This window comes from Astatotilapia calliptera, chromosome 10 (genome assembly GCF_964374335.1).
Source record: "Astatotilapia calliptera chromosome 10, fAstCal68.1, whole genome shotgun sequence".
NCBI lineage: Eukaryota > Metazoa > Chordata > Actinopteri > Cichliformes > Cichlidae > Astatotilapia > Astatotilapia calliptera.
The window spans coordinates 8,081,031-8,225,209 of NC_137431.1; the positions used below are offsets into that span (position 1 = coordinate 8,081,031).

A 144,179-nucleotide genomic window follows, 5' to 3' on the forward strand; every position below is an offset into this window, starting at 1 on the left:
AGAGAAGTAAAGCAAGTGTGTAAGTCCATCTCTGAATGTTTGTAAAGCATTCCTGCGTTAAGCTTAACGAGCGACTGCCTCTTGCTCTCCGGCTGCTACTTCAATCATGAAACTGCTTAAATGATCAGCTGATCGGCTTTTCTGTCGCGAGTCCGTCTTTGTTTTTGGCCCACTTTGCACCAGAAAGAGGAAACCAGCGGCTGAACAACAGCAGCACGTTTAAGCTTGATCAGCTGTTGTTAGAATTTATTTAATATTACTTTCTACACCAGGATCTTTTTCTACGTAGCTGACGCTGGTAACTGTGCAGGGGCGGATCTAGCAAAGTTTAGCCAGGGGGGCCGATAGGGCATTAACTGGGAAAAGGGGGCACAAAGACATACTTTTCTTTCTTATTCTCATTTAAAATGTCTAGCTTTTAATAAATAATTATCTGACACACAAAGTTTTAATTTGATGTAAAATGAATAGAAGTCAATTACTGTATATAGTGACTATTAAGTCTAATATATATACCCTAGTAAGCTATAGTACTTTTTCCTTTGGGAAGGTACCATCTGTGCAGTCTGCAATTTTGTTGAAGAAAGATGTTGAATCTATTTAATATTTCTTGAAAAATAATTGATTTCTGTGCATTTTTTTTCACACTGCATCAAATTAAGGTTGATTACGTCGATTAAGCATCATGAGGTGGCGCGTGAGGGGTGGTTCCCTATTTTTTATTTATTTATTTTTGTTGTTGCTGGGAGTTGGAACCCTATTAGTTAGGTTGCTTAATATTTCTGCTAAGTACTCTTTAAAATACCAGAATAGGGAGGATGGTGTAGGTCTAAGTTTATTAGATTGATCAGTATTGCTGAACTATGAAATATTTTTTTTGTATACAGGTATAACAGAATAGCTTTAGTGTAGTTGTTGTTTTAAACTTGAGTATGAACTTGCAGACTTGCAAAATGCAGCAAGATATTTAAAAAAACAGTTTTGTTGATTAAAAAACACTATATCGGATTCATATCGGTATCGGCAGATATCCAAATTTATGATATCGGTATCGGTATCGGACATAAAAAAGTGGTATCGTGCCATCTCTATTTCTGATCGTACGTATCATAAGTTTACCAGTCTCACAAATTGTCGTCATAAATACACATTCCTTAACCGTTTATTAATAGGACCTTTGAGCTCAATGGTAATTAATTAGTAGTGGAAATAATTTCTGGTAGCATCACAGAAATGTAGCAGTGACAATAATACTGTATGCTGTAATCGTACTGGGCAATTAGTGATACAAAAAACCTGTTTTATCCTGTGAATAAAAGTATATGTTTTTGTCAATGTACCATAATAACAGAAGCGAAACACAATATTGTGTCAGGACAATTCACTATTTATGCACAATAAATAAAGGAGCATAGCGGACAATTTCTGTTCAGCACCAGACTTGCTTGTAACCTATATCACCAATTATGTTAAGAAAAATGACGTATTAACTACTAAAAAACACTGACCTTCGTGTAAATGCTTGGAGCAGACTAACCTGTGAGCTGGAGTGTTCTGGGACGTTATATTTGGTCTTTGAATGGCTGCAATCCAGGCCATCCGTCGCGTCTTTGTTACTTCGGAAACATGGCTTGAACAATTTCTCTTCAACGACGTAATCCGATAACAACCGATCTCTTTACCCGTCGGCTTCCCGTGGCTGTCATGCGACCGGCTATTGCAGTTAATAATACAACAGCTTCTTGACATTTTTGTGTTTCTTTTTATCGCTGTATAACTGATTTTAATTGAAAGCCTGCGTGCGCTAGTACCGCTTGCCACGAGTTCCCAGAATCCTTTGCGGTTCTACCCGTGAATGACGTCACATTTTCAATCTCTATATAATATGCATGTTAAATTTTATATTTGGGGTAAAATATCAAGTCTTTTCAAGTAAACCGGTTCAAGTCCAATTCAAGTCCCAGGTCATTGGTGTAAAAGTCCAAGTCAAGTCACAAGTCTTAGAACATTTTTTCAAGTCAAGTCTAAAGTCATAAAATTAATGACTCGAGTCTGACTCGAGTCCAAGTCATGTGACTCGAGTCCACACCTCTGGTGCCCAGAAGCGGAGAGTTGGCGAGGCCGGCTCTCACGGCCGCCGGCAGCTGTCGGAAGGAAGATGTGGGCGAAGAGGAATCCCCCGTCGTCCGGTCCGAGAAAGGATAGCATGTGCTCCATCAGTTCGAGAGCCGTACCGCCACCCAGGCCTGAGAGGGAGAGGAGCTTCTCGGCTCGCTCTGCGTCGGAGAGGGCATAGCGCCGAAGAAGCAGCTCCTTAAGGGCAGCGTACTTCCCTCGGGTGGGTGGGTCCCGGAGGAGAGTTAACACACGACGGGTGGCTAGCGGGTCGAGAGAAGCCACCACATGGTGATATTTCGTGTCGTCAGCCGAGATGCCATGAAGGGCGAACTGAGACTCCATGTGCACGACGGGGGATCGTGAAGCCAAAAGTCCGGCAGCTCGAGCGCCACAGCAAACGTAGCTGGTGGCTGCTGATGCATCCAGAGCGGAGTCGGTGCCACCATCGGACTGCAGCATGTTCGAGTCAGGGGTCACCAATGTGGAGGTAAACACAGACGACACGAGAGCTCTCGATAAACACTGCTCGTTTATTACTCATCACCACAGAACTGAACACTTTCCCTCCAAAACACAGCAACAACACTTCCTGAGAACTGGGTGTGAGTGGAGCCCTCCAGTGGTCGACCACACAATAACAATTGAAAATGTATATTTTATATTTTGTTGATTTAAAGTCTCACACACAACCCATTTTTAAAGTTTAAAAAAAAGAGAAAAGAAGAGGAGGAGTGTAGCGACTTCCACAGTCGCTAGAGGCCGGGGACTGAGCCTGCCTATTTGCCTGACGCGCTGTCAACCTTACGCAATAATGTGAGAGGTGGAATTGCTTGCTTGTTTATTAAAGTGCTTGAAAAGTTTACAGAGCAATGTGATCGGCTCGCGATTCAAACTTATAAAACATCACAGGCTCTAATGCAACAAGGGGAAACTCCTTGTGGTCAACAAAACCTACGGCTACCCAGCCCTCCTCTCTGTCAAAATCAAACCAATGAATGACAGACTGACAGTGCCCTCTTAATGTCACCGCTACCACCCACGTGACTCCTGTTACACATCACCATAGCAACCAAACAAATGAAAACCCAGTGATCATTAAAATTCAATACATTTAATTATGGCTCCTACAAGGAGAAACGAGCAAAAGACACAGGTAAGCAGATGTGTCATTGGATAATGGCAGGTCATGTATCCTAAAACATTAAGAATCAGAATACTTTCTTAATCCCTAAGGAAATTATGTGGGTTATAGTTCCTCCAAGAAGAAATGGTAAAAATAGTAACAGTAACAGACTAAACTCCAAACAATATATACAATAATATAATATTGATTAGTCAGTGTTAATTGTTGATTTGTCCTGTTCTCATTGTATGACGAATTATGATGTCTGCTTAGTAGCAGTTTGCATACAATGCATACTCTCTCTCTTCATGTGTGTGTGTGTGGAGGGGGGGGCGCCAGAGGGGGTGTTCGCCCAGGGCGCCAAACAGGCTAAGACCGCCACTGAACATGGGCATAGGCTTCAGGTGAGTACAGGAGAAACAGGGCTGATACGATACAAGCATGCAGACAGCATGTCCAGAAATCTGGTAATACTGTACAAATCACAACTAAGAGATATGTTTGGAATTATCATCACCTTAGAGGTAAAAGATAATTTAATGAGTTGCAGTAGCTTATAGTTGGATGGCAGCAGTAGATATGTTTTCTCTGTCTGTGTATCAGTTTCTGCCTCTTCCCAACAGTCTGCCACACGTGATCAGACAGAGATCCCTCTGATGTTTTGAAAGAGGGAGCAGCTCAAGGACACCCTGATAACGCATGCTGAGGCTCTCTCTTTCTGTCTGTCTCTGTATCGTTCATCTTCAAACCATTAGAAATCCTGTCAGCTGCTGAGCTTGCAATAGTGATGATTTAAAATAAATAAATAGTGTAGCTCTCTGCTGATACAAACGCCAAACAGTGGAAAGTGTCTGATGGATTTCGGTAACATGACATTGTAAAGGTATGTACATACCTCTGAGGATTTACAATATCAGTACCTTTGCCAAATAATGAAACTCCAGGAAGCATTTTATCAAGGTCCAGCAGATCATTTTAAACAGTGCATTCCTGGTGATTATATTATGCTGACACTGGTTTGGTTGCAAAGGTGGGAGGATAATAATAATCACAGGAATCACAGGCTATTTTCAGGCATTTTTGTTTCTTTCTCTTTTCTTTTCAGACAATATTTCATGGCATGTAAAAGTGTAATCAAACTTATTCTAATGGTCTATGAACTGTTTTTACATAATATTACTTGTTTCTCTCTAAAAAGTAGTAGTGAAACTGTGTAATTAGATAAAATGTTAATCTCAGCTGTTACTAAATAACGATACGTTATCTGCACCTTCTCCTTTGATTTCCACCCACCCACTCTCTTCCTGTCCATAACTGCAGCAGAGCTATCCAGTGCTGCTATTCCACACCTGTCCACTAGTCATTCCGCTTAGTTCTCGGTGTGGCAGTGGTACAGTTAATTGAGTGTAGAGCTTTTCAGTCTGTCCTTCCCTTCATGTGAGCCTGTCACGTCTCAGCGAGCTTGGCTTCGAACTTTGATTTAGTGAGATTTATTTTTAGCCCAGCCTGCTGTGACTTCTGTCTGCCTTCCTTTTCCTCTTTCCTGTTTGCCAGCAATCTAAAACAGTGACACAAGAGAAGGTTTGTCAGTATGTTTACACACGTATTCACACACTACCGATGCGTCTCCTTCATTAAAAGTCTCGCTGGCATTTGCTCGATACCTAGTTGCTGAGTCTGAAGCAGCTAAATAAATATTAATAAAAAATTCTGTTTAAACCTGTCCTGCATCTGAAAATTACTTTTGTCGATAGCATTTTGTTAGATGGATGAAGACACTCTGGTTGTATAAAATCACAGGACATAGTTACACTGATTATAATTGTGTTTTGCTCTTGATGTTAGTAAATCACAGAGTCATAGATGCTTTGCAATGGGAAGATAACTAAAATAATGACTCCCATTTATAATAATAATAATAATAATAATACCAATAATAATAATAATAATTAAAGCTGCAAGCAGCGTTATGAGGGCCCTCGCACCCCCCGCGCATCGAGCCACGCCCAACACCTACAACCAGCACGTCCGACCTGATGTCACATTGATGGAATTTATGCATTTAACCACCAGCTAACAATTCATCTCATTCAATCATGATTATAGTCGTCCCACTAGGTGGCGCTCTAACCATTAATGACAAATGGCATAACAAACATTTCCGAGCTCGAGTCTCATCACGCCTGCGACCTTTGGGAGAGATTGAACATTGTGTTTTTGAGTGACAGCAGATTACTGCTTTTTGGCGAGTGATTGAAACCATGTGCCGCCATTACCACCCCGTTTCCCTGAATGCAAAAAGCTTCGCAATTTAACATCACAAAGGTCGTTAGATTCCACACACTGGAGATCGCATCAATCTGATGAAATCCCTTGGAGGAGTTCGTAAAAGTATGAGGCCTGAAAGGAGGGGAAAATGTCGCCAAAATTACACATTAATTTTAAAATGGCTGACTTCCTGTTGGATTTGGGATATTGCTCCAGGAGACTTTTTTGTACATCTTGACATCTTCCATGAGCTTACCAGGTTTCAGACTCATAGATAAAACACAGAGCAAGGGCTGATGTTTTGAAATTTTGTAGGGGGCGCTGTGGAGCCATTTCGCCCTATTCAAGGAAAATGATATCATAACAACAAAGCCGTCTTCACATTGGAGGTGTGTGCCAAACTTCAAGACTTTTGAAACTTTCCAAGCCCCTCAAAAGCCACTTCATTTGTCATGGTGAACAGCGTTGCCACTGGGGTGCGCCATTTAGTTTAAAGTCACAATTTTCTCACTGAAACATCATGAGGGACTGACAGTGATATTCACCGCTTTTGAGGTGTCCACGATGAACATGTGAAAATCAGTACAACAAAGTGTAAGTCAAGGCTCTTTATTCAAGGTTCAAGGTTCTTTATTTGTCACATGCATAGTTATACAAGTATAACACACAGTGAAATGTAGCCTGACACGCTCCTCGACATGTGCAAAAAAATTGGGTATCTATATATATATATATATATATATATATATATATATAGATATCTATATCTATATCTATATAGATATCTATATCTATATCTATCTATCTATATCTATATATCTATCTATATCTATATATATATGTATATATATATCCAGTGTTGGGAAGGTTACTTTTAAAATGTATTCCGTTACAGAATACAGAATACATGCCCCAAAATGTATTCTGTAACGTATTCCGTTACGTTACTCAATGAGAGTAACGTATTCTGAATACTCTGGATTACTTAATATATTATCGTGCTTTTTACAACAACGTGAATGTACTATTGCTGTGTGATTTATTACTATTACTGAAGGTCCGCGACTCCGAACTGTAGTAAAGGGACCTCTGACTAATACGGCGGGGTCCCTGTCGGCTCATAGCCGAAAAATAGCTTTACTTTGTTGTGTGGGTCAATTTTTCTTGCGAGAGACAGAGAGAGGCGTTGAAAGGCTGCTCCAACGGAACTTATTGTTTTCGGAGGAAAACACGAACACGGTGTACAGTCGAGTCTTAATAGCTTACTTACAACTGGGCTCGTCAGGCACTCTTCTTGGCTGCAGTGGTTATTATTATATTTACATGCTTCCAGCTCCCGTTTTTCCTCGATGACTGCTCGTACCTTTCCACTCGCCTTTTTCTCCCTCCTCGCGCTCACAGACACATAACGTGTATGGCAGTCCATTCTCCCTGCAGCACGGACTACACTGCCCATGATGCTACATTCTTTAGAGCTATGCTTGTAGCATTCTGCCTGTTAGCTTAGCACAACAACAACAACGAAAAGGCGCTCTCTCACCCAGGAAACACACAGTCGCAGAAAGAGAGAGAGAGCGTCGCCCTGTAACCATGGCAACCGTAACGCTGCCGCCTGGAACAACAGAACGTAGCTGTCAAACAAAACCCAAACAGTCCTGACCCGCGACAAAATGAAACAGGAAAGTACCGCAGTGTAATCCATTTATTTCAACAAAGTAACTGTATTCTGAATACCACCTTTTTAAACGGTAACTGTAACGGAATACAGTTACTCATATTTTGTATTCTAAATACGTAACGGCGGTACATGTATTCCGTTACTCCCCAACACTGTATATATCTCTCTATCTATCTATCTATCTATCTATCTATCTATCTATCTATCTACCTATCTATCTATCTATCTATCTATCTATCTATCTATCTATCTATCTATATATATATATATATATATATATATATATATATATATAGTATAGTATAAGTCATGACATTTCCTGTTGCCACTAGGTGGCGCTCTGCATATTCCTGTCAATGGGCACATCAATCTGTTCAGGGCGGGTCTGACATCATGCCTGTAAAGTCTGGTACTGATCAGATTGGATTTCATTGAGTTATACTAATTTGTTTCTTCATGGCGAAACATCAATATTCGCCATGCTGCTGGGGTCACACCCTTTCGCGAAAACTCACAGTTTTCACTGTAACCCAAGACCAACTCCTTAAGGCTTTTCTGGAGAAATTTGAGGCTGCAGATGTCCCCCATCACAATACTGTACCTCAAAGTGTAAAACATGACATTTCCTGTTCCCACTAGGTGGCGCTGTCCTTGATGTCAAATATGGCAGTTGAAATATGTTCAGGGCTGGAGCCTTATCATATGTGTGCTCTTTGGTCCAGATCGGACAATGTATGACAGAATGAGAGGCAATAAGATTTTCATGGCGAGTCATCGAAATTCGCCGTGGCGTCACCGCCTCACCGTATCGCAAAAATTCAAAAGCTCCGCAATTTAACATGGCCCAAGTGTGTAGTTGACACTGGCCAAAGATGAAGCTTATACGACCAAATCCCAAGGAGGAGTTCGAAAAAGTGCGAGGCATGGAAATGGCAAAATTAAAGCCAAAATGTCACCTTCACGTCCAAATGGCGGACTTCCTGTTGGGTTTGCGTCAATGGGCCCACTGACTTTTTTGTTCGTCTTGGCATGGTACACATGTGTGCCAAATTTCATACATATAGCTCAAACGATGTGGTCGTAGGGCTGCATTTAACAAGGCATAGGTGGCGCTCTAGAGCCATTTCCCAGTGCTCATATGTAAAACCATTAAAATACAAAATTTTTCACCAGACCTGGCATGTATGCAAAATTTCACGAGTTTTTGACCATGTTTAGGCCCTCAAAAAGGCCCTTGTTTTGCCTGAATAATAATAATAATAATAATAATAATAATAATAATAATAATAATAATAATAATAATAATAATAATAATAAGAAGAAGAAGAAGAAGAAGAAGAAGAAGAAGAAGAAACGGAGCCGATACAATAGGGCCTTCGCACTTTTAGTGCTCGGGCCCTAATAATAATAAACGGAGCAGATACAATAGGGCCTTCGCACTATCGGTGCTCGGGCCCTAATAATAGTTATTATTATAGTTATAAAAAAATAATAGTTAAGATAATAAACCTTGATTAAAAATACATAGAAAATTGGCGGATTTACATCACACTAGCACTGTGTAACCACTAGTGGTCCTTCATCTCCCACAAGTTGAGAGGATGGTATGTTGCCTTCAATATCAGTAGGTAATACTCCATATTTTGGAGGAGGGGGAATAAAAACAAACACTTCAAATGAGCCCATGAACTACTCAAATCTTTACATAAAATACAGAAATATAAGAAACTGAAGCCATATAAAAACAACTGAAATCTATCCAACCTTGAAAAATTACCAATCTCATATGTCATGAAGCGTTGCCATGGTGAGAAAGGACGTGAAGTACGTGAAAGCAGCATTGCTCCTGGCCGGGCCAGCAGGATGACGCTGGACAGAGGCTGAGTGTCACACTGGTGTCTGTCACATAAACAAACCCCTTCTTGCATGGCTCTGTGGACCTTTAACAACTAAACGTAGGCGGTATTAGTGTTATTACACAGCTAATTTGAATGCTGACAGAAATACTTTAGTCAAAAGAAGATGTCCCCATTGATGAAAAGTTCATTATAGTAGTTGAGTCTGCTGAGAGGTGAGTTTGAGACAAGTTATGGCTAAAAAACAAACAAACCTTAAGCTAACACAGGCTAACAGGACGTAGTAGCCAGAAGTGTTTTTTTCTTTTTTTTCCTTTTGTCTTGTTTTGTTTTTTCCGACTCCAGGATGCTAGAGAGTGTTATTCACATTACAGAATAGCGTAATAGAGTTTAGCGTCACCTATTTGAGGGCATGACAGTAACATGCTAAACCAAGATTAAGCTAGTTAATTAGCTCGAATTAGCAGAGTCCCCATCCTCCGTGTAATACTAACCGTACTCTCGCGTCCATATGGGAACCGCTAAGTTGAGCTAGTGATGGGCAAAACGGTTTTCAGTAACGGCAGCTAAGACAGATCTTTTTTTGCATCATATCACTTATTGCATCCTAATGTTTGACTGCTGTTACATACACTCCATTGTTCGTGCCTTGTTCTGTGTTTGTTAAGATGTTTGAGTTCATCCAGGCAACGTTAGATAAAAACTAATTATTGAGTGCCATATTTATTCTAGGTAAATTTGAAATCTCTGTCCGAACATAAAGCAGTCAGCTACCATCACAATGTCCTTTCCTGGTTGCACAAAGATGTTCAGTCTTTCTTTCTCCCTTCATAACAAAACCCTCCCTAAGAAACGATCAATTTCTTAATCATCTAAAAACACTACATTTTATATTTCATATATTACCTTCATCCTTAACCTTCATCTGTCTTTTTTTTTTCGATTTCTCCCCCCCCCCCCAGTGACCTTACGTTATTTGCATGCTGAATTTCTAACCCACCAAACCCATCATTCACCTGCATGGCCACTCAGTTCTGATACTTAGCCAATTCTTTAGAAGTGAGAACTGTCTACCCTTCCATGCATGTTGTGCTGTGAATAAGGCATCATGACTGAAGACAGGGATAACTCTGTGGTACTGTCATCTATGAAACCATGCCAGGACCTGTCGGGCTGTGGACAAGACCTAGAGAGCCTGCGTGCTGACTGGGAAGTGGCAAAATCGAGAACACGACAGGCTCATGAAGCGCTCACTGCGAAGATTAGATGGCTACGAGAAGAAGCAGAGAGAGAGCAGCAAAGAGCTGTGAGGGAGCTGACAGCCAGGCGAGGAGACCAAAAGGACAGAAACTATAACAGACACAGGTATTTTCTGGCTAAAAAGGTGGACACTGAAAGCAGTAAATGGCACGGTAGCGTTGACTCCACACGGAAAAAGGCTTTTTGTTTTTGCAGCAGACAGACGTATACAAAGCTGGAGCACTTACTGCTAACTCTGTATATGAAGATAAATGGTGAGCAGGCAGCTTATAAATTGCATCACAGGCAGAAATTTGAGCTAGAAAAGGCCATCTTCCTTTGCCACCTGCTAGAAGCTCATGGAAGACTGTTGCAGGGGGCACAGAAAGCGGCACCCCTCAGGCATGTTTTCAAAAGCCTGTCAAGGAAGCCATCTCAGGAAGACAGCAGTAAATACTGTCAGACGACCCCCCTCCTAACCCCCCAGAGGAGCTTGCTACAGAGACCCCATAGTACCTCCCACTCACCAAAAAGCAAAATCAAACTAGATCAGTGGAAGCAGCCTTCAGAGAGGAACTTATGTGCAGCTGACCCCTGTGCCACTCCTACAGTCTTGGACACCTGTCAGAACAGATCTCCAAATATTTGCCACTCTCTCAACACTCCCCATGCAGGCTGGGACGACCAGCCGTTGTCCTGCACTGAGTCTTCTAGATCTGAGGAGTCCTCGCCGTCCAAATGTATGAAAAGAAACATGGAGGTGAGCAACTTCATATTTCCAGGTTAACCTATCCATGTTTGTTTTGTGTTTTTTTAATCATCTTGTTATTATGCAACATTCTTCTAGTTCCTGGCAGTTATGACTTTTTTATGGTTGGCATTCAGTATGTTAGTAGAAACTTTTCTATATGAAAATATATTCTGTCCTTGGTGTCCTCAGTCCATGCTTATGTGGTGGTCCTGACTGTCTTTACTTGGACAGTGCTGCATATCTTTGCCTGATCCTGCTCCTGTTGGATCTCATGAGTCAAAAGCTGCACACATGCCTTCCATAAGCATCATGATGCTTTAGAATCATGTGACCACACATGGAAAAACAATTCAATAGTACTTAAATCTGTAACCTGGCTAAGCAACATGAATCTAGTATGGATGGCTTTGTCATTTCCAAGTCAACTTTGTTGTCATATACTGACATGTAAACAGCATATATGCTGATCTCACAGTCATTGTACAAAATATTTTACATACAGTACATACAACACTGTGACTTGAAGTGCGGAATGGTCTCAAGTACAGTTTTGGCAAGTGTTTTCACGTTAATGTTGTGCGCATGCTAGCTGTTTGCAAACATGATCATCAGATCAGTTTACTTAACAGCCACAGGTGTTAATTATAACAAAGTTTCTCTGACTTTATGCCGTGCTCATTTAACTATTATCTGTAATAATTAAATAAAAAATATATTAAAGGAGAAATATGCTAATTTTTAAGCTCCATATATTATCCTTATTTATCTTATATGTAGGGGTTAAAGCCTCTTCATCTCCCCCTTATTCTGATGATTGGGATTTGTGTGGCCTAGTGATCCTATGAGCTACATTATTGTGAGTATTCTGCTAGTGTCTCCCTAAGCCAGGGGTGGGGGAACTCCAGGCCTCATGGGCCGGTGTCGTGCAGGTTTTAGATGTGTCATTGATCCAACACAGCTGATTAAATGGCTAAATGACCTCAACATGTCTTCAAGTCCTCCAGAGGCCTGGTAATGAATTAATCATTTGATTCAGGTGTGTTGACCCAGGGTAATATCTAAAACCTGCAGGACACCAGCCCTTGATACCTGGAGTTCCCCACCACTGCCCTAAGCAAACCGTTTTTTGCTGAAACGCCAGACTTGCGAGAACACGCCACGCCTCATGTGGACCCAATACCTGGTGCAATATAGATCAGTGGCAGTCGAGGGTGGGGACCTTATCGGTCTGATCTGCTGCAACCGGCTTTGCTTACATGGAGCATCACTGCTCTGGTGGAGAAGGAGCCTGAACCGGTGCTTGACGCCGAGAGATACCAGCTTGATATAGTTGGGCTCACCATGATGCACAGCTTGGGGTCTGTAATCAGTTTCCTGGAGAGCGGTTGGATTGTTCCATTCTGGAGTTGCTCTTGGTGATAGATGGTGAGGAGGGATGGTGTCCGGTGTTTATTATGTCTTACTCCATTTTACATATCAATGTTTTTTTTTCTCCATGTCTCTGAGAAGTATATAAAAAAAGGAAAGCTGTGCCTTTAGGTTGCAGACACATTTTTTGATGGGCTATGCAGAAATTGTTTGTGTGTTTCTGTCATGATATTTTGAGCTGCTTGACAAGTTGCATTTGAAATTACCTGAAAATACCTTTAAATTTCCTTAAAATAAACTTTACTCCATTTATGTTCACATTTCTTCTCTAGCTAGATGCTGAACTACTGCAATCAACTTTGTTTACATCTCCATCAAAATGCATCAGAGGGATGAGAAAAAAAAGATTAATTTATATTTATATAGCACCAAATCACAACAGCAGTCGCCTCAAGGCGCTTTATATTGTAAGGAAGCTGTCCAACACTATTTTCATGGACCGACCTTTAAGATAAATACAACAAAATAAAACCAGTACCAGAAAAAAGAACATTTATTAATAACACACAGGAAAAGACCCAGGGAAACAGAGTTAATGTTAAAAACGATAAAAAATAACGATAAAAACCCCAAAAACCATAAATGTCACACCTGTGTCTCAACTCTCGTGGCCCGGTCCCAAACGACTCACAGTACCGGTCCGTGGCCCAGGGGTTGGGGACCGCTGTTGTAAGGTAAAGACCCTACGGTCCCTATTAAGACCCTACGGTCTTAATAGTATTGTGGGTGGAAACTGGATGTTATTATTGTGTTATTACTGAATAATTTTGAAAAATGACCTCTTTCAAGAGTAATATACATTAACCTACCTATCATGTGAAGGTGCTCGAACATCATTCTGGATTTTTTCGGCCTATTTTAACCTCCATTTATACATATGCCTTGTTGCAGCCAATTATTTTAGCTTCTTGCTTTAGCTCCATTTCTCTTTCTTTTGAGCCAGCTTTCTTCTGATTGGCTGTTACTTGCAAAGTCAAGTCATAGTCAAAGAACAGATGGATGAATGAAATCTAAAAGATTAAGCTATCAGGAACTGTATTTTGTATATCAGTTGTGCACCGAAACAGTCAAGTAAAACGAAAGGAAAGAAGCAAATATCAGCAAATGTTGCAGCTTTTTAAAATGTCAAAATGATGCAAGATGTGTTAAATAGTTTAAAGTCCGAAACAGCCATTTTGGCCGATATGACAGCTTAGAAACTTAATTTTCACACTTTCTTAAGATTGAACCGTCTATTGGAGGTGAATATTGCATGATATGTGCAGAGAGGAGGGTGGAGGGTGTGTGTGTTTATGTGTCTCTTGTAGGACTGGCAGAATTGGGTCACTGTGCTTCCATGTCTTAAATTTTGGATAAAGTTTTCATAGGCATGGATTTGAATAATTAATCAAAGCTTGAACTGTATCTAAAAAGTGGGCAATTGCTCATCTCTCTATATTTTTCTTTAATATTTCTTACACGTTGCTGCTAAGGTATTGGACCCAAATACTAATACTCTTAACAAGAATGCACTGACTCATCCCTCTTTCTTTTCGTCATGTCTGATCTGCTGATAATATTTTTCAGCATGTGTGGAAAGGCATATTCATTGTTTTTTCTTTTGGGCTTTTTAATCAGTCTATATCTTGTCTGTAATAATGTTTAAATTTCAATGTGAAGTGTGTGAGTGTAACATAATATTTATTTTCTTGTGAGATGCTCTTCCGATTGTGCCAAAATGAGCATAAAAGGATGTCTCTGCCATTGATCTATGATGCGCCTGGCTGAAGCTCCTTTCTTTGCAGGGGCATATGTGGTTTGAGATTTATTATTTTATGCTCAGTAAGATTTTTCATAGTTACTGTATCTTCTTGTAAGCAGGGCTGTAGGGCTGTTCGATATAACGATATATATCGGATCACGATATAAAAACATCTATCGTTTCATTTTACGCTATCGTTTGTTTCGTTGTGTCGCAAAATAAACTGCGGCAATATTTTTTCATCGTTTTGATGGTTACTGTAGTGGCTATATTAATTTTCTTAAAGTTCTCCCTTTCTCTTATATTTAATATAACCACACTATGAACAGACAAGCGCCTGTTTTTATGCGTTGTCGTTAGCAACAACGACGGTAAAACCACTGCATGTCCGCTTGTTTATTTTCCACATAAACCTTTCACAATAAAGCTCAAGATCCTGTTGAGACTTTTCTAAATAAACTGAATCACGTGAAAGAGTATGCAAAGTAGTTATGGATGAGAAGCAAAACAGAGTCATCAGGTGCTTAAAAATAAACCTTAGACTCAAACGTTAGAACAGGCTTTTCCCCGCAGCACGCTGCGTAATAAATACTCACAAAGAAAACGGCGGCCGTTACAACTTATGTCTAAAAATGTATAGTTTCATACATCGGTTAAAACATTCGACTCCAGGTACATGACGCCCAGCTGGAAACACTTCACGCAAGTCGAGCTGCCCGAGATTCACAGAATTTACAGAAAATGTTACATTTTTGTGATTTATATCGTTATCGGCACAATAGATGTCTTATATCGGGATATGAGATTTTGATCATATCACACAGCCCTAAGCAGTGGTCATGTGTACTGCAGCTCTCTCACATATTATTTAGTTGTTTTGCTGTCAAGAACACTGCTACTAACAAAGGAGCAAATTTAAAATTTCAAAGGAGTTGAAGCAGAATATAGATGGTGTTCAGAGGCACTCATGTGTTGGTTGGTTTGTCTTTAGGCTACTTAAGATTTAAGATCTTGTGAGCAAACTAAGTAATAATGGAATAGGTTGAAGCTGGGGAAACCGATGTTAGGACAAAAAAAGGAACCTTGTGTGTGTGAGCCAAAAGTCTGTGGCTCTCAATTTTTAACCATTTAATGTATCAAAATCTGCACGGTAAAGGAAATGTGAACTTTAATTTTCAGGGTGAACTGTATGTGATTTTACTTTTGATTGCACTGGCAACACACCATCAAAATACCAGGTAGAAAATTTTTTTAAAAAGCCAAAATTTCCAGTTAGTCTTTGTTGCTCCTAACTATAGCCTCTCTAATGTTTGAAGTAATGCTTTATACGAAAGTTGCATTTTCACAACTAGAAAAAAAATGCTTATTTTAAAAATATCACTCACCAAAATGCAAATTCCTTTGGTGGTTTCTTACACAGTAAGATAGATTATTTGTTAGATAAACTATCAAAATGCAGCAAAAAGGCATCCACAGCACAGCTGGGATTTCCAGTAAATTTATTCCAGTTTACAGAGGTGAGGCTTGTCAGACACTGATTGGCTACAACTTCCTGTGTCGGGAAAGTAAAAATTATTCATAGAGGCCTATTTTAATACTGCATAATTTCCTTAATTATGGGATTAATAAAGTATTCTGATTCTGATTTCTTTACAGTTTCACATAAAGAAACTTTACTCTTAAGATGAACTTTTCGCCCTCACTGTCTAAAACATACTTTTTTTTCTCATATCCAGTCAAGTAAATGACTATACGATGTATTTCACATATCCATCTACCGTACTCTAATTGCGTCCATTTCCCTAGTGCACAACTACAGTAAAACATTACAGTCAGTTTCTGCTGGTCATAGCTGTCTGTCTGCCTGCCTCCTGCAGCCTCCCTCTGTTGCACTGTCTACTGCCCCTTGAGCAATCAATAGGCAGCCAACATCATTCCAGCGTCATCTCCATGGAAACGAGCTCTAGTCCCTGTAATGATTGGGTCCCTTCTCAAAACCTGCCTTTTTGTGATAGGACGATGGATGCAGTCCTCCCAGCCCCCTCCTTTCATAGACACTCGACATCTCACACACACACACACACACACATTTTTCTCTTCGTCCTCCTGCTTCACCTTTATAGCGCAGCAACCAAGAAGGGATTAAGCACCCTGTTGAGTCTTATTGCTTCTGGATGAAATGCTTCTTGACAAGGCAGCATGAATACGGAGAGACTCACAGCTGAGGAGTAAGCATGCCACCCACATCTCAACCTTGCTGAGAGAATGAGGGCTGAAGCGAAGACCTGTTAGTCTGTTCTTTTTTTCGCTATCACACGTCTCTTGTCGTGTTCTACTTGATTTGGGACTGCACGGGCTATTTCAACATTACGTAGGGTATGAGTGAACTAGCGTGTCTTTCCTTTTCTATTTATGACAACCCTCCCCCTCGTGCAGACGAGCAGCGAGGCAAGAAGAAATGGGTTATTTCAATGTTGTGAGCTGGACTCTGAATCTGAATGCTACACTGTGATAAATATAACAGTATGCTCAAGAATGCTGCTGTGCTGTGACATTCATTGATTGGTTTTCACAAGCGAAGACCAAAAATATATAATATCCCTTTGGAGCTGATTGTCCTCATTTTGGAAAACGTCACTGCGTAAAGAGAGGAGGTACTTTAGAGATGAACCAGGAGTTATAACTGCTTTTAATCAACCCTCAACATCCAGCACGAGAGCTGTTTTTGTCAGTACCATTTAGATTTACAAAATTAAGAGCTTGATACCATGGCAGTAAGAGTCATTTGCTTGTTTTCAGACACTTCACCTTAGCCTTGAATAAGAGCCCAGTCCTGCTCGTGAACTGGTGGAAGTCAACCTGCGGTCCATGTAATTCTCCTTCAGCAAATGAAACACAAGCAATGGCTTGGTCTTGGCCGAGCACCTCTTGTGGTCATATTGATCTCCTCCGCTCTGTTTAACTTTGACAGAGAGTGATGTACGACTTGTGCACTCGGCCTGAGCAGCCTGAGCCCGCGCCGGCAAACAGAGAAATGGAGAGCCGCGAAGAGGCGAAAGCTTTTGAGGCACAACAGCCGGAGTTGAGGGGGTCGGTGGAGCAACATGATAAGCAACAAGGCAGCCTCTCAGACAAGGCAACCCCAACGACAGCTAATGTCACTACAACATCACTGTTAGGAAAGAGGCACCACTCGCTTTACGCAAACCTCAGTGGCTTAGAAATGGAAGTGATACATAAAGTAAGTGCAGAACACCAATGTGTCTTTCTGATGGTTAATGGCTTGGAAATGTTTGGGCCTGGATAGGTGTCAACCTACTATTAGAGAGAAGCTAATGTATGTAGAGTATTACAGGATCATTTTGACAGGAGATTTCAACTCAATACTCAAGGTAATGTTCAGGTTGTGTTGCAAACCATAATATGGGCTAGTTCTGCATATCCTCTGTAACTGAAAGTCACAGAGCCGTTATTTAAGTACAAATCATTTGTATGGGATTACACTGGTGTTGCACTGCTTATTTTCATTAAAGCTTCTTTATTAAGTTGCTGTATTAGAAATAGATTGTTAAACAGGAATCTTTCTTTATATGGTGACTTTTTTAACCTCTATATGTCCTCTAAATATTCAAAGTCAGCACTGAAGCCACAAGATTGTAGTATGGCTAGTAGATACTAATTCAAGTAGCTTCTCTAAGGAGTTGTAGTATACGAAGCTATTACCACAGCCAAAACATCCTTAGATAATACCACTTTGGAATAAAATACCAACAAATGAAACAAAGCGTATCAAAAATATTTGGAATAACTGAACACGAGTGGTTTAAACTGCTCTAAAAAGTTGGTCAGTTCTGTTTAAAGTTGCAGGCAGTCCCTCGGAGCTGCAGGAAAAAGACATGTCAAAACAGCATCTCCATTAAAGTATGCATAGACAGCTGAATGAGTCTGGGCCCCGTTGACAGTTCACAGAGAAATTTCCACTTTTTTGACAGCATTTTTTCTCCCCAAAACATTGGCCCTTCCTTGTTTATCTGAGGCTCTGAATGTTTCTGTAGTTATGACACAATTTCATCATTTAAGCAAAGTAGTAATCTGTGTGCAATATTACCCACTCTCTTCCCCACCCCCACAACTTTATTACCCACAATCACCATTTAGCAAAAGCTAAACACACATCCTGGCAGAAAATCTGTGGCCACACACCCTGAGAGGGAGCATAAAGTGATGCCTAAGAAATGATTATTTGGTCTTTTTATAGTAGCGATCGGCAGCTGTGTTTTCCACCAGGAATCTGCCAGTCTTACATTACTGTATAACTACACTGTTATTTGCTGTGCAGGTACCACAGTTGGCCTTTTGCTTTGTTTCCCTAGTCCCGCCCATAATTGATGACTGTCTGCGGTATGTTGTTGTATGCTAGGATGCTTTTATATAACAATGTACCAAATTGTATTACCCCCCCCCCCCCCCCCCCCAAAAAAAAAAGAGTAAAATATTGATGTAAGAAACAGAGTATGTTTTGCACAGCAGGTGTTAGAAACAGTGGCTGGAACTGCCCTGTGGAGAAAATTGGTTGGTTTTAATGTTTTGGTGTAATTTATCAGATTTTAATTATACAGAGTGGCTTGGCTTAAGAATCAGAAAGTATTTTATTCATTCATTAATTCACAGAAGTGGTTAGAGCTCATATTACATACATTTTTTAAGAAGTTGCTGCTGTAAACATTTCCTGTCCATGCACAAAAGAGGCATGGTTTTACTGAAGTCTAAGCATTGTTGACTTTCTGTGCTCTGTGATCTGCACTTTTTAACACCTGCTTTGATTCCATATTTCTGATTGCTAAGTTCCATATGGAGCTACATACAAAATCCATTTATCCGATCACTCTACTGACGCGTGTATCTTTAAAATTGACCCTGCATTCAGATTACATTAAAGGTCAACAAACTGTGGTTTCTGTTCAGTTTTACATCGTCTAATTCCAGCTGCTGAAAACAATGATTATGTATATTTTTCTTGGCCTGAGAGAAGTGCAGAGGTATGCAGTTGTGTTTCTGCTCTGAGAATCTGCTCAAGCCTACTCTATCACCTCAGTCACTCTTGAGGGGACATTAACCACTTTGTAAAATATCCAAATCATAAGAATATGTGTCACTCGGGTGTTTTGTCAGATGTAGTTTGAAAGCCAGTAAATATAGTTTTTGTTACCTTGTCAGTGTGTCAGTTTTCCGGCTATGGATGAAGTGGCATAACTGCTACTCAGCGAAAATCTGGTAAGCTGTTTCTTCCTACTCGATTAGCTTAGTGACACATGCATGCAGGTTTGTCAGGTTAAGAGGGAGATTTAAAGGCCACGTTTTCAGATTTTTGGTCATAGTCATTGTTCACCTCAACAATCCAAATGAGTCAATTGAGGTTTTAAGTAGTTTATATTTTTTTTGTATTTTGTTCAGATGAATGAAATATGGGTGTTGAGTTGCAGTTACCATGTTTGCCCCTGGTTTGTGTAGGTTTTCTTTCACAAACTAAAGACTGTTTGCAGCAATTAAAAACACCATGCAGAGGACAGATGGACAGTTGTATCCAAGTTATTAGTAATGGTTAGAATCGAAGCAATTAAGTAGTTATGTGAAAAATACAATTTAAATATCAGACATCAGACTAATGTATCTTATTTTCTGGGCAATACAAATACACTTTATTATTTTTATTAATTCAGTTTAATTCAATTTTATTTATATTGCGCCAAATCACAACAACAGTCGCCTCAAGGCGCTTTATATTGTACAGTAGATCGTACAATAATAGATACAGAGAAAAACTCAACAATCATATCACCCCCTATGAGCAAGCAATTTGGCGACAGTGGGAAGGAAAAACTCCCTTTTAACGGGAAGAAACCTCTGCCAGAACCAGGCTCAGGGAGGGGCGGCCATCTGCTGCGACCGGTTGGGGTGACAGAAGGAAAACAGGATATGACATGCTGCGGAAGAGAGACAGAGATTGATAACAGGTATGATTCAATGCAGAGAGGTCTATTAACACATAGTGAGTGAGAATGGTGACTGGAAAGGAAAAACTCAATGCATCATGGAAATCCCCCGGCAGCCTATGTCTATTGCAGCACAACTAAGGGAGGATTCAGGGTCACCTGAAAACTGAAGGCTCTCCCTCCCATTCTACTTTTAAATACTCTAGGAACAACAAGTAGGCCTGCAGTGTGAGAGCGAAGTGCTCTAATAGGGTGATATGGTGCTACAAGGTCATTAAGATAAGATGGGGCCTGATTATTTAAGATGTTGTATGTGAGGAGCAGGATTTTGAATTCAATTCTGGATTTAACAGGAAGGCAATGAAGGGAAGCCAATACAGGAGAAATATGCTCTCTCTTTCTAGTTCCTGTCAGTACTCTTGCTACAGCATTTTGGATTAACTGAAGGCTTTTCAGGGAGGTTTTAGGACATCATGATAATAATGATTTAAAGTAGTCCAGCCTGGAAGTAATAAATGCATAAACTAGTTTTTCAGCGTCACTCTGAGACAGGATATTTCTAATTTAGAGATGTTGCGCAAATCGGAGAAAGCAGTCTTACATATTTGTTTAATATGTGCATTTAAGGAAATGTCTTGGTCAAAAATGACTCCAAGGTTCCTCACAGTGTTACTGGAGGCCAAGGTAATGCCATCCAGAGTAAGAATCTGGTTAGATACCATATTTCTAAGATTTTCAGGGCCGAGTACAATAACCTCAGTTTTATCTGAATTAAGAAGCAGAAAGTTAGCGGCCATCCAGGACTTTATGTCTTTAAGACATTCCTGCAGTTTAACTAATTGGTGTGTGTTATCTGGCTTCATGGACAGATAGAGTTGGGTGTCATCTGCATAGCAGCGAAAATGTATACTATGTCTTCTAATGATACTGCTTAGGGGAAGCATGTATAATGTAAACAGAATTGGTCCTAGCACTGAACCCTATAGAACACCATAATTAACCTTAGTGTGGGAAGAGGACTCTCCATTTACATGCACAAATTGGAGTCTATTAAATAGATATGATTCAAACCACTGCACTGTAATACCTACAGCAGGGGTCGACAACCTTTTTGATGATGAGTGCCGTCTAAAATTTCCTCAGAAGTCAATGTGCCATATGATTGCATTAGCAATAAATTTAATAACGCTCTATATGAACAGCTACACACTATATAGAACAACTTTACAGAATTATATTTCTTCGCAGATGTTGGCAGCTATCAGTGAATAGTTATTAGCTATTTTGAAACAAAAAAAGACACTTTTTATCCATAACAGCAAATGAACTGTACAACAGAAAATGCAAATGCTATGTATGGTCTCCTCACAACCCTGAAAACAAAAATGCTGTTGTGACAGTGATGTACAGTCTCGTTGGTATATCTATGATTTCTATACATTTTACATCAGACAAAAACTTTGGTTGTAAGATTCAGATAATTATTTATTAAAAGCTAGACATTTTAAATGAGAATAAGAAAGAAAAGTATTTCTTTGCTGGTTTATATCTGACCCAGATAGACTGCAGGTCATAACTTCTTACCTGAAGTTCAGTTCACCTGACACTCGGACTGGCGGCCGCCTCGGGTCTCTCCTGCCTCCTCCCCTTTCCCTCAACCACCTGCTGGCCTCCGTGGAAGCTCCGCCATAGCCACCACCAAACAACAGAGTTATTTTTACATTTTACACATCGGCCAGCATTTGGCCAATTCACCACCTTTCATTGTTTACACCGTTACAAAAAAAGAACAAAAAACCATCAGCCCATAAAAACGAAAAATCACATCGGCCCACCGGGCAAATGCCCGGTATACCCGGTGGCCGGTCCAGCTATGGTCGTGCCATCAGTTAACCCTTTGCGTGCCACCCGGGGTTGCCAGCCCCTGACCTACAGCGTGCTCTAATAGAATATTATGGTCATCAGTATCAAACGCTGCACTAAGGTCTAGCAGGACAAGCACAGAGATGAGTCCACTGTCAGAGGCCATAAGAAGATCATTTGTAACCTTCACTAAAGCTGTTTCTGTGCTGTGATGAGCTCTGAAACCTGATCTGTTAGCTGTTTGACAACTACTCTTTCAGGGATTTTTGATATGGTTGGAGATTGGCCTATAATTAGCTAAGACTGCTGTGTCTAGGGATGGCTTTTTAGGTTTAACTACTGCCAGCTTGAAGGCCTGTGGTACATAGCCAATTATTAGAGATAGGTTGATCATATTTAAGATTGAAGCATTAATTAATTAATGGCAGGAAAAGACACGTTGATGGTTTGGAGGAAGTAATTATTGAAGTTAACTCAGAAAGATCAATTGGAGAAAAAGAGTCTAAATGAATATCAATGGTACTGAAAGTAGCTGTAGATAATATTACATCTCTGGGATGATTATTGGTAATTTTTTCTCTAATGATTAAAATTTTATTTGTGAAGAAGTTCATGAAGTAATTAGTAGTTAACGTTAAAGGGATAGTTGGCTCAAAAGTACTCTGACTTTTTGTCAGCCTGGCTACAGTGCTGAAGAGAAACCTTTTAAATGAATTAAAAGTCTGTATTGGTCTTTTGTTGATTAATAGGCTGGTGTGAAAAATTGCTGCACAGGCCGACTGTGCTTCGAAATTTCTGGTAGTTAGAATGACTCGGGAGTGTTGATTCATTGATTCATTTAAACCAACATCATCCTGCTGCAACCAGGTTTCTGTAAGGCAAAGTAAATCAGTTTGTTGATCAATTATTAAGTCATGTTCTAACAGAGACTAGGAGGAGAGAGACCTAATGTTTAATAATCCACATTTCATTGTTTTACTCTTTGGTTCAGATGTGGATACTGTCTTGTTCTTTCTTTGTGATTTTTTTATGTTTAAATTGTTTATTGCTGGCTTTTAGTTTGTTTTTTGTCTGTTTGGGAGCTGACACAGTCTCTATGGAGATGGGTTTTTGGGGGGGTAGCAGGAGGAGAGAAGCTGCAGAGAGGCGTGTAAGACTGCAACTCTGCTTCCTGATCCCAACTCTGGATAGTCATATTTTGGGGGGTTTAATAAATTTGTCCATATTTCTAGAAATGAGAGCTGCTCCCTCCAAAGTGGGATGGATGCCATCTCTCCTGACAAGACCAGGTTTCCTCCAGAAGGTTTACCAATTATCTATGAAGCCCACATTGTTTTTTGGACACCAGTCAGACAGCCAGCAATTTAAGGAGAACATGTGGCTAAACATGTCACTCCTGGTCTGATTGGGGAGGGGACCAGAGAAAAATACAGAGTCCGATATCGTTTTGGCAAAGTTGCACACCGATTCAATATTGATTTTAGTGACCTCCGATTGGCGTAACCGGGTGTCATTACTGCCGATGTGAATTATTTACTGGATTTATGTTTACCCTTAGCCAGCAGTTTTAAATTTCCCTCAATGTCGCCTGCTCTGGCCCCTGGAAGACAATTGACTATGGTTGCCGGTGTCTCTAGCTTCACATGTCTGAGAACAGAATCACCAATTACCAGAGTTTGACCCCCGGTGGGTGTGTCGCCGAGTGGGGGAAAACGGTTAGACACATGAACAGGTTGGTGGTGTACCTGGGGCTTCTGTTTAAATCTCTGTTTATGCTCCCTCCTCACTGTCACCCAGCTGCCCTCTTTCCCCAGCTGCTTGGGGTTTGCCGGGGAGCAGCTAGCGGGTCCTATGTTATCTTCGGCTGCACCAGCTACAGGGGCCTGGCTAGCTACGGGTGAATCAAGGGTGCGAAGCCGAGTCTCCAATTCAGTATTACTATTATCTATTATGAGGTATTCTTGGGTCACATTTATTTGTGTGCTACACCAATCAGAGGTCTAGACGCCCACCTTGCAGGTCAACTGCAACGCTGTTTGGTCCAACTGGGCTTAAAAGCGAATTGGTTTGCCCAAAAGATCTGATTTTATGCTAAATTTGACTGTAACTTCCTTAATTCAGTCTTAAAGAGGATGTTTTCACTCCATCTGACTAGAGTCTATGAATTGTAATAATATACATGATTAATATACACTAAGGGAAAAAATTATTTAAAACCCTGCCGATTTTGTAAGTTTGCCTACCAACAAAGAAATGATTAGTCTGTAATTTCAATAGTAGGAAAAAAGCATTTAAAAAAGTTATAAATTAATTTGCATTTTCATGAATGAAATAAGTATTTGATCCCTTTGCAAAATATGCTTTAGTGCTTGGTGGCAAAACCTGGCAAGCACAAAGATCAGATGTGTTTTGTAGTTGGCCACAAGTTTTGCACATATCTCAGGGGGGATTTTGTCCCACTCCTCTTTGCAGATCCTCTCCAAGTCTTTAATGTTTCGTGACTGATGTTTGGCAACTCGAACCTTCAGCTCCCTCCACAGATTTTGTATAGGATTATGGTCTGGAGACTGACTTCGCCTATCCAACGCCTTGATATGATTCTTCTTGAGCCAATCCTTTGTTGCCTTGGCCATGTGTTTTGGATCATTGGCATGCTGGAATACCCACCCACGACCCATTTTCAATGGCCTGGCTGAGGGAAGGAGGTTCTCACCCAAGATTTGATGGTACATGGTCCAATCCATCCTCTCTTTGATGCGGTGCAGTTGTCCTGTCCCCTTGGCAGAAAAACACCCCCAAAGTATATAGTTTCCACCTCCATGTTTGATGGTGGGTCAGTGGTCTTGGAGTCATAGGCAACATTTCTCCTCCTTCAAACATGGCGAGTTGAGTTGATGCCAAATGGCTCGATTTTGTTCTCATCTGACCACAACACTTTCACCCAGTCCTCCTCTGAATTATTGAGATGTTCAGTGGCAAACTTCAAAACGGGCCTGTGCTGTACTGCTTTCTTGAGCAGGGGGATCTTGCTGGCACTGCAGGATTTTAGTGGTACCAAGGGTTTTCTTGGTGACTTGGTGTCCCATTGACAAATTCCTCCAGAGTAGTTTTGGGTTGGTTCACACCTTTCTCATTATCATTGAAACTCTACGAAGTGAGATCTTGCGTGGAGCTCCAGAAATTGGCAGTTATTTTATGGTTCTTCCATTTATGAATAATCACACCAGCTGTTGTCACCTTCTCACTCAGCTGCTTGGCGATGGTCTTGTCACCCTTTCCAGCCTTGTGTAGGTCCACAATCTTGTTCTGACATCCTTGGAAATCTCTTTGGTCTTGGCCATGGTGCAGAGTTTGGAATCTGGAAAGATTGATTGCTTCCATGAACAGCTGTCTTTTATACTTGTGTGAAATACACCTGGGAGTTGGAAATCTTCCTGATTGATAGTGTTGCAGCCGGTCTAGGGGACCCGACCGCAACAAGAGGAATGATCCACCCCCAGTTCGATCCCAAGCAGCACATCACACATAAGTTAAAATAAGAAATGGTTTATTTACAGGAACGAAACAAAAACGGGTTTCACAGGAGTCACTCAGACTTCGGGGTGGACCTACGCCGAAATAACAAACAAAAGGAAAACAGCTGAGAGGAGCGACTGCTTGCCTATCCCTAAAGAAACATAACCAAATGACAATCACTTACCTCCCTGCCTAACAAAACATGAGAAAACTGCCCAACTGAAAAGGCGATCCACCCCAATTCCTCCTGGATTCACAAAACGCCGGAGGACACTGATTCAGAGAGTCAGCTGCAGCGACCTGCAGCAAAAGCCTGCACGCATTCATTGGTCAGCATATTTATGTCTAACTGCCTGATCATTTTTTCATAAGCACTTACTTTTTAAGTATGTTTTTTTTTATCACCCATGAACCCATGAAGGGCATGTCGCAGCCCCAGCTGGTTGGGGTAAGACCTAAGATGGATGGATTGCCGTCCTCAACCCTGACGTTTTATACTCCGCCTCCAGATCATCATCCAATCTGGGCACGCCATCTTCGGGATCCACCACTCCTGGAGGCGCACCTGCACACTCACATTTACATGTCAGAACCCCAGCCCACGACGGCAGCCATAACAATAGGGTGTCAAATACTTATTTCCTTCATGAAAATGTTAATTAATTTATAACTTTTTTGAAATGCATTTTCTGGATTCTTTTGTTATTGTTCTGTCTCTCACTGTTCAAATAAATCATTGAAATTATAGACTGGCCATTTCATTTTTAGTGGGCAAACTTACAAAATCAGCTGGGGTTCAAATATTTTTTTCCCTGACTGTAATTAATTTAATACTTAAAAAAACTCACAAGATAATGAGCCTAGCGTTCAAAGTTTAACACTAAGCAAAAAGGTGATTAAAATAATTCACTAATTAACCCTGTGATTGTGATTGCCCTGTTTGGGGCGATCGTGGCTCAAGAGTTGGGAGTTCGCCTTGTAATCGGAAGGTTGCCGGTTCGAGCCCCGGCTTGGACAGTCTCGGTCGTTGTGTCCTTGGGCAAGACACTTCACCCGTTGCCTACTGGTGGTGGTCAGAGGGCCCGGTGCCGCCAGTGTCCGGCAGCCTCGCCTCTGTCAGTGCGCCCTAGGGTGGCTGTGGCTACAATGTAGCTTGCCATCACCAGTGTGTGAATGGGTGGATGACTGGATATGTAAAGTGCTTTGGGGTCCTTAGGGACTAGTAAAGCGCTATATATATACAGGCCATTTACCATTTACCATAATCGTACATCAGAGAAACACCAGTCATAGAACTGGTCATTTTCTTTGTTGCAAAACAATTAATGGATTTGCAGAATGACTGCTTATTGGTCTGGCAAAACCCCATCACCACCTCCTCACGGTGCCAGCTGGGAACAATGACCCATTGGGAAGTTGGCCAGCGGTGAGGGTCATTGATGTCAGGGGGAGCGATGCGCCAGTCAGCGTATTCTTCGGTCACACCGAATGCAATGCCAACTCAAAATTTGAAAACGAATACTAGGGCAACGCGCGTCGTCCTCGCCCAAACAACGTGAGAAGAGGACGAGTGCTACCTGCCAGTGGATGGGTCAGGCCAAAGGAGCTAGCCCAATTACTATGCCTCCGTGCCCTGAACGTTGGTACATTAACCGGAGGAAGCTGCGAACTAGCCGACACTCTCAATAACCGCCGCATCGACATTGCGTGCATTCAAGAAACGGAATGGAAAGGGGCGTATGAAAGATTCAGTATCTTCAGTCTTCAGTGGACACGCCATTTCTGGCACAAAACACCTGTAAAAGATGGTCGATTTAGGAGGTGACCCCGACAACTTCAGCCTGTCAAACATATTAATGGAGCAGTATGTTTAAAAAAAAAAAATCTAATTAAGCATGCACTCAGTACCCTAAGAATTATTATGGTAGTTAAACACAGTGATAGTTGTATATCATATTATATCACTTCAAACAGAGGTGACCCAGTAATGCTAAAATACAAAGGTTTGGACACCGTTTTGCATGTTTCCCTACTGTAGGGGTCTCTGCAAGCATACAGAGGGGGTACTCTGAGAGGGTACAAGATGACAACTTTGGAATTCTACTAGAAACAGTCGATCATATTTGTTTGTCAAAGCTGAATTCAGGGCGAACTACGCTAAATTAGCGTTTTTAGCTAGCAGCTACAATAAGCATAAAAGTTACCTTACGGCTATCATTTGTTAACATGACGCTTGTTCTTATACATGTAATACATTTATTACCAACCTGAGAGTTTATCCGCTATTCGACATGACGAATGACGAATGACTTCTGAAGTCTTAATTCAGCTCAAGATGCTGTAGATTCCCGTCAGTAACACTTTCGGTCCGCTAGTAAAACGTAGTTCTATTAATCTGCGCTTGAACCGGAACCGGATGTAAGTTCCAAAAAACGGAATTTTGGGACTTGAAATTGAATTGTAGAACTGAAACTGAATGGTGAGAAGGGAATCTGAAATTATTCGAGAGCTGAATTTTGAGCTGAGGTTGAACACCAAGAAGACTGAGTACTTAGAAGCCGGCCCCCAAACCGACTGCACCATCAGCATCAATGGAGAATACCTGGCGAAGGTATCTATCTCACTTCAAGCACCTCAGATCAATGATCAACAATGACGACGACATCCTGCCAGACGTACGACCCAATGCGCCCTGGATGAAGTTGCGCCAAGTCACTGGTGTCCTGTGCGACCGATGAATGCCTGACATCCTTAAGTCGAAGATCTAAAAGAGCGTAGTGCGCCCTGTGGCCCTTTACGGATCAGAGTGTTGGCTGGCCACCTCAAAGCACGAACAGGACCTTCACACAGTGGAAATGCGGATGCTGCGATGGTGCCTGGGCCTGACACGATGGGACCACGTCATGAACATCAACATCCAAAAGCGGCTGGGCATTGCGCCGATCACGGAGAAGATGCAACGAGCGCGACTGCGATGGTATGGGCACGTGGTCAGAAGTGACGAAAACTCAGTGGCAAGAATGCACTGCGACTCAGCCCCCAAGACCAGCGACCAAGGGGCAGACCAAAAAGGCGATGGATGGACCGAATCAAAGACGACGTGAAGAAGATCGGCCGAATGGAGGCGGCTTTGCAGAAAAGCAGACCCCGCAGTGTGGGAATAACGCTAGGAGGAGGAAGAAGAAGCAGAAGGACTGCTGATTGATTTTCTTTCAGTCAGCAAATTGATTATGGAATAATCATGGAGTTTCACGGTCACAGCAGTTGATTTTCCGACAATTGTATCAAGCAATCCAGAAAAATGTAACACGAATTTAAGATTTATTTCCTCCATGTGTGGAAATGTGTGTGTTTTATATTGGCCAGCCATGTTATTTCTTGCGAATAATTTATAGGGGGGTAATCCCTAGAGTCCATATACCAGCCTGCACATGAATGCCCCCCTCTCTGCTGTCTGGCTGAAACTGAGATCAAACGTTGCGCTGCTTTTACTAACATTGTGGACCCAGTAGACTGGGTATCTGTTCAACACTATATATGTAGGGTAGGGTTGTGTCCTCACACGTTTTCTCAGGTTTACTCAGTTGCTCTGGCAAAGCCTGAAATATATAAAGAAAGCTTCTAAAAACTGAAAACACCATAATTTATGCAGTGCTGGAAATTCTCTGCAGCACTGCAGCCAGTCTTTAGTGTACATCCTCCATTAGCTAAGAACATCATTTACATATCTCACACTTGACAGGAGCATTAAAGTTTATATTCATTTTTCTTTCTTTGCTCAACCCATTTGCTCCCTGACCTTTTTTTTCATGCCCTCATTCCCCCCCCCCCCCCCCCCCTGCAGATAAGATTGAATCATTAGCTCATTTATAGAGAGTTCTTCACTGGTTGCCTCTTTAAGTCTTTAGCTTATATCACACATAGGGCATCTCGTCATCCCTCCTCCTACATCTGCCAGCCTCTATTCACACTCTTGTGTATTTGGCATTTTTCAAGCATTCTTTGCTGCCTGTGACATTTCTACATCATTGGGTCGTGCTAGCAAGATTAAACCCATGATTACCTATTTTCTACTTCACAATGGGAAATGCTTTTAGCCTGCAGGATGAAAGGGAGTCTCATTTTGTTGATCCTGTGGTCATCAGAAAAAGGTCACCTCAGCCTTTCATTACAGGAAAATCTACCAGATGGGCATTTTTTGTACGAGGACTTGTTAATGTTTGTTGTGGAGCACTAAAGTGGTGTTTGGACATTGCGACATGGTCCCCAGCCTGTCTGACTTGACCTTTCCTTGTCTGTTCCTAGCCAGTCTACATTATATGAAAAATTCTGTCATCACGAAACTTGCCTCCGCCTCTAGTTTGCCCTGTACTCTAAAACTGTTCAGTATGGCCTGCAAATGGTAAATGGCCTGCATTTGTATAGCGCTTTTCTAGTCCCTAAGGACCCCAAAGCGCTTCACACTACATTCAGTCATTCACCCATTCACACACTGGCGATGGCAAGCTATATTGTAGCCACAGCTGCCTTGGGGCGCACTGACAGAGGCGAGGCTGCCGGACACTGGCGCCACCGGGCCCTCTGACCACCACCAGTAGGCAAACATGGGGTTAGTATCTTGCCCAAGGATATTTGGCATGCAGCCAGGAGGCAGCTTGGGATCGAACCACTGACCTTCTGATTAGTGGCTGACCTGCTCTGCCACCTGAGTTACAGCCACCCCAGTTTATCTGCTTCCTGGCTTCTAAATTGTGTTGCCATCTTTCTTTTTTAATGGTTGCTTTTAAAGCTGATCTTGCCTGATCTAATGTACTGCAGAGCAATGTTGTGTTAACACTTGAGGTCAAGGACAGTCCAATCATTCTTTAACGTGACCGAGAGAGTGAGAAAGCAAATATTCAACAACAGCTAACTATGCTTTACTGTGTTTGTACCTGACCTGTCTCTGTCTCTGGGAATCCTGGGGAATTTTTCACTCATTCATCAGTGGGCTCCAAGTCATGAGATGCTGCCTGGGGGAAACTGCTGTGACAATGACAGAGTAGGAGGGTTGATTTTTGGCAACTCCAAGAGTAGCGACAGGGTCCTTGTGGGCCTGGTTGGAAGAATTTTTCAATTAATTTTAAACACTTCCATTTCTGGCTGAATGCACTGCAGCTTGTTGAGGTCAGGACAATCTGTAGAATGAAAGTGGCTGAATGGTGTGCCCATAGTTGTCATTTGCTCACTTTGGTTGCAGATAGATAGGCAGTTTAACCGCAGTTGCGTATGCATTTTGGAAGAATACACATGTGGCCATTGTGTTGTCTCTTTGATATTGATTTTCTAAACTCAATACCATGATGTCCAACACAAACCACAGAGTTTGTGTTTTGGAAGCAATACAGTATGGACATAATTTTAATGTACAGTATAAGCAGAGCTGTGGATATGAATATATGAGCATGATCTCTAGTCACTTTAATCTATCTCCATTACACTTCATAAATCCACATAATGACGTATCTATGAGGTTTTAAATATAAATTCCGTAAAAAACTCTCTTCAAATTTCCTCAAATTAAGTTGCTTGCTGGTGGGCCATAGCAGGGGGTTAAGGGGCTTGTATGCATATGCAGTTTTCTCCAACAAGATGAAGGATTCTTTTGACGCCCTTGGCATTGATCCCGTGGAGGGGTGGGAGGAGACACAAATCATCTCAACTACATACTGTCTCCCATCAGTCCATTTTCTCCTGACATTGTACTAAATGAAATAATTTAGTGACCCCTCCTTCTTTTCATGTTTGCCTTTTTAAAAGGCCAGATGATGTTCTCTGCATGTCTGACACCTTATTAAGCCTCTGGGGGACGAGGGGGTTGTGGCATTTTTATTTGGGGATTTTGAGATGAATGGAAAGCTGTGCTTGTATGCAATCTAATTACTGTGGTCATCTGTGGTCGTCATCTGCCAAATGGTTAAACACAGTCATCATGGCCTCTATATTTATGTCTATACTTGGATCAAACATGGAATCGCTACTGATTCCAGAAGTAAATTAACATGAATGAATACATCATAATATGTGCTTGCATCAGGATTTCTAGTCTGATCGCCAGATGTAAGCTAGAATGTTCAGATCATGTGAAGGACATTAAGGACATGTATTCTTCTTTTTATCCTCCATATATGGTAAATGAAAAGGGACTAACAGCTATCTCCAGACAATGGATTTTGTTTTTGCACAACCTCACCCAGTGGACGTTTGTATGAGCTAGAGGTAGATTGCCGGACGCCTTGTGGGGGGGAGTAATGGGGTGCCCTGTGTTGGCTCTTTGTTCTTGCTGTATGAGAGAGGACCCCCTAATCTGTCACCGTCAGGTACCCTGGGGGAGGTGAGTCGTGATGAATACAGGAAGGGATTTGAGAGGACACTAAAGAGGGTTTCTTCATGACTTATATATGAGTGTAGAGCAAGAGCTGCTGTTTATAAAACACCCCAGGCCACAAACAGCTTTGTTGCTCTTCTCATATTTTTTTTTTAAAGAGAAAAGCCTCAGCTTTGCTGAACAGCCTTTCCTAAGTTTTGCAGTACTACAGGCTGCAAGTATGCTTACGCAGTTGCTGTTGCTGTTTTTTTTGTCCTGTAAGTGAGTTAGATATTGGTGACTCTTAAAACACAAGCTTTGAAATGATCTTTCCAATGATATAAAAATTATGTGCAGATAAAAGTGTATAATTTTTGTGCATTAGCAGGTTTATCTGCAGATAATCAGGACCATGTTAAATAATAATACTGTTAAAATTGAAGGAATAAGGGATTCAGATTCATGTCTTTTGAGGGTATTTGACAACTTAGCAGTTTACACAACCTCATTAGCAAACCACTCGTGTTACTGCAGGCCAAGATAAGGAGCATCACTAATTTGACTTTAAATTGTACCACTTCACTGATACCATAAAGTCCATTAGTATCTGCATCAGGAGAAGGGCTGCCATTCCCAAGCCATCATTACCGTTTTTCTTTTTCTCGCCTGCGCTGGTAATTAAAGCTGTGTTTATGAGTTGTCTGTGCAACCGCTCAGTGATTGAGGGTTGGGTCTGTGGGCGGAGGCTTTTCCCTCTTCCAGTATTGCTAGAAGCACATGAGGCTTCTATTAATTAAGGCACATTTCCAGATTCAGCAGGCTGCCTTCTTCATGCCAATGAATGAAAGTCAGCAGCATGTACATGGAGGTTGTAGAGTGAGTGTTTATAAAAATGAATCTACATTTTGCTAGGGAGGCAGCTATTTTTAAGTATATCAGTTTTTGTGTTGTGGTAGCTGTGAAGCACATTGAATAAAAAAAACATCACCGTTAACCTGAATTGACATAACATATGCAGCTCATTATTATTATTATACACATTATTATTATTATTATCTTTTTTTGTTTATTTCCCTTTATTTATTACTTAGTCAGCACTAAGACAGCAAGCATGATCTAAGCCCAGCAAAGAGTTAAGAAAGGCAAAGCATTGCCCGTCTGTGTCTTTGTCTTGTAGTCTCCTCAGAGGCTTATAGCAGGAGATTTTTAGCTCAGCTAAAAATGCTGATGTTGGTGTTTCTGGTACAAAAGCTCCCCATGGATACAAGACAAAAGAACAATCTGGCTGTTGCAACCTTATGAATATGTAAGAATAAATCTCTGAACATTTAATGATCTGTTCTATCTTCTAAAGTCCTCTTTTGTCTCAAAAATCTAATAAAATGTATCATCTACTACACATGCTCTTCTGCTGTCCTTGTACTTTTTTATATTAGTTTACCATTCCCAGAATTTGTATGTCTGCACTGATATTTGCCTAATATTGTAGTTTTTAATATGTTCAGCAAACATCGCAGCAGAAAAACTGTGAAATGAAATATTAAAGAGGGCTGAGTGAGAAATGAAATGAAATATGGGGTTAAAGGGGGTTAAAAGGGAGAAGGTGAAAATTGGTGCCATGTAAACGGCATATTTATCTTTTAGTAGTGCTAATAAAACAAGTTCATTAAATCCAAGAATAAATAAAAAATGTTTATTCTCATATACATGACCTGTTTTTAATACTTCCCTATTTGACTCACCTCACATATTTATATTTTTTTACAAGAGTGCTAAATAAAACCTGTCACACGCTCAGAATAGTTATTTCAGTACAAAGATTATTTATCATAAATTAGTCTCTCTATGCATTTTTTGTGTTGCTTCCCTAGGTAAGAGTTTCCAGTAAAACCCCCACGAGAGGCAGGCCAGAAAGTCCCTAACCCATTTTCATGTCGAACCTTAGAGGCATATAAAACACCAACTGACCCAGATAATCAGAAGGCAATTTAGCTTGTTCTCTTTAAAAAGCTCAACCTTGTCAGTTTTGGCTTGCTCTCACTAATAAAAGCAATTCAAGGGGATCATTTATAAGATCCTGCTGGATTTCTCTTGTAAACTTCATTTTTATTGTTACTTTAGGGTTGTTTGACACGAGAAGCAGACTGGGGCACTAATCACAGGGTTGGGGGTTTGACCAAGACCTCCAACCATGACTCAATAAACTGAACCGTATACTGTCTTGCATTTTAGTCTGATTAGGTTGTGTATATGGATTAATGAAAAAAATTGAAAAACGTATTCTTTGTCCCTTTTGTCTTCTGTTTACAAGGTCAGTAATGCTAATATCTGCTGGGATGCAAAACTGTAACAGTCATGTGATTGGCAGAGTTTGCCCTTCCTTTGGCGTACTTACAGTCACTTTCACTGCACAGGAAAGTATGGCAGTGTTTGTGTGAAACTATTTTCTGTGAGTGAGTAGTCATTTTAAAGACCTAAAAGTCTATATTTTTTGTAATAGAAAAAAAACCCCAGTTCATCTTAAGCTTCGTGATCGTGTGCTATATCAGTTGAAAGATGGAAAACTTGAATGAATAGTGGTGTTATTGGTGGATGTTAGTCCAGACTGTTGCACAGTGAGAGAGCTTCAAAACCCAAATGCATGTAGCACAAAATGTTTGGGATTTTATCAGAGAAGATGGTCTCATTGAGTTGTTTGTATGATGTATCATCTGACTGTTATGATCGACCAAGGTGGACATAGCTTGGAAACAAGAAGCAGTGGGATAAAAAGTCATGGTGCACAATGAGGGTTGCTGAAATTACCCAATGTGGGTGGTACATTTAGTTAGAGAAGGCACAAGAGAAATTGCCTGAAGCCAAAACAGATTCTACAGTGGGGCAAAAAAGTATTTAGTCAGCCACCGATTGTGCAAGTTCCCCCACTTAAAATAATGACAGAGGTCAGTAATTTGCACCAGAGGTACACTTCAACTGTGAGAGACAGAATGTGAAAAAAAAATCCATGAATCCACATGGTAGGATTTGTAAAGAATTTATTCGTAAATCAGGGTGGAAAATAAGTATTTGGTCACCTCAAACAAGGAAAATCTCTGGCTCTCACAGACCTGTAACGTCTTCTGTAAGAAGCTTTTCTGTCCCCCACTCGTTACCTGTATGAATGGCACCTGTTTGAACTCATCATCTGTATAAAAGACACCTGTCCACAGCCTCAAACAGTCAGACTCCAAACTCCGCCATGGCCAAGACCAAAGAGCTTTCGAAGGACACCAGGAAAAGTATTGTAGACCTGCACCAGACTGGGAAGAGTGAATCTACAATAGGCAAGCAGCTTGGTGTGAAAAAAATCAACTGTGGGAGCAATCATCAGAAAATGGAAGACATACAAGACCACTGATAATCTCCCTCGATCTTGGGCTCCACGCAAGATCTCATCCCGTGGGGTCAAAATGATCATGAGAACGGTGAGCAAAGATCCCAGAACCACACGGGGGGACCTGGTGAATGACCTGCAGAGAGCTGGGACCAAAGTAACAAAGGTCACCATCAGTAACACACTACAACGGCAGGGAATCAAATCCCGCAGTGCCAGACGTGTTCCGCTGCTGAAGCCAGTGCATGTCCAGGCCCATCTGAAGTTTGCCAGAGAGCACATGGATGATACAGCAGAGGATTGGGAGAATGTCATGTGGTCAGATGAAACCAAAGTAGAACTTTTTGGTATAAACTCAACTCGTCGTGTTTGGAGGAAGAAGAATACTGAGTTGCATCCCAAGAACACCATACCTACTGTGAAGCATGGGGGTGGAAACATCATGCTATGGGGCTGTTTTTCTGCCAAGGGGACAGGACGACTGATCCGTGTTAAGGACAGAATGAATGGGGCCATGTATTGTGAGATTTTGAGCCAAAACCTCCTTCCATCAATGAGAACTTTGAAGATGAAACGAGGCTGGGTCTTCCAACATGACAATGATCCAAAACACACCGCCCGGGCAACAAAGGAGTGGCTCCGTAAGAAGCATTTGAAAGTCCTGGAGTGGCCTAGCCAGTCTCCAGACCTCAACCCCATAGAAAATCTGTGGCGGGAGTTGAAAGTCCATGTTGCTCGGCGACAGCCCCAAAACATCACTGCTCTTGAGAAGATCTGCATGGAGGAATGGGCCAAAATACCAGCTACTGTGTGTGCAAACCTGGTAAAGACCTATAGTAAACGTTTGACCTCTGTTATTGCCAACAAAGGTTATGTTACAAAGTATTGAGTTGTATTTTTGTTATTGACCAAATACTTATTTTCCACCCTGATTTACGGATAAATTCTTTACAAATCCTACCATGTGAATTCATGGATTTTTCTTTTTCACATTCTGTCTCTCACAGTTGAAGTGTACCTCTGGTGCAAATTACTGACCTCTGTCATCATTTTAAGTGGGGGAACTTGCACAATCGGTGGCTGACTAAATACTTTTTTGCCCCACTGTATATTATTATTTTTATCATTATTGTTATTATTATTATTATTATTATTATTATTACTTTTTTACAGCATAAAGTGTTGTCACAGAGCTGCAGTCAATAAAAGTGCTATATAAGCTTTCAGTTTAATGCAATTTAATAAGAATGGACTTGTTGAATGAGTCTCATAAAGCCTTCCTTAATATTGAATTAAATTACAGATAAAATATTTTTTGCTGTAGTTGAACATTTAAATTTTTTTTTTTTACTGAAAGATATTACGTTCTGAAAACACTACTAATAAATACAACTGAGGGGGAAAAAAAGTTAATGCTTTTTGTGACTTTACAGGCTGTAGACTGTAACAGTATGCTTTTTTATTACTGGGAACCCCTAAGATATATGTGTGCAGTAATAAATATATTCAAAAAGATTCAAACAGAGCACAAGGAGACCGCTCCGTCTGTCCTGCCCGGGGCTCAATATCTGCTGACAGACATTGGTGTAGAGATCCATGCCCTCTTGTGACCGAGTTACATCTGCCTTGCTTTCCTGAGCCAGGCCTATGTGGAAACGACACTGCTGCCTGAATGTTAATACAGTACGTATCCTAGGTCTGGGTAAACCTCGCCACCTGCAGTCCTTTTCTGTGGCACTGAGAAAAGCAGGAGTTTGATTGGTTGTAGTTTGCAAACATCATGCCCACAGAAAGCTTCCGGTGCATTTCTGAGCATGATTCCCAATGAACCATTACGTGACATGGACAGACTCCAAGATCGTTAGAATCAGAATGGAGCCAACTGGAGGCTGAGTTCACGCTGGCTGGCTTCCTCTTAGGTGATTGATTAGACTCTAGCATGGCTGTCCTTAGAGGAAGATTGGGACGCTGGGACTGGTCGACTTCTCTAAGTGATGGAAAAGTAACTCTCAAGGACACAAAAATGTATCTGTGAACTGAGGCTAACACTCTTTGTGCCTTCTTATCATACAAAGAATGTTTGATAGCCTGCCAGTCTAAGGGCCACAAACAGATATTTGTTACACTTTTTACAATGTAAACTCATCAACTGGAATCTGAGAAAGTGATGTGGGATACAATAGCTTCTTTTAGAGATCATTTTAGAGCTTCAGCATTATAAAATTAGCTGCTTTTATTCCCCAATGGACGAATGGACGAACTATATCATTACTGGACTTGAGAACAAAAATCCAGAAGCTACCTTTATTTTGCTGGGAGACTTCAACAGAGCCAACATGAAGAAGGTTCTCCCCAAATACTATCAGCACATCTCCTTCCCCACAAGAGGTGATCAAACACTGGACCATTGTTACACTCCATTCAAAGAGTGCTACAAACCCCTCCCCCGCCCAGCTTTTGGTAAGGCAGAACCATTGTTCCATTCTGCTGCTAGGTCATCTACAAATGGGACAGTGAGGCTGAGGAGGTCCTACAGGACTGCTTTGACACAACTGACTGGCAGATATTTGTGGATGCAGCTGATGGCAACATCAATGAACTCACAGACTCTGTCATTGGATATATTGGAAAGTGCATGGATGATACCATCACAAAAACCACTGTCCGCATATATCCAAATCAGAAACCCTGGGTAAATAAAGATGTTCGTGCCAAGCTAAAAGTGCGGACCTCTGCCTTTAACTCCAGGGATCCTGATGCATATAAAGCAGCCAGGTATGACCTCCGAAAGTCTATAAAAAAGGCCAGAAAGGAATACGGGGACAAAATGGAGTCCAGCTACCACAGCTTTGACACCAGGCGACTGTGGAATGGAATGCGCTGCATTAATGACTACAAGAAGGACAACACAGTCATTGTTCAGCCCACTGCATCTCTCGCAGACGAGCTCAACAACTTCTATGCTCGTTTTGATGCAGACAACAGAGAGCAGATCCTCTACCCTCAGGAGGACAGTGAGGCTGTAACTTTAACTCTGAAAACAGAAGCTGTGAGATGGACTTTTAAAAAGGTCAATCTTCACATAGCTCCAGGACCGGACGGCATCCCGGGCCGGCTTCTCAGAGTGTGTGCCGACCAGCTGGCAGACGTGTTCACCAACATCTTCAGCCTCTCCCTGAGGCAGTCAGTGGTCCCCACGTCCCTCAAAGCATCCACCATCATTCCTGTTCCCAAAAAATCAGTGGTCTCCTGTCTGAATGATACCGTCCTGTTGCACTGACATCCGTCATCATGAAGTGCCTGGAGCGGCTGGTCAAAGGTCACATCTGCTCCTCCCTCCCTGACACACTGGACCCTCTTCAGTTTGCCTATCGGACAAACAGAGCCATGGAGGATGCCATCGCTCTGGCAATGCACACCACCCTCACTCACCTGGAAAAAGGGAATACATATGCAAGGATGCTCTTCATCGACTACAGCTCGGCATTTAACACCATCATCCCCTCAAAACTTGCCACGAAGCTCGTCGACCTTGGGCTGGAAACACCAATCTGCAGATGGATTCTAAACTTCCTCACAAACAGGCCCCAGGTGGTGAGAGTTGGTAAGCACACCTCCTCACCACTCATCCTAAACACAGGTACGCCACAGGGTTGTGTGCTTAGCCCCCTCCTATATTCCCTGTTCACACACGACTGTGTTGCTAAACACAAGTCCAACATCATCATCAAGTTTGCGGATGACACAACCATCATAGGCCTCATCACAGACAACGATGAGACGGCCTATAGCAGGGGTGCCCAATCCCGGTCCTCGAGAGCTACCGTCCTGCAGCTTTTAGATGCATCCTTGTTCCCACACACCCGAATCAAATGAATGGCTTGTTATCAGGCCTTTGCCAAACACGATGGCATGCTGAAGAGGTAATCAAACCATTTGATTCAGCTGTGTTGGAGTAGGGATGTATCTAAAAGCTGCAGGATAGTAGCTCTCGAGGACTGGGATTGGGCAGCCCTGGCCTATAGAGAGGAGGTGATGGCACTGTACGAGTGGTGTCTGGAAAATAACCTGACTCTCAACATCAGCAAAACTAGAGAAATGATAGTGGACTACCGGAAACGACCAGTCAGGGAACACCAGCCCATCCACATCAACGGTGTCAAGGTCGAAAAGGTCAGCAGCTTCAAATTCCTTGGAGTCAACATCACCGAGGACTTCTCCTGGACCCTTCACACAGACATTGCAATCAGGAAAGCTTGCCAGCAGCTTTACTTCCTGAGGAGGCGGAGGAAGTTTGGCATGAACGCGAATATCACCTCAAATTTCTACAGGTGTGCGATCGAGAGCTTGCTGACGAGCTGCATTACAGTTTGGTATGGAAGCTGCTCTCCCAGCAGCCGTATATCACTACAGAGGGTAGTGAAGGCAGCAGAGCACATCACTGGCCATTCAGGACATTTATCTTCAGCGATGCCTCCGTAAAGCACACAGCATCATCAAGGACCACAGCCACCCAGCACATCAGCTGTTCTCCTTGTTACCATCTGGCAGACGTTACAGGAGTCTGTCTGCTCGGACTACAAGACTTAACCATCAAGCCATACGACACCTCAACCACAACACTTAAACACACACAACACAGTCCACAGGACGCACTCAGAAGCTACCCTGCAGTTTCACAAGTACTCTGTTTAATCTGCACTGGTCACTCCACTTTACTGATATTTATATTGATATTTATATTTTAAAAAAAGTGCAATACTGTAATAAGTACCACTAAAAAACTTTTGTACTGTTCAGTACTGCTGCTCATTCCTGTGCAATATCCCATCTGCTCCCCCCCCCCATCACATTCCTATTCAAGATTTTCTTTATTTAATCACTAGTATGTACATATATTTATATATACATATATATTTAGTCACTTAACTGAAAAATCTCTTTTCTCTTTACTGCGTCTCATTAATATTTTACTCTTTACTATTTTTCTATTTATTTTTCTTCTACTGTACCATTCTGCTGAGTGACTTTTGCTCGTCAAATACATTTCATTGCAATGTTGACCCTGTGCTAACTTGCATATGACAAATAAAAACTGAACAATGTCATCATAGGCAAGAATGAGCAGCTTTTATTTTTATAAAGCAGATTGTACAGATATATTTATTATTTTACAGGCAAAGAAAAGGCATTTTAATGCCTCAATTTTTATCATGTGCACATAGATTTTCATAGGACTGTGCAATGCTGTGGAAAACTAAGTACACTTGAAGCAGTAAGTACACTTCTTTAGCGTACTTTTAATCAAATACACACATTAATTATCAGTGTGACCAAAGCGGAGATGCACAACAATAGGAGCCCAAACCAACTGTCAAACACAGTGAAATGCTCTAGTGAAACCTTAAATGAGTTGCCCCCAAGCCTCAATAAACTGAAACAATGCTGTAAAAAGAAGAGTGGTTAAAATTTTCTCCACAACAATGTGTAAGACTGATCAAGTCAAACTGAAAATCAATACTTTGATTTACTGCTGTGTAAGTTGGTTCTATAAGCTACTGGATCGTGGGGTGTGCTTAATCTCTTTTTCACATGACTGTAGTAGTTTACTACTTCCTGCATAACCAAGGAGTTACTGTAGTTTGTAGATTGGACCTTCATTCCTATTTTTCACTTTTCCCAAAGCTATATTAACCTCACTCCTTTCTAGACTACCAGAGCTCTAATAAAGATGTGTTCCATCGTTTTATGTTAGTGCAATGCTGAAGTATTATCAAATTTTGCTAAATATCATAGGTTTTTTTCATATGTAAGTTTATACCTTGAAAATAATTAATATATTTTGGATTCTAAGACAGATTTGACGATGGATTGATGGATTTTTTTTTCCATAAGAGTACTTTTTTATGTCTAACTGTATGGCTCAATAGATAAGTCAGCCTGAGACAGTTATATAATAATAGGCATTGTCCGTGTGTCCCTGAAAAATTCATGTGTCATCAGCAAGCACAGAGTCTGAGAATGAAGTGTTGCTCACAATTTTTTTTTTATCTGTTCTTTAAACTTTGGTTAGCTATTGTGCTACCTTTACTAAAGAGTATTATAGGGTTATAGCATATTTTCCTCTGGGTGGAAACACTCTGATGAAGGATTGCAGGGATTTTCTGCATTTATTTATGAACTGTGAACTTGATCTGAAAGAAAGAAACATGTGGGAAAACATGAATGACTATACTGCAAGAGTTTTTTTGTTTTATATGTAAAAGCAGCAGATGTCAGAAGGAGAGAGTCACTAAATTTAACTACCCTGAATGGTTATTGCAGAAAAATGCATTGTTTTCTCAAAACCACAGTTTGCTTTGGAAAATCTTGATGTTATCCTCTTAAATGTGAAGTTTTGAAACAGCTTAAGCAGTTCACGTCTCAAATATTTAAGTCAGACTTGTGAATAATAAAATTCATTTTGTCTTGGATCATGCCAGCTTAGTTCAAAGAGGACATTCAGGTTTAAGGGGAATGTACTTGCTGACTCTATGCCTGTATTGATTATAAGAACCGTCCGTGATGCATCTTTTTTCCCCTGCACTGATCAGATCGTGCTTTGACTGCAAGCTTTTCACAACTAATTTAGAAGCACATTTGTATTTATAGCTAAATCATGCCTTATCTAGTAACCCAATGCCACACATTCCTTTTTGGTTTTGTGGGGGTTTTTTTCAACCAGATTCTGAAAATAAATAGTAGTTAGTAACCCGCTAACCAGGTAGACAGCATCTCCATTGTTTTATGAGCACAGGAGCCTCAGCTGCTGTCTTAGTAAACAGCTGGCCATTAGTGTTGACTTCAGTAATAGGTACAGTAGCATTAAAATCCCACCAGGGAGCCATTTGATCACCTGTCTGCTGCAGTTACCAAGACAACATAAATGAGATGATGGCTGCATGATTGTTTAGTGTTTGTTTCACTTTTTTAATCTGAACTGTGTCATGAGGATGTTTTCCTATTGTCTGTGGTGATACAAAAGAGGGTGGTTTTAGGTTAATAATAAGGAGTTTTACGTAGACATATTGGTAAGCAGGTGTTCCACACATGGAGACTTCTGCATGCTTCTTACAGTACCTGAAATATGTCACAGTCTTTTTTTGCTGCTGTCATTGGGTAACCGTGGGCAGACTATTTCATACTAGTTTAGCATATGCTTGGGATCTTCCATGGCTAATATCTGTCTCAGTTATAACTGCTTTTTCCTTATATGTGAGCAGCCAAACTCAGATTATGTAAATGTGCTGCATTACAGTAAGGATGGAGCTTTTGTTGGGTTTATAGCTATCTGTTCATCTGCTCTAGATGCAATCATTGCATTTGTGGGCAGCAGCTCTAATCTCAACCTTTACGTCTGAGCCTCAGGGCTCATTTAGAGCATCTCTGGCACAGAGGCAGGGTGGTATCACTTCCATTTAGATGAACAACCAATCTGAGGTTTTCCTCTCTTCCAGGCTTCAACCATGTGGCTGCTAAACACCCATGACAGACTTGATCACCACATTGACTTTCTGCCACATTGACTGCTGATTTGTTCAGCTGCCCCTCACAAGCTCACAGCAATATTACTGCAGCACCTAATTACACTTTATAAACCTCATGGTAACTTAAAATATAACACCTGAATACAACAATTAAATATACATTAGGACTGGGACATGCCATCCTGATTTCAGAAAATTGAGACACTGTGAAATAAAAACAAAACTGAACCCCATTTACTTGGTTTATTTATTGTTAAAGTAATTTTGAAACCAACATCTTCTATAGAAAGAAAGAAAAAATGGGGGAAAACACTATGGAAATAGACAGATTGTAGAATACAATTTCTCAGCATAAATTGTGTTAAAATATAACCAAATAAATAAAAAGTTGTGGCAGAATTAGTACCGTATTTCCTGGACTACAAAGCGCACCTGAATATTAGCCGCACAAGCTAAAATCAGGGGAAACTCCTGTTTTGTACATACATTAGCCGCACCTGACTAAAAGCCGCAGGTGTTTTAATGTTTACTTACCATATGTAAGAGAATATGCACAAAGGGAATTGTCAGGAAAGAGATGGCTGTTTGGGACCACATCCCTTGTATTAATATTTTGAAAAACAAGTTACCGGTACATATTTGCATAACTTTTTACGTATATGCACAAGTAACGGTAATTACAAGTATGAAACATGTACTGGGCTTTATAAACGAGGAACAAATGTAGTGTATAACAATAACCTACAGCACACCAGAAAAAGAGATTTGGCCTACCTTTTAGGCTCAGGTGCAGTAACACGGCTTTAACAAGAAGAAAAGTCAGTCATTCACCACCATCTTTCTCTTCTTCCTGCGCACTAAAATCCATAAAGTCCTCTTCTCCAGTGTCGGAAACGAACAGGCTCAGGATGGCTTCATCATCCACTCTCCGCTTCTCTCCTTCGTTGTCACTTTCAAAACCAAAGAAATCCTCGTTGTCAGTGTCAGAGTCGAACACCCTCTGAAGGGCCGTGGCAGTGTCCTCCTCCCCATCACGCAGCAGTCCAGCCCTTCGAAATCCTTTGGTGATCGTGGATGTTTTCACACTTCTCCATAGCACTCTTGCAGCCATTCCTTCATTACGCTTTCCACCATCCACCCATTCTTGTTGACCTTAACAGAGATGCCGCTTGGGATCTCTTCTCTTGGCATAGTCATCCGCTTAAAGATCACCATTGGCAGAAGTTTAAACCCTGATGCTGTGCAGCCCAGCACACAAGTGAAATTCATTCTCTCATGGCCAGTGGTTCTCACCGTGATGGTTGATTCGCCTTGCTTGTTAACAGTCCTAGTGAGGGGCAGGTCAAATGTCAACGGCACTACCTCTGAAATTTTCTATCTTCGACTGTTGGCGACTGTTTTGGCTTTTAGTTGGATCTGCACTGTTGAAACACCTCGCCCGTTTGCTCTCTGTGTGTTCACCCAGTCTTCAATACAGTCTTCAAGTTTGGGCCATCTGCTCTTATTTCCTGTGAAAGCTTTTTTCGTCTTTTTGCACAGAGCCAGTTCATCACGCTGGCGTCTCCAACGTCTCACCATTGATTCGTTTATACCAAGGGTACGTGCAGCAGCTCTATTTCCCTTGCTGAGTGCCAAATCGACTGCCTTTAATTTGAAAGCTGCATCATATGCATTTCTTTTGTTTGCCATACTGAGGGTTTGTGAATGAAAGCTTCCTTTGCTCCTGTAATACCCCTCTTGCTCTTGCTAATCAAGTTTATCTTTCGCGCTACGGACGGACATGTGACCAGCATACCACTCTTGTACTCTTGTGTGTCTGATCACATGCCCTTCCGCCAGGCAACGTAGTGCCGTACAACAGCGGAACAACCAAAACAAATCCTCTTACGATATCACAAAAATCATGGACGATCCATAGAAAAGACGCACCTGACTAAAAGCCGCAGGGTTCAAAGCTTGTGCAAAAAGTAGCGGCTTATAGCCCAAAACATAAAAATTCAGAGTTAGCAAAAATCTCTGTAACAAAGATGAGCTTAGCACTAAAGTGGCTTTGGGTCATTAGGAGGGACAGCTAAAATCAAAAATTGCTTAAGAGAGTTAAAGTATCAGTTAATTTGTGTATTTGTTTTTTTTAATGGGCATTTCAAGGAAGAAGCTAAGTTGTTATATGAGAATGTGACGGGTGGAAAAGGTTGTAGGCTATCTCAAGATTTTTGTCTTCTTCTTCATGATGCAGTGTTGCAGAATAGGAGACAGCACTTCTTCTGCTGAGTTGGTCTATTATAATAGGTGATCAGTGCCTGTTCTGGACTGAATGAGTTGGTCTAATGAAAAGCCTTTTCAGTGAGATGTCATCTGTCAGTCACCATTAGACAGTGCTGTGTAAACAGTGGCTGACAGCAGAGGAGGTTTTCTGCATGTTAGATATAAAACATGGATTAAGCCAGAATGAAAACCAATCCCTTATTTTCACATTTTAACTGAAGGAGACAAAACAAACAGCTGTGCAGTAGATGGTAAACTCTGCATCTGTTTTTGGTGTCATTTTGTTTTTTCCAGAATGGTACTGACTATGGGTTCCTGGTGCGTCAGAATTCTGAACTTCTGCGAGCCCTGGATGAGCTGGAGAAGACTTGTGCCACACTAAGGGAGGAGAATGGTCTGCTGGTAAGACTAAAAATATAACAGAGGGCGTGTAGACTTGAGTGAAGGTTTTGTAAGAAAGTAGGCCAGGTGCACAGACGGTGAACAAAAAGATCTAACTCCCTTTGCTTCTTTTCTTCAGTCATTTTATGCAGGTGTTTGAGTTCCAACTTGCAGATTTGAATCATTATTAAGCCTTTCTGAATAACTGCGTGATTTATTTTTTTGCCGCTGCTGTGTTAGCATTTGCTGCATCCCTTTTTTGTTTAGCGGAAGAGCAGTGCCCCAGAGACTGAGGAGAAGGTCAGGCGGCTGAGGAGAAAGAACACAGAGCTGGCTGTTCTTGCAAAGAGGTTGGAAGAGAGGGCTCGGAAACTGCAGGAGGCCAACCTCAAAGTGGTATGCAGCACATATAAAATAGCTCAAACATTCCCACAGCGAACTGAGTCGCCCAACAGTGTGGCTGCAGTGACTCTGAACCAATGGTACATGTACACGGTTTTTATATAGTGCATTTCTACTCTACCTGAGAACACATACGACATGCCTCATTCACCAATTCATACAAGCACTTTTTCTTAAGTGCTTAAGTGTTTTCTATCTAACATTCACACACTCACACGAGTAAATTGAGATTTAGTATTTTGCCCAAGGCATGCAGATTGGAGCAGCCAGAGATCAAACCACCATACTTCTGATTAGTAGACCTGCTGTACCTGCTGTACTACCACACACATGCAGCAAGTGACTCCTTATCAGTCCAAATCACATTGTCATAATGCCTGATAACAAGATAGAAACAGAGTCACAGAGCATGTGAATAAAAGGGTACAAAAAAAAAATTCTCAACACAAGAAAACATGACAAAATGAATTAACACCTCACACACTATTTATTAAATATGTAAAAATTTGAGTTGTGCAGTGTGTGATCTTCTTTTCTTACATGAATAAAAGCAGCCTTGTACACCAAATATTGTAATGCATAGAAATGAGATACAAAAGAAAACGTTTTCAAACAAAGAAGTTCCATAAGATGTAATATACACTTTTATTAAAGAGATCTAGCAAAAGACTGCAGAAACTAAACACAGTTGTCAAATACTAAATCCTTCTGGCCATGCATTGTTATTGCTAATGAGACAGCTCATGAATACTGTAAATCTGAGAACTGCACTGTCCAATGGACTTCCTCTTTTTCTTCACGATGCAGTGTTTGCAGGATAAGAGACAGCACTTCTTCTGCTAAGTAATCCTATTATATTATATTATATTCCTATTGTAATAGGTGATCAGTGCCTGTTGTGGACTGTATGAGTTGGTCTAATGAAAAGCCTTTTTAGTGAGCTGTCATCAGATAGTAGCTGCACTGTCAGATGGACAAGTACTGGTTGTTAGTTAGATATCATCTATACCAGTGGTCCCCAACCTTTTTTGCACCATGGACTGGTTTATGTCCGACAATATTTTCATGGACCGGCCTTTAAGATAAGATAAGATAAGATAAGATAAGAAAAGAAAACCTTTAATAGTCCCACAGGTAGGAAATAGGGGAAATATACAGCATCAGAAAAATGTATATCTGTATGCCCTTTGCTTCCTTATGATATACAGCAGTAGCTTTAGATGCCTGTTCTCTGTTTAGTGATTTTTTAACATAACAGACATTAGACACTGAAACCATCTTATACATAGTCATCATTGGCACCTACACTGTTTATTCAGTACTGTTTTATAGTTAGAAAATTTCACTTATGATTAAAAAGCACTATGTTTGATAAGCAACATATGGATAATCCATAAAACTGGTTACAGAGATTATACAAATCCACTATTTTTACAATTAAAAATACTAAAATTCACAGATCTGGTTCATTTTCTCACTGCGCAAATTATATATAACGCTATAAACAACCTACTTCCTGACAATATTCTAAAATTGTTTTCTAAAAGGGAACGGGGGATACAATTTGAGGGGGGGAATTAAATTTAAAACATCCCTGCATCCGTACAACACTAGCAAGTTTTTGCATCTCTGTGTGTGGAGTGAAGCTGTGGAATAGACTAAGTAAAGAACTGAAGCAAAGTCCCAGCATGACTCAGTTTAAAAAACGGTTCAAAAATATGGTTTTTGCAAAGTACAGGGAGGAGGTCGGGCTTTGATTGGGTGCTCTCACCCACTACTTTCACAATAGGGATGTATATATAAGTGTGTGTGTGGGTGCACAAGTATGTTTATTTAAGTATATATATCTGTAAATTTGTATATCTTTGATGTGTTACTGGGATTATTAAAAAAATCTTTTTTAACATGTTCAAACTAAAGATACAATACAATACAATCAAGGATCTTGGTATGAATTACAGATTATCAGTGAAGCTGCCATTCTAGTTGATGAATCTATTAAATTACATACCACACCATTATCCAGAGTTAGAGTTAGAATAGTCAGACAGCCCATGACATCAACGCCAGACATAATCATGATAGATCAGCTCATCTCAGTGCCAGTTCAAATCACTGGATAAGTCAGCTGATACTCTCTTATGCATCCACATGGCAGATCACATATAGGACATGCTCCCTGACTTTCTATGTGTGTGCATCAAAGGGTGGGAGAGTTCCAGAGCAGAGCCATGCCGAAAGATATAAATCAGTTGTGGTAAAACTACACCAACAAAGACTGCACTGGAACTGATTGGCTTGGTGCTGTCCTTTGCTGGTCTTTGCCTATTGATTAATCAGTGAGCTACCAGTGCCAGTACTAATATTCCACAAGAGCATTCCTGCAGACCAGAATGAGACTTGGAAAGTTTAAAAGTATTCTGCTGAATTCAGTTCTTTTTACAACTGTTGATCCCCTTAGTTTCCACTCATATCTCATGTGTCTTCAGGACTGTATTCCAATGTTTCTGCTGATGAATATGTATTTTCTTTGCAGGTCAATTCCCCATCTTTGATGAGACCTGGGTCAGTTGAACAGTACAAGAGGGCATTTGCCCGTCAGCGAGCTCGGGACCTGGCCCAGCATGCCGATGTACTGCTCTCTAAAGACAAGGAAATTGCTGCCCTGCAGCAGGAATGCAGAGAGCTGGAGGCTCGGCTGGGTATCACTAAGGTATTTATAACTCATCTCCTGCTGAGTAAATTCATCCAGCCTAGATTGAAATGTGGGCACTAATTTGGCCTCAATTTCTCAGCTGAAAGCTAATTTAAAGTTTTAAGCAGTATTCCATCTACCAACCTCATTGTCACCACTGCCACAAGCCTGCTCTCTGCTGGACAGCATGGGTACTGCTCATCCTAACCTCCTCTTAAGCCCCTGTTGCAAAGGCTGCGTCACTGCTGATGTCTAGATAGATGACATTGCAGGAATAGGCTGTTCTTAATTACCAGTGACTTAAAAGCTTATTCTCTTGAGTGTGAACATCTGTTGGGTTTCATAATACTGGATGTTGCAGGGTTAGCTGTACATTGACATAATAAAAATGTGCTGACTCTTGTGTTTATCGGAAACTGTAGTGGAACATCCATATTCTTTTATTCTTTAATTTAATATTTAGTACCTGCAGGATGCAGTTTGAAAACAACACAAACAATAATGTGCTAAACTGAAACTGTTGTCTTGTGGCTGTGTTTAATGGATGTACACACACACACACATATATATATATATATATATATATATATATATATATATATATATATATATATATATATATATATATATATATATATATATATATACATATACATATACATATATATATATATATATATATATATATATATATATATATGTATATGTGTGTGTGTGTGTGTATATATATATATATATGTGTGTGTGTGTGTGTGTGTGTGTGTATGCAGGGCTCCCCTATTCCATCTGGTAGAGGGGAATTTGAGAAGCTTTTTAGGGAGTCTCAGAAGGAGGTGCTGCGGCTGCAAAGGCAAGTGTCGGTCACATCATCCAGAAAGCAGCATGACCATATTCCTGACCACGATGCTGCAGAGAAGAGTGGGGAAAATGTGAAGGAGGAAGGGCGAAAGAAGGTAAAGTCATTTTCATCACACCAGAAACCATTCAGACTCTGCACTGACCCCTGTTGGTCTTAATCAGCTTTAAAAAGGCAAGTGAACTCTGTTTATGCACATTAAAAGTGAGATAAAATTAGCTATTACAAACAGGCCCCATCATGTAGTTAAATCTAGAAACATTTATGGTCTCAGAGTGTAGTTGGAATTATAGGAATGTAAAACATAACGCTGTGAGTCCCGAAACTCAGGGTTTGTTTATGTTGTCATGGATGTTTTCCAGTGTTATATAATGGCTTGTTGTTGGACTCTATACTAATCTGTCACAGGCCATAATGAGATGATTCCCTCTCTTGAACTTGGGCCTGATCAAAGACACAAAAGTCCTACACTCTGATCTTCTGTGCATTTAATGCTGTTTTCAGTTCTTAGAAACAGCTCTACTCCAGAGGAGGGATGCTCTGGATATTAGTCACTGGCTGGAAAGTATAAAAATACACATATCACCTAAATATAGGAAAAGGTTTCTTAATGCAGCATGTGGATTATTGTAATGGTAAAATTCATTCTTTATCGCTTAACATCTGTAACAGAGAAAAATGTCATTGCTCTGGTCAATTTTAGAGGTACAGTTGCATCCTATCCATGTCATTTAAATGCATACATCTAATAATGTTTCTTTATTTTTTGTAAAATTTTTCACTGCCTGTGGAGTGAAGTAAATTCTCTGCCTGTGGAGCTCAAATGAGAATGCCGATTGTGGTAATCTCTCATTTGTGGGACGCAAACACGCACTGCCAGTGGCACACGCACACCCAGAAAGGGGCCATGTTGTGTGAACTCTAATCCCCTCTAACAACAGAATGGTACAGTCCAGTAATCCGCTCGCTGTTGCTGTGGCAGCGGTGAGAGGGTTTTGGGTGGTAGGTAAGACTCCAGCCGCAGTAAAGACTTTTCTATCTCGCCCTGCTCTGGATAACTAGCAGGCCAAAGGAACCCTTGACGTTGCCACAGATCACACGAAAGGGGTAGGTCATCTTGTGAGTTTTGCTGTCTCTGGGACTTAGTAAGGTCTGTCTCTTGTAGTGCTTCTGGGCTAACTTCATATGTATGTGTGTGTGCTTGAAGCCGTGCAGGACTCAAAGTTGAGACTTGACACTGAAAATGAGTCAGTGTCATGACATATTGGGAGGGTGAGAGAACTGGCTCGAGGCAGCTGGTGTTTCATTTGCGTTAGATATTAAAATCAGCTGCTTATGCTGTTACATGCCCCATCTTACTATTCCGACTTGAGTTGTATCTAAAGGGATTTGTCTTTAAGGACTTATAGCTTTTATTTTTTGCTTTTTTTTTTTAAATATTAATTTCAGTAAATCCTGTCCTAAATCCCACCCTTGTCTATGATGGACTGCCACTTTCTTACAGTGCAGAAAGACGGAGCAAGCGTGAGGCCTAGTCAAGGGCAGCCTGTCAACCCAGTTTTGTAACAGTCATATTCACAGCTTCCAGATGTAGAATTTAGACAGACAGACTTAGTGACATGGTGCTGCAGCGTTTGATTGGTGGACATCGATATGTTCCGTATTAAAAAAGAAAATCAACGGCCAGGCCAATCCATTAAGGTGCTTTTAAAAGAAGTGATCCAGTTACCCGTTTCAGTAGTCGGCAGGGATTACACCAATGTGCTTATGGCATTCAGGGCCTGCTGAATGTGATCTGACCCTGCTTTAGTACGCATGGCCCCAGGGTGTACTTTAATATACATGGACCACATCAGTGTGAAGTGTCCATACCTCATCATGTGAGGCAGGGTGTGAGGAGAGGTGGGCTGTCTGAGCTAGGGCCTGGTCTGATACAAACACAAGAGGCAAACATGCTGTAGTCTCAGCATAAAACAGACGCTAGGTGCGCCTGCTTCCTTCATCAGGTCATTTATTGGTAAATGACTTACATGACTGTGTTTACACATCCTGTAGGATTTGAGTATTTACTTAACTAATTTAATTTTCGTTCTTGACTTTATTTAGGGACTCTTTTTTTATTTAAACAGTCATTACTTGATTCACCTCAGTTTGAATGTGCAGTTGGATAAGACAGTGTTTCTGATTTCTGCAGGGTCAGACAAACACTACCACTTGACAAGCGCTTGATCAGTTATACATCTATGTTGCATGTAAGCTTGGCCTTGAATGTATTAAAAATGGTAGATGGAATTCAAAATCTTTTTTTGACATTACTGATGAAAAGAGAAAGGATAAGGTTGCATTGTGCTTGATTAATGATACATTCAACCTCTCAGGCTCACTGCATAGCTATTTCCATGTGTTATCCAGAAGGATTCAACTTAAAAGTTTCTAAATAACTAAATTATCAAGCATCCAGTTGAAATCTGTAGATGACAGAGGTTGGAGTATTAGTCTAACTGATGTTCACAGCCTGTGGCTGTTAAAGAGAAGTAATTTAACCACTGTCTTGAAGTAACAAAAAACTCCTGACTTGGATCTGGATATTTTCTAATATCTTCTTTCTACAAATATGGAAGCTCCTTATTCTAAACTGAAGTTCAGTCCGCTTGGATTATTGATCTCATATTTAATTAGACTTTTCACAGAGAGTCGGACCCCTGAAATTGTAGACATTATCAAAGGATGATTTTACTAGAGCATATGACCATTTATGATCTGCTAGTCTGTGTTATATTGAGTTTGTTTTCCCAACTGGCTCAGATAAAAACAGAGAATGTGTAACATCAGCGTTTTATTGCGGATAGCTGATATGACTACTTGCAGCAGAGATAATGTGTGCTCACTAAATGTGGGACATAACTACCCAAAGTTTTTACTTTTCAAATTTAAATTGGGCAGATGCAAACCACTGCATCTTAAAATTGGACTAGTTTGTCACCCAGAAACTCCAAGCCATGTATTTGATATAATTTCTTGCAGATGTGTTAAAAAACCCTCTAGAGAGAAATTTCCTCACTCACATCATGCTCTGATTTGATTTACTCTGTCTCTCAACGAAATATCCAGCCATAAATTTAAATAAATAAAAGTGGCTTAAGATAAGTAGCATTTCTTCGCTTAGGTGGTTGGATTGAAAAAACTGACGATTCTTTCCTTCACTTGTTTAAGTAAATACGATGCTCAGAGGGGTTTTTTATTTTTGTTTTTTGTTGCAGGATTTACTTTTGATATTTTTTCAAACTAAATTCAGTGTTTCTCAGTTAAACAAGTGAGAATTCTCATGTATTTAATTGGAATAAAGGGCTAGAACACCTGTTATGTAATACTTACCAGGTATAATTAATACTGTTGCGTGGGTACCGCCTGCCTCTGACAAAGCATTTCATAATCATCATCATCATATGGGAAAAACCCCACAATAACACAGTAAAGAGAGCATTAATGTCTAGGGTTTGTCTCTAATTAAGTTATAGTTTTGCTGCTGTATATAGGCCAAGATGCAAAGACTCCCTGGGCTGAGTTGACCTATCCTCTTAATTGTCTGTATAATAGAGACCGAAACTCAACACCATATCTAAGCAAAATCTCTAAAACAAGAACAGCCTGTTAGGTCATAGTAAGTTTTGTTAGGTTAGTGTGTTGGCATATAAACCTTTGAAATGATTCATAATAGCCTAAGCTGTGCTCTAATGCTCTCTGTCAGTCTGACAGCCGCTTTATTCCCCACAACAGTGCATAAATGTGGCATTATGTAATATTCGCCTCTCTGTGCTCATTCGCCAAAACCATGTCAGAATTATATCACACATCGCATGAACTCTTATTATATTTGCTTTGAACCATCATCTCTTTAGATAAAGGCTTGCTCTTTTAGGGAGCTTGACCTGTATTTTAAAAATAATGTAAACCTCCTGATTTATCACTGTAAACAACATTTTTTTCATGAAAACACCGCAAACACAGTCACTACTTTTGATAAAGTGTGTTGTTTAATAATGAAAGAGTAGAGTTCAGGTATGTAGCATGCAAGCACAAGTGGACTATTATGTTAAAAAAAAGTTGATAGAAGAGTTAGAGTGTACCTCACCCACCATGCTGTATGGCTGCCAGGTTGTAGCAGAAACTCCACACACTTATTAAGCCAACCCACTGAATGGGCGTGTACTCCTGCAAGCTAATTACAAATGACAAGAAGACTGACTAGTTTAATTATGTCAGACCAGTTACAAAGATGGGAATTTTGCCAGGATGATGGGATCATCTAGCCTGTCCTCACTTGAGAGGGTCATGATGGGATGTTAAATGACCACCAAAAGGAACAAGGCGAACAAAAAACAGCAGCGAGCCTATTTAAAGCCCTCTTTCCTGGGCACTTTTTTTGACCGGGGGCCAATGGATTTAGTGCCTCCTGCTGGCCTTTCGTCACCACTACTAACACCATCTGGCCTTGTATCCAACAGATAAACCAGGGGTGGCTTTGCTTAACTTCACAGGCATGCCACTGATTAGATTCTGTCACAATGACTTTTGAACCCCATAGTCTGTATCCACCGTGCAGCCTGAACGGCTTCTTTAAAAAAAAATAAAAGGTGGGGGAAACTAATAGTGTGGTGTCAGAATGCTATTTTCATGCTGCAGATGATGGTGTTGATGCTATGAAATGAGTATCTTGATGTCTAGTATCCAGTAGAGAGAATCAGCTGCTTTATACAAAAAAGAGCTGTCTCCAGTTTAGAAGACTTATTCCGTTACTGGCATGTTGTTTTTAGTGACAGCTTGTGTTTTCTAAAAATAATGTTGACTGCATACAGCTGCCAGAAGACAATACTTCTAGTCATTCAAGGCGAAGGTCCTATCATAATCTTGTCATAGTTCTTAGTGAAACTACAACAGGAACGCTTCTGTTCATGATGGACGAGTCTGGAGATCATTTGGTTTCAGTTTTAGCTCACTTTCTTTGTTATCGTATGCAGCGGTTGTGGGTAAGTCACCCTTATCTCATTTGAATAGTTTCTTAACATAATAAGGTCCAAGAGCATCTTCATCTTGTGAATATACTACCACATCATTCTTCTCTAGAGACAGCTGATGCAAACTTTGCACAAATCAAAAGCAAAAACACTTTTTTTCAAACAGAATCTTACACACACACACACACACACACACACACACACATATATATATATATATATATATAAGAGAGAGAGAGAGATATATGGTATAGATCTTACTGTTTTTTGTGGCTGTAAATGTTTTTCATACAGCATATGAATTCCTGAAGTAGTCTGCTGATCCCCAGGTGAATCCTATCTTAAACTGGTACGTCTAATGTCTATAGTAATAGTCTTCCAGTGTAAAAGCAAAGAGATTGTAAAGGAGAGATCCCTTTTGCTGCACGTGGCAGAGCGCCTTTGATCCTGTTATTGGGTCCTGGCCTTGGCTACACTAGCACAGTTCTCTAGGCATAAGTAGGTTTGCTCTAAAATTAGATACTGATTCCCAACTCTTAACCTTTAACCAGTGTTAGCCTGTCCCCCCCACCTGGATATTCATTAGAAGGATCATACAGTGTATGAGGATAAATATGTGACTGTTTCAGAAGTGTAACCTGCTGTGAAACAGTCCAGTCATTGCACGCAGCCTAATTAGATAGGACAGCCTTCCCGCTAGTCTTGTTGGAAGCCAGAGGGAATCCCCCTGGATTACTCATTGATTGTAGATGGAACACTGGGAAGGAGGCTTGTTAATAATCCCTGTTTCACAGTGGGGGATGCGAGTGTAAAGGTTACTTAACAGTTGACAGTTATACATTTGCTCCCCATTCTGTAGCTGTGTCAGAACTGTATTTTTTCTTCTTCTTTTTCTATTTTTTTACTTTTACATGTAAAGTGAATGATTCCTCCTGTCTCTCAGGTTGTAGGAGAGACCCCGTGTGTGGTATTAGATGAAGCTCCATCCAGGTCTGAGAGAGCTCCCGGAGAAGAGGAGTCGGGGCTGCGAGTGACGCCCATACTGGGCCTTAGCCCGCCCCCCTCCCATAAGGAGGAAAACACAGAGAAGCAGCATCTACAGTTTCTGGTAAGTGAAGAGGACTGTAGTTTTCATTTCCCTTTTCTCAGACCAATCATTACACTGTAAATTAAGGGACACTTTACTCCACCAGCAAGCCTTTTCTGTTGCAAATGTCAGTTTACTGTCTTAATGAAGATGGGAAATCTTAACAAAGCAGTTTGTATTTAATAACCTGCTAAATATTCATCATGTTCAAATGCTATGTGCATAATAGAGCTGCTTGCTGATATTTAAGAGTTAGTAATACAGACTGTTATTAGATGTCACCTGAATGGCTTTCAAGTCATTCCCTGTCTCCAAAGTCATTCTTACACACCTCCCTTTGGCTAAATCTACATATTGAGTGTAATTATAGGGAGGGTTCTATGTTTGTATTTTTATTTGAAACTGAAGCAAGGATATCAGTGCTGTGACTGAGCTGACTTCCACTGAAGGAAAATTTACAGTCAGATTTGTTATGTAATGCTGGGATTATTTTGATCTTGTCCTTTGGAAAAGTAGCACATCACCCTTTCTGATGCTTCAAGTAGGATACAAAGCATAAATAGACCTTATTTCCTTCAGCTCTGCATTTTTTCTCAGAATAAAAAATGCAATATATTGGACAAAAAACATCAGATAAGTTACATGTGATATATCAGGAACAGCTGAAGGCAATTTCATTACCTTTGACACAAACATTTACTTTAATTCAACAATAAACTGATTATATTCTGTTGGTCAGTGGTCAAGATTTGCCTCACAAAACAAATCACATTTGGATGGAAACTGAATTGATGACACAAATCTTTTTTGTCCATTGATTAAATTCTTTTAAATTCATATATGTAAGTAAAGTGCAACTTGGCTGAGTTGAGTTCAGTTCACTCGTTTTCTCCACAGTGTTTTGTTTGACAAATAGCTGGTGAAGCCTTACCCCATACATAACTAGTTTCTTCATAAAGTGACTATTAGTCCAAGGAGGAAGTGGTATCTTGGCAGTGGAATATATCATAACAGCAGAGTAAACACTGAGATTGATCAGAAGGTGATCACCATGCAGGTAATATTTTTAGCTTTACTAGTGACAACAGTCAGATCACTGCTTTAGTCCAGACTGAAATATCTCGACAGATATGGAAAGGAGTGCTTTGGAATTTTCCATTGATATTGATCTTGTCCAGAGAATGAATTCCTTAGTTTGTTTTCATCTAGCTTCATCATTAAGTCATAATCTTAATTTGCTTAATGCTTTGATTTGTCACCAAATATCGCCAAAACAGATGGCAGTACTCTCAGGCTGAGCTGTTCTTTGTGTTTAGTGCAAATGTTAGCATGCTAGCACTAGCACTGTCATTGAGTGCATGTTGGCATGCTAATGTAGCACTGTCATAAGTGCACTACTGTGCATTAAGAAGAACACACAGGCCTGCTTGGATGGTAGCAGATTTTGTTTTAAAGAGAATTTAATCTTTAGCCTGCAGGCCTGTAGATCCTGTTTGACTATGAAGTATTTGCATACAATTAATAACACATTGGCCGTAGGTCCTCCTTAAATGCTGAATTTCCTTCATTATCATCATCATCATCTTCTGTGTCAATTACTGGTGCAGATATCTTTATTTGTTTAGAAGGTAAATACCTGGGCTGTAAGCTCTTTTACTCTCTGGTTTATGTTGTTTTTTTATGATTGGTTTTATTGTACTGACTTTGGTGGTGATGTATTGTATTGCTATTCAAGTGTGTGTGTGTGTGTGTGTGTGTGTGTGTGTGTGTGTGTGTGTGTCCGTGTGTGTGTGTGTGTGTGTGTGTGTTATATTTGTGGGGACGAACAGCCCTTATGGAGACCAAAATTCCAGTCCCCTCAAGTCTGAAGGCATTTTTGAGACTCAAAATGTGGTTTTAGTGACAGGGTTACAAGTGGGTTATGGTTATGGTAAGGGTAAGTGGCTAGGGAAAGCATTATGTCAATTAGATGTCCCCACAAGATATGATTACATGACATGTGTGATTGTTTGTTTTGTTTGTGGAGGTCACTTGTGCATGTGTCACGTGTTCACACAAGTGACAAACTTTACTTCACTTTACCTTTTAATATGTCAGTATACCAACATTCCTTAAGTGCTGCATGGATTGTTCTGCCATTCATCAGAGAACATTTTTAAACCTGCTATCTGCTACCTTTTTGAAAATATGTCATTGATAAGCTATTGGTTTAAAGTTGGGTAACATTCCTGTCCCTGTGATGGTTTTCACTCTTTTCTTCTTTGGGAAGCCTCGTGTGATTATCAGCCTGGACTATTCCTCCTCAGCCAGAAGACTGAGGATGACAAAGAGTCATCTTTGTCAGCCAACATTTGGCTATAATGTTTACATTCAGCTCAACTGTTATTGCACACTCATCTCAGAGTGTTAATGGCAGGACTGTGCATTCACTGTGTTTGTCCTGACTCGAACAATTTCATCTTAGTCTCAGCTGAACCAAGGAGGTGCTTCCAGGTTTCACCGGACTTCTTTTCGTGTTGTTTAGCAAAGTTTAAACATTGCAGTTGTGTGCCATAGAGCAAACAAGCCTTTCTTTTCTTGGAGACTGTCTTAGGAGGCTGATGTGACAGAAACTCAGATTTCATTGATAATTCCTCTTCCAAACTGTTCTGTGCCATTCAAGAAGACAAGGCCTTTGAAGATATTTTTTGTTTTTGAAGCCATTCAGACTTAGATGCCATCTGATGGTTGCAGGGCTGCAGTCGGCACCAGTAACAGCCTTAATTTGGGTCGAGGATTGTCCAGTGTCTTGACAGACAGGCAATTGGATCCTCTTGCTCAGTGCTGTTGAAATTTTTTGGGGTCTTCCACTTTACTTTTTTGTTCCATAACCCTCAGGATCATTTAAGAAATTCCAAATGACTGTCTTACTGCATCTCACCTCAGCAGCAATGGCGCGCTGCAAGAGACCCTACTTATACAGTTCAACAACCTGACCACGTTCAAAAAGGGAAAGGCTTTTTGAACGTGTGACTACCTGACGTGACTACCTGACAGAAAATGACAATGAATCCACATTTTTGCACAGATTAGGCATGTGGTCCTAACCCATATGGAAAAGAAATAGTAAAAACTTATATGATTTACTCATGAAAGTGGCCACTTTCTCATCACTTTCATATATTGTTTTAGTAAGTATCCAAAACATACAAGTTTCATTTATATAATTTTTCAAGGGATCTTGTGATGGACCGAGTTGAAAAACAGGAGTCCCAGGAATTATTAGAAAAATATAGTTTCCATTTATTTAACCCCCAAAAATTATATTCACAAGAGTAATAAATGTTGAGCTCATAAAAGAGGTCAAAGAAACAAAACTGAACTCCAGCAACAACTGCAAACTTAACAGACCAAATGACTGCTCAAACATACATAATTGACCTAAACATGAAATGACATACAAGGGTATATATAATGGCTGATCAGACCATTGTGACACATGAGGGGGTAACAAACAAACACAATCATAAATCACAAACAATGCAGTACAATCTAGTTTGTTAATAAACTAAACACTAAAGAAGAAAATCAAAAAACCTCATTAAACCCTAAATATTTAATTAAATACAAATACTTTGTTTTTAAAGTAAAGAAAACACACATTCCCCCCTTCAGCAGGAAGTGGTGGTGTAGTCCAATTATCTTCCTTCATATTTAATGGTTTCAAACCCTGGCTACCATCTTTTGTCCAGCAACTCCCAGGGATGATGGCAGGTAAGAAATAAAAAGACAAAGGTTAGTCAGAAAGCAAAGAAATGAAGTAGTATGAATACATAAGTAAACTAAATGTGCGTGCTTACAAATAGAACCAATGTATCCAAACCAATCAATAAAGTTATTGGCAACTAAAATATATTACTATGTTCAAATGAAGAATGAAAATACAAAAGTTACCGACTTTAGAGTGTGGCCACGGGTTTGGCCATCACAGATCTTTATCTGTTTTCACTCTTGTATGCTTTTCATACAAGTTTCACACAAGACAGATACAAACTTTATAAGATTTATATATATCTTTTCCATATGGGAAACTTTTGATCAGCTGTAAAACAGCCAGTTTCATTCAATAAATTGCATGCTCAAAAAATGTTTTCTCTCACTCCCATTTCTTCTTGTTGCATGTTGAAGCCCTACTTTGAACATTGTTAAGATGCAACCATGCAAAATATGATTTTATTTTGCCATTTTTCAACTGGTCTTAAACTTTTGATTGGGACTGTACAAAAAAAGCAATAAGTATCATATTATGTTATGAGTTGTGTTATCCTAATAAGATAATTAACAGTGAAATAAGATAGATGTTGGGTCCATGTTTTACAAAACTTTATTTTCTTCCCCCTTATTGTCAAATTGATCCTTGAACTTTAGATGAAGTGACCTCTGCACAGGAAAGAATTTTTGTGATCTTTCTAGTTTAACAGAGTGACACAGGCAACTTAATCTGTTTTGATCAGGTAACATTCTCTGAAAGGATGATCTTGCTAATATCATTATTTTTAGAGTGAAAAAGGACCCCGTGCTGAAGAATAAATTCCCCTCCTTGTCACATTGTTGCATCTGTTTTTCAAAATAAAAGTCTTGTTTTCTTCATATTTATAATGTGTGGCATAGCTGTTTTAAATATTCTAATGGAAGTTACAAAGGAACAAAAGTGTGAATCAAAGGATACCTGCGGTAGTCTTCACCATGGAGACAAGACATTTAGTGTGACAATGAAGCTCAGTGAGAAATGTTTTTGTAATGTGACCATGTTGTATTTGAATTCCACACAGTACAATCAGATGTGGTAGTTTAGCTTCCCAGCTGTAATGTGACTGTTAATCAGGCCTTCAAAAGAACGCAACTCAAACACAATCAAGAAAATCAGAGCACAGGTTGTAGTTTAATTATCTTTATTGTCTTGCTGTGTCATCCCTGGTGAGAGTACAGTGTCTCTTCCAGTCAGCTGCTGGTGGTCTGCAATTAGCCTCTGTCCTGTAGCTCCCACATCACAAACACAGGGGTAATGCTTGATTGAGGTCCTGGAGCCACAGTGAAATAAGCTGATTTCTCCTATGCTGCTCCTGCATGTAAGCTGCATTTAGAATAATTAAAGGATGCTAAGCTTTGTAATGCCTCATTGCTGTCCTGTCAGAGGTCACTATGGAAACTGCAAGGATTGTATCCCATTTTGCAAAATGTACATGATGCAAATGATTCCTATTTATTGTTATGTTTTTGTATGATATATTATGTGCATTTTGAGAGTTTTAGTTTAAAGCCTGACCTGAGTTTCCAAATTAAAGATTAAGTGTAACTATCCTTGTTTTTTCTCTTGTTTCAGGAAAGTGAACTGAGCAAGAAAAGAAAAGAATGTGAAAATCTTGAGCATGAAGTAAAGAAGCGACAGAAGAGATGTCTGGATTTGGTAAGTGAACCTTGTGCTCCATTGTTTCCTTCTGTCATACTCTCTTTAAAGCACAGCTGCGATGGACATAATGACAGCAGAGGGGTAGACGTGGATTTCCGCATGTTTGTATGAGTGTGGTTTTGTGTTTTTCTGGAACAGGAGAGCCAGCTTGAGGATGAGCGAGGCAAAAATGAGCAACTAAAGGAGGAGGCAGATCTCCTCAGGAGGAAGGCACAGCTGCTCGACCAGGTCGGTGACGCTGCTCGAGATATATAGGTTTTATTTTGTGTATAAAAATCATGTTTTTGGTCATCATCACTGACAGTTGTGATAACCAATCTTAATGCTATGATGGGATAACCTGCTGCTATTTCCCAGACTCGGGCTGAGAATGAGGAGCTGAGGGAAGATCTCTCTGAAGTGACCGCTCAACGCAATTCAGTTCTCGAGGAGAACCAGAGACTCCGTGCCAAACTGGAGAACCTAGAGCAGGTCCTAAAGGTACTATCTGAGTCAGATGCTTGGTGCGCTATTGTCAGTTTTGCTCCTTAGTGTCCCTGCTGATAAACTCTTTTCCTTCTGAACAGCATATGCGAGAGGTCGCCGAGCGAAGGCAGCAGCTGGAATTGGAACATGAGCAAGCACTGGCTATCCTTAAGTTCAAACAGGATGAAATCAAAAGGTTACAGCGGGTAAGAAATACAGCCTTGAGTTTTGGGGGGTTTTTTTGGTTTCGATCTTGCTAAAGTCATGCTCTCATAGCCTGTGGGTTACTTTCAGTGTAGTTAAGAAAAATGGGGCACTTTGTCCAGCAGGGGGCAACCTTTGGGCACCAATAAAGAATTTTATCAGTGCTGCTTGCTATGCTGTGAAAGTGAATTTTATGATGAAAGTTTACCGTGAATTGAATGTTTTTTTTAATCATCAGGCTCAGTTATTCGCCAAGAGGGAGCATGAAGGAGTGGTTCAGATGCTGGAGGTGAGTGTATGTGACACTATTATGTCTGCACGGGGAAGCACAAAAGCAAGTAAAACAACTCTGTGCCAGACCACGCTTTTGTACTGCCAGACTGCATAGCCCTGAGGTGCTTTCAAGCATTTAGGAGGACTTAGGATCAAATCCAAAGCTGGCAGTGTCCCACAAAAGAGTGAAGCATTAAAGAGTAACAAGAAAAAATGTCTCTATGTGACATACACTAATGTATTCCTTTCAGCTTAAATTCACTGAATAAAGTGTTTCTGTCTTTTAAAACAGAGCAAAATTCTCACCAGGTTTTTAGTAGGTTTAAAGACATTTCATTCTTTTTTTAGTAGGTCAAAAGACGATTCATTCTTCTAAAGAAGCCTGGAATTATAATTTACTGGGATCTTTATTCTTATCTAAACACCTGGCTGAGAAGCTGTGGCAGAAAGTACTTATATTTTTGTAGCTCTAGTAGGCCTGAAAACCGTTTGAACAGATGGCTCTTCTGCTGCTTTGTGACGTTTGTGCTTGCTCTCTGTGTCAGCGTAAGAATTCAAAATGAATCCAGATAGCAGATGACAGTTGAAATCCCCCTGCCTCTGATTGGCTGCTGATGCTGAACATTAAAAAAAAAGAAACTAAAAAAGGAGGGAAAAAATCAAAAATGTCATCATCCACAGTTGATGACTTTACATTCCTGTTGTCTGTGTTCCTTATTTCTCACGGTTCATTTTGCTGCGAGAGTTTGTTACTTAAAGCAGTGTGTATTTTATTTTAGGAGTTGACTCAGCTCGTGTTGCGGAGAGAGCTGGTAGAGTATAGTTGCTCTGTTTTCAAAATGCCTAGTTTCCTTCCTCTTGGCTGTGTTTCTCTCACTTTCTGTCTGTATTTAAACCAAAGCATCACAGGAGAAAGTCTCTTTCCCTCCCAAGAGCCCATGTTTTACTTGCCAACAAAACACCCAGCCTTACTCACTCTGTTAAAAAACAGTTTTTGCTAGATTATGAGAGGGGTGTGTGTGTGTGTGTGTGTGTGTGTGTGTGTGTGTGTGTGTGTGTGTGTGTGTGTGTGTGTGTGTGGGCTGCTATGGGCTGCTATGGGCTGAGAGACATTCTAGTGATTCTGGCTTGTGAGCGGATTTCCTTGCTGACCTGGACTCTGACTGCTGTGTTTCTACTCTATTAATATTTAATTTAGTCTTTTCCAGTTTCAGTGCTTCACACACATGCATTTGCATCTTTTCTTTGTGCTTTGTGCCTTTTTTGCTAAGCAGAGTACACTGGACTGCATGCAGGTATTTCTTGAACCTCGTGTTCAAGAGCTTTTTATCTTCTCCTCAACAGGACCTCCACCCAGCCCTGGTCCTTAGAACCACCAAAACCCCAGTTGCTTTTATTTAGTTCCTTGAAATTGATGGAACTCTATTCAACATTAATTAGTGTAAAACAGCCCCTCAGAAATGCTTCACTTGTGAACAGTTGCTCATCTGAGGCTGTTGCGTTTCTCTTTTATTTATTTATTTTTTTTATGGTTACCGATTTGCATTTAAATCAGGTCATTCATATGGGGTGTAGGGTTAGGGGTTAGTGTATGTGTATAACACATTTATCACTCCCAGCTGCACTGACAGCACTTACTACAATTATCGGGTTGTTTAATCTTATTCCATGTACGCAAATAGTCTCATTGCCATTTAGATTAGATTAGATAAAACTTTATTAATCCCTCGGGTGGGTTCCTCCGGGAAATTTGGTAAATTTCTGATAGTATTCATCTGAGGTTTTACAAATGATTTGCGTCAGTGTTTTAATACTCATTACCCCCCAGCTCAGTGCAGCTAGATAAGAATCGACTACAGGCTTTGCGTAGGTGAGCACTAACAGGAAATGTTGTTCAGACACTTTCGTGTGAAGGCTTTTGTCAGATCAGCCTGCCAGGAAACTCCCACCGCAACCGGAAGTGAAATCAGCTACATTTAGAAACCCAGTAAGACAGAAGCAAGTAGTGTTCTGCCAAATTACCCCGCTGTCATAAAAGTGATTGCAAGCCGAGTGTTAAATGGAAGCAACATGTAACACCTCATAAATACTTTACTCCAGTTTCCCCTCCCCCTTTGCCTGCCTCCCTTTTTCCTTTCCATTTACCCAGCCAGTCTTTGTCATTTGTCTTTGCAGATTCTAACAAATGATGTAGGGACTTGTAACATTGTCTGTCTTGCAGAAACCCATATTTGCGTTGTGGATTACGTTATTTCATGCATTCATTTGTGTTTGCCACATTTTGTTGTCCTATTTGTCCATCTTTCAAAACAGTCATAAACATAAGAAATCAGATGTATCAAAAGTAAATGGCCTGCATTTGTATAGCGCTTTAATTAGTCCCTAAGGACCCCAAAGCGCTTCACACTACATTCAGTCATTCACCCATTCACACACACATTCACACACTGGTGGCCCTAATCATAAAAAGCTTTTCCATAGTTTCTAAGGAAATTGATTTAATTGCATTGAAGGTTTCTGCAGGACACTGACGGTGATAGATTGCTGATTAAAAGGAAAAATCCACCTTACCGCTCACATCCCAACATTCACACACTGTACTGCTAACTTAGGCAAAGCTCATTCGCTTGTAGACATCAGGTTAAAGTGTGTCCAGAAGAAACCTAAAGTATGGTAACACATCACACAGTTCCACCTGAAATGACCTGGTTAACAATTTGAGGACATCACATCTAATAGTGTTGAAAGGTGGATTTTCTCTCACACAAGTCACACTGGCACTGTTTGTGTGCATTATATTGGTTCTGCCTTCTGTGTAGTCGAAGGTACGAGAGCTGGAGGAGAAATGTCGAAGCCAGAGCGAACAGTTTGGCCTGCTGTCCCAAGAGTTGGAGAAGTTTCGAATGCAGGCCTCAAAGGTGGACCTGGCCAGCTCTAGCCTCCTCAACAACCCCACCCTGTCGGTTCTGACCAACGGGGTGGGCCTGACTACAGAGCGAGGTAAGTGGTTGCTTCACTTCACTTGCTTAATGACCAACAGGAAAATCAAACAATCTGACTTACTATGTCTTGTTTCAAGATAATTTGCCAAATCATTGTTTAACAATAATTTTGCTTTCATGTTATAGAATCGTAGTTGGTGTAGTGGACACAGATGATGGCTTGGTAAAGAGCACTGAGCCACTTATAGAAAAGAGTTCTTTAAAATTATCCATATATATAATGATCAGGAATGCATCTCTCCAGATTTTAATTTCGAGATATTTTATCATTGACTTCTGAACAATAAGGACACAATACACAATACCCAGTCCTTCTTCTTAATGTGACATTCTCTCTTTTTCCACCTTTGTGTGTTATAATGTAACCTCAATCCCAGCAGCAACAAATACATAGTGCAAATCTAGACCAACTCTTTCCTACTGTGTATATCCAACCCTTTTCTCTTACAATGTTCATGTGTTTTAGACTGCACTGGTGGCTCATGGGATATGGTGACTCTAGGTGAAATAGCCTTTTGGAGTCTCGAGGGAGGTGACACTGTCTCCTGCCCCGAGGGCAATGACCCACTTGGTATGCCCGCCGTCTCTGTTACTCATAATATGTGTTGGACAGTGTTACAAAAGCACCGCATGCGTTGACCTGTCATCTTACCTGCACGGTCACCGTTAACAGTCCAGCACCGTAACAGAGCTGATCTGTTACTCTCACCATAGCATGAGACAGTCAGTGTGTGGAGCATGGAGCACGTTAAGTCTCTTAACAGTCCTCGTGTGAAACATGTTGTCTTTATAGTGTGACCACTGACAGATGGAGATAGGACTTTTTTTCCTTCCTCTTTTTAATCAGCCATGTTCAGGCCTTGAGCCCCCTGCATGTCAACCAGTGACTTCACATGCCTAGCTGCTCGTGGATTCAACCAGGTTATGCAGTAAGAGGGCTGATGTATGTTCACTAGATGGTGGATTATCCTCTGCCTCTCTCTCTCTTGCTAGATGTGGCCACTGCACTACGCATGGGGGCTACCCCTCATGCTGCAGGGCTATCCAGGGTGGAGCGATCGCCTGTCACCAAGCATCGAGAGCTGCCCACCATCAGCGTCAGCAAGTCAGGCTCTTCCTCTAGCAAGTCAGAGACCACGCACCTCACGCCCAAGTCTGACACCCATCTCAGTCCGCACAAATCAAGCCCAACTCACGAGGTACCAGCAGTGAAGACGATGTGTAGTACATCACTTTTTTCTCAAATCAGAAAAAATGCTTTCATGCATTTTGTGTTTTTTTGTTTATTTTATACATGGTTCATATATTAATGGTAATATGATATAAATATGTGAAATTTCAACACAGTCTTACATGAAATATAATTTATAGTTATACAGTAAAGTTGTTTTAAAGCTGACACCATTAGCTAATGTGGCTGCTACATTTGAAAACCACCATCTGTATCTAGTAAGTTAGCCTAACGGTTGATAGGTTAGTTTGAAGTAGAGCTACCACAAACGATTATTTTGATAGTCGACTAGTCACCGATTATTTTTGCGATTAGTCGACTAATCAGATCATCATCCATTGGACGTAAAACGTACAGCTTATTGCACCAGCAGCATCTGCTCTTATATAACTATCATTAGCTTACAGCTTTAAGTGTTTAAGGTATGTGCTAACTAAAAATAAAGACAAGATGATAGTTTATAAAATTTGAATGAAATTTGCAGATTGTTTCGGTGAAGTTTAATAAACTCCTTGCTATCTAAAATATAACAGGACACCGGAGTAAATTCTCGAGCATCTCACACTTCTGATAATCAGCTGTCTGCTTGACGTTTATTCAGCTGTGTAAAAACTTTAATCTCAGCCAAACCGATTTACTCAGGAACAAATAAAATACTAAAAAAAGCCAAACAATAACATGTTTAAGTTATCTAAGTGACTCATATATATTTAACCTAAGTAGCGAAAGACGGCGGTGGGTTTGAAAACGATTTGCCGGGAGTCCGGTGTTCTCAAGGCTCTAGTTAGCCTAGCCCCCGGCTAACTATCGAGCTAGTGGGTAACAGACGTCTCCGAAAACGTCGGCGCGCTTTTGAAAATATGTGGTGTCTTGATAAACTGAGCAGATATTTGAGGTTTACACAGCTACATTCTCGCCTGAAAATATGTTAAATGTTTATTTTGTGACCCAGAAAGAATAATAAGAGTAACATTAAAACTAACTAGCTGCCGCCATTGTTGGAAACTGCGCTGGGCCGCGCTATGAATTCTGGGAAACTGCTTCTTCTTCTTCGGGGTTTAACGGCAGCTGGCATCCTTGTACATGCTGTGCTGCCATCTTCTGTTCCAGTCCGTTATTACACTCTTAAATCCTGCCACTTATTCCTGCGTCTTTTGTAATCTTACAAAGCTTCAAACGACGCGTCGACTATTAAATCAGTCGTCGACGATTTTGATAGTCGACGTAATCGTGACTAGTCGACTAATCGTGGCAGCCCTAGTTTGAAGCACTTCATCTCTTCATCCTGATATTCTCCTTCTTTGTTTCGGCACACATGAAAGCAGATCGAGATTACTACACTGTTTGCATGGATTTAATGGATTAAAAAGCTCTCCTTAAACTTGTTGTCATCTCACGTTAGTGCACACTGTAACAGAAGAGTCCAGTGGAGTATTTTGGTTTTGCTCCAAAATATTTAGCATGTTTGTCCTGCCGTTGTGTGGTCCTGCATGCTATGCAGCCTGGTGGTCTTTTTATCCAGTCACTCGACTGCATACAATCAATAGAGCTCATATTTAGTGAGATAATCCACTCAGCTCTGTGGATTATAAAGGGTATACAGTAGTTGTTTGTGATTATCCTTAAAAAGTGCTGTTATTTCTTGCAGGTAGCCATTTATACCAGGTATTAACTAGCTCTGTAGTAGTTCTGTTCCTGTTTGTATTCAATAAAAAGGGCAAAAAGTCACTCGCAAACAAAGTGATTTTCTTTGCAGTCATTTCCAAACAGGCATGGCTTTATCTTGTGGCCTTTTAAGATAATATGTGTAAAGCATATCATACTCGTGAAATGTGCTCTCCTTTTGGCAAGAAAATCAAGGACATCTTGATACAGAAGAAAGAGTTCATGCTGGCTAAAATAGGTTAAGAATTTCCACTAAAGAAATTCACTTGTTTAGGTCAGCCGCAACAATAAATGGAGTAAATTAAGCAGTAGAAACAGCTTCTAAAACACCTCTCTGTAATAAACTTTGAAAGATATCTGACCTATAGGGAAAGACTTGTTCCAGGACCATTGTGTTAGCTTGCAGAAGATTTTGATTTGTGTACGTAGCAAATTGTGGCACTTACAGCACAGTGCTTGGTCATCCTAGTTACCTCACTTTTATTGCAACTGCAGTCCTATAGATTTACTTTATTACTAAAGACTAAAAACCATTTAACTTTGCTCTTACTTTACTTTTAGCCTGTTCTTTTTAGATATGTCAGGTGACTGTCTCTCTGTTCATGCTGTTCTCAGGTGGACACAGCCAGTGAAGTAGAGGAGTTGGACATTGACATAGCCCCAGCACCTTGCCCAGCCAGCAGAGGAGCAGCAAAGCTTCAGGTGTTTATTGCAAGATACAGGTAAGTAATTAACTAACACAGGGGTTGTTCTGGTGAACATGAAAGTATGTGATGGAAACGATTTCATGGAAAATTTTTATCTCCCCCAGCTATAATCCTTATGATGGTCCCAATGACAATCCTGAGGTGGAGCTACCACTCACTGCTGGAGAATACATCTATGTATATGGAGACATGGATGATGATGGCTTCTATGAAGGTATGGGATCTTGTCATTTTTTTGTAAATCTACAAATCTTTACTTTCCGGTCTGTAGGACAGTGTTTTATGGTGGCTCCTTTCAGGCGAACTGATGGACGGACGGAGAGGGCTGGTCCCCTCTAACTTTGTGGAACGTGTTTCAGACGACGATGTCATGAGCACTCATCACCCAGAGATGGTGGACATGTCCCATAACTCGCTGATAGACAGCAGCCTGCACAGTGCCATCCACCAGCATCGTCTCCACGTGGGTGTCAGCACCTCAGAGAGGACAGAGGCCTCTGCTGCCTCTGGCCCTGCCTCAGCCCCCTCAGATTCAGCATCAGCCTTGGCTGTCCCAGCCCCCCTCACCAACGGCCTAGACTTGGACTTGGAAGAGGTGGGAGTGGACATTGTGCCTTACCCACGTAAGCTCACCCTCATCAAGCAGCTTGCCAAGAGTATCATCATCAGCTGGGACCCTCCGTTGGTGCCGGCTGGGTGGGGCAATGTGTGGAGCTATAATGTGTATGTGGACCAGGAGCTGCGGCTCAATGTGCCCTTCGGTGCCCAGACCAAAGCAGTGCTGGAGCGGCTAGACATAAACCTCAAGGCCTATCGTGTGTCGGTCCAAAGCCTGACAGAGAAGGGTCTCTCGGACCAGCTCCGCTGCAGCATGCTGGTCGGTCGGGACGTTTCCGTGGCGCCCACGCAACTGCGCGTGGAGAGGATCACTGCTACCAATGCCAACCTGACCTGGCTGCCCAGCAACAGTAACTATGTGCACATTGTGTCCTTGAATGACGAGGAGTGTGAGCTGGTGAAGGCTGGCTGCTACTCGCTGTGCCTCAATAACCTATTGCCCAGCCTGCAGTACACGGTCAAAGTGGAGGCACGGCCACACCGCACGCCATGGGAGTTACCCGTGGAGCGACGTGAACACAGAAGTGCAACGATCACCTTCACCACACTGATGGCAGGTCAGGACTTACTCTTTTATCTTTCTGACGGCTTGTCACGATTTCCGGTATCACACGTGGTAAAAGCATTTAAGATGGACGTGTGTAAATGGAACACATGTAAGGTTCGTTCAGACTCAAAGATGGGGGTTTTTGCAGATTAATTCTATACCTCTATAAACTCAGACAAATCATCGCATATATCCAGTAAGATGATTATTTAATCTGAACTTGTATAATGAACTCAAGACCTTTCAAATCATTTTATTTGTCTGTGTTTTCCTGAATCTTTGCAACATCTTACCAGAGCTTTGGCTAGATAATTTATCAAGCCAGCTTCCTTAAGACTTTTAAGTCTAATCATATGTACATGTCACTTTGCTCTTGGCAACGTGTCCCCATCAAATTGGTGAGAGAGTTACATCATTAATGATTGTAGGGAACACCTCCCATGACTGTACTGCTGGTACAGGCAACCCAAATGAAGATGAAAATCAAGACTGTAAGCAAAATAAAGACAGTGTGAAAATGCAGCGTGAAGCAATGCATCATTTTTATATCAGTATTTCTACTGATTTCTACATTATGTTAACAGTGAAGGGAAGAGAGGTTTCAAAGATCCTGTGGATTTATTTACTCTTGTAAATAAGTAAGCTTACAATAGTATGTTAGTATAGTCACTGTTCATGCTTTGTGTTTTTAATTATGGACTCATATGAAGTTGGTACCGTTTTGCCAGGCAATAGTATTTAAGATTTCAGAAATGAACTACGCTATATAATGTATAATCATCAGTGTGATATATATTTGAGTTGCATCTCTCCAAATGATCCTTCAAATTTGCTTAAGTTCCATGCCCTCAGTCTGGGATTTCAGGTATATGGTTTTCTAGTGGCCATTAGAGTAATAGATGGCAACTTTCTTGGTAGAAACATGTCCCCATAGTAAACATTATTCCTCCTCCAAAGCTTTGTATTTTCAGTATGAGTCATTTACTCAGTCCTATGTTCAGTTTTTGACATGCTTCTCTTTATTTTGCTGTGATGTTTTAAATCTCTGCAGGCCCCCCCGATGCTCCTCTGGATGTTCAGCTGGAGCATGGTCCATCTCCTGGAATTGCTCTCATCAGCTGGCTACCAGTCACTATAGATGCTGCAGGGACCTCCAACGGAGTCCGTGTAACTGGATACACTATATATGCTGACGCAAAGAAGGCAAGAACTTCATGTCTGTTTTAAACTTAAAATTGTAATCTTGATTTTAAGACAGTATTCAGATATTTAACCAAAGTCTGATTATCGTTCTTCTATCCAAGGTGCTTGAGGTGTCTTCCCCAACAGCTGGTAGTGCCCTCCTGGGTCCCTCTCAGATCCACTCCCTGCTGGCAGCTCAGGAGCTCACTGTCCGCACCACATCCGCCCATGGGGAGTCCTGTGACTCTCTGCCGGTTAATGTGCCCTCAAAGCTGGCTGCCATCATGGCAGGCCCGGCTGTCACTGCCCCACTTCTGCCACCTCTGCCCTGTACTCCAGTAGGTCCCAGTAACCTGCCCCCTTCACCATCCTATGGAAACTCTGCTGCCAAAGTGTCCACGCTGCACAGCTCTTTGCCATCAGAGATACATATCACTGGCCTCACAGTGGAGGCTGCTGCCAACTCACCTTCTGCCCTCCGTTCAGAAGAACTCTCGTCTTCCTCATACGTGAAGGCCTGGGCCAACCCTTCATCTGCTGCTGCCTTGGCTGTTGGCGAGGTCACATTATCTGTAGCCTCCACCATTACCCCAGTGGTGAGCCATACTCTTCCATCCTCCTATATATGAGAGCCCCTTGAAGGTGATAGTAATAGATACGCAGTTTTTCAATTTCCTGTAAACAGTCTGTCATTGTTGTTTTAACCTCCTAAGACCCAAACTCTTTCATGGCATGCATTTTTAATTTCTCTTTGCTATTTGGCCTGATTGGGACCTGGTGAATGTAAAAACAAAGAATTACGTGAATTTTTTTAAATCAGATTTTTGTTTCTGAGAAAAATGAGATCCACATATGAGGACATTTGCTTTAATTTTCGATAGAACAGTGGCAGTATAATGTCCTCGTTAGTGGATATCAGGCCCTCATAGAGCAAAATTTAGTATTTTGGTCTAGACAACCCAAAATGTGATGTCCACATGGACAGGTCCTAGGAGATAAAGCAGATTTTTCACAGCACTTTTTGTATATCTTTTTAAAAAATTATCCTACTTAGCTGTGCATTTCTTTGAATCTGAGTATGCTATTTTTAACTATACTATATATAACTGTACAGTATTCTTTTTTTCTTATCTTCCAAATTTGGCCTTCACACTGCACATTTCTTGTTTTTTATTTTAACTTTTGTGTGAATCCTCATGCTCCATCTGCCTCTGGACTGTGCTGCTGGAACACATGAATTTCCCCACTTTTATATGGAGCCAAAAAAAAAGACTAAAAATGAATTACATGCATCATTAATTCAACTGAAGCCATGTGTAATATGAGCATCAATCATTGCAGCAGTGTTTATATCATACAAAATAAGGAAAAGCACAATAGGTGCCTGAAGGGAACTGTAGCACTTTACCTTCACTACATGAGTTCACAATTTGTTTGTAACCACTAATAGATATCTCTGGCTCTTGACAAAGGCGGTCGCACTTTCTCCCTCTCCCTTCCCTTATCTTTCCTGCTTGGCTTTCTCATGTCTCTGTCTAGTCTTGTCTGCTTCTCTCCCTCTACCCTGGAAGAGTCTCAGAGTCTGTTTTCTAAAACCTAAAAAAGGAATTATGGATTTGATCAACTGGTCCCTGAATGCAAATGACACACTCTTCTCGACGAGAAGCCTGGGTTCGGGAGAGCCCATTGAAGACATCTGTCTTTTTGGAATCATGATAACAGGGTTCTTGCTGATCGGCGCTGGCTTGGCCCTTGCTTGGCCCTTGCTTGGCCCTGGCTTGGCCCTGGCTTGGCCCTGGCTTATCAAAGAATAAAGAAAGCGGAAACAGCTGTTCAAATCCCCACAAGGCTGCCCGCTATGTTGATTGGAACGATGGAGCGAGCCGTGGCTTCTCAGAATGGGCTCATTAGACGCAGCACGAATGACATCTTGGAGAAGCTTGCGGCTGCTGTGAGTGCTGAGACTCTGACAACATCTGACAACATCTTGGAGAGGCTCACAGCTGTCGTGAACACTCATGCTCTATGACCAAACTGGATAACATCTCGGTGTAGCTGGATAACATCGTGGAGAGGCTCACGGCTCTCCAACGGGAATGGTGAGGAACCAGTGATGGACATTAGATCGACTGTAAAATTGACATGCAGTGGTTCGCACTAAAGCAAGAACACCACCATTATTTCATGCGGCTACCATATCGGCGCCAGCTGCGGTCTCAAGGCTGGAGCTGAACATAACTAACAATTTCTCCCCTGATAACAAACTGTGTTTAGACTCTTTGTTCCAAACGCCCTTGTACGCTTATCTCCAAGGCCGAGTCGGACGGCAGGTCTGGGCCCGGCGCTGGATGAATAGCTGCAGGGCAGGATGGCTGTGTCTGGATCGGCTTACTTCTCACCCCTTACCCACCCCTGTTGCTTGTCACATGCTTCATGATGTTGTGATGTGGACATTTATGTGCTCTTTGTGCAGAGGAGTTTTTTTGTTTTCTGTTCTCATGCTGTCCCCCCATAGGAGCCCAGCATGAGTAGAGGTCTCTTTTTCCCCCTCCTCGTCTTGCCCATTGTATTGTACATTTCAGTGTTTTTCCATACTACTACCGGTCTCCGACCTGTCTCCCCATGTGATGTCTGTGTTGTGTATGTAAGGTCGGGGGGGGGGGACCCATTTCGCTGCAGGGCAACTTGCATGTGACAAATAAAGGCTTTCTTGACTTGACTTGACTAGATAATCCAGCATATTGTTAATGGCTGCAGTTTGCCAAAGTGTAAATAATACGCTAGATTGAGGCGTCCTGTCCTTTTTGACAGACAGAATAATAAACACCTTTGTCTGACTATTTTTTTCCATTTCCAGGTTAATGTGACCTCCCCGGCCAACTCAGCACCTCAGCCATCTCCAGTAGCGTCACCGACACCTGCTCAGGCTCCATCAGTGGCAGCAGCAGCACCTGTGTTGGAGCAGCACAGAGACACCGACAGCCCTGGAACTATACGTCCATTCCCATCTATCACAGAGTTCATCGAGGACCCCAGTGCCAAGCTTGGGACCCCTGAACGCATCCCTACACCACCCAAAGCCCCAATTACAGATCTCCTTAACCCTCAGGACACTAACCTCATCCGTCCCCCCAGCACTTCTCCTCTGGAGTCAGAGGTAGAGGAGGAGCATGAAAATACCCGCTTGGTGTCCATCGAGGAGTTCCTGACACAGGACCAAGACCCAGTGTACTGCAGGAGGCAACAGGTCAGCCTTGTTTTAACTGGGTTATTGCTGTTTACTACAAAATTAAATGTAACATGTACTCTAAGTGTCTGTTTATTGAATCTGATTATAGTTTAGGTATTCAGAGGTGCACCTAACTTCAGTGTAGATTATATGTCATACTTGGTGAAATCAGATTTGAAGGAATAAGGCATTTAAAGGATATTGCTCTGCCATTGCAACATTACCCACAAAGACACTCAGCAGTCAACATCTTAGCCTGAGATTCTGTTGTATTACTCAAGAAGTCGTAGGCTACAGATATTTTTTATACTCCAAACTTGTGGAGACTGAAGAAGTCACTTGGATGAGTGGCGAAACGTTTCTTCCATTGAAAACACTTTGTGCAAATGAACAGAATCAACTTTTTGAGATTTCCTTATCTGGATGATTGAGCATGCATCAAGACTCACAACTTGTAGTTTCCATAACCAACCAATAGAAAGTGTTTCATATATGCAGACTTTAAAATAAACAGGACGTGTACCTGGAGGTGACGGAGTTAAAGGTGCTAAGATGTTTTTGTGAGTGGCCAGAATATACAAGATTGGATATATGTCTATCAGACGGAGGTGGGATTGTTGTGGAGACAAGGCTGAGGTAGCTTGGACATGTGCAGAGGAGGGATAGTGGACATATTGGACAAAAGATGTTAAAGATGGAGCTGCCAGGTAGGAGAAAATGAGGAAGACCAAGATGATGTTCATGGATGTGGCTAAAGAGGACACGAAGAGGGTGGCTGGTGTGACAGAAGAGGATAGTAGGTGTAGGGTGAGATGGAGGCAGGTGATCTGTTGTGGTGAGCCCTAAAGGGAGTTGCAGAAAGTAGAAGAACAACATCAACTCTCAACATGTCAAGTTTTTTGTTTTACGCACTTATTAAGAAGCCCTAAATAATTAAAAGTTAATAAATTGGCTGCAAATTTAAGACCATATTGAACATATTGATTGATGCGTTGATGCATGGAGCCAAGGCCATATAAACACCTTCCATGCTCTAGTCTTGTATATGCAATCGTTTGCGCCCTTTCAAGCTGTGATGCATAGATATTATTTCATTCTGTGCATGATGTAATGTTTCCTCAGAGTTATGTCAGAGGGATTGTTGAACCTCCCAGTGACTACCATGCAGACAACAGCCACTCAGATCTGTCAGACATCCTGGAAGAAGAGGAAGAGGACTTTTACTCTGACCACCTCGGTGAAGTACAGGCAAGGGGATGCACAATTGGAGCTAACAGGGTAAAGAAATTATTTCGTACTATGACCGCAGCTATACACATGCTTGTTTGCAGAGATACTTTCCAAGTTCTGCTTTTTAAATGAAACATGCTTCTTTTAATTTTTCTTCCAGAGTTTAGTTCTCATTTTGAGGCCTTGTTTCTTCTGTTGGAATCATGATTGTGTCTGTGATTCTTGGTTTTTTCCTTCCTCTTTCATTTCTCTTCCTTCTTCATGGTGGCGTTCTCATCCGTTTTGTCTGCACTTGCTTTATTTTCACTGAACATTATAATGTTCCATCCTACCTTCACCGAACCAATCTTGTATGAATAAAACTGTGGCCCTTGCAGTTGTGTAAGTTGGAGGCTCCAGACAGTGATGAGGAAGTTCTTGAAAAGATCCTTAAGTTGCCTCCTTATGTCTACCCCAACAAGCAGCTGTTCAGCATCCCCGAGATGACAGAGGAGGAGGACAGCAGTCAAGAAGAGCATTTAAGTCGCCGCAGCCAGCATCAGCCACAGCTCACCCACCTCCACTCCAGAAACCCAGAACACCTCCATCCTGGCCCTCCACATCACCGTAACCCACACCCACAAATCTCCCCTCACCATCACCACCTCAACCAGGAACCCAGATCCCTAATTAAAGAGCCTTTACCCAAACACGGGGCCTTGCAGGTCAAGCCTAAGACACAGCACAGAGTACACTATGCAGAAACGGTGGACACCGTCAGTTATCCGGAAGCAGAAGACACAAGTTTATATGAGGGTCCTGCCAACAGACGGGTCTCTGCCCACTGTCCTCCTCGGCCAACCCACACTAGCAAAGACAAAACACTGCTTCGAGGGCTAGGTGACCGCCTTAGGAGGGAGGCCATGCTCAGGAGTCAGATGGCCGTTGCCGCTGCGGCCAACCCCGGTGATGGCCCTACCCCACCAAGACCCTACCCAGTCAGCAAAACAGTACGAACTATGAAGTCACCCATTAGTCCTGGGGTGGAGATTGATGTTGAGTACGGTACAGATGACAATGAGGAGCCTGTGGAATATACTCCTAGGGAGGTGGTGGTGCAGCAGATGAGCTCTGAATGGTGGGTAGAGGGGGCCCAAATGGAGCACAGCAGACCTCCTCAGCGCCGAGGGCCGAAGGCTGATCCGCTGGTAAATGTTGGTCCGCTGGTGTGCCGTCCCAGACCCATCCTCTCCTCTGTAGTTGTGCTAATCAACCCTTGAGCTCTTTAGAGGAAAACTCATAACCCTCCCACTCAATAGACTTTGCCAATACATGGCTACACACAATACATTGCTACCGAGTGGATTCAGCTAATGTTCCCCCTCTGCGTGACTGCACTCATTCCTGCTGCTTTCCTATTCTCCTGCACATTGAAACCCCATCTCTGTGTTTTAAACTAGTCCAGACTGCCTTGTCTTGCATTCGTTTACAGTCAGTGTGCTTTGGTGCGTGGGTGTGCGTCTGCTAATACTGCTGCAGTGCAAGAAAATAATATGCTTATGTTGCGTGCATGTAGAATACCCTGGAGTGTGTTATATATTAGATGTGACTCTGATCTCTGCTCCAATAAGAAACAGTTTAATAATTTTCCTCTCCTCCCATGTAGTGCTTAAACATCATACCTCATATTTCTTTTCTCTTTTTTGATTCTTGAGCAGGAGGTCAGCCAGATCCCTCCAGCTGAAGCACGTCCATCATGGAGAGGCCAAGCAGAGCTTTCCTGTAAACCCGCATGCTTGCAGGCTAGGAATCTCAAAGGTCAGAGGCCTTTTCCCCTTTCGTGTTTGTGCTTCCCCTCTTTCTCATTGCTTTCTCTTTTCTTAACCGAAAACAGTGGGTGTGAGACGGTGCTGACACACCTGTGGTTTCTGTTGGCAAACCTCCCCCTCTCTCACATGGAGGTAGTCAGATTAGCACCTTGTGTAGGAAGGAGGGGGGTGGGGTGGGGGTTTAGGGAGAAGGAGGTGCTGTAGCTGCAGTGGAGTGAAGTGAGAGAGAGAGAGGCCGCTAAGCTGAGAACCGGCTTAACCTAAAGTGGCTTGTCATGACAGGAGGAAGTGACAGACATTAAAATAGTAACCTCGATTAGCCAGCAGAGAAATGGCTCGCAGTTTGGACGTACACACCCCTCTGCTTTTCTCTTCTTTCCTCCAGATCTCGTCTCACTTGCTTCCCATTGTTGATTCAACAAGTTGCCCTTTGAGTTAGCAAACCTGGCTGTTCTGATAAATACACAGTTGACTGCACACATATATGCGCAAGTGAACACGTGCACAGATAAGAGGAAGGGCTTAGGGAGAAGTTCTGTTCTATCTACTAGAAAATCAGTGAGGATGTGAAAGTGTGCGAGTCGTCTGCCCGTGACTCTTGCCACAGATGGGCTGATTCTCTCTAATGAGATAGAGAACGCATCTCTTGAGTGCAGCTTAAAGCCTCACTACAGCTCTTCAAATTTGTCTCTTGCTGTCACATAGGCTTCAGTGGCAGTGCTTTTAATCACACTGCTGGAATCTTTTGTGCAATAGTGCGTATCTGTTGCCTGCTTTGCGTAGTTTGCACTGTATTAAAAGCACCTCTAAAATTATACTAGGACTGTTTTTTACATGTTAGGTTTGGTCTGCAAGTAAAGGTGTTGAAAGTTAAACTGGAGAGTGGGTCAGACACCTTATTCCACAGTTGGAGTTTGTGAGCGTGTGCACGTTTGTCAAATGGCTCACACAGCTTAGGATCAGTGGTTTAGCTTGATTACCTCTTTTAAGGACATGCCAGTGCTAGGCGAACGCTGCTCATGGCAACGCAGTTGGTGGGCAGTGGGGGAGGTGCAAGCTTGCAGTTCTATTTGCAGAATTCATTGCAAGCTAAGCACGGCTGCTCTGCAAACTCTGTTGTGTTGAAATAGCCAATATTATAATAGTAAGAGAGAATTGCATCTTAATACCTATAAAATAAATTGCATGGGATTAAAGGGAAATACTTCCACAAAGTAACTAATTCAGAATGAGAGTTATGTACACTGTTGGTATCATTTAATGATACAAGTGTGCGGTTGACTCCCTTGTCCCGTGGAGCGAGCTGAATTATCTGCAGCTCAACGTGACAAAGACCAAAGAATTGATTGTGGACTTTAGAAAGACCAGGAAACCTGTGACCCAGTTTCAATCCAGGGGGTCGATATGGACACTGTGGAGGATTATAAATGCCTCGTAGTACACATAGATAATAAACTGGACTGGGTTAAAAGCACCACTGCACTCTACAGGAAGGTCCAGTGTCATCTCTATTTTCTGAGCCGGCTGAAGTCTTTCAACAACTGTTTTTATGAGTCTGTTGTAGCCAGTGCCATCTAGAGAGCTTTAGCATGTCGGGGGAGCAGATTGAGGATCGCAGATGCCAACAGACTGATTGGCCATAATGTTGTGGGGATGGAGCTGGACTCCCTTAAGGTGTCGGATAGGCGGATGTTGTCCAAGATAGGAAAATTGTTCGTGCCTATGCATATCTCCCTGTACAACTACAGTAAAATAACAAAGTTTTACAGAATATATTTAATCTGTAATATTCTGGATATTTATAACTATTTGTATATATTAGAGCAATTTTCTAATCATATTTGTGTGTGTGTGTGTGTGTGTGTGTGTGTGTGTGTGTGTGTGTGTGTGTGTGTGTGTGTGTGTGTGTGTGTGTGTGTGTGTGTGTGTGTGTGTGTGTGTGTGTGTGCGCACGCGCAGGTGGTGTGGAATCACCAAAGACGAAAGGAGACAGTGACATACGCATCTTTGTGGCCCTCTTTTCATATGACCCTGCCAGTATGTCACCCAATCCTGACGCTGCTGAGGAGGAGCTTCCCTTCAGCGAAGGACAAATCATCAAAGTATGTCCACACACTGCTCAGGCCCTGATGGCTCAGCATGTTCTGATTTCACAGCATTCCTGTTTTAGACATGCAGCTCAATCTGCATGTTTGTATAGTTGCTAGGGTTGCTGTGGGTTATTCACAAGCCTTAAAGCCTTCTTTGTTATCATCCCCATTAGTTTAGGTTATGGTTACATGAGCTAACACGCTAGGGAGCATTAACCAAAAAACTGCTGGCCTGCTTGTCTTGCAACAGAGTGACAGAAATCTGCATACTGAAATAGTGGAAACCACAGATTAAAGTAATTATCACGCTGCTGAAGGTTTCATTATGTGATTATGGCTTTAATGAGGCCTGAATGTAATTCATCCTTTTAACATTGTTTGGTTTTTATCTTTATTTGCAAAGATTTGAAAATGTATTTTAAAAAGGCTGATTTTGATGTTGGTTGTGCAAATTGTAGCTCAGAGGATAATGCAGCTTGCACATTAGAGGGACATTTAATGCACCCATTTCATTCTAGAGTATTAATGTAATGCTGACCTGTATAAAATCTATATGCCATCAGTTAAAACAACTCATTTTAGTTGATACATTTCCTCCTCCTTCAGGTTTATGGAGATAAAGATGCAGATGGGTTCTATCGAGGAGAGTCAGGCGGTTGTCTGGGCTATGTGCCATGTAACATGGTGTCTGAGATCCAAGTGGAGGATGAGGAGACCCGGCAGCAGCTGCTGCAGCAGGGCTTCTTATCCACAGCAGCTTCCATAGAGAAGATAGGTATGTGACTGTGTTAGTCAGACATTTTCCCCCAACACAGCAGTATTAGTTCTGTTGTTTTGCCATTTAAAGGTGATTTGGTTGTCTGTTACTGATGATGTAAATGCTAATATTTTACTCATTATATCATCCCTGTTCATGTTTGAGTGGGAAGTGAAAATGGCAGCACAATTGTTGCAAAACTTCAATGTTTTGAAAAGTGACTTTAAAATATCCGTCATTTTCAATCCTTCTGTTGATGTCTTCATTTTCTGGAGAACATCTGACAGTTGGTTTTAAGTTGATTTAAAATTGGCCCAAAATATTGAATATGTTCTTATGTTCTTTCTGCTAATAAGGTAATAGTAACCATTGCAGGAGTCTAAAAATGAAATGGGAGGCAAAGTCTCTGTGGCAAGCAACCGAACAGAATCAAGCTAACACTTTGCTTCTGTTTCCTGCTTTGTACCCAGAGCTGTGCTGTTGCAGATGGTTTAACCTTTTCACTTCCACTTGTCACTGCTGTGTCAGCTGCTCACTGGCTCTCATGTGTTAAATAGCTCTCCACTGGCTTTTCATTGTCTACTTTATGTGGTCTGCTGCTCTCAAAAATTACATCTGTGTTTCTTTTTTTATTATTATTATTATTTGGTTTTCCTTTCTAAAACTCCATTAAGGCACTCGCACACACGCACAGCTTCCACGTCGCCCCGTTCCACCGCCGAAACCGAGACGATCCAAGAAAGGTGTGTCTCGCTGCAGATTGCTGCCCCCCGCTTCTCTCCTTTATCCTCCCTTCTGGTTTGCTTCTTTTTCTGTCTCTTTCACTTTAGATTTTGCTCTTTCAGTTTGCTGCCTGCCATTCAGCAACTGGGGCATGGGGGATTTTTAAACCAGCTACTCAAGTAATGAATTCAGACAGCTTCCTAGAATTGTGGGCAAATACTTCCATTATGAATGGAGTATCTGTCGAGTAGTTTCGTACTTTACAATTAAAGCCAAGTATTTAAAGGCTGTTTATGCTACCATCTCTCCACAGGTTAAGTGTGCAACAGCTTTTCAAAAGTTCAAAGACACATACATGAGTCCTGTCATTGGCTATGCATGTAATACACGGATATAGTAGCAGGATGTTGCCATGTGTTGCTAATTCATTAAGAACCTCAAAGAAGGTTTTTGTCTCCTGCTCCTGTGTCACAGTTGAATTACATGGTCACCTACAGATCACTTTGTTGAAACATCCATTCCCCTCTGCGCTCCACCTGTGACTTTGCGTGCTGCCTGTGTGATGACCTGCAGGATTATTTTCAGACAGTGCCTTGTGTCATTCTGTGACTCTTCCTGTACTCTTTTCCCTTCACCCCGTCTCTTCCAGTCAAGTCTGCAGACATCTGCGAGGAGAGTGTAAACTCCTCCAGTCAAGGTTTGTAGCTCTGCCCGCCTCCGTTTGCACCTGCATGATCAGGTGACTGTTTCAGTGTGCCCTGGAGGACAGCATGCCTTTACCTGCTGCTGCAGCTGGAGTTATTTTCTGTTATTTTCTATTTTCTTTTTGTTTTGTTTTTTTTAATGGTTGTAAACATGAGAACTGTATTCAGAGTTGCTGATCATGTCGCCTTCATTCATCCTTTTTAGAGTACGTTTGACTCTTGGCCTTTAAACCCATTAAAAGTAAGGAACACTAACAATAAATTCATCTTCTTTGAGTTGAAAATGCATCAAATGCAGGGGAAATCATCTGCTTGCAAGGGGCAGCCAATCAGAAGAGGGAGGGTGAAAGGAGTTAAAAGCAGCTTGTTTCAGCCAATGGTTGAACTGAGAGGCTCCACTGATTCCCAGTGTGAGAGCAACTGTGGATCATACAAAGATTAAATATCACATAATAGTTACTCTTTAACGGCTTATCATTAACCCTTAGTTATAAAGGTCAAACAGTCCCTTCTGTCCCTTCTTTTCATCTAATAACATCCATTTGTCTCCATTTTTGCTAACAGTGTTGCAGAGTAATTTACTCTCCCCGCCTCAGGATAAATATTTGCTCCAACTTATGTTTAATGGGGCAGCACAGTTCAGGCTGCCATCACCTTTTTCATGAATTACAAATGCTAACTCTCTCTGCTAATCTTCTGTTCTTGTTGTTCTGATGTGACTTTCCTTCAGCTGAGCATGATGCTGAGCGAGTCGAATGTACGTACACGATCAGTTTATTGGAAATGCCCATTTTCAGGACTCTGTACTAAAAAAAGTGTTTGTCCACCCACCCCCCTTTCTCATTGGCTGACAGATCCCAGCCAGGTGGATCCCTCAGCCACTGCAGCTGTGGGGAAGCCAGCCCCAGGAGCCCGAAGGATGGTCGCCATCTTTGATTATGACCCACGAGAGAGCTCCCCCAACACCGACATAGAGGTTAGGACTGCAGATGCTTTCTTTTTGCTTAATGGGGCTGAAATGTTTGCTGATTACCTGCTCTGTTTGTTATGCCCCTGTCCAGGCTGAGCTGACCTTCAGTGCTGGAGATATCATACATGTGTTTGGTGACATGGACGAAGATGGCTTCTTCTACGTAAGTCTGAAAATGACTAGGAGATCTGACATGACTGCAATATTATGTGGCTCTTAAAACGTTTAACTTTACTTTGCTTAAAACTTAACTTTACTGGCTGTAGCTGTACCACTTATAAAATACCTTTGTAGTAGAGAGTGCATTTCATCAAATTACCACCTTCTCTTTCAGGGTGACTTAAATGGCCACAGAGGCCTCGTCCCCTCCAACTTCCTGCAGGCCGTCCCAGATGATGCTCCTGTGCAGCCTGCACCTGAACCCAAGAAAGAGTCACAGGTAGCTTTGAAACTGTGGGCAATGGCCTGACCTACATGGTTACAAGTCACTGACATCCCAGATTTCTGTGTTTCTTTTTGTTATCACTCACAAGTATGTCTAATTTCTGGTTGTTGAGTTTGTTGTTTCTTTAAACCTGTTTTGTTTCATTAATTCTGCTCTGTCACATTTCTTTCATCTCACTGTTTCCTGCATGGCCTTTTCCAGAAGCAAAAACGTTCTGTACACTTTGAGACTTGATCGTAAGTGTTTCTAGGCGATCAACGCTCTCGCTGTCTGTTTACTTCCTCCTTAAAACCTTCTCAACCCGTAGCTGTACACTGCTTCTGTGATCCTGCCCCTAAATGTGAACCACAGGATGAGTTGAAATCTTTCTTCCTCTGTGTCTCCCTGTTACTGTTTCCTTTATCAAATATTAATTCTAATAGAAGAAATGATGAGCCCATGTTGTGTAAATGAACTTCAACAGTGTTTTGCTTTGCTGCTTTTTAAACTCTTGATTTCCTTTTTTCCTAGGATGCTTGGACGTCTTCCACAGAGCCACAGGAATCTGGGCCATCAACACTAGAAGAATCTTTGCCCCCTCAAACTGAACCTGCTTGCCCCGCCATGACAGAGCACACAGATCTACAACCCCAATTGGCACCCACTGCAAGCCCCACGTTAGACCTGGACCCTGCTCTGGGCCCAGCTGTAGTGAAGGCCTCAGACCCCCGTCCTGTGGACAGCCCTGCACAGGCCGAATCTTCTGTGCAAGGAAAGAAGAAAAAAGGTTTTTTCTCCAAAGGCAAGAAGCTGTTCAAAAAGCTGGGATCCAGCAAGAAAGAATGACAAACTTTGGACATCTGACACACAACACTTGTGTCACATTAAAAGCACTTTTTCTGTAACTGTAATTCTCAGTTGGTAGTCGGTGCAGTTAGCAGCTATCAGATCTAATAATTGATGCTTTAACTGTCAGTAGTTCTACATTTGCCTTAGAGCACTGGTAGACCAGCTGTTAAATATAGAATACCCTAAAACACCCAACGGCATCACAAGAGCATGTATAGATGCATGTTGAAGTGAGCAATTACTTCCTAATAATCTGAGCATTTGCAAAATTTCAACTCATTGGAGGCTTTAAAGCAGTTTGAATCTCCTTTAGGACTGACTTTATTTAGAACAGTCAATACGGAACAGAGAAGACGTCATCCCAACTCAGAGACAGCTAATGAAGTGTTAGCTTTAATGCTCGTGTACTGGTGCCACTTTATTTATTATTTGAAACAAACAGACAGAGGCAGCACGCCGTCTCTTCCTCTGTGTCATTATTAAGAATGCACTATCTATCCTGAATGGATGCTTCTCTCTGTGTTTCTTGTCTTTAAGAGTATTTATACATTACTTTGTACAGAACATGATATTTATTTGTATCGGATTCCTGCCCTAACAGTGGTCACACCGCATGAAGTGGCATCGGGGCGTAAAATTAGAGGTTTAGAGCTGTCAGAGACAGCAAGGATCCACTTTGGTATGTGTAGTTTAGAGCTAAGACATCGTGGCGTTTGTGGTTAACAGTCCTGACTGTTTGTTGGCGTTCAATGTAAAGAATGTGAAGGGTTCTCCTTCTTTGGCATGTGTGTGTGTGTGTGTGTGGATGAAGCCACACAATCACTGGTGAGACTGAAAACAGTTGCCTTTCTCAGACATTAATACAGGAACTCTTGATGGCTGTGTCAACAGTCATAACTGACCTAACTGTTACTTGTTTGCCATCTGTGTGTGAGTGTTAGTGTGCAGAAATGAGCAGTAGCCAACAGAGCTGCAACTGAATGAAGTATTTGTTGATTAATCGGTCAGTCATTTAGTTTAAAACCAGGGGGATGCCCGTTAGATCCCTGCAGCTCAGTGCGACTCCAAAAGAAGAGAAGAAGAGTCAGTGATTATGTTTGAGAAGCTAAACTAGAATAAACTCATGTGTGACCCCTTTCAGCCCACTTCCTGCTTTGTGTCTGTGGGACTAACCTGTATATGAGGAGGCAGGTGCTTGAAAAATAATTAGATTTTGAACTTTATTTCCCTGTATTTGGGGGTTGAGCCATCATGCCATGCATGGTGGCTCAACTGGGTTTTGACACAAACATCTTCAACATCTCTCAGTGTGAAAACGTCATGATTAATCAACAATTGCTTTACTGTTGCAGCTCTGCTTAATCTGTAGTCCCAAATGAAAACTGTGAAAATATTGTAGCTGGTCATAGATACTGAGCAGTGTTAGCCTGTGGGGTGTGGTGATGTTTGAATGTGGCACACAGAGCAGCACTTTCTTAGAACAGCGTTTAAAATGAGCAGTTTTCAGTCATTGCTGTGGTGGTTAGCTGCACTACTGTAATGTGATAGACTCTGCAATAAGTTGTTGATGTGTGTTTAGTTTTGCCTCCTCGTGTAAATGCAGTCACATAACTGTAGTCAATTTGAATGGTGTTACGTGATCCCTCTTCAGCCCACACGGCGTTTTTCTGTTCGCACATTTGCATCACAATACTGTCAAAGTTTCTTCAAAAAGTAGAGCTTGAGCAATGGCGGCTCTTGCGTTTGACTGCAGGGGAACAAACACAGAGCCGTGCTGACACACACACACACACACACACAGGGCTGTTAGGTAGCTTCTCAGGTTTTCACACCTTTCCTTTTCCATGCTGAGCGTGTGGTTGTTGAAAAAGCAACAGGAGATGCCAAAATGTTCGGTGCTTTCCCTGGTTTACTAGCGCTGGCTTGAAGGCCCGTGTGGCAGGTGGAGTGAAGGCTCAAGCTGGAGGCACGTTATTTATTTTCTTTTTCTTTTCTTTAATGTGATGAATGTTTGAATTTTGTCAGTGTTAAAATAAAGGGAGCGTGATGATGCCAAGAATTAAAAAAAAAAAAAAAAGAAGACAGGGGCTGGATTGACACTTTAGATGTGAAGTAGCCGGGACAGAGGCAAGAGCGAGGCTGTACTGTCTGACTTCTTCATGTGTTTCTTTTTTTTTTTAAGAATCAAAACAAGGGCGGATGCTTAACAGTTGCCGAAATGTACAGCAACCATTTGTACTTGTGTTGGATTTGACGGCCTTTAATGCACAATTATTTCTCTACCTGCTGAGTAGTAACATAGGCATCCCCCTCCCCCTCCATATGTTGTAGGACCCCTGTAGGCAGTATTTTAGCTCAGCTGATCATATTTAGCCTTACACGAAGACCTTGTTTAGTCTTAATCTGTTGTTTACAGGATGTTTATTGATTGCATGCATACTAATGTTATACCCATGTTTGGCCTTATTTATGTTGCTGTCACATTCTCCGTCTTTGCGGGCTCCCTTTTGAATTGTAGATGGTGGATGCAGCGGGAGATGGAGCTATAGGAGCTGTCTGTATGTACTGAACAGTGTTGGGACTATTTTCATACAATGCAGATTTTTTTTTGTAATCTTTCCTGAGCTGCATTTATTCATTCATTCATTTGTTTGAAACCAGTGTAAGATTTACCTTTTTATATTATATATAAATATATATATAAATGTTTTTATTACCCATTTTTGGAAGCTCGTGTGTAAATATTTTTTGTTAATATTGTTTTTCAGATTTTTTTTTCTTATGCATGCCCAGGCAGTGTTGATGGAGGAACGGTGTATGAAAATGTTAGAACTAAAAGGATTAAAATTGTGACGGTTTCTTTCAATATGGATCTTTTTACAGCAATAAATTATGTATATTTTCACAGAAAACACCTGTGTGTGTCATGTGTGGTAATTTGAAAAAGAAGCTGAAACACAAGGTCCCGATTTTTGAATGTTTATCTTTATTTCATATCAGCAGATCATACATTGCACTTGTGATAGGTGAAACAGATGAGATCTAAAGCGGAAAAAGAGTTGCAAGCTTTGCTCTGTGCCGCACGCTGCCCATGTGAACAAACTGCTGCAACACTCTGGGCAGAGCGTGGCCGTGCGAGACAAAGCAGCTTCCTCTTTTGCAACTTCCTGCGCGGGGCGCCATGTCGGGCCTCTGCTCTCCCTGAAGCCAACAGTACACTCATCCATAAAGTAGGAAACACTACACTGTGGCGAGGAGTTTAGTAGTGCTTTCTACTTTATGGATGACTGCACTGTACATCCACCGCTCCTCTTCCGTCTTCTGTCTTCTCCCACTTCTCTGTTCTTTGTGCACCTGCTCTGGCAGCTGCACACATACACACTAACACACACCAACCACCCCTCCCTTCCCCTCCCCCGCCCCTTGACAGATAGACTGACCTGAAACCTCTGTGCTTAACAGCTCAGCAGGCTTGCTCATGCTCAACCAGAAAAAGCACACTTCCTGATTCCTCTTGAAACACTTGCGTGCCTTCTGTTTCCACGCAATTATTTCAAATTCATCAGATGTCTGGTTACATTTCTGAAGAACATAAACTAAAAAAATGTAAAAAAAAAAAAAAAAACACAAAAAAAAACCCTGTGAGGCAAAAATTTGTTCTTTTTGTTTTGTTTTTGGAGCAAACTGCCAGAGGAAGCGCTATCTTGAGGAAGCCATTTTAGCAGCCATGAGTAAGCTTTTCTGTCTGAGCTGTTCTCTTCGATCAGGAGGCGTTTAAAATAAGTCCACCAATAACACACGACAGCTCTGATCACATTGAAATGGGACCGGACAGAAAGATCCGAAAGACACGTTTAAGAATTTCAATCATAGTCTCAAAGAAAAACTTTGCAAAACCTTTAAGTTTTAAATACAAATGTGTTTCCTCAGTAATCTAAGCCAACCTCTGAACAGAGGCTGCTTGCCTAGAAGTCAAATCAAAGAAGTACAGAATGAACAAAATAAAAACTGTAAATTTTGGTTTGCTTTCCACATCTGACACACAAAAATCATTTACAAAAAAAAAAGATTTCAAACATAAACAATTCAAACAGTTCTAGCATTAATCAAAGCATGTCAACCATTAACACTTTACCTCGACCTTTCCTTTTTTGTTTTGTTTCCTGTCTCTCTGTTCTGAACGCTGATTGTCCTGTGGCCCCACAGGTGTCTTCTGCCTGTCTGAGGAGGGGATGATGAAGAAGAAGAAGAAGTCGTCTCCTTTTGAACCCTCCACAGTCACGTGATGTAACCACAGGAAGAGGTTTAACAGTCACAGGCGCTCTCTTTCTCTTCTTCCGTCTTAACTCTGCCTACTGCAGATGCCTTTTTAAAAAAAAGCCGACAGCAGTTGGACAATGAGCCCACCGTGACATGAGCAACACACACTACACCGTCCCTGGTTGCTTTTAACAAATATGTTTCTCTTAATCCACATCGAGCTGGGAAACGAGGTCAAATTAAAGCATAACGAGGTTATAATGTCTGCAGTGTCAACTTTTACTGGTTCAGCTCACATTCATGTATCACAGTGATGGTTCACTTCCACGGCTTGTGTATGTCATTCTACGTGTTGCACAGTGTGGCAGTTAGGATTTCTCCATAAATGAGATCTATGAGCAGCCAGAGGTGCAGTAAGGTTTGGTGGAGCATTTCCTGTGAGAAGATGGTGTCGGTGATAATCTTAACTAGAGCGGAGAGCTGCTGTAGTTCTTACTGTTAGTCAGTTCAACACCGCAGCCATCGTTGCTCGCATTCTTCTGCACACATCTTAGGAAATGTAATGTGAAATAGGAAGGTGACAAAATCCACAGTCTTTACTTTCGAATGTATTTTTACACGAGGGGAGAATGCTGGGTTTTTGGGTTCTGATGTCAGCAACCATATGAGCATGGAAGTGCTGCTTTAAGGCAAACTTGTTGAAATGTTTAAAAAAAAAAAAAAAAGAAGTCAGCTGCGACCGCCATTAAAAAGAAAAAAAAAGGCACACTGAGTGACATTTTCATCAATGTGCTTACATTCTGTTGGGTTTTTAAAAGTGAAAGGCTACAAGTTTCAATTCCCCCTGAATGTAAATGTCCAACTGTAACTGTTTGGTTTCTCATAATTCAAACCCTGAAGGGCATCTGGGTGAACCCTGAAGTGTGACAGCTATGGCACATCGCTACCAACTTCAGCTTTCTGGACTATAATCTTTAATCTACACTACCTTCCAAAAGGAAGCCATTCACCTTCCTACTGCACTCCCTGTATTTGGCAGCACAAATTCACAAATTTTACATACATAACATAAAGAATCCTAAAGAATAAGATTAGTAAACTACCCAAAATGAACATCACAGCTTTAAAACCTTGAATATCACTGCATCTGTGATCTAACAATCATTCAGGAAATGTCTCCACCTATTTGTTTACATTTTATACCCGTATCAATAACTACATCTTTCTGATCAAACTCTGTTGCTTACATTTTTGCAGTGGGCGACACATTTTATTAATTCAGCGTTTTAATGCTTTATTTTTTCATTAAACTTCTTTTTTGTTTTATTTTCTGAGCTTTCTTTGGTAACTTACAGTCATTTTATGCTTAACTATTTCATCACGTGGGATCCAGACTCATGTGAAGGGACTGAACTGTGCTCTGGCCTGTAAGCCTCCCTATGTAAGCTGTGTATAAGAGCAGATGAAGTTCTTACTTAAGCTATTATTAAATGTTTGAGTACTGCCCATAAATAATAAGATGTATACAATAACATGCCACAAGACTCACAGAAACATTTGGGATATATATTTCCTAGCCTCTACATTATTTTCACTTCTCTTCTAGGTTTCTAAAATCTGCTCTTATGGTCACTGTGTTGTTGTTAGCATATGCACAGGGCTAAATGTTTGGTTATATGTTAATGTTGGATGGGTTTGTGTGATTGTGATTGTGTGGTTTTTAAAATGACAAAGTACTTGGATTCTTCTTAAAAGGGTCTTAAAATGCTCATGTGGAGCTCTGTGTTTTCATTCGGGGCCTTTGGGGCCGGCTTTACACAACTTGGAAGTTCAACAAAGCGCTTGTTGATCTGATGTTGGCGCCGCCCGAGCTCACCCACTGTGTGAATCCGGTCATTTTAGTTTCTGTCTCTTAAAGATCTCACCTGGCCTAAAAGCTTGCTTTGCTCTGATTAGTCAACGTCCAGAAGCCTGCAGAGGGGCCGCACCCATTGCTTGTGAGCTGGTAGTGTGGGGGATGTTAAACAGAAATATAAGGTACAAAAGGTTAGTTAGAACTGTACTGATCAAAGCAGACAGGAAAGGTGTGTTAGATCCTCTTACAAAAAAAATCAATAAATAATTAGAACTAAAAACTCATGCATTCTGCTTTAATAAAATACTAAAACTAGGAATAGAAATGGATAAATGAATGCTTTTTAAGAATAACTTTAGTGTTGGAGACGGTTGAACTTTGAAATGCGTTAGATTTGTCTCGCTGTTTCCCAACCAAGGGCTCAAGCCCCTTCAAAAGATCAAGGCATAAATTGTTTTGTTTTTTTAGTTTTTTTAGTTTTTTAAAGGGCTTGTGAAATTACTTTTAAGAAAGAATAGAAGAAAAACAAAGCTCAGTCACATGTGTTTCATCATTTTTGGAACACTGTCCTGGTTTGGTGAACTTTTTCTAGCTTGTCTGACCTTTTGGGTCAGTGAGCGTGGAACAGTTCGACAGAAAGCGTGCGAGTCCTCGGACACCTAAGTCCATGTGAGTGTTGTCCGCTACAGACACAACAAAGACATAAGAGATAAGATGACATAAAAACCACAACAGTTGCACCTGATACAGCAGAAAGAAGACTCTCAGGAGCAACCAAGAACTTTGATCTGCTCCTGAAAAGAGCTACAGCTCCCTGACTATGTATTTCAGTTTATATAATGCCAATTTACAACAGCCACCTCAAGGCATCTCATGTTAGGGTAAAGGTGTGCTAGCAGCGTGCTAGCACACTGCTAGCACTCACTCGCATATGTCATTGAGGAAATGGCCCAAACACTGTGAGGAATATTCTAACACTGGGGCCTTCCCCCCCACACTGGCTCTTACGATAGACCTTATCTGGACCGGCAGCCATTTCCCCTCCCTGCCAGCACTCGCCAAGCTCCCCCTGGGCTACAGCCTGGGTGTCGACACCACAGAGCCACCCTGATCCCTCGCTGACCTGCAAGCTCCACACAGGCCTGAACCTGAAATATTAAGCCAGCTATTTGTAACTTTTTTGACTTGTGGCTCTTAACACCAAAAAACTGTGTCTGGCTGTGGCCCCAACAGAGATGGATTTCTCCTCTGACCTTTCACATGGTGCCATTTAACCCTCACTCAGGTTCATTCTTTTACCTCCATTCATTTTGTCTTTGTTTAGCATCTTAACCCACATGCAATTTTTCTTAGCACAAACCTAACGTTAATTCTGATTTCATAAGCTTCAGCTAAGAGTAACACTGCTCAAAGTAAATGAAAAGGAAAACTGCAATAAAAATGCGTTCAAAAATTTACTGAAACCAATATTGGGATAGGAATAGCTTGATTTACCTAAAAATCAAACTGTGTATCCAAAAGACTACAAGAGAAATTCTAAAAAGGAAATCTATAACACATATATGCAAAGATGTTTTATTCCAGTTTGCTTTGGAAATAATTCACAGTTCCTAGCTTATATCAACATACTGTATGAATAAAGCTATGTTGCTACCTGATGAATAAAAATACCAAAAAGGAAACATTTTGTTAAATTAGAAAAGAAAAACATCTGTCCTCACATTCATTAGGTGACACTTGAAATACACATGAAGTATACCAAGTGTACAAGTGAATAACACAAAATAATACAAAAGTTACTTTATGAAGTTCCACAGTGGAGCCTAAAACATCAATGCAGCTGTCTCAGGGCAAAAAACAGGCATAAAGATTAAGATTCAGGCAAAACATTTGCAGCCTGAAGTACAGTGAAGATAAAAACAAAGTTAACCGTCTATTAATCCTAGCTTTTATAAACAAGAACATATTAAACACATTATTTAGTCCTTGGCAGGTCTTATTATTAGGACTGGGATTGGACTGGACTTTGACTGTGTCGTAGCAACAGCTTGATTCTTTTCTATTTCAGCTCTCCTTGTTTAGATTTGCTGCTGTGCTTGGCATCATTGTCCTGTTGCATGACTCACTTTCAGCCCAGCTTAAGTTGTCGGACAGTTGTCTTCATATTTGAACTCTGATATACAGAGGACGTTATTGTCAACTCAATGACGGCAAGGTGCGTGGGTCTCATGGCTGCAAAACACGACCCCTCCGCTGCCATGCTTGACAGCTGCTATGAGATGTTCGTGCTGACAGGTTGTGTTTAGCATAACCCTAAACACAACCCTTTTCTCCAAACATCGCACTTTGAATTATAGCCAGACAACTGTACTTTGGTCTTCTCCGTACAAAGGATTTTATTCAGGAAGTCTTGTGGTTTGTTCAGATCCAACTTTGCAACCCTAAGCCGTGCCCATGCTGCCATGTTCTTCTTTAGAGAGAAGAGGCTTTCTTCTAACAACCCTTCCAAACAACCCGTGCTTGTTCAGTTTATTTCTAATTGTACCTTCATGGATTTTAACATCTAAAATGCTAGCTGAGGGCTCTAGGGTGTCAGATGTAGCTCTTGGTTTATTTGCAGTTTCTCTAAACATTGCATTGTCTGACCTTGGGGTGAGATTTCAGGGATATCCATACTCGGGAAGATGGGTATTTGTCTTAAATGTTTTCCACTTGTGAACAATCTTTCCCACTGCAGAATGATGGATTTCAAATTGTTTACAAAGGTCTTATGAGTCTTCCCAAACTGATGGGCAGAAACAGGTATTCTTTAAGATCATTGCTAATATCAAACCGCCAAATCCTTTGCTTTTACAGAGGTGCACATTTGAATTTCATTATATTTTATTTATTTTTTGAGTCCAGTGTGAACATTTGGGAAAGACAAAAGGAAGGAGTCTCATGCCAAACTTCTATCTCTCTCTCTCTTGTCGAATGTAAGTCATGGAACAAGGCACAAATAGCGACATAAATAAGAACTTTCAAATGTAGTCTACAAAATGACAAAACAGGTGAATGTACAACGTTGAACATAACTTTAGGGTTTGTAATAAATCTCAGTGCTCCAAAATAAACAGTATCTAGAATATGTAAGCATTGTGAAGAAGACTACTGAGATAAAAGTGGAAACATCAAGTCTCTGGTTTTTCCTCAGAGGACAGAGAAGTCTCAATTCTAAAGTAAAAACCCAGTTTCACTGTAAGGTTTTTACCAGATGTACACTGTCATCTAATTCCTGTGTACTTTCAGAGCTGTACACAGGAATTTCTGTAGTAATATATGAAAGGTTCAGTGTTTTTGAGTTTGCATTTGAGAACATCATCAGTTTAGTTTTGTCAGCATATAAACCAGTTCTAAATCACACAAGTAGATTTAGCAGACAGAGAAGATGTTGGGAGTAGAGTAGTACATCATCATATCATCAGCGAAAAAATTAGAGGTTTTTTTTTATTATGTCTAAAGCCATTTTCATAATAAACAGCAGCAGTCTTAGAATGGACCCCTGATAAATAACTTTGAAATCATCCAACAGTTTTATATTTGTTTTCTACAGCCCTGCACTGACAAGTCTTTGCTTTAAGATGAAGCAAATGGAAATGGAACAAAGCCTGCAAGGTAGTTCAGGCAGTACATGAGCAACATTGCTTCTTCCAAGCTGCCCTCACTTGATATGCAAATACATCTTCTGATTTGGCAGTCTTCTTGAGTTGTAAAGTCTTGTGAATGCAGGGCCCAAACACCAAACTCTAACTAAATTCTGCTCCTGAAATCAAAGATTTTAAATGTGAGGTATCTGAACTACTCACAGACATGGCAGTTAGTTAGCAGTTGACAGCGTCTTCACTTTCAGATGCTACACAGAAAAGTCCACCTTACACACTTTTGTTAATCTGAAACATACAGCCCGAGTGAGGATTTTACTACAGAATGAGTACTTTCATACATGCTTTGATACCTTTTGATTTTCACCATTTGCTTACTTGTGAATATGCTGCTGTTCTTGTATTCGACCAGCGTTAACATACAATAGCTTTGTCCATTGAAGCTGCCAGCATTTGTAAAAGGAATTGAAATCCTTCAGTATGTTCTCAGTTCTGTAGCTGCCAAAGAGAGGAAGCTTTGTAAGCCTTGTGAAACACATTTACACACACACACACACACACACACACACACACACACACACACACACACACACACACACACCCAGAGCAAGTTAAAGTGTGTGTGACCTTTTGCTGCTAATGTCCATCCCCCATGCAAAATACATCCCCTTGCTTCCCTAATTCCCGTTTATCCCAGTCAGACAGAGCACTTTTCGAAACTTAGCTGAAGAACTTTCCACTTGCTTTTTTTTTCTTTCTCAACAAAGGTTAGTGCAAACCTGAAGTTAACACCTCGGTTCATGATCTATTACTTTCCCCTAAGCTCAGAGCACTGATACATCCAAATAAGGGCAAAGGCACCAGTGAAGCCTCATGGGTGTTGCTCTGTGTGTGTGTGTGTGTGTGTGTGTGTGTGAGAGAGAGAGAGAGAGAGAGAGAGAGAGAGAGAGAGAGAGAAAATGAAGGCCATACTTCACTTTGCTTCTCTCAAATGCTGCTGCAGCACTTAATCTGAGTAAAAGCCAGCACATGGGCGGAGCCGAAAGCCTTCCTGACAGCGCCTGCGGTCGTGGAAGCCAAGTTCTCAGTTTTGTTTTTAGTTTGCAGCCCTCGTGAAATGACTTCACCCACGTGTAGTTTGATGAAGACAGGTTTAGGCCACATGGAAAAAAACCCCCACTGCATTTTAGTATTCTATGTGTCGCACTGCAAATGGTGGTGGTGGTGTGTGTGTGTGTGTGTGTGGGGGGGGGGTGTGTGTCAAGGTGAACAACTAAATGATGGTGCACATGCACTGACTGATCTCAGGGCCCACATGGAACAGTGCAAACTGACACTTGTGGTTTATTTCTCATTTGGTTATCAACTGCCTCCAACCACTGGAGGTAAAGCGTCTCTTCAAAAAGTCTCTGTTCTACTTGTGATGGAAAGAGAAGTCTAACCTGCTGGGCATTTGAATAACAGTGATATTTAATTTGTATGGTTTTGTAGGTGAAGAGGGAGGAATGTGAGCAAAGTGGCTGTAATTGTGTTTGAAGATGAGATGAGACTTACAAAATGAGTATTTTCTCATTTGTGTCTTCGAAGTTTTATTGTAGCACTTTATAATATAACTCGTGACAAAGAGTGTAATCCCTCTGCAATTACATTCAATTTCAGTGTATTTTGTTTAAAATAATATTTATCTACAAATACTTAAAGCATACTAGAATAAGGAGGTAACAAGCCAGGTTTTACAGGGAATAATTAGTGAAATAATCTTTTTACACATTTGCATATAGATAGATAGATAGATAGATAGATAGATAGATAGATAGATAGATAGATAGATAGATAGATAGATAGATAGATAGATAGATTAGGACTGTCCTCTCTTAACCACTTACAAGAAAAACTAAGGACCATCAAAATTCGCAGACCCACGTGACCGTAATGATGAAGCCAAGTCTATTTTTTCCGTGTCACAATCACTGTTCAAACACAAATTTCAAAGGTAGTGTACAGGAAAGGATTGTCTCATTTCCTTTAAAATAACTGGAAGTTAGGTAACTCCACAATATGGCCTGTGCCCTGAAAACTAAACTGTAAATACAATGTAAGATGGGGAAATATTGTTTGCTTTTCCACAAGATAACCAAGGAATTACACAGTATTTAAAATGATGTAGTACTTAAAATTACTTACAGTATAATTTGTGTATCCTTTCCTTTAAAATACCCAGAATTTAGGCACTTATTACATTTACTTACATTGCAATATTTATTTATTCTGTAAAATACATGAAGTTGTGCAATATTTAAACTTACATAATAATTTGTGTCTCCTTTACTGCAAAATACCAGATGTTACACAAAGCAGAGAGTCAGCAGGTCGCCTGCCATGAACGAAACGGCACAGGTGCTACAGGGTTGGTTGCTGACCCTGACCTCTGACCCGAATGTGGCAGCTGGGGGAATTAAATACATGAATGCAAATTGAACACAGAGTTAACCATTGCTAGAATTAGCTAGAATTTACTGTGTGTCCATGTTAGATCAGTACTTGACTATGATGTTATACTCCCCTTAGTATACAGAGCACATCATCCATCCATTTTACCTTCTTAGGCCTATCCCAGCTGTCACCGGGTGAAATGTGGTGAAACACCAGATCACCAGTCTATCAGAGAGACAGGCAACCATTCACACACACAGCCAATCGAGAAACACCGATTAACTTCTCCTGCATGTCTGTGGATGGTGCAAGGAAGTCAGAGAACACACACACACACACACAAGACAGCCACAGGAGGTCGGAAAGAAGAAGTCATATGTCCAGAACACTGTGTTTTCATTTTTTTTAAAAACTGATTTTGTGTTTGGAGTTTGGAGAAAATGATGTGTCTCACTGTGGTTCAGCAATTGTGAAATACAGGATTTCAACCGGCAGTGATCTTCAGCACTGATCTGCATATTTTCTTCTAGAGAGATTATGTCATCATTATGAATAGATGGAGAAAAGTTATCCTCTGGTGGATTAACCTTTTTTTCTCCAGTTTATGGAGATAAGAACAATGAAAATAAGTAGTTCTTCGTTCATTGTAGGTCATGACATTTGATTAACGTCATCGCACGTCTCTTCAGGTTACCCGCAAAAGTAAAATGAGAAATGCTTTGTGAAACATGAAACCGGCACAGCTTTCATATCGCATCGCATCGCATCTTTTTTATGCAGTTTTCACCTACTGCTATTTTACCAAGTTTTAAGTTTCCTGCCAGCGTTACGGGTCCGCTTGTTAGTCTTCAATATGGCTAAGAGTTCTCAGTGAGTTTTGACAGACTGGCTTCACTAACTGTGCCTTTGCAACAAAATGTCAGGAGCAGGTGTCGGTGCAGTGAAGACTCACAGCATCACAAATGAAGACAACCGGAGAAGCGGACCGAGATCATGTGCAAGGATGTCCTCCAGGCTGCAGTTAAGTCAGAGGACACACATGGTGTTAAGTGGAGGTGTTTTCTTAAGTGATAATATACTCCAGTAGTGTAGTACTCCACCTGATATATTGAACAGCACAGGATGACAATAAAGATGATATTCTCTTCACACTATTGTGCTGTAAGTGAAACGGTAACCACAGCAGATACCGGATCTGAAAAGGCTTAAATTTAACTGGAGACTATCGCACGCAGCACTTCAGGTGAAAGGTTAGCTAAATTTACACGTTCACACTTTGGCTGAGAGTTCTCCACCTGTCGGCAGTGTCGGCGGCTGCAGGGAATTCCGGCACTGAGTAAAAAGCACCATCTAGTGGTGCAGCTAAAGAAGTACAGGGAGGATTTTTTTAAAGGGTCTAGCCAACTAAAAAAAACATGATGAACTCTGTTGCTCAGAATGAACAACAATCAGAATGAACCACCTTTGCCATCTTAGTGTTTTGCGACCATATGTGACAAATGGTGACGGAAGAAACAGAGAAATCGATTATATAACTTATTGGCTAATGACCCTGAATAATCCTCCTTTCTGACTGTAAGAATTCATCATTTGTAAAAGAAAGTTTTATTCAATATGATGTGAAACTAGAGATTAAAACCATAAAGCTGTCTGTGTTTGCTGAGATTGTAGAGAAAAGGAGCCAAGGGTCTTTTTGCAACCAGTGTAGTCGCCCCCTGCTGACTATTAAAAGTAACGCATGTTATTAGATGCATGATACTAACCTGTCACAACATATTTTTTTAACGGAAATAATGAAATAATGCTTGGTGATGGTATTTGGCTTTATTAGTGTGGATGCTGATTAAGCACACAAGCAAGGATTGTTCTTCTACTTTTCATATTCCATACATTTTTTGGCATCTATCTCCTTCAACACCGTTCAACTTAGAAAAACCAGTCAACCACCGTTAGATTCCTCTTCTTTTGGACATGACTGCTTGTATTTTCCTCATTTTTAACTTTTATATTTTTTAAATTATTCAACTTTATTCAACAAAAATTTACCATGTATTTCAATGGCAGAATGTGGGCAGTGGAGTCAGTTGATGACTTTTGATGATCATGACCAGATGATTATCTGAAAGATAATCATCTTTTCTGACCGGATGATTAAAAGTTACAGTATTTAACTGTCTGTAGTGGATTTTCCCACATTTCAGACATTCAGGGACTTAAATAATATGAGGTTTCAAATATTTCTTCAGATGTTTTGTGACTCTGAATTTTCTTTTGTCATTACTCAACTTTTTCTACTGTACATTTTAAACATGGTCAGCTACTTTTCAACTTCTTCCTGTCTGAAAATCAGCTTTAAACACTTTTGTTTTCAAGTGAAACATTCTGTTTTTCATCTCCTTCAACATTTTTAACTTAACATTCAGCAGTTGCTTCATTTCCGCTCAAAACATTCAGCTATCAGCATCCACACTGCAGTTTCGTTAGAAAATGCATTTTCTAGTTATTATTATTTGCTAAAAAACTTTAAAATAAACAAACATAATGGCTTGTAGGAGTGGAAAGACTGACATTATATGTTGAAAACATAAAGATTAAATAGGAAAAAACCTTCAAAAAATAAAATAAATTGAAAAGTCAAAAATGGTCTAAAACCTAAAATCTAAGGTCCACCTAATTTAGATACCTTTAAAAACAAATAAATATCCAGGTTAGTCATGAATGTGGACGCGTTTATTTGTATTCTCTGGTCAACATATATCAGCAATCTGTTCCAGAAAGGTTGAATGAACTCGGAGTCTAACCACAGTCCTCTTAGAGACCTCACCCCCATCATCATCATTTTGGACCGCAGCTCAAGGTCATCAGTCAGAAACCACATTGTGTGCCCTTCTGGACAGTAGACAGATTAGTCCCATTAAAAATGAACTGATCATGTTCACTTGCTCGGGGACACTGAAAACTTAGTTAATTCACAGATTACGGGTGCATATAAATCCAATGTATTCATTTGTTTTAAGACACTCACTCACTTTTTTTATAAAACAGGTTTTTATTTCACGTAAACTATTCAAACAAATAAGACATATCTACCTTTTCTTATGTGTCAGCAATCTTTGTTTTTTTTTTTCCAAATTTAAAAAGCTCCAAAAACTTAACATTTCCACAAGACATCACAGACATGGTGAAACAGTATGATCCAGCTCTGGGGACAATCAGCAGGATTTACGTCTTTACTGCCGTGTCTCTGGATTTGTAGATCACCCCTCTGCTTTTCAGCTCTCTCACTACGCCTTCAGAGAAGAGAATAATGAGCAACCGAAACATATGAAGTGAGAAGACAATTCCAACCAATGTGTGTGCCCTGATGTGTTTGAATGTACCTGGAGGTAGTCTGCCAGTCACTGAAACTGCATATACACCTGGCTTGAAGTTGCCTGAAAGACAGAGCAGGAAAAAAAATAATTACACAAATGGATCATAATCTGAACTATGTGGCTATCATTAATAACTAGCAGGTTTACAAGATTTATTAAAAAGCATGTAAAAAATGTTATAGTCCTGGTTTTAAAATTAGGTAAATAACTTCATTTGAACAACAACATAACATATTTGTGTCATATCTGTGTCATTATTTAACAAAAACTAATCCAAAGCCAAAATCTATAAGCACTGTGGAAAAACTAATTTCTGGATTTTCTGGATGATTCAGTAAGCTTGCTGAACCACCTTTAGCACCAATAACTTAAAGTAGCAGTTTTCCATTTGACTATCAGTCTCTCTCATCATTGTGGAAGAGTTTTGGCTCATTCTTTTTGTTGTTGTTGTTGCTTCAGTTCATTGAGGCTTGCAGGCATTCTTTTACACACAGTCTCTTCAGGTCCCGCCACAGCATTTTAGTCAGATTGAGGCATGGACTTTGACTGGGCCACTGCAGCACCTTGATTCCTTTCATTTTCAGCCATTATGTTGTAGATTTGCTGCTGTGTTTGCTGGGTTATGGTAAATGGTAAATGGCCTGTATTTATATAGCGCTTTTCTAGTCCCAAAGCGCTTTACATATCCAGTCATCCACCCATTCATGCACACATTCACACACTGGTGATGGTAAGCTACATTGTAGCCACAGCCACCCTGGGGCGCACTGACAGAGGCGAGGCTGCTGGACACTGGCGCCACCGGGACCTCTGACCACCACCAGTAGGCAACGGGTGAAGTGTCTTGCCCAAGGACACAATGACCGAGACTGTCCAACCGGGGCTCGAACCGGCAACCTTCCGATTACAAGGCGAACGCCCAACTCTTGAGCCACGATCGCCCTGTTGCATGACCCAATTTTAGTCTACATTTAGCTTTGGGGACATCTCCTCACATTTGAATACCCTGGTAGGAGTTCATAGTCGACTACAAGGTGCTCAAGTCCTGAGACTACAAAACAAGCCCAAACCATCATCCCTCCACCACCGTGCTTGACAGTTGGTTCTCTCCAACCAACTGGCTTAACATCTCCACTTTGGCCTCTTTTGATAGGATTGTTCCAGAAGTCTTGTGGATTGTTCAGATGCAACTTTGCAAACCAAAGCCATGCTGCCATGTTCGTTTTTAGAGAAAAGAGGCTTTCTCCTGACAACCCGTTCAAACAAGCCTTAGTTGTTCATTTTTTCTGAGCAGTGTATGGTCTGACCTTGTGGTGACTTTGCTGTAATGTTCACCACTGGGAAATTTATATCTATCTTGAATGTTTTTCACTTGTGAGTAATCGATCTCACTGTAGAATGATGACATTCCAATAGTTTGGTTTATAATCCTTCCTAAATTGATGGGCACTAACAGTTGCTTTCATGAGATCACCGCTGATTGTTTTTCACCCTGACACTATGTTAACACACACCTGCTAAATCATCTGCTTTTATAGAGGTGCTCAGACTGGCTGATGATCAAGTGCCATTTTCCCTCTCAATTATTATAAAAGCAGTGTAAGATGTACTTCGTTTTTCCAGAAACAGTGTCTCCTTTTTGTCTTAAATAAATAATGAACAATTTAACATTTTTTATCATGTCCTGATACATAAAACCTTAGAACTGAATGTACTGTCTTCTTCTTTTTTTAAAACCATGACTGTATGCTTCAGCAGATCCTTACCTATTCTCTGCCATTTAGCCACCCAGCTATCTTCAGGACTCATCATGGCGATCACACTATAAACATTTAATCAGTGTCAGTAAACCACAGGGAAGAACAGACAAAGAAACACATAGTTACTGCTTAGTCAACACTTACCCATCAAACGAGGAACTTGTGCATTCATACACCATCTCTCGGTTCCCCTTCATCTGGAGGTATGACTCACAGTTGTCACAGCCATCATATTCAAACTGGTCAATGGTCTAAATTGGAAGAGAGCAAGAGAAAAGTGAGGTATCAGATTGCATGAGTCCAATAAAAAGAGCCAGAAGAAAGGATCAAAAATGAGAAGTGAGATATTACTTGAGAAATATTAACTGCTTTAAAAATGCTGCACTTCAGTGTAGCAAGACTATATTTCTAATGAGGGTCATACATATATTGGAACCCACCATAGATAATGATGCCAACAAACCTTGGCACATCCACTGATAACGGCTGTGCATGGTTAAATAATAATAGTATTAATACTACTACTACTATAACAACAACAATAATAATAATAAAGTGAGATGGGATTGTGTGTTGGTGTTGTGCCAAAGTGTCATTTCTGGTATTTGCCAACCCCCCACACACACACAAACAAACAAACAAAACAAAAAGAAGCCCGCATTTAAACTACTGTAAACATGCTATACTTTAAATGAAATCTCTCCAAAATAAAAACCTTTAATTTCTCAAAAATAAAGTCAGATTCCCTGCACGCCCGACCTTACGAAATAAATCACTGAGGAAGCATTGAGGAACAATAAATGTTTCTAGTTTTATTTATCGTGGATTTTTAACTTTAAAGTCAATCTTAAAATATTTAGTTTCGCTTCAGCCATTATTGTCCACCTTGTTTCTTTTCTTATTGTCGACCTTAAGAAAAAAAACCCCAATAACGTTATTCTGCGTTTTGTCACAATAACATCACCTTCTACCCAGGCTCTGCCAGGTTCTGTACATTTTTCTAGTACGGCCCCAAGTCGTTATCGTGGAACTAGAAACCAAACAAACTAGCACAGATGTCTTTTTGTAAACAAAAATGCCCCAGTGAATACTTAGGTATAATTCCTTGACTAAAAGCAACCAAGCGTCATTTCGAAGTTTTAATTTTCCTGTTAGGCCAAACAGGAGGAAAACACTGCGCAGAGCACCACGTTAGCACAGGAGCTAGCCTCACAGTGTTTTTCTCTCAGATAAAGATTTACCTTCACTAACGAACAAAGCAGACAGGCTCTCAGGTGGCGCAGGTCTTTGGGGACTGTTTCTAATGCCATTATGTTCGGACGAAATAATTGAACAAACACTAAACAATCACGCCAACTAATATTATGATGATTTTCTAGTCGCCTGGATATTACGTCACTTTATAAGGCCCTAGCAACCCAGAGGCGTCCCTGTAGTCCGCCTGAATAAAAGTCCATGCACAAAAAAATCTGAATCAGGGAGACTTTATTTATCCCCAAGGGGCAATTAAGATACAACAGAGCAGCATGACGTTAAAAATAAGGACAGGGCATAAACAGGCAATAAGAATGAGATAAAAAAAAATACTTAAAATATACAGTATATACACAGTTTTAAAATTAAAGCGACTGAATAAGTGAATAAATAACTGTAAGTGACTAAAAGTGAATGAAGTGTTAGCAGCATAAAAAAGAGTGTAGAGTAATTTATGTTTATGGGTGTGGGAAATGGTCTTATCGACTGGAGTTAAAAAGCAGAGTGGCTTTGGGGACAAAGGTGGCTCTTCTCCTCTCAGTCCTGCAGGAAGTGCAGCGGAGGCGCCGCCCAGAGGGGAGCCATTGAAATGCGGGGTGAAGAATGTGAGAGGGGTCATTAATACATTAATTAATTTTTACTATGCCTTTTTACTATGCCTTCCTGGAAAGCAACATGACCTTCTCCATTACCTGCTGGTTCCACTCCCTCCCTCAGCCTTCAGAACAGGAACAGACTGCAGCACACTGCATCAGTGTGCTCAAAAATCATTGGCCTGCCTGTCAGAACTCTTGCACAGGTTTTCAGCCAACAAGGCCATTAGCCCTTGGTGGCACCTCCTGAGAATTTCCTCTGTGTTAGCAGAGAATTTCATGAGGTTGTCAAAAATGGTTCCCAAGTATTTGTACTCCTCAACTACCTCCACAGGCTTCCCATGGATGGTGGTGGTGACTGAAGCAGCCAGGTCACCACCATCTCTTTGGTTTTGCTCACGTTCAGTTCAAGTTTGGAGCTGTCACACCACTCTACAAACTTCTGAAGAGTGGATCTGCAGTCATCGGTCTAGAGGATGAAGAGCAGGGGGGAGAGCACAGAGCCCTGGGGGGAGCCAGTGGAGGTGGAACAGAGACCAGAGTCCTGTTGGTCAAAAAGTCCAATATCCACAGGATTAGATGATCAGGTGAAATTGGGAAGAAAGTTTAATGGCCAGGAAATGAGGCTGCAGAGTGTTGAACACTGATGAAAAATCAGCAAAGAGAAGTCTGGCGGAGGAGTGAAGGAGCTCCAGATGTTTGTGGATGGAGTCCAAGATGAAGATTTTTGCGTCATCGACGCCTCTGCGTGCACGGTAAGCAAACTGAAGTGGGTCCATCAGGGGGTCAGTTGCTCTTACAATGTGCTGTTTTATGATCTTCTCCATGGCCTTCATCACCAGGGAGGTAAGGGCCACAGGATGAAGATCATTGAGAGACTTTGGGTTGTTTCTTTTGGGGGTGGGGGTGACTGTGGAGTGTTTCCACAGCTGGGGGCGGTGTGACTGTCAATTGAGTGTTGAAATAGAGTCTGGAACACACTTAGTTGCCTTGCACAGTGCCTCAGAACTTGACTGCTGATGTTGTCAGGGCCGGGTGAGCTCCTCTCCCTGGTCCTCCTGAGAGCTCTCACCACGTCCTCAGTCTTGAAGGTGAGTGCGGAGCTGCCAGGTTTGATAATAAACTAAAGTGATATTTACAGCACGGTGGCAAGCACTGTTGCCTTGCAGCAAGAAGGTCCTGAGTTCAATTCCACCATCAGGCCGGGGTCTTTCTGTGTGGAGTTTGCATGTTCTCCCCGTGTTTGCGTGGGTTCCCTCCAGGTACTCCGGCTTCCTCCCACCATCCAAAGACATGCAGCTTGTGGGGATAGGTTAATTGGATAATCCAAATTGCCACTAGGTGTGAATGTGAGTGTGAATGGTTGTCTGTCCCTATGTGTTAGCCCTGCGACAGACTGGCGACCTGTCCAGCGTGTACCCCGCCTTTTGCCCTATGGCAGCTGGGATAGGCTCCAGCGCCCCCCGCGACCCTGAAAAGGATAAGCGGAAGCGAATGGATGGATGGATATTTACGACATAGTATTAGGGCCACCTTAAGAAACAAAAATGTTATTGATCATTTTGACAATAAAGTCAAAATTTTGAGATTAAAGTCGAAAAACCTAATTCGAAGAAAGGTCGAAATGTGGAGATTGGAGTTATTGTTTCACTGACTTCAGAATTTGCATACCTGAATAAAGGCATCATGTTCTCCTCAAGCGGTGCTACACACCAGTCTCATGTAATGTTGTTAACAGGTTGTTAATATTACATAGAATTAGCAACACATCGGATTTTGACAATGAAAGGATACAAATTGGATGTATTTTACTGGCTTGGCAGTGAGATTTTTTGTTTTCACAAAATGTAGATAGATGATGCTGTCTACATCTAAATACAAATAATAATAATAATCACAACAACAACAACAACAACAACAACAACAATAATAATAATAATAATAATAATAATAATAATAATAATAAACTACTTCCTTATCACTAGGTGGCGACACAGCTCAGCGTGTTTTCATTTGGTACAATTTCACACCACATGTGCTTGGTGACATCTATTAATTCCATTGACCTAAACACTGATTATGTTACCAGTCAAATCTCTTTCAACAGTTAACATCGTTTTCTCACATTTTGTTTCTTATTTGTTTATCATGGATAATTAACCTGCGTTTGTCACTGCACTGTTGCCGTGCCACATCCAACTTTGGAGAGGCTCATCATCTTGCGTCTTGTATGAAGCTGCAAGTAAATAAACTCAGAAATAAACTCAGATGATGTGAAATGTAAGCTATAAACAGCAGGCTGTGTGAGAACCTGCGATGCATTCATTGGAGCTATTTGCAAAACAGTTTAAAAGTAACATATATTACCTAAAGGCATTTGTGTGCCTATGGCAACAAAAGCATGTAAACCAGAGGCTGTAAACTGTTTTTGGCTCTCTGTGTGACGTTTAGGGTCCAGTTTCGGCGTTGAAATGTGAAAGGATCTTGGGCTTTGTAGTCCCCCAAAATTAAGCGTTGTTTAAAGTAACGGAGGGATGTCACATTGAACTCCAGCACCTCCACCAACGGCAGTAAACTTCCAACGGTTCCCAGTGCGACTTGGTGATACAGGTGCAGTTATTACAGTGTTTATTTTAGATGTAACCTTACTTAAAATATATGAGAAAATATGGAGATGGATAAAACAGCTCTTAACTAAAAAGTTCTTTACTTAGGAGAGGCTGTTTGACAAGATAACACAGCCACTGCTAATGTTAGCTAATGCTAGCAGAGTAACAGAAACAGTGAAAGATAACATTTTACTTTTTACAGCATTTTATTTATAATTTTAAAAAAGTTTAATCCGTTTTCATTAACAAGGGTAATTATGTGTTTAATATAATGAATGGTGGTTAAATAACTTTGTTAACTTGTTATAACTTGAGTGTATGTAAAACATAAACTAAAGTTAAATAGTAACGTTATAAACATGTAAAGCAGGTTAGCTGCTTTGACCAGGGCTGTTTAATATTGTTATACCTGTCTCAGTTGCACAGGCAAAGGCATGGAAGTCGGTTTAAATTCACTCCCGGACTCAATCAACCCCAGCAATTTTCCTGCAAAGTTGTGGCGTCTGGTGAACAACCCGGCCTACAACGCCATCTGCTGGGACCGCCAGGGCGAGGTAATCGTCATTGACCAGCAGCTGTTCGAGAAGCAGATCCTGTCTCCAAATGCCATCACCGCGGGCAGTGCCGACTCCTTCAAAACCACCAACTTCTCCAGCTTTGTCCGTCAGCTCAACTTGTACGGGTTCAAGAAGGCCGACCCTCAACAGGACCTGGACGGCAAGGAGTATCCAAGCTTTTACAACCCCAACTTCAAGCGAGACCAGCCTGAACTCGTTTCGAGGCTGAGGAGGCTCACCGTGGACAATAAGGCCAAGCTGCAAGCCGGTCTGAACATAAAGTGCCGGTCCCCGAGTGGATATCAGCGCCTGTATCGGGATGGGGAAGACAGAGGAACATCTATGAGAAGAGGCAAGTGCTATTAAGGGATAATAGTGGAAATATATGGTTTCCCTGAGGTGCTCAAGTTCACACTAACCGTTCCTCAGCCACAAGAGTAGTTTCTGCAAAAGTGCACAGTAGTTCTGTGTAAAAAGGGTCATCAGCTCCTTAAAAAAATACAACACTGTCCCATTTTATGTACATAAACTTTGTAACTGAAGAATATTCTTTAAAACAGAACAAAGCTTTCTGCCGCAACTTCGCCTACTTCCTCTTTAGAACAAGGGTCTAAAGAGGTTGAAGCACAGCTTTATTACTTGATCGGCATGTTTGGGCCTGTGGCCTTCATGAGGGATGACCTTGACATAAGTAATAAAGCTGTACTATAAGTGTTGCTGGAGAGTTGACCTCATTTGAGAGTATTCTAAATATATTTTTCTGTTGACCAGAGGAATTAATAAATTTTCATTTGACAATCTTACATGTCACAGAGAAAATACTCAGATGTTTTCAAGAAATATTACCCTGATAGGGTTTTCTGTCATATTTCCGAACACCATATTGAACTTATTAAGGACAATAAGTCTGTGCCCTCCTGTACCAACACTTAAGCCCTCTCGTACTGTCTAAAAGGTTGTTGTTGTGCTTTGTGTCTTCCAGTTTCTTCGGGAGGCTCTTTGCTGCTGAGCCCCACAAATCAAAAGGCCACTCCTCCTTACTATCCAAGTAAAACCCAAGCCTACACTGGGACCCCCATCCCACCACGATTCCTGATGAGGGCTGCGGCTCTTCCTTCTGCTTTGTTTTCCTCAGGCAAAGAGCTACCAGTACCTTTAAACCGCCCTTACACTGGAGTAAACTCAAGCGCCAATGCTGTGCACATTCAGCAGAATTTCCTGGCCCACGCAAACCATGGAAGTCCAAATTTCACCAGTTATAGTCCTTGTAATGCTCAGTACCAGCCTGGCTACTATTCCCCACGTAAGCATTAAATATTATTTAGTAAAATATAGCCAGTGTACCATTTCACTTAACATGCTATCTTTTGTCCTTCCTGAAGTTGGTCATTGCTACCATCCCAACCTTGTGGCCCCTCATATGGCAGGTGGTGGCCTTCAGACAGGCTTATTCTCGCCTCAGAGTTATTATCAGGTAGGACCACTGTCATGTGACGTAACAAGTCAGTGAGTGGTATTTGGGCCATCTTTAACATATGCTTTTATATCACCATTTTAGGCAGGATATCCTGTCGGTATGTTGTGTTTCCACGACAATAACCAATGCCTGCAGAAAAATGAGAAGCAGGAGGTGAAAAACTGTGAAATCAACTTGGAGGCAATTTTTAAGATCGCAGATGAGGTCATGCAGACCCCACCCAATACCTGCCTGGTTAAAGTTGAGCCCCAAGACGAGGTGGTCCCTGAGCTAGAGTCTTCATCCAACACCCGTGACAGCCCACTGTGTGACAGCAACGGTGTCATCAGGTCTATCCCTTTCTCTGCTGGACCCACCATAGTATCTGCATCGAGTATTGCTCCTCTAGTTCCATACAAAGAGCAGTGTGTGGAGTCTGTACCAGAGGAAATGCCTGAGGATGCTATCATTGAGGTAAGGCTGCGCATTGAAGAGTTCCTGAAGCTAAAGTGCATCTGTTTTATGTTTTTTTGTAATGTTTGACATTGAGGTATTTTTTGATGCATCACGTTCCTGATCTAAGATGTTTTTTCCTTTACTGTGCTAGACAGTAAAGTAACCCAAACTTGTAGGAAAGTTTGCAAGGGAAGGCGGGAGGGTGGATCAGAGCAGCACAGTGGTTTTGGTTCTTGATAGGCTGCAATTGCAAGAAAGGTTAGAAATGATAGTTGATCTTTTTTCATTGAGGAACATGAGACACATTCCTCAGAGATTTTGGTTCAGACTCACGTGATAACAGCACACAGTTGCTGACGTTTTGTCAGATGCACACGATGGGAATAACCTAATAGAGCATCCTGAAGGTACTCTATTAGGTTGAGATCTGGATATTGTGAAGACCAGTTGAGTAAAATAATAGTGAACTCACTGTTGTTCTTAAGAAACCAGTTTGAGGTTTGTGGCATGGTGCTGGAAGCAGCCATCAGAAGATGGGGACACATTGGTAATAAAGGAATGGATGCGGTTAGCATCAACACTCCGACAGGCTGTGGAGTTTAAACAGTGCTCAGTTGGTACCAAAAACTATCCCTGACACCATTACATCACCATCAGCATGAACCATTGATAAAAGGCAGGATAGATCCATGCTTTCATGCTGTACATGCGAGATTCTGACCATCTGAGTGTGGCAGCAGCAATTGAGTGGCACTCAGCGTCATCCTCTAATGTCGTAGTACATCTGCATAAAGGTTCAAGGATGTATGCATTCAGAGATGCGGAAATCCCAGTAGATCATCAGTGTCTGATGTTGCACATTCTGGGTTACTGCAAAGTGATCAACTCAGTAGATAATTGTGTTAAGACGCAGTTGGTGTACCTAATAAAGTGGCAATGAGGTTACTGTTGCTCTAGGTGATCAAACCTGACACTGAAGCTTTTTCCACACACAAATCATTAATAATGGATCTTTCCGCATAGTTAAAAAATGTAGCAAATATTTTGCATACTGTTTTGAAAAGTTGGTTCTTTTTCAACGTTTAGAACAACATGTAGAACATGTGAAAATCCGATTATGTTTCAGGCTGTATTCATACAGAAAATTATTGATATTGTTATATAATTTGAATAAATCTATACTATATATATATTTAGTGGCCTTATATATAGTTTAGCAGAAAGCCTGGATTATTTGCCTTCTTTGTGTCCCTACATTAAGGTTACCACAGATCATGAGAGGGATATTGTACCTGTTACAGTTGGTGATACTTCCAGTGATTCCAGTCTGAAATTATAACAGCAGCTGCACAGGAAATACACCAACTCTTTAGGTAAGGCTGTTTAGGGTCAAATTCCAGAGTAAAATTAGTGAAAGAAAAGGCAATTAAGGCTTTTATGCTTGCTAAAATCAACAGATCCGTGATGACAGTGTCTCATATTTCTCATCATAGATCTCAGCTTGTTGGTTTGATTGGCATGTGACAGGGAGCCTTGAGTCACTCCAGGATGTGAGCTTAAGCTCTTACTATTACCATACTTGAGTCTCGAATTGGAAAGATGATTTATTGTGTGAATGCTTGTTGCTTTGTTCTCTTTTAAATCTTATTACAAAGTCTTTTGCAGAAGTACATATATGTTGTACATTGTATGTAGTTGTACAGTAATGTTTTCTCCTCTTATTTTACACATCCATTGTAATTAACACTGATGCTTTTATTTCTGTAAAATTTTAAATTACATTTTTAAAACAAGTATGCTTGTAAATGTATAAAGCATGGATATTTACGTACATGATTTTGTGAAATAGTTTTACCAGATTGTAATGTTATTTTCAGAGAACTGAAATAGAAAAATAAGTCTTGTAAACCATAAATTGGTATTGGAGTGCTTAAAAAGGACTCAAATTATTTTACGAGGGAGAAACACTTTGTCTACTGATTGTTTGCTTTATTGTGTTTTCCCTACCTTTTTATTCTCACTATTGATGTACTTTTTAAAATATGAAACTAGAATTTTAAATAAACGTGAATACAGTTTATGGTTGGATGTTTAGTGTGTACTGCATTATTAATAATAAAGGGGTGTTGCTTGTTGTAGACACCAGAGGGAGCCACTTACTTGTTTTTGGTGAAACTGCTGCTTTTCGGCGGATCCGCCTTCCACTTACTAATGCTGCATTCAGGTGCTCCTCGTTAACTCCACCTACGATAACGTTAAAAGAAAATGAACGATTTTTGTTTGTTTGTATGTTTACGTTCTTACACATGCAAGAAAATTAGATTGCGTTTGATTCTTACCGCAAAATAGATTTTCAGTGACGTTAGAAAAATGTAGTACTAACGCTGCAATTCCACTAATGGCTTATACAAATAACAACGTAAAACACTTGAAACACAATCTGTTTACAGGATTAGGGGTGAAGTGTTGATCAAACTCCCGTCCCCGTTAGCACGTGAAAGTAGCAGGAGAGGGAGCAGGTAGACACTTTCAAATGAGATCCCAGGGGGGAGACAGAGTCCGGGAGGTAAAGTTCTAGAACGGTGTTATAATAGTACACTGTGTCTCTATGCTTTATCCCCTTCAAACAAACACTACAAGGAGGCTGGGCAACTTTTTAAATTAACTTTTTGCAGATTTCCCCCTCCGCTTTCAGTGATAGTTTTGATAAACGAGTCAATTTCCTTCATTCTTCTCAGGAGGATCGGGTCTAATTTCTCACAGTGCAGCGGAGGCACTGAACTCGGGGGAAGCCTGCGTGTGTGTATGCGTGCGCGCGCGCGCGTGTCGCCCCCCTGACGGGTAGGTTTGAAAGAAGTTGATGGCCGTGTCACTGAAGACGCTTCGGACCCAGTTTTAATTACCAGGCTACAAGCAAAGTAAGGCAACGGCCCGTTTGCTTCGGTTAATAATTACACAGAGCTGTGTGCTGAACGGAGCAGCTTCTTCGAGGATTATTTTTTCGCAACTCGTCGGCTGTAAGAAACATTGCCCAACTTTTCGGCGCCGCATTTGATCCGTCAGCATGCCTCATAACTCTCCGGCGGCAACCTGTAAGCCAGCCTTTGAAGTCGTAGACGTCGCTCTCGTGCGTTTTTGGTGGATTTATCCACAAAGTGTTGCTCTCACGGGACGGGTTTAACTTTTAAAGCTTTGCCTCCTGTGTGCTCGCAAAATGTGACTGGAAGGTACAGTGGTCAATGTGCGCTGCATTGTAAAAACAGTCCCGAGGATTTACGGATACACAGTTGCCAGGAGAGGACCCAGTCCTTCTTGGAGAGGATACCGGAGTTAAGCTACCACGTAAACACCCTCCAGACGAGGACATAGACCCGCCTGTGATGAAGAGCACCCCGGTGGAAACAAATGCACTCTTTAAGATCTAATACGGCACGGCTCGTCTTCACAGTGCACTGGCGCATGCAGTGCTTCTCAACCCACATTAATGACACTGGATAACAGTTAATCGGAGCTTTTTCCTCGTGTGAGACATCACTTTCCACGTGAGACATATGCATATCTGTAACGTGTTAGACTGGGAATATTAACTCTAGTGTTGAATGGAAGTTTTATGAGTTACCATGGAAGTCCTCCGGCTTTGAAAGCCCAGATCTGTTAAGCAAGTAGGCAGAAGGAATAAAGCGGGACCTGTGCGTGTACTTGTCGATACCGCTTTCTTGCGTCTTGTTTATCCGCGGTGCTTGCCTGCTTTGAAGTCCAAGATGTGCGGCCGGGACCCGCCGCTACAGCCGAGGCCATGACCGTCCCACAGCGGCGCCCGGCCGGGCTCTGGCCGTGGCTGCTCATGGCGGCTCTGCAGGTGGTGCTGGGCCAGCAGGGCCTGGAGTCCGAGCGGCCGGTTCTCCGAGCGATTATCAAGGTGACGCTGCTGAAGCACGAGCCCACGGGGAAACCCCTCACCTTGGAAGGGGTGTTCGTGGGAGGAAGTGCCGGCAAAGCAGAGGGAAAACTCATGCAGGTAGGGTGTCATCAAAGGGTACCTGCACTACATGACCACAGCACTGTCCATTTACCTCAAAGCTCACCTGGTGCACAGGTGGCCCAGCACCTTTGTGGCACCTGGTGCAACAATTTTCCATAGACTGCAATAGACTAACTCAATGATCATATGGTCAATATCTGATCTTCATTTTGTGTATTGATAGAACAGCTTTACAACACATGTAGTTACACTTCTGCTCTGTCAGATATGGATTACCAGCCTGAAAGCTTCTCCTATAGTACACTACTGGGAACACTTAACACAGTAAGTGTTATTCTTTGGACCCCCCCAAGAGAGTCACTTTAACCTCTTTTGCAATCACCGCTTGACTAATAACTTAGTCTGTGTTAAAAGCCTTAATTGGAAAGTTATTTTACACTCCCACCTCTTTCAGTGCACCAATCCCTCTGTAGAGTGACTTATGTTTCCCTACAGTTTACACAGCACCCGCTGCTAAAAGACTCCTGCAGCAGAGACTATGGTTTACAGCACAGTGTGCCTTTCTGAGAGCTGCTTACAGCAGCACTCTTTCCACTCAACACTGGGCTTGTGATGATAGAACATATGAATTCCTTTAACAACAGTGATGACAAACGTGTTATTGAGGTTAGCTTATTTTCAGTCTATTTTAGCTCTCTCCTGAGAAACAGTGGTTTGGCTCAGTCCACCAGCCTCTCTAACGTGTATCTTTTCTAAGGTAACTGTTTTGTTTTGCAGTGACTATTTTTGGCATTTGATGCTCTCTCCCATTATATTTAATATCAAGGTGTGGCCAGTGACTGCAAAATGACAGCATGTCGAGACCAATATAAAACCTGTCATTTAATGGGGTTTTTTTTAGGTTAAAAATCTTGCCTTTAACTGTCCAAATGTGAAGTATGTTCTCTATTCAGTGTGCATATTCAGGATTCAAGAGTGGATTAAGGTCCCTACGCTGTAAAGCTCCGCCGTGTCGATTTATTTGCCGTCTCCAGAGACACGGGACGAAAGATATTAGGTTCTGTGGGATCTTGTCTCGCTTCACTCACCAGGTATGGGAGGTTTTGTGAATGGTGAGCCAGATGCTGCAGTTTGCCATAGTTGATAAGGATTTATAATGCTCTGATGGAGAAAAGCCCAGCATTAGTCACAGTGAGAAGCCACTTCTGCTTTCCCACTCCAGTTTTAAGCTGATCTGACTGGACCCTGTCTGTGTGGGATGTTGACAACATGTTGTGGATACATAACACATAGCTGTTGAGATCAAAGCACTTCCAGCTTTCTGGGATTTCCAGCTTTTTGTTGTTGTTGTTGTTGTTGTTTAAGACTTTGCAATGTTTGTAGGGCGACACAGGGTTTTAATGAAGCTGTGTATTCCCCTAAAGGTGTGGATGAAAGGTTGAGTGCCACCCTCAAACCATTCTTTTTTATCTCTGCCACCGTCAGCTTAATTTTGTGCTGATAAGATCCCTGCTTTTTCCCCCCTGTTTCTTTCTGTTTTTCTTTTTTTTCGGCTGCCCAAATAGGTTATACATCTACTCTGTTTTCCTCTGGTCAAACCACCAATTGTGTTGCTGTCCAAGGCTGGGAGGGCATGGTCCTGCGAGGCTCTCTCCTCCCTGGCTGTTCTCATACTGCACAGAGGTGGTGTTATGCTGCAGGATGCTCTTTGTTGCAGCTCAGGCCTGTTGTAACAGGTCTCTGTTGCCTCTGCAGGCAGCTTCATGGTCCCACTTTATGTTCTTGTCTTCCAGTGGACGAGGGGACTGATGGCTAAAAAGTTCCAGTTTCCATCTTGCATAGCATTCTCGTCGATGCATGTCTTTTATATTCCACTTTTCTGAAAATTTTTATGGACTAACAGAGTTTTCATCTTTTGTCATTTTAGATGCTTGTTCATCTTTATCAATACGTTGCTTCCCTGAGCCTGGGAATTGCATTGCATCCTTGTTTTGATCATGTTTGCTACCATGTGTGGGACAAACTCTGAAGTTCTGAATCCATGAGATTTCACTGTGGTACTTGTCTCCGTCTGATCTGTTAAACTGTGATCTCCCTGGAAGTGTGCCCTTTCCTCTGAATGAACACGCTCACTGGAACACTGGTCTGGCCAGCACTATTTGGACAAATACAAGTGCTGAGGAATTTTGACTCCCTCTCCCTTCCAAAATGAAACTCGGTGATTAAAGGAGAAGCCCAAAAGCTTCTGAAACAATGACGAACTTGAGGATTGTTGTTGGAACTTCTTTTTGAGAAATGGAGATAAACTGTGTTCTTTTAACAGGTCCAATTAAGGTATCCTTAAAACTCCACCTATGTTAACTTAAAGTCATCTTGACTTTCTTTTATTCCTTTTCTGCATTGTTGTTTTTGAAATGTTGAAGTGAACTTTGAGAGCTCCCTCAAATACATAAGCTATAATTAAGGCTTGACACTGGGTAACTGTGCAACACTTCACATTTTTTCGTCTCAGTGTCCTACAAGGTAGTGAATGCCTCCCCGTCTCTCTAAAGTGTCCCAGGCCACTATCTGCACACCCGCCCCTCGACTGGCCCTCAGCACAGCCGTTTGGGAACTAAGGAGGGGAGGGTGGAGAGGGTACTGAGGGAGAACATCAAAGTGTGTCCAGTTCCGAACGTGAGCTGGGATGATTAAAAGCTGAGACTGTTTACACTGTACTTCCCATATGGGCCCTCTCCTCCCCCTCCCTCTAGATTTCCTGTCCATACTTCCTATCTCCCTGGATGAGATAACAGCCTGTCCAGGACTCCTCAGGGCTCCTCACTGCCTCACATAGTTTCGCTTTTGTGCATGTGGTTTATAACAGTGTGTAGCAGCAATGAATGCAGGTGAGCTTCATGTATTGGAGCCAACATACTGATATGATATAATAAACAAGCTAATGTGTTTGCAAAATTCGTGCAATGAACCCCACATTTGGCAATCAGATTTGGCATTCATTTGCCATTCATGCTTCTTTTTAAAATACAGTAACGGTGAAGCAGCCTGCTCTGAATGCTTCACAGTGCTCGTGACTGGTATGCACAGCACTGCTGTGTCCACCAGTATGGACGCCATATGAGAACTCAACATTAACAGCAGTAGAATCACATCGCCATCCGTCCCACCTGCACCTCGGCGACACTGGCAGTTGCATAAAGGTACAAATGAAATCCCTGTAAGCTCGCAATCCCCCTCCCCCTTTGCCACAGCGCCTGTTTTTTAAAAATTCTGAATGCTTTATGCAACTACTTGTTGTTTGTGTGGAGGTGGAGGCCATTTAGGAACAAAAGCCTGCTTTGAAGTCATCATATATAACATTATAAACAAGTTCAGTGGTGATCGCGCAAAGATTATTGTAGGAATGAACTGCTACACTGGTTTTGTTACCAGCCAGCACTGGCCCTGTTGACTCATATTGGACCACTGGCAGAAAAGAACATCATTTTATGTTTTTCAATCTTTTTCTATTAAATGTTTGACTGTTTCACGAACAGCTAAAATGCTTTAAAACAGGATGACTATGTTTTTTTCCAAGGGGCAACATCCAGATCTGAAAATTTATGAATCGTGAAAGTTCCACAGGTGCAGTTCCTCCAGCTGGCACTTGAGGCATGCTCCAAAACTGAGTCAATCTCCACAGACTCCCATGTTAAAGTGCCAAGCCTTACATCATTAAAAAGCACATTTATAGCTTGGTGCAAGAAATTATTTTACCCTCTGTGGACAGTTTTTTCAAAGTTTTTCATTGTACCCATACAGTTTATGGATACAGGTTGCTATCCAAGCTTGCCAGTATTAGCTGGTAAATTAGAACTCTACCCTTTCATCAATATAAGGTAGCATCTAGCTTCAAAAAAAGCAACACAGTCCAAATTAAATGAGTGACAGCATAGTTACTGTCATTCTTTTAGACAGTTGCTGTGGAATAGTTTAGAAAATCAATTAAAAATAAATGGAACAAAAGTTAAGAGAATATATCATTTTTGGCTACAAGCCCATTTGTTACTTATAATCATTGCATTCCAACATCATCTACTTTATCTCTTTTATTTCCATGTGGTCTTTTGCAATGGTCTCCTCCTTCAGCGACACTACAGTAATGCGTTTCCTCTAACTCATGCATTAAACAGACCCCCCCTCATGTGTCCAGGCTATCAAACAAATTGTGGACTAATGGGTTCTCCTGAGCAGGGAACTGAGAGAGCTGCAGCCTGCAGCACAGGAAGCAGGGGCTAGCGCTGTCCTGTCTGCCCTATTCCACAAGAGATGGCTGTGGAGATGTTCCTTAGGGGACATGGAAGAAGGGAGAGGCAGGTAGGGGGGAAACATGGCAAATCTCTTAATCCTGCTGGCCCCCTTCTTTTTTAGTCATTAGATCACGTCTGGAATTCTTGAATGTTATACAACACGTTTTTGTTTCCCCTTTCATAGCTCTTCTTATGCAAATAACCAGGGATGGTCTCTGTTTCTCTGCTACTATCACTGCTTCACTCGTTCAGCCACTCCCTAATACATCTACAAAAGAGTCGCATGCTTAATTCCATGTTTTTTGTAGCACACCCATGTAAACACACACACTAAGTCAAGGCTTCATCTGCCTGTTTTCATGTGTGTGTGTTTTCACACACTCCATACACACACTCGGTGGGGCAGTGGAAAAGCTAGAAATGCGCACTCTTGAATTAAATGTTAATCACAGAGGATCTGTCTCGCTCTTCATTTTGAGCACTTTTTTTGTCCCTCCCTAGTACACAAACCACCGAAAGAGCAGCAAAAGCATGCGGCCCTTTTAAAGCTGTGCCATTATGTAGCCACACATGTGTTACAGTGGAGAGGAATAAGTCACCGCCGACTGTGAAAGCAGACACACACACACACATATATGTTCCTTTGATGGCAGGACAACTGACACGGGGTCCAGGCGATTTCAGGGTCAGCGGAATTTAATTATGTCAAATATCCAAGGTTTAACAGTCGTGAATACCGCGACATTTTTGCATTCTCTGTGAGATGTGTATCTTGCGTGACCTTTTTTGAATTTGTCCTGACAACTCAGGTCAAGTGAAGCACCTGTCTCTTTCCAGTTGAAACCGATCCACTGGAAGTACAGAGGAAAGCCTGCTGATCCATAGTGGGTGTGGAGGCCAAGCTATCCTTTCCCCCAGGATCAAGGCCACATTTATAGAGATTTACTGAGAACTATGTTGCAACAGATGACAATTGTACCATATGGCATGAGGATTCATATGCTACTGGTGGGAAAGTTGGCTGTCTTTTTTTTTTTTTTTAATCTTCCCACAGGTTAAAGGTTATGCTCACAAGGATGAGTTGACTGAAAAGATGTATAATTAATAAGTGATGATTTTATTGTCTGTTAACTATGTAAGACTTGCATTGGCACAATTTCGTATATAGATGGATACATCCATGTGATAGATGGATGTATGTGCATTTTCAATTAGTGTGACACTGCATAAAAGGTGTTAATGACTGTAGCTAGAATCTGAATTGGATTGCCTTCTTCTCTTAATGTATAGTTAACTGTAATTTAAATCAAGCTTAGTTTTGTATAATTGACAACCCAGTATGGTAAGTGCTTATCACAACTTCAAGCACACCAGCACGTCACTAAAACCTGCCATAAATGTTGCCATGAGACAGTTAGTCTGACATCAGTTGGCAATTATATGCAATCTGTTTCTCATAATACAGCAATAAACTGTAATAAATCATTGAAAAACACATAGACAGAAATTCACATTTAACTATTACATTACATGCTCAGTAGCCTTCAGTTCTACAGGAATATAAACCAGAACACAACCAGCTGAGCCAGCTGAGTTGAGCTCCCTCAAGTTGTGCTCAGTAAAAAAGTTTCCTTCAGACCAATGGCACCAGGTTGGCAATTTGTCTGTGTTTATAAATTAGGTAGTAATTATTTACAAAATTTTGACAGTCTCTCTGAGAGTGACTTCAGTCAGTCCAAGTCAGATTGCAACTGTTTGCAGAAAGGTTGCCTCCTATCAGGCAACCTGTGCAAGTCATGCATGGTTCAACATCCTTAAGCTCTGGGCAAATGTTTAGTCATATTGGCTGCAGAATGTGAAAAAAACATTGATTACAATCACATATAAGAAGCTCGCTGTCCTGTTTTTACCAACTTAGCTATTAGCTTGCTCTGAATTAGGCAGTTTGATTGGTTGATTTTGCTTGAGCTGAGTTAATGTAAGTTTCCTCGGCTAATGTTCAGGACAGGTCCCCGAGGTGAGCAGTCGTGTTCATAGTTTTCTTGTTCTTGAGTATTTAGATCAATTTAAATATCCATGTTTGGTGTCCCTGTATAGTGTAATATTGCTGCGTAAAATATTGCAATGCTATGCTGTATCGATTTTTTTCCCACCACCCCTACTCTCAGGTGCTGTCCTCTCTGTCAGATGGTAATGACTCTCTACACATTCATCTGCAGCTAGATCACTCTGCCTCACTGCCACTAGTTGTAAACACAACCAGCTCAGCCTGTCAGTACTGCACACTTCACTGCATGTTGGCACAAGATGCCTATGAATGTGGTTGAGAAATGGTGTCACACTGACCAATGAAGACAACAAAGGTGTAATCAAGAAGCTCATTCTGTGACAACAAAATGTAAACCTATCAAAGAACAGTGCATATAGCCTTTTTTGGCTATAGAGTTGTCTTGCCCTTAAGATGCACTGTTTGTCCTGTAACTGTGCTCAGTACTCCTCTTCAGATGGTAAACAGACTCCTGTTCTGCTTTTTTATGCAAAAGTGCAATTGTGCTGCGAGGCCACATTTACACAGCTCTTTTTATTTATTCTGTGCCTTTAGATTTTCTACTGCTTTTTGCTTACACACACACACTCTGATTGATGCATCCTGCAGTATCTTGCCCAAGGACACTTCAGCCTGCAGAGGGCTCAAACCACCAACCGTCTGATTAGCACGCGACCTGACCACATTCACATGAGGTTGTCACTCGGGAGGCAGCAGTCCTGTGTGTTTTTGAAAGTTAAATATACTAACGTAAAATGTGTTCGTGACAAAATAAGATCCACACTAAACATCAGCATGTTAAACTTCCTATTGTGGTCAAAAAAGAAAAATTCTCAAACACTAAACTAAAATCATCAGATCACTTTTTTTCTTTTTAGCTCATAGGAATTCCCTCGTGGAGCCATGAGCATGGTGAGACTCTTGATTTTGTGTACATCACAACATTTTGTGGGTTTCTTGAGGGGAAAAAAGAAAATTCTCTTAAGAGAACAGTTCATCTTGGTGCATTCCAATCTCTCTGACTATTAAAAGAGCAAAATTAAACAAACTTCAAACTTCTCTAAAAGCTTTTCATAGCACAAACATTACAACACAGATTGTTCTTGTAGATATGCAGCATATCGCTGAGAGCATACAGTTTGTTAAAGGTTGGATCGGCTTCTTTGCTGTTTACTTTGGATATTTAAAAGGCGATTAGGGGCTTATGAATAATTTTGGACCTCAGTTGTTCTTGTCGTCTACTCAGTCAACAGTATTCGGTCGTGAAGCCAGTTGCTAATAACTTCAGCCTTGCCTGCGGTGGCGAGAGCAGGCTTAATGCTCGCGCTCACATCAAAGGCCCAGCAGCTCTTCTGCAGTTTTTCATTTCGCCGCCTGTCTCGCTCCTCTTTCCCCCAACAGTGTGGCTTTGAATTCCTCCTCCTCACCTCCTCTGCTCTAACCAGCCCTCTCTTGTTTCTTGACAGCTCTTTAAGATGGTTGTAATTCATTGCGTGTGCTTTAGTTTCAAGGACAAAAATGGCTGTTTGAAAAAAAACCAGGCAGGAAGCGCTTAGTTTGCTGAGAGGCTGGAGGAAAAGAGTCATCACCATACCACAGATAAACGCTGCGTAACAGACTCCCTCTTGCTCGCTCGCTCCCTGGCTCCTTGCAGCTCCTTTAGTCACTTTCATGGGCTTTTCTCGTTAATATGGCTCTGAAGAATAAAAGCCAACTGCAGCTCCTAGTAACATTAGGTTGATTCAATCAGTGTATGATGAGATACAAAAAACCCCAGATTCATTTAGATCAGAGGTATGGTGTGGTACTGTTTAAGACACAGAATGTGCAGGGAGCACAGAGCAGAAGCAAATTTTCTACTTTTCTGCTTGAACGCTTGGCTCAGCGATCCGCAAGAGGAAGAGCTTTCACCTGTGGAGCGGCCTGATCCTTTATTTGTGTGTGTGTGAAAAAGCATGAGTGTGTCCACAGTGTGTGTGTGTGTGTGTGTGTGTGTGTGTGTGTGTGTGTGTGTGTGTGTGTGTGCGCGAGCGCGCGCGGATGAGGTGGAGCTCCCATACTGAGATCATTTACCAAACTCTATTAAGCGGGATCAAAGTGACTTAGATCTTTCAGTGCTGCATGACTACAAAAGCCATATTGTAACCCCAGAACCAGGGAGATAGCACTGCTGACAAAAAATGCTTTATGTCTCTAGGAGTCACATGGTCACTTCCCAACAACAAACAACATGTCCTGTTTTTGACCTGTTTTTTTTTCCTCCTCTGCTTCTCAGAAGGGCTTTAGTGTTACTTTCATGCCAAGCTTGATTTATTGAATTTGCAAAGTGAAATACAAATGTCTGATTTTACTACAACAAAGACGGTTTGATTCAAGTCTCCAGAGCAGTTTTGAGACGTGATCAGATCGACTGCTTTCATCTTGGCCACGGACCACCCATCACGCGTGCATTAGTGTTAGCTGGACCGTAAGTGAAGTGGTGAATGTGTAAACATTTCAACATCAGATATGCAGCGGCTAACAAGTAGAACAATAACAACCTGTCCAGTGATGGCAGATGCACGCAGTTCCCTCCACTTTAATGGAAGTGTTTTTTGTGTGCCAGGTCTCCAGTGTGTGCTCTGGTGTTTGCATTATTTGCAAGCCACTGCTGAGACAGTTAAAGCAGAAAATGCCAAGGTTTCCATGTTATTGTTAAGTCTTGGCTGATAGTGACTTGTAGTTTTCCTCAGAGGCGGAGCCAGACATTTGAAACACCCGGGGCTTAGCCATAGAGGGTAGTATGCATGTGGGGTTTTTTTTTTTTTGTTGGGGGGGGGGGGGTAGAAATGAATGAAAAAGATTAATAGGCTCTGTTTTGAGTTTTGTTCAAAAACACCTTAAACTAGTTTTTTAATTAAGCAGCAAGGCAGAACAAAGTCGGGGCTGTATCAAGACACGAGGACTAAACCCCAATTCAACCAGACCCAGAACTGATCCGGAATTAAAACAGGACTACAAGAGTTTGTTACGTCCCTCTGCAGCTTCTAATCGTCTCAGTGTTTTCAGCTGGTGCTAATTGGCCACACCTAGTCAGGTGTGGATAAAAGCATACCTGAGGCAAGCTTTCCGGCAGTGCACTAGTCTTTGCCTTGGTGGCACCAGCCATTTTAGCCAACCTGGTTTTCCATTTTAGGATGAAACCTCTTCTCACCCACACTCTGTTGTTCGTCTCCTTTTTTTATGTTGCGGCTTTTGAGCCGGGTCGTAACAAGTTCAAAATCAGGACTACTGAGGACTTAACCAAGACAGAACCAGAATCAGAACTAGATGATAGTAGTACTAAAAATCATCATAGACCTGCACTACACTTATTTTTTTTAATTCTACCAAAGTCCACTATTTAGATTGAGAAAAGTTTATATAATTATTTAGCCTTGTTGTGCAAACAAGCCTGCATAACTTAATAAATATAGAATTTGAAAAATAACAAACCTAAAAAGAAACACTAGGTACGAGATACATGAGTACCTATGATACAGTGATACTTTTGGTAAACAACCATTTGACTAACATGTGTGTCTCACCTGCTCTTGTTCCCTCTCTGTTCCTCTCTCTCCCTCTTTGTGCTGACAATCATCAAATATACAGTTGAAACCACATATTTATGTACTCTTCAGATCAAAACACAAACACTTTTTTAATTGTAACATCAAATCAGACTAAATGTTTTTTTTTTTTAGATTGATAAATATAAAAAACATATTTGTTAACTTTAAGGGTAAAGAGAGAAACTATCTGTATTTCTTAATTGTAAATGGCACCAAATTGTATTCAAACTTGAGCCACACTTATGGAGCTCCACAATTCTTTTTCTGGTGTTTTGGTTGACATCTCTTAATTTTCCCATGTCAAAGAAATAGGCTCTGTGTTTTGCCTTATATGCATCCACACGTGTGCCGCCAATTTACTCACATGGACTCTACTAACCTATCAGAAGCTTCTTCAGCTCAGAATGGAATCGTCTGGAGTTTCTTATTAATTAACAATAAACTTGGTGTATATGTACTCCTAAATGTGATGAAAGTGATAAAAATAGACAGATCTCTCTCTTTATTCTGACATTTAACTAATTCAAAAGATATTTCAATATTTATTTATCCAAAACAAAACAAGTTTACTTTAAATTGATGTTGTACAGTAAAAAAATGTTATTGTGTTTTCCATAAAGTGTATGTAAATATCTGGTTTCAACTGTGAATATACTGCTGTGTATTGAAGTTCCTCTTGTTTTGAATAGAAATATACTGAACAACAAACAAAGCATAATATATAAAATAACATCTACCAGAGTTTTTTCTTTGAAAGAAGCCCCTTATGTCCATTCTTGTATATCAGTGCATTACTGAAACCGATTTATTTAGCTGTGGAGGGTAACAACTGAAAATATGAAATAAACACACGTAAGCTAAGACTCTCTAAAGAAACAGCATTGTTGTTGTTCAGCTTTTCATTTCGCCATTTGTTGATTCACTTGAAGAGCAAGTAACGTAATATTGGTCAAGTGATCATTTTGATATCAATCTTTCGTGATACACCGTCATACATGTATTTACATTATTTGTACAGTAGGAATGATTTGCTTTGGTACCTGGTCAAACTTAAGCTCTCCTTAGTATGGCTGACTCCATTTCTCCAACAGCACACTCACAGGCAGCAGCTGCCCCGCCCCCTCGCTCAGTCGCTTAGTGCCTGAGCTCGGATCATACCAATATCAGGGGGGATTCACGCACAGTCGTAAATTCCCACAGTGTGCACTATGTGCTTCGAATATTGTGTGTACTTTTTGTTTTATACAGTTGTCAGTCAGACATCTAACTATGAAAAAATTACACTCCAAAAGACCCCGGGCTTCTGACAAAACAACCCGGGCTTAAGCCCAGTAAGCCACCCCCACGCTCCGCCCCTGGTTGTCCTTAAGACTGGTTGTTCTGTAGACACCCGTAGTTGCGGTAACAACAGCTGCTGGTTTAATGCTACAGTGGCTTGTGCTCCAAAGCAGGATTTGGGTCTTATCGAGGTCATTTCCAGTGAAGCCTGATAAGGAAAAGATATCCTGGGTAATGCTGAACTTTATTAAATCTGCAAGCCCCAGGTAGATGCTGAATGCTGCCTTTAATCCTTTAGCATTCCATGTATCCGTCAAGCTGCCTTTACTTATTTTATAATTTTGGCTGTAAAATTGCAAAAATAATTTTCATCTTTCGAATTTTTTCTCGTTATGGTAATGTGAAGCATTACATCTTACATAACGTCTTGGTGGAACTGATTTGTTCTGTCTGTGTTCAGACAGGAGCACCTTCGAGCTGCTGTGATGCACCACATGTTGTCCAAAACTGTTTGAATTTTGTCTCTAGCACAAACAGAGTTATCGTTATTTAAAGAGCACTTGTGAAATGGGTCGCGGGACTGGGGGTAAAAACCAAAACACTAAAAAAAAAACAAATTTTCCATGTAATTTTGTTCAATTTCATGGAATCTGATCAAATAAAGTTTTCTGTCCTTGCTAACATGTCAGCTCTCACTGTCACCTTGTCTTGTTGATTTAAGATGGCCTGTAATTTGCAATGTAAACAGTGAGGGATAACTTTCCAAAACATGGTGAGAAACACCCAGCGAGACTTGGGTGTTTCTCACTTTTTAGAGAATGCTGTGTTGTTCTCTCGGGGACAGGTAGTGCAACAAGTCTTAAGTAGATTCCACTTTGGGCTTGCTCACTGCTGTTACTTGCCTGTACTGAACGACTGCTATTTGATTGGGAAGGGATTGTTCTCTTATCATACATCCAGTCACATGCCTGCCAGAATGATAGATGGCTGTTCTCTCAGTTGGACTAAATGAAAAGTGCCTGCCTTTGAGCTAGACAAAGGGGTAGTATGTCTGCCAGACTTTAGCTAATGTGTTCGTTTCTGTTCTGCAGGGAGAGCTTTCTAGGGAGTGTTTGTAGAATATGCAGACTCAGGCCAAAAGTTCCATGTGACTCAGTGAGAGAATTAGAACTGGTGTCACATGGCGCTGCTCTGGTGCTACCGTACATGCACCTATGCATGCCCTCATGAATACGGTCTTCCTGTTTACTGCCATCTGTACCACTTCTCAGCCTTCCTCTGCTCGATCAGTTGCGTATTTTACAGCATACTGGTCCAGATCCAAGTCACACAAGTGCAACATGATAAAAAAAGAAAACCCTATCACCAATTCTTCCATCACTATCACTTCATTGTACTCTGTCCAACTAAAAGAGAAAGGATCAAAATCTACTGCTATGGCACTCAGTTGATTGAAGTGTGTTCTATTAGGACAAACTGAATTGACCGAACATGCTTCAGGTCTGTTTTGAATAACTGATTAAAAGTCTCTCTTTTCTCCCCGCAAAATATGGAAGCACCCTGGTTTGAGGATGGTTTTCCAGAGGATGTGCGGAGATCTACACCTGGTGCCAGGATAGACCTCATTAAAAATATAGTCACTAATTTAGTTTGGCTGTTGGTGAGAGAAATTAAAAAAACCCAGAAAAAAATATTGTGCAGTACCAAAATTAGTGGCCCTGACCTACAGGTTTGTGGAATCCCCTTTTGAAGTTTAAAGTAAGTGGTGGATCTGACTGATCTGACAAAGGTAGTCATGTCCTAAATCCTCTTCTGATTTACTGTCTATTTAATTCTGAAAGAGATGAGGGCGGTCATAATGAACACCTTGCGTTAAATGAGACCTAAAACTCACATTTTGTTATTGTGAGGACTCAATCGTGGCTCAGGGTTTGAAATCAATAGTGTAAGTGAGTGCCAAACTCTCATTTACCTCCACTTATCAGGGTGAGCCTCTCTTTAAGTAGTCATTTCTGTTTGGGAGCTGTTTTGTCTGCTGACACTAGCCCTGCTGATGTGCCTGTGAGTAAGAATGAATTTAAAAAACAAACAAAAATTCATGGCCATGTAAAGTTCATCAGCTGCCCGAGTTTACTAGATCTGGTGCAGCAGCACATCAACATGAACATTTGTAATTTTAGAAATACAAATTGAAATATTAGTAAAAAGAAAACTTGCTTTATACTTTTATATATCATATTTTTTAGATCCCTTTTTGGGGACTAAAACCTCACCTGCTGCTTTTTACTTGTCAGTAATAATAATGGATACTTTATTGATCCCCATGGGGAAATTACTTGTTTTTCTCTGCATTTGACCCATTCACTCAGTGAAGCAGTGGGCAGCCCACTAAGCAGGCGCCCGGGGAGCAGTGTGTAGGGACGGTACCTGCTCAGGGGTACCTCAGGGTAGCCGTTAAGTGGATTCGAACCGCCGACCTTGCCCCAGTGCCTCACATGCACTGATTTCAAACATGCACGTTTCAAACATGCAGAACTACTATAGCGCAGAAAATCTAAAAGATATCCAGCATCATCTTGATGTTCTTAAATGTACATGACTCGCTTACTTAATGCTAAGTTACCAACTGACCTGTGTCGCATGAGTAAAACATCCACAGTGCTGTTGACTTCAAACTCTTATGCACCCCATGTTATAACAATGCAGCTACCTGTCATGTATTAGTCCAGCCCCAGGTGGAAGAACTGATTCAGTACAGCCATGCAGGGACCCTGTTGTATACTCCAAAACCACCTTAACCCACACTAGTCTGTGTTGGACGCACTGTTCAACAGCCATTAAGAGAGGCCTGCGTATCTAGGACACCCATTCCGATTGGCCGTGACCTCCTGACTGGCTGCTCCTAATTAGAACCAGTCCCTTACAGTGCTCCTCTCTCTTGTCCAAAGTAAATACCTTGGCACCCAGGAGGAATGCTGACAGTCTGCTCTTTAGGGTGCTCTGAGAGAGGCTTTAAGAGTCACTGACTCCCCTTACATTTAACCCTCTTGGTACAGCCAACGCTAAAAACTAACACCAGTCAACAACAGCAACACAAATGTTGTACTTTCTCAAAGTACGCGTGGGTATCTCAGCCCTTTCATGTGATTACACCGTGTTGGTTTTCCACTCAGAAAGCTCAGTTGGTTCTCTTTAAATGTAATAGTGGTGGTAGAATATCATTAACATCTAAGTTACACAACATGTGCATTTACATTTACTCGAACATTAGGCTTCAGATTGTTCCTTTTTTTCTGTTTCAGCTGCCCTTAGTGTGCAGTCACAGTCGACTGAAATCAGGTGGGTGGATCAAAAGGCAGTCTGTATTTGAGAGAACAGGACAGTGATGTGTCATCAGGGCCGTTAACCTGATAACGTCCCAAGTGGGAGCTGCTCCAAAGCAACAAAAAAAAATAGTACTTGACAGCTAACAAGGCATGGGCTCTTTTTCTGCTTTGAGACGGGCTGTTGGTGACTCAAGTTTCCAGGCCTGCTATTTTATCCCCTCCAGATTGATGTGGAGCCAAGCGTGGTGTTGTTCTTTGTTTTGAGCCACAGGTTAAGGTTAGCACAGCATTAGACCACAGTAGTCCCGAAGGGCAGCTCCATAGGACTAAAGCAGAGCTGTGTTTGGTCTGTTTGAGATTAGAGCTGCAGGTTGACAGAGAGGATCGGGTAATGACATGCCTACCACCTTTCCGAGTCCTTGGACTGTCTGTCTGCGGACTACTTGAAAGCAAGGCATGCACACACCTCCACACATAAGCATAGCTCTTCTTCCACAAGCAGAGGAAATGTGACCATGAAGACTCAGGCTAACATTGTGGTAACAGAAACAACATAGCATGTATAATCTCTGCCATATTAGTTGTGACACTAATGGGCTTGGACACACAGATGACATATAATATTCCACTCATGTCACCGAGTCAAAACATTGTTTTCCACGATGTTAAGTCGTTGTGGATGTATATAATAGGAGGACCATGCACAACACTGTGGAATTTGGACCTGTTACTATAAATAACAATCTACATGATAGTCTATATAGATCTATTGGCAGCATCAGATGCTAGAGATGTGAACTGAATGTATTTCCATCGCACAGAATAAGGTTTGTCAAAGCCTTCAGAGGACCCCTCTGTCTTTCGTGTAGAAAGTTTCTGGTGACTGCTCATCACATCTCTATGCTTTATATGAGTGTTTATGAAGCTCCAGTCCAAATCTAAGAGTGAAAAGCTGAGCCAAGATCCCCACTGCAGTGCCAAATCTATCTGAGAGAGAGCAAGGTGAGTCTAAACAGAAGTGGAGGAGCAGACAAGTGTTGCGTCGCTGCACTTCTCTGACCTACCTCCATGCTGCTGCTGACTTCTACTGTTTGCCCACTCTGTTAACTATTACCAAAACGTTGTGTACCTTGGCAGCAGACCAACACTGTTACACATACTGTGGCCCATTATCAAAGAAGACCTGCACTACGAGCCCTGGAGTCCTTCCAATGAGGCCACAGTCAGTTTTCTTCTTTAAGACCCATCTCAGTGCTGCGGCACTATCCCAGCACTTCCTCCAGTTTAGTCTCCCGCTCACACTCTCTCTCCTTCTTTAACCTCCTCCTCCCATTTAGCCTCTTTCTCCTGTTCCCCCTTGCTTCAACACGCACATGTTGGTTGAACTGTCTTTGGCAGGCACCTCACCCATTCGCAATTCTTTTTTATAATCCCTCTAATGTTTGCATTCACTTTATTTGGTGTGATTGCAAAGTAAGAAAAAAAAGCACGGGTGCCTGATTTTAACCAGTAAAACATCTGTCAAGTCATCTGTTGTAGTTTATTCAAAGTGCTTGCTTATGCTACAGTATCACAAAGAATTTTACATTTTCTGCAGAAGTTTGCACAAAGCATGGAACTCAGCTGTGGGCAGGCTAAAGCAGCTTAAAGAGTGCACCCTGTATGCGATTTGCTAGTATGAGATTTGCTATAGGATATGATTTAGAAGAGTACAGATGTAGGTTAGCACTGGAACAGCTAATTTGATTTAATTTAATTTGCAGCTTCATGGCCTGCCTGCACCAACCTAGCTAGCTTGGTTTTTAATATACAGGGTGGGCCATTTATATGGATACACCGTAATAACATGGGAATGGTTGGTGATATTAAAGTCCTGTTTGTGGCACATTAGTATATGTGAGGGGGCAAACTCCTCAAGATGGGTGGTGACCATGGTGGCCATTTAGAAGTCGGCCATCTTGGATACAACTTTTGTTTTTTCAATAGGAAGAGGACCATGTGACACATCAAACTTATTGGTAATGTCACAAGAAAAACAATGGTGTGCTTGGTTTCAGCGTAACTTTATTCTTTCATGAGTTATTTACAAGTTTCTGACCACTTATAAAATGTGTTCAATGTGCTGCCCATTGTGTTGGATTGTCAATGCAACCCTCTTCTCCCACTCTTCACACACTGATAGCAACACCGCAGGAGAAATGCCAGCACAGGCATCCAGTACCCATTAGTTTCAGGTGCTGCACATCTCGTATCTTCACACCATAGACAATTGCCTTCAGATGACCCCTAAGGGGGTCAGATCGGGAGACCTTGGGGGCCATTCAACTGGCAATTGAATGTAGCAATTTCAAATATCCAGTGGCCATGAGGTTTCCATTGATGAAGAATGGACCCACTATCGTTGTACCCCATATATCACACCAAACCATCACTTTTGTTGGTCCAACAGTCTTGGAGGGATCCATCCAATGTGGGTTAGTGTCAGACCAATAGCGCTGGTTTTGTTTGTTAACTTCACCATTCACATAAAAGTTTGCCTCATCATCACTGAACTGAGGGTCCTGTTCCAATTTCTGTTTTGCCCATCCTGCAAATTCTGTGCGCCGATCTGGGTCATCCTCGTTGAGATGCTGCAGTAGCTGGAGTTTGTAAGGGTGCCATTTGTGAGTAGCTAATATCCGCCGAAGGAATGTTCCACTAATGCCACTCTCCAATGACATGCGGCGAGTGGTACGCTGTGGGCTCTTGCTGAATGAAGCTAGGACAGCCACTGATGTTTCTTCATTAGTGACAGTTTTCTTGCGTCCACATTTTGGCAAATCCAACACTGAACCAGTTTCACAAAACTTATCAAGCAGTTTGCTAACTGTAGCACGGGAGATGTGCTAGGGTGTCTTGCATTGAAATCTGCTGCAATGACCTGGTTACTGCGTTCACCAGATATCAACACAATTTTGATCCGCTCCTCACGTGTTAACCTCTTCGACATGTCAATGGCTGTGAACAAAGAGAAACTTGTAAATAACTCATGAAAGAATAAAGTTACGTTGAAACCAAGCACACCATTGTTTTTCTTGTGACATTACCAATAAGTTTGATGTGTCACATGGCCCTCTTCCTATTGAAAAAACAAAAGTTGTATCCAAGATGGCCGACTTCTAAATGGCTACCATGGTCACCACCCATCTTGGGGAGTTTGCCCCCTCACATATACTTTAATATCACCAACCATTCCCATGTTATTACGGTGTATCCATATAAATGGCCCACCCTGTAGAGATAAAACATAAAGCAAAAGTTCTTGAAACATTCAATTTGTTTTCTTTTGATGTCTATTCAGTGTAAAAACAATTTGTTTTTTAAAAAACTGTGTAAAGACAACAGAAAATGTCCTGGATATTATCCATTTTATAACGGCGATGAATTCCTTTACTTTTATTTAATCATACAGATTTTTTAATACTCTGAGTTTAGAACTAGCTGTATTGCAGGAAACTGTCGAGGACGATGGATCATACAGAAATTTAGAAGAGATTAATAAACAATGAATATGGAGGCAAGTGAAAGCTTTATATACTGAGAGCAGATTTAGTTGCTCATAAATATTTTATGCCTGTCAGCTCATCACGTCACAGTGGCACGGTCCAAATGTAACTCTGCCACACCTCCTAAAAACCAAAACACAAGAATAGAACCTGCTGTCACTATCAATTTGTTATCACAACTTTAATAATTTAATTATTCCTGATAATAAATTGCATCTTTTTTCTTTTTGCATCTTTAGGCTGTTAGCCCATTATTTGACTATAATGGTTCCATTATATTGCTATCATGGGATATCAAACAACCAGGATCCTATGGTCATGACTTTATTATCTTGTTATCTTAAGATGATACATTGATGGTTTTACTGCGATCCAACCACGATGGAGTCAGGTCATGAGGAAGAACCCATGGAGAGGAGGGAGCGGCACTGTACATCAAATTAGATTTTAGAGCAATTAAAAGATTACAAAAATGAGCTGGCCGACTTGGATAGAATTGCTTTGTAATCCAATTTCAAGCTGGCAAAGCTGTAAATTTTCTAAGACAAGATTTTGAGATATATAGATTAGGGCTGCCACGATTAGTCGACTAGTCACGATTACGTCGACTATCAAAATCGTCGACGACTGATTTAATAGTCGACGCGTCGTTTGAAGCTTTGTAAGATCACAAAAGACGCAGGAATGAGTAGTAGGATTTAAGAGTGTAATAACGGACTGAAACAGAAGATGGCAGCACTGCATGTACAAGGACGCCAGCTGCCGTTAAACCCTGAAGAAGAAGAAGCTGTGTCCCAGAATTCATAGCGCAGCCCAGCTCAGTTTCCAACAATGGCGGCAGCTAGTTAGTTTTAATGTTACTCTTATTATTCTTTCTGGGTCACAAAATAAACGTTTAACATATTTTCAGGCGAGAATGTAGCTGTGTAAACCTCAAATATCTGCTCAGTTTATCAAGACACCGCATATTTTCAAAAGCGCTCCAACGTTTTCGGAGACGTCTGTTACCCACTAGCTCGATAGCTAGCCGGGGGCTAGGCTCACTAGCGCCGTGAGAGCACCGGACTCCTGGCAAATCATTTTCAAACCCACCGCCGTCTTTCGCTATTCAGGTTAAACATGATATATAAGTCACTTAGATAACTTAAAAATGTTATTGTTTGGCTTTTTTCAGTATTTTATTTGTTCCTGAGTAAATAGGTTTGCCTGAGATTAAAGTTATAGTTTCTACACAACTGAATAAACATCAAGCAGACAGCTGATTATCAGAAGTGTGAGATGCTCGAGAATTTACTCCGGTGTCCTGTTATATTTTAGATAGCAAGGAGTTTATTAAATTTTAATGAAATTTGCAGATTGTTTCGGTGAAGTTTAATAAACTATCATCTTGTCTTTATTTTTAGTTAGCACAGATCTTAAACACTTAAAGCTGTAAGCTAATGATAGTTATATAAGAGCAGATGCTGCTGGTGCAATAAGCTGTACGCTGTACGTCCAATGGATGATGATCTGATTAGTCGACTAATCGCAAAAATAATCGGTGACTAGTCGACTATCAAAATAATCATTTGTGGCAGCCCTAATATAGATCACAAGAAAATGATTTTTATATGGAGGTAATTATATAATAATAATATCATTCATAAGACCTGTGAAGAGCAAAAAATGCCAATTAGTTATTTCCAGATAAGGGGGGTCTGCTCTGAGTTGCATTTTCAATGGGACATAACAGAAGAAAAACAAGAAACTGAGACCTGTTTCAGCGTCCCTAACTTTGTAATGATTATATAATGAGAATAAAGTGCATTGATCACCTTCTTTTGTGAGTGGACTCTGTCTTTCAGAGTTAGTGGGATGTACGCACACAGAGCCATGACCTGTTATAGATGACAACAAAACAAGCTTTGTTTCCCCCATCTGTCATATAATTTACTATGCATGCTTCAAATAAAAGTCCTGACACAGGGTAATATTTCCAGTTTTATGAAGGAAATTTTGAGTCTATGATTGTTGTGGTCATGTCACAAGGGTCTCATTACAACTGCGTTTCAAATGAGGACTACTGTTAGGCGCATGTGAGCCAAATATTTATCCCCTTGGTAAAACCGAGATCACTATTGAATGCATTTGCTATACCCCCTGTTGGTTGATACTGATCTGACCTGCCATATTCATCATCTAATTTCAGGCCATTTTTGTATACCTGTAGTATACCCTACATCACTGACAGCAGCCAGGTGAATACTGTAAATAATCTTGTGTGTTATAATGTATTATGTACCTTATTTGATCAGGTGACACCCTCATCATATTTGAACCAGGTGTTCTCTTGTAATTTGAGTTAAGTTCAGCATAACACTCTCTGCGGCATGTAAACATCTCAGACTTTAAAGCGTAGATGGTCGTGTGTGTTTGTAACCTGGACTCTTAATTACTGATATGTAAACATGAGGAGCTTTGAAGTGTGTGTGCAGCACAGACTCTCCCTGAAAGTGTGATGTCAGATATCTTCAGGTTACAAGGTATGCCGTTCTGTTGGTTCACTCGAACTGAGTAATGTGAAGAGATAATCGCCACGCATGCAGCCGTGCATCTCCCAAGCCCGCTTTCTTTCCCGAGAAGGAGGTCCTGGCCTTTTTTTCACCCAAGACAAAGATTCGGAGACGGTTACATCTCATCTGAGCCCTTTCTCTGCAGCTCTTAATTAACTGTTAGATGTTTAGTCCCTGCCCTGTTGTGCCTGGGAACAGTGATTAGAGGTACAATAACAGCAATGTGACAGTTTAATCCTTGCCTTGAACGTGGTTCACTTTGTATATTTAAGTCAGCTATGTCATGGATCAATTGTAATGTGATGCAGCACAATATTCACTCACCTTTGGTAGAAATGCCAACACAGTCACATTGAGTGCAAAGTGAGACATGGTGTACAATCTGGGAATTCCAGTTTGAGTACCTGATCCATGAGCCTTAAGCCTTCATGGCATGACAGCAGTTTATAATATTGAGGTGCAACATTATACAGTTCTGTAAAGGTGACTTTATTTATTCCATTTATTCATTTAATATGTTAGCAAACAGCTACAGTACAGTTATGGAATTGGGACCATTTGGTGACCATTCAAAGTTTGGACAACTAATATAGAAGGAAAAACTCCCTTTTAACAGGAAGAATCCTCCAGCAGATGAAAGCTCAGGGAAGAGCAGCCATCTGCTGCGACCAGTTGGCAAATATACAGCTTACAGCATAAGGCAACCATGAATTATGTCTGTTCATATAAAATATCCACAGTCACCTGTTATTGATGGATTTTTTTGTACGCTCTGTTTTTTGTTTGACTTTTTTTTTTAAAAATTTGTTGCTTTTTTTAATTTCTTTTTTTAATACCATAATAATAATAATAATAATAATACATTTTATTTAAATAGCGCCTTTTGAAGCACCCAAGGACACTGTACAACAGATAAAAGCTGTAACAATCTCCTATCCATAAGTGGATAGGATAGGAGATTGCTATTTTGGATAGCAATATGCATCCATAGACTGCATTGGTCCATCACACAGACACAGACATCTGCTAATTTGTACATCTGCTAATTTCTTCAACATGTGAAGAAATGAAATTACAAAAGACTTCCTGGATGGGCTATTAGTACAGTTAACATGCTCCAATTATCCTAGGTCCACCTGTCAGTCAAAGCTGCCATTCCCTTAACTGGAGATGACCTGTTTTATGTTCTGTGGATCATTTTGACTTTGAATGCAGAACTCTTTGTAGTTTGTTTTTAACAGTTTCTAAATAGCCCCGTGGTAAGCCCCAGCTGAATGAGACCTTTCTTGCAGAGCTTGTAAGTAAAGAGCCAGCTTCGACTTTGGCTGGCGCCCTGAGGACAAACGGTGGCAGTGCTGTACAGTTTGGTATTGCTTTACAATACAGTATGCACCATGATGCACAGGCCACAGTCTAGATAAATTACAACTTTTGTTCAACTGTCTGCAGTTTGCCCATCAATTATATGTAAAATATAGTTACTCACCACCTCCTGAACACAGAGTTATTGCTTTAAAGAACCTAATTAGGCACAACTTGAAAATTGGTGACTAGTGAGATCTTCCACACACCACCCACACATTAAGCACCGTTCATACGCAGACCTGATATGCCCCGAAGCAAAACCAGTGGTTTCAGCCTTCGTGGCGGGCCGGGAGGAGAGAGGGCAAGTACCCTTCAGAGGGTTTCTCCTCCACGCCTACAACGCCATTGTTTTCTCGCATAATGATTTCCTTTTGGGTCACCTCTCCAGCCTTTCAGGGCAGTGAAAGTGGATCTGTCCAGGGCCTCTCCATTACATAGCCCATCAGATAGGGAGCACCAGATAAGTCCCCCCTGTATAATAAATGTCTCATATTTGATCTTCACAGGTGGGAGCGATCTCACAACACTGTAGCCAGGGTGCCTCTCCTGGGACAGCTTGCACAAACACCTGCTCTTTAGGAAAAGAAAGATATGTCCGCATTGCTTTTTCACACACACTGTGTCATACAAACACAACTTGAAAGAAAACACACACACACACACTCACATTGGTGTTTCTTTTTTACTCTCTCAATGTGTAGGAAGGTGAAAGGTTAACATACCCGTGGTTATTCAGCCCAAGCAACCTTTCAGGAAGCTTTATGGCGCGGATCGTAAACGAGTTAACCCACCACCAACCCCGCAACCCCATGCCCTCTCCACATGCCTCGTCTCCCTGCGCTGTTGCCTTATGGGTTCAAAGTTCATACACCGGGCCCAGCAATCATTGACACAGTATAATGACACCATTTTAATGGAGGGAAAAGTGCTGGGAAATCAAAAGGAAATATAAGAGGGCTTGGCTCTAGAATAGACAAATGGTCATAAATACAGAGGAGAGTAAATAGTGGAGGCAGAATGTCCGGCTGCCTTGTTAGCAGGTATAGTATTGCAGGGCTGTGGTCTGAATGGGAGGCACCGGAGACATGGGAGGCAATCCTAGCAGTGAGTTATGTTTCGCTAGCCACACGGGAATGCAGTGCCTGTTCCCTCCTCACATTTGCCAACAGAGAAAGCTGTGGCTTGTCAATAATTTCTTTTTTTTCCAAGGTGACATTTTCTTTTCAGAGATTTTTGGCCACCCGGGAAGGGTACTATTCCACTAGGCGGCTCACTCAAAGCTCTCTATCTTGGCCCCACCTATGTTGCTTAGATTGACTCATGGACACTTGTTCTTCTGTCATTGTGAAAAAGGCAATGACCTGCTTTTGCGCATACCTGTATTCTCTGCTCTTTGCTGTTCAGCTTTTCATTCAACTTACCTGTGAAACACCTAATTGCAGTGAAAGTGCTGGAAAAGTATGAGTGCTGGAAATAAAAAGCGCAGGGTTGCAAAGGTGGCTCTCTAGGGGAAACTCAATCTGTGCTGCAGGCTGTTTAAGCTATAGACTTAACTATACCAAGATCAGGTGCAGTCATTTCATTATTGCAAGCCTCACAGAGATTTGTCAAGCACACTTTAGATCTGGCTTGGAAACCTTGCATTGTTCATTGTTTTACTGTTATTCAAAATTCTTATCTAATGTAAACAGATAAAAGATTCTTAATATCACTCAGCTATTTTAAATCAGCATTGAAGCTCGCCATTTATGTTTCCCTCTTTGTTTCACGAGTCGACTAAAAGGTATTTGACCAGTATTCGCATATGATATTCTTTAGTATGAATGCTTTTGCAGTCACTGAAGGCTAATGTGCACATACATGCTTCAGTCCATAGCCAAGTTGTGTGACCAGGCCTGTTTTGTTGTTGCCATATTTGTATCCAGTAGCAATGGAAACAGGCATTTCCCCTTTTATCTGCCTATGTTTCCTCGCCTATACAGATTCAGTCAGTGTAACCTAGACGCTTGCTCTGTCATTGTCTGCCTGCTTCTTTTAACCCCTTATATTTTTAGATCTCTTATCTGATATTGTCATGGCAATGCAGAGTAAACAGACCATTTGGATAGGTGCACTTTTTTTGGTTGGAACCTGTCTGTGGGTCCTTTGATCAGAGGGGCCTTTTATTCTGCTAAAGAGCTTGAGAAGCTGGAAGAGTGCTGGAAGTGCAGTGAAGCAGCCAGAAGAGCGGCAGTGTGGCTGAATGTGAGGTGGAAGGAACAGAGCTGAGATTTGTATCAAGGTCTCATAGACAGTGTTGGGAAGGTTACTTTTAAAATGTATTCCTCTACAGATTACAGAATACATGCCCCAAAATGTATTTTTTAACGTATTTTGTTACGTTACTCAATGAGAGTAACGTATTCTGAATACTTTGGATTACTTAACCTCTTAAGCCCCAATGCCCCCTGATACGGGGGCAAAAGGCAGGAGATCAGTTAGGCTTGGGGCTTAAGAGGTTAATATATTATCATGCTTTTTACAACTACATGAATGTACTATTGCTGTGTGATTTATTACTTATACTGAAGGTTATTCGCCATAGCAATACCAACTAGATTTTTAAATCTCAATATAAAATGAGTAACAGTAAGGTAAACATTAGGTAAGGTTGCACTTTTTTTAGCGATCTCGTATAGAAAACTATTCCACGCGTATTTAAAAGAGGTCCGTGGCTCTGAACCGTAAAGGCGTAAAACCTCTGGATAATACGTTGGGTTCCGTGTCGGGCTCGTAGCCGAAAAATAGCTTTACTTTGTTGTCTGGGTCAACTTTGCTAGCAAGACACAGAGAGAGGCGTTGAAAGGCTGGTTCAACGGAACTTATTGTTTTGAGGGAAAACACAAATACAGCGTACAGTCGAGTCTTAATAGCTTAGTTACAACTGGGCTCGTCAGGCACTCTTCTTGGCTGCAGTGGTTATTATTATATTTGCATACTTCCAGCTCCCGTTTCTGGTCAGTGACAACTCGTACTTTTTGACTCTCCCTTTTCTCCCTCCCTCGCGCTCACAGATACATAACGGGTATGACAGTCCATTCTCCCTGCAGCACGGACTACACTGCCCATGAGGCTACATTGTTTAGGGCTATGCCTGTAACACTCTGCGTATTGCCTTCATATTAAATACATTTTGTGAATAATTACAAAAAAATTTTTTTCTTCACATCATTATGCGGGCCGCAAGTAGGGGTGACGTGGGCCGCGAGATTGAGACACAGACATTAGAGCCTCTTAATGCCTGTTTTGTTTTGGTTTCCACCGTTGTGAAATTTCCCAAAATAGAGAGGGCATAGCCTTACATGAAAATACCGCTGTGTAATCCGTTTATTTAAACAAATTAACTGTATTCTGAATACCACCTTTTTAAACGGTAACTGTAACGGAATACAGTTACTCATATTTTGTATTTTAAATACGTAACGGCGGTACATGTATTCCATTATTCCCCAACACTGCTCATAGAATCTTGTTTTGCTATTTCTTTTGTCAAAATATTTGGTTTCGCTATAACATAAAACAGAGCATCATAGCAAAGGGATCAGAGTGCCTGTATTTTTCTGTTTTTTATCTGTTCCTGAATGTTTCTCTTTTCTCAACTCTGACGTTGCAGTCATCTAGTTTAAATAAACTTAATTCCAAATTACACTGGACATAATTCTATTCAATTTAATGCATTCATAGTGTCAAATCACAGAAACAGTACTTTATAATATATGGTAAACATTGTAACTGACTGCTAGCAGTTCTGTGCTGATGCCAACATCAGCATTAGCTTAATCGTTAAATTATACAGTATACAAGAGTCTGGAAATGTTTTAATTGTCTTGTACTTTGTGACAAAAGTAACTAAACATACCAATCTGAATGATGAGAGAGTCATGAGCCCATTACACTTCCTGTGATGTCATCTCACATCACATCTGCTGGCACAAGGTGCGCTTTGGTGTCGTTTTGGACAGTCATGCATATCTCAGTTACCACCATTTTAATGATATAACAGTACAGGAGCTCAAAGATTTACAGATTATACATGATGAGATTTTGCAACAGTTTGAAAAGTTTTCTAGGAAATTTTAAAAAAAGGGTGATTTCTTTGCTTCAGTTTCTAATTCCTCCTCCTATAAGGTGGGGATTTTGTCTGACTGGTGACATATATTGACACATATCACTGAGGAGAATACTGCAATACTTACTTGCAACCACAGTTCTGGATATTGAGCTGCAGTGACCCAGTGCAGCAAATACAATTGGCCCATCATCATCCGAAGGATGAGCGTTATCATTTGGATGTCAGTTAACTCTGTTATTCCTTTATTTCAAATTTTAGAAAAAACACTAATTAACCTCCACAAGTTGCTAAAGATAGTTCACTAGAGTGGCACCAGGGTGATACTGAGGATCACTACCTGTGGATTGGGAATCACAAGGTAAAGGGAACACAGTTCTGAGCTGGTCCTACACAGACACTACGCACAGCTTTGCACAACATGGTTTGCAAAGCTATTGTAGTGATTCGCTGCCACTAGGATGCAGTGTCAAAAAACACAACTGGTTTGTGCTGTTGTTGATCTATTAGCTTAGCTTCCACTCTGGAAAGGGTCGAAGTCGTATTAAAAGTGAACATTGCAGCCACTGTCTCTGTGGCTTATGTTACATAAGTGATTCGTCATGCTCCCCTCTCTTCATGGTGTAATCAGCTGTATAGGCCCTCAATTCATATGTGTAGCGTCACAAAAAAAAGATTTGGTTTTTTTTTGTTTGTTATTTTGGAGGGTTACACACAAGTATATCTGCATATGTTGCACACCCAAAATTCTTCACTTGGCATATCTAAAATACCAGCGTACTTGAATCCTGCTTGATTTGTATTATATTACCCATGATTAGGGATGGGTATCGAAAACCGGTTCTTGTTGAGAACCGGTTCCCACTTTTTCAATTCCTTGGAATTGTTTGCCATTTTTGCAAACGATTCCCTTATCGATTCCAGTCGCCCCGAATGACGTCACCACATTGTGGAGCGTCATTTACCTGGCAGGAAACATGACGCCTAAGCTCAAACGCTCAAAAGTTTGATTATACTTTACGAGAACGGATGACAGCAGGGCAACTTGCAATACTTGCAAAGTAGATATTTCATTTAAGGGAGGAAACACTACGAATATGCAAAAGCATTTCCTCACAAAACACGCGATAACCTTAAATGAATGTCGTGTTTTTAATTCCACTCCGGACTCGTGAATCTCAACCCAGCAGCAGCGGTAACGTTTGCACGTCCTCTCCCGTTAATGCGGCAGGTAAATAATCAACTAACAGTTCATATTATGTTAGTGCGATCTGCCTTATTACAAAACCTGCCATTACTGTGCATTTAGGTGACCATGATGAGACAGACAGACAGAGTCTGGCTGGCTCAGATGCTGCCAGTTGTTGCTGCAGTCTACCGGTAGCGTCTCTTTTCAGGCCAGGATAGACGAATGTCACTGAGCAGTGACTAAGTTTGTGGTCAAAGGCTTGCACCCATTTGCCACAGCAGATGCCCCCGATTTTCGGTAAGTGAATGTGTTTAATTGTAGGCAGGGACATTACTGGATATTCTTGTGTAATTGCTACAGAATAATTTATGTTATACTTTGTTATCGCTACAGAAGAATATTTATTTTATTATTTTACATTTACAATTTTTTTTTCCTGGGGACCCTGTGACACCCCATTGAAGAGCCGTAGGCTGGATCTCTTAAGATCTCACTGTTGGGTTTGTAAGGCCATGTTACTCCTAAATTTCTATCTTGTTCAAAGAGAAGATATAAAACAAAGTTCTAAGCTAATCGACCTTAGTGTTCTCCTTTTTTAAAAAGAATCGATAAAGAATCGAATCGTTAAACAGAATCAAAAATGGAATCGGAATCGTGAAAATCTTATCAATACCCATCCCTACCCATGATAATGTTAATATTGTGGTTCTACAATGTTGCAATAATGTGATAGTTGATACACAAGATAAACATCTAAGGTATATTGTGATATTTGTGCAAAAATTGGAGTGCATTGTAATGTCTGTCCATGTGTGTCAATATTGTCCAATTTTAATAACGTGTAAGTTCAGTTTCTTAGCTCTCTGGTTTGTTTCTTAAACACTATCATCAGTTTTAACCCAAAAGCTTCTTTACTGCAAGATTGTTAATGTTCACTCAATTTTTCCGTTTTATTTGATGAACACCACAATAAGGAGTCATGAATTAGTAAATCAGGTAAGTCAGATTGATGTGAAAAGTTGTCTAAAGCATCATATTGCATTAGGGTCAGAGCTAGCTGGTTAGCAGCGACTACATTACTAAGAGTGACTACAAAAATAAGAGCATCAGAACGTTTTTCACTGGTCGTGGGTGACATCCTTCTCAGGGGTGGAAAAAATTTGCTAACAGCAGCTATTGCTAACAACATATACTTTGGCATATACCAGTAAAACCTATGCGTGGGAAATGCTGATGTAACCATTTGACTATTCGCCCTCAGGCCAAGATAAGACCAAACTAACCAAATGCAGGGCTCGCAAAATCGCTAGCCTGACATCCCGGGGCTAGCGATTTTTCCAGTCGGGCTACCAAAATCTATCTCTGCCCTGCCCGTCGGGCTATCATAGGACGGAAAAATATATGTCAATGCTTTTGCATTCTTTCGGAAATGTAGCTGGGTAATTATGTCATTGCCTTTGTTGAGCCACTGTCAATATGTGACATATTGAAATCGCGTTTGAATTTGCGCTTGTTTTTTGCTTTCACTTTGCAATCGCGCAAACCGTGTATAGAGAGCGACAGTACTGATTGGTGAGTGACGATAATTTGCGCACCAATTCCTCTGACATCGTCTTATCAATCGTTAGCTTACTATGCAAACATGACAAGTGAAATCTCCCGCAGCAAGCTTAAACATGTGAGAGGTTGATCGCGCAGAGAATTGCTGAGCGCTATGTGAGTGCGGCAGGATATATATTTTAGTTCTGCTGAGCCAAATAAGACAGGTCAGGGTGAAGAAGTGACAGCCAAAGAAAAGCTTACCACAAAACGGAAAAGTTATGACAAATCAGACTATAAGGCAAAAAGAAAGTGCAGCTTTATGGTTTCATGGACAAAAGAATTTCTGTGGCTGCAATATGACAAGCTAAATAATAACCAGGGGTGCACATAAGTGGTCCGCAGGTGCGCATTCGCTGTCAAAATAAAAAACACGCACAAGATAAGAAGTTGCAACACGTGTTTGCGTACATAAGATTTTCTGGAGGAGGACGGACATTTGTTTAGAACTCTTAAAGATGTTGAAGAAGCAAGCTCCTTTACGCAATTACCTTGGTGTTCCTCCACCTCCAAAGAAATGTCAGAAGGAGTCCGAACCACAAAAGAAGCGCGTATTCTTGGAAAAGTGGTTGCAGGAGGTGAGCTGGCTTCAAACAAATGATGAACGCACAGAGATGTGATGCAGAATGTGCCGTGAAAATCCCACTCTAGCGGACAAAAACAGTGCCTTTTATATGGACGCAAACACGCGTTGCAACTTCTTATCTGGTGCGCGTCTTTTATTTTGACAGCGAATGCGCGCCACTTATGTGAACCCGTGTAAATAACATAATGTTCTGCCGGGTGTGTTGTTGGTTTTCCCTCGATTTCTGAGTCGACAAGTGCCTTTGTTACTGGGACCAGTAATTTTAAGAAAGGCCCCCATTAGAACCCATGAGAAATGCAAGAAATGCATTATTGCTCAGTCTGCAATATCTTTCCCAGAACAAACACCAATTGCAAATAACATACTAAAAATAAACCTGAAAAATCTCTTTAGAACAGCGTACTATGTTGCAAAGAGTGAACTACCACTGGCAAAATTTAGCAGTCTTTGCAAACTTCAAAAAGCAAATGTCCTAGATCTTGGTTGCACTTGCCTCTTACCCGTGACTTCAGTGGAAATTTCTATTTAGGATCTGACACAGACTGATTCATGTTCTACACAGTTCTTACAAGTTCATAGAAATTTCTGTTCAATTAGAACCAAGTATTTGAGTTGATGATTGTAATTTTTATACAATGTTGTAATTTCTGTTTCAACAATTTTTTGATTAATGTTTTGTTTCCGTTACAATATTATACTTTAATGTATAATATTGTAAAGGAAACAAAACAGGAAACAAAACATCAATCAAAGAATTGCTCTCTTTTTTTATTCGGGCTACCAAAAACTGAAGAGTCCCTGCCCGAAGGGCTACCAGGGATTTTGAAATTTTGCAAGCCCTGATATGTGGGTGCAACAGGATGCAAAGTCGGCTGTTACACTGTATCTGTGTTCTTTTTAGCCGCATACTCAGCCTTCTTCTGTCTGCTATGAAGAAAAAGAACAAAACCCAATTCCACTTCCATGTGCTCCAAGGGTTTCAGCTTCATTTTGATTCAGGTTTACATCAGTTGTTAGGACTGTCAGGTGGAACTATAAAGCCATCTTCCTGTAGTCCCAATCATTTTATATAGATTATGCCATGCAAGCAGTGAAGTTTTTTGACTTTGATGGTACCTACAAGGAAGAAGCAATTATGTATCAAGAGATTAACACAAGAGATGCACGGCAGCATTGTTGAATGCTTAAATGTTTGAGTGTGTGTCATTCAACTGTGGTTAAATTAAACCTGTGGGAGAGGGATGGTGGCATTGAAGGAGAAGATTCTGATTCATTCTGCCATAATGTGGATTTTTATTGACAAACTGTGTATACGAAGTGTAAAGTAACTGTTCAGTGGCACTTTTGTTGGGGTGAGGTCGGGGAGCAGTGATGCTTGCTAACAGAAGGGGAGTGTGGGAACAAACCGGCCAGTGCACAGGGGATGGGGGCTGGGGGTAAAAGATGAGATAAATGTTCTGGAGCCCAACAATCAGCATGTTGATGTCTTCACTGGGTGGCCTAATTCTATGGGTCTGCGGGACATAGCAGGTCACTGGCTGTCAGGACGATATGGGGGCACAGTGCCACCGTGCTGGCTAATGCATGAGCTGTGCTGCTTGCTGCAGATGAAAAACAACAACAACAATAAGATGGAGTCATACCATGAGGTGTCAACTACAGTTTGTAGTCTATTTGAACAAGAATCAAAAGAAGGTCTATCTGTTTGTGTGTGTGTGTGTGTTTTCAGATTGTATGATAAGCACTGTGATTTCATGCTGAATATCATGAAGGCTGAACACTTTGTTTCTTCAGATTGCATTCATGAAGAATATTTTGCAGTAATAAGAATGTACTGATAAAAGATATATGCAGAGATGTGTGGTTCAATTCCAGTTGGAGCCTGTTGAAAGAACTTCTTCTGGTTTGTTGACTCCCTTACACAACTGGCATCTGCTTGCAGTTTACAATTTAGTTGTGTGTTAACTGTTTGGCCATTCTCCACGTGGTATGTAGGCTATAGAAATTACCAGTAACACTGACTGAATTACAACTTAGACGCTAATCTTTCCAACTAACCTCACAAGATAGCATGGACTTAGCAACAGAATGAATGTGCTCTACCTCCATCACCTCCAGGTGAAAACAAACAGTGGCCTGCAGCACCACCCTGGGCCTACTATAAGAATGTAAAGCATGGGGAAAGTCTAAATGGGAATGTAGAAAAACATGAAAAACACAGGCTTATACAGATCTTTACTTTCTTATCTGGGGTTTGCATTTGTTTAAATAACAGCATGAACTCCTCCTGTTTGCCTTCTCTTTTCCATCACCCCGTGTAGCAGTTGTAGCAGCTGGCTGCTCCTCCTTGACCCTGAGTCCACCGGAGACGTCTTCCTGTTAAAAGAGAGTTCTTCCTCCCCACCGTCACCACATGCTTGCTATAAAGTGATTGTTTCATGGTTGGGGTTAGAGCTGGGCGATAGAACGATAACAATATGTATCGCGATATAACTTTGACTCGATAGAGAAATTAAGCTATCGCGATAGACCTCGCCGCTCTTGTCCTCAAGAAAAAAAAAAAAAAAAAAGGTCAGCCAATCCAAATTAAGTAGCGCAGAGCCGAACCAATCACAGCCGCAGCATCACGTCGCGTGACTTGTTACGTACAGCACAAGTGCCAAGCCGCACGTGTGTTTGTTTGGGAAGCAGCCAGCGGGTAATGGAGCCAGCGCGTAATGGAGAAAATGAGTGTGCCGACTAGAAAAATCAACCGAGCGTGACCGAAGAGAAAACAGATGATGGTTCCAATGCCGGAGAGATTGTCGAACGGAAGAGCCATAGAAGTT

The 144,179-nt window shown here is 41.2% G+C and overlaps 3 protein-coding genes and 2 long non-coding RNA genes across 27 annotated transcripts in view; 3 read left to right on the forward strand and 2 right to left on the reverse strand.

Moving 5' to 3' along the window:
* Window positions 1-9,005: 9,005 nt before the first annotated feature.
* tspoap1 (TSPO associated protein 1) lies at window positions 9,006-86,872 on the forward strand. 22 transcript variants are annotated; one of them, XM_080307457.1, is made up of 36 exons: window positions 9,006-9,258; window positions 10,006-11,042; window positions 45,379-45,486; window positions 45,733-45,861; window positions 48,404-48,580; window positions 49,333-49,515; window positions 55,377-55,541; window positions 60,883-60,966; window positions 61,108-61,197; window positions 61,327-61,449; window positions 61,536-61,640; window positions 61,877-61,927; window positions 62,691-62,723; window positions 64,731-64,911; window positions 65,380-65,484; window positions 65,907-66,112; window positions 68,425-68,531; window positions 68,621-68,730; window positions 68,816-69,691; window positions 70,520-70,546; window positions 70,733-70,884; window positions 70,986-71,459; window positions 73,721-74,110; window positions 75,215-75,370; window positions 75,700-76,509; window positions 77,017-77,119; window positions 79,090-79,232; window positions 79,827-79,995; window positions 80,652-80,720; window positions 81,350-81,397; window positions 82,135-82,161; window positions 82,259-82,380; window positions 82,466-82,537; window positions 82,709-82,813; window positions 83,021-83,055; window positions 83,330-83,471. In XM_080307457.1, exons 2-35 carry the CDS (start codon window positions 10,152-10,154, stop codon window positions 83,051-83,053), a joined length of 6,624 nt encoding a protein of 2,207 aa, XP_080163583.1. In that variant the 5' UTR covers window positions 9,006-9,258; window positions 10,006-10,151; the 3' UTR covers window positions 83,054-83,055; window positions 83,330-83,471. The 22 variants fall into 22 exon arrangements, with proteins under 22 accessions (XP_080163583.1, XP_080163569.1, XP_080163577.1 ...); XM_080307443.1 differs by lacking the exon at window positions 83,021-83,055 and having other exon boundaries at window positions 9,010-9,258; window positions 83,330-86,872; XM_080307451.1 differs by lacking the exon at window positions 83,021-83,055 and having other exon boundaries at window positions 9,010-9,258; window positions 75,784-76,509; window positions 83,330-86,872.
* Window positions 86,873-98,865: 11,993 nt separating this feature from the next.
* On the reverse strand, window positions 98,866-102,448 carry supt4h1 (SPT4 homolog, DSIF elongation factor subunit). Its single transcript, XM_026181904.2, has 5 exons — window positions 102,212-102,448; window positions 101,115-101,221; window positions 100,977-101,032; window positions 99,217-99,270; window positions 98,866-99,126 (listed from the first exon to the last, which is right to left on the reverse strand). The coding sequence occupies exons 1-5, from the start codon at window positions 102,278-102,280 to the stop codon at window positions 99,059-99,061; spliced, it is 354 nt and encodes a 117-aa protein (XP_026037689.1). The 5' UTR covers window positions 102,281-102,448; the 3' UTR covers window positions 98,866-99,058.
* Window positions 102,449-104,964: 2,516 nt separating this feature from the next.
* Window positions 104,965-144,179, forward strand: part of LOC113030866 (uncharacterized) — a 119,043-nt gene continuing 79,828 nt past the window's right edge. Inside the window, exons 1-6 of one of the 2 annotated variants that reach the window (XM_026182619.2) lie at window positions 104,965-105,097; window positions 105,269-105,427; window positions 105,845-106,335; window positions 106,966-107,286; window positions 107,366-107,457; window positions 107,542-107,913. In XM_026182619.2, the coding sequence (XP_026038404.2) occupies window positions 105,861-106,335; window positions 106,966-107,286; window positions 107,366-107,457; window positions 107,542-107,913 (1,260 nt within the window). In that variant the 5' untranslated portion in view covers window positions 104,965-105,097; window positions 105,269-105,427; window positions 105,845-105,860. Of the gene's footprint in view, window positions 105,098-105,268; window positions 105,428-105,538; window positions 105,678-105,844; window positions 106,336-106,965; window positions 107,287-107,365; window positions 107,458-107,541; window positions 107,914-144,179 lie in introns of those variants that run through there. The other variant, XM_026182620.2, reaches the window with a different exon arrangement.
* Window positions 105,614-110,141, reverse strand: LOC145431532 (uncharacterized). The gene is made up of 2 exons (XR_013911871.1): window positions 110,056-110,141; window positions 105,614-106,292 (listed from the first exon to the last, which is right to left on the reverse strand). It is a non-coding gene; the product is annotated as an uncharacterized LOC145431532 (long non-coding RNA).
* On the forward strand, window positions 111,776-118,294 carry LOC145431531 (uncharacterized). The gene is made up of 2 exons (XR_013911870.1): window positions 111,776-111,913; window positions 113,805-118,294. It is a non-coding gene; the product is annotated as an uncharacterized LOC145431531 (long non-coding RNA).

What these genes read in the sequence shown, in the direction of transcription:
- tspoap1 (XM_080307443.1), top strand. Translation starts at nt 10,152, where the DNA reads ATGACTGAAGACAGGGATAACTCTGTGGTACTGTCATCTATGAAACCA. An exon ending in GTATGAAAAGAAACATGGAG is followed by an intron (nt 11,043 to 45,378) that starts GTGAGCAACTTC and finishes TGTTTTTTCCAG; the next exon opens with AATGGTACTGACTATGGGTT. An exon ending in CCCCCAACACCGACATAGAG is followed by an intron (nt 82,381 to 82,465) that starts GTTAGGACTGCA and finishes GCCCCTGTCCAG; the next exon opens with GCTGAGCTGACCTTCAGTGC.
- supt4h1 (XM_026181904.2), bottom strand. Translation starts at nt 102,280, where the DNA reads ATGGCATTAGAAACAGTCCCCAAAGACCTGCGCCACCTGAGAGCCTGT. An exon ending in TGCTTTGTTCGTTAGTGAAG is followed by an intron (nt 101,222 to 102,211) that starts GTAAATCTTTAT and finishes CTTCCAATTTAG; the next exon opens with ACCATTGACCAGTTTGAATA. An exon ending in GGCTAAATGGCAGAGAATAG is followed by an intron (nt 99,271 to 100,976) that starts GTAAGGATCTGC and finishes TCTGTCTTTCAG; the next exon opens with GCAACTTCAAGCCAGGTGTA.